General features: G+C 46.7%; 2 protein-coding genes across 3 annotated transcripts; one reads left to right on the plus strand and one right to left on the minus strand.

Moving 5' to 3' along the window:
- Positions 1-2,843: 2,843 nt before the first annotated feature.
- Positions 2,844-56,549, minus strand: LOC128581137 (uncharacterized). The gene is made up of 5 exons (XM_053583521.1): positions 56,545-56,549; positions 55,732-56,261; positions 14,339-14,528; positions 12,566-12,758; positions 2,844-7,646 (listed from the first exon to the last, which is right to left on the minus strand). Exons 1-4 carry the CDS (start codon positions 56,547-56,549, stop codon positions 12,665-12,667), a joined length of 819 nt encoding a protein of 272 aa, XP_053439496.1. The 3' UTR covers positions 2,844-7,646; positions 12,566-12,664.
- EMX2 (empty spiracles homeobox 2) lies at positions 56,255-62,982 on the plus strand. Of its 2 annotated transcripts, XM_053585530.1 has the most exons (3): positions 56,255-57,271; positions 59,135-59,319; positions 61,507-62,982. In XM_053585530.1, exons 1-3 carry the CDS (start codon positions 56,866-56,868, stop codon positions 61,672-61,674), a joined length of 759 nt encoding a protein of 252 aa, XP_053441505.1. In that variant the 5' UTR covers positions 56,255-56,865; the 3' UTR covers positions 61,675-62,982. The 2 variants fall into 2 exon arrangements, with proteins under 2 accessions (XP_053441505.1, XP_053441506.1); XM_053585531.1 differs by lacking the exon at positions 59,135-59,319 and having other exon boundaries at positions 61,507-61,610.
- Positions 62,983-143,615: the final 80,633 nt, after the last annotated feature.

Consider the following 143,615-nt stretch of genomic DNA (forward strand, 5'->3'; position numbering starts at 1 on the left):
CAGGGGGGGAGAGAAGGAGGGAGGGTAGGGAAGGAGGAAGCAGACAGCAGCACCAACTGGGTTGAACTGGGTCCAAAGACGCCAGTGTGCTGGCTGGCTGGGACATAGCCTGGATGAGGGTGCAGACTGGCAGAACCTCCAGAAAGGCCCCCACCACTATCAAACAGAGGTTAAAAAGCACCCGCCCCTTGCAATTCCACCTGTAGGTATTTATCTGACCCTTCCACCTGTGTGCATTGTTTAGCTGAGAAATGAAATATCTCATTCATCTACCTTATTAGGAACTGAGGGAACAATTATATGACCCGATGAAAGAACAGGCTGGGCTGATGATACAGGTACATCTCCAGCATACATTAGGTTGAAAAGCAAAACCAGTGAATGACAAGGCCCAGAATGCGCTCACATTTTAACAAGAAAATGCTTTGAATGCATGGAATGGGCAGCAACCTCTCTGGAAGGACAGGCAGATTCAAGAGCCTCTGAGAAATATGGCTGGGAGGCTGGGGCATCAGGAGGGTGGAGGACGACCTTTTCACAGTACCCTTTCACTTGCTGACACCACTCCTGTGACACGTTTGATCAAACCCGTGTCCTTTGCATCCCCCCACCACATCTCCACAGCCCCAGGACAGGGAGGGGTGGTGGCTTCAGCTAGTGAGGCCTGGAGCCCAGGCTCCCCTGCTGTCCCCTGAGGAAGGGTGAGAGTGAGGACACCCCACAGTGCACTGGCAGTCCCGGCCCCTGCTTTGTGCTGATGAATAGATTTGTCACTGGCGCTTTTGCAAGAGCACTGTGAAATTCTGATTCAGGGTCCGGTCACCCCAAGGCCTTTGGAATTCATCCATTCAAAGCTTGTCGGCAAGTCCTTATTGAACACCAACTCTGTGCTAGGTGCCAGGTACACAGTGATGAGCAAAACAAGCTAGGACTGTCCCCTCATGGAGCTGGATGGCCGGTGGGGACTAGGACAGCGAGTAAGTCAACAAGCCTACCACGTGGTCAGCAAGGCAGGACAGGCGGCTTGAGGGCTGCTTCACAGGGTGGGGGGATCCAGGGAGAGGTGAGTGGCAGCCACGGTTGGGGCCAGAATTCTAGCCAGAAGAGCTGGGTGTGGAGGCCCGTGGAGAACACACTTCAGGAGGATTGGGAGGAGCCAGTGTGGCCAAAGACTAGTGCATGAGGGGAGAGAGAGAGGGCAGCCAGGTGAGGGCGGGGGAGGCGGTGGGAAGGCTATGCTGCTGCTCTCCGGGCTGGTGGGCACAGGTGGCAGTCAGGGTCATGGGTCATTCATCTCCTCAGATGCCTGCATTTGCCTTTCCCCCCCCCCACCCCGATCCTTCAAATTGGGTACCACCACTCTACTACTCCAGTGGAGGACCAGATGCTGGGATCAGTTTCTGCCTTGGCCACAGGCTTTGCTCATCATAAATTTATGTTCCAGATCAGGATTTCTGCAAGAACATTTTGCATAATAAGTGATGTGAAAAGAGAGGCTCCATTGGTGTATCAGTTAACATTATGTTTGGCTGCATGGGGCAGAAAACACCAGAAAACATGTGGCTTAAACAAGCTACAATTTTATTTTTTGTAATAAAATTGTAAAATAAAATTTTACAATAAAATTGTAAAATAAATAAAGTTTGGAGGTAAATCTAGACTTCAGAATAAGTCCTAGATTATCCATAAGAAGCAAATTTATAGCCCAAGATGGCTGCTCAAATGCCAGCGTCTACACCTGTATTTCAGACAGGAGAAATGTGTGGGTAAGAGAAAGACACATCCCTTCACTTTAAGGCCTCTTCATGAAGATTATATTAATATATGATTTATGTCTGCCTGCATTTAATTGGCCAGAGTTTATCAGAGAGCTTCATCTGGCTTCACGGAACCTGGGAAATGTAGTTTTTATTCCAGGTGGTGATATGCCAAGCTAAAAACATTAGAGGTTTTGTGTTTAAGGGGAATGGAGGATGCTAGACATTTAGCCACCTGTGATCAAATGCATTTGAGATTATTTAGTTAAATTGAACAAGTTTCTTCACTGAAACAATGTCTTACAGCCTTGTTAGTCTGCAAAAGAGGCTGTAGTATGTAGCCTTTCCAAAATGTATTAAAGAATTAGGGTGGGTGCCTGTGGCTCAGTGAGTAGGGCGCCAGCCCCATATGCCGAGGGTGGCGGGTTTAAACCCAGCCCCGGCCAAACTGCAACAAAAAAATAGCTGGGCGTTGTGGCGGGCACCTGTAGTCCCAGCTGCTCGGGAGGCTGAGGCAAGAGAATCGCGTAAGCCCAAGAGTTAAGAGGTTGCTGTGAGCCGTGTGACACCACGGCACTCTACCTGAGGGCGGTACAGTGAGACTCTGTCTCTACAAAAAAAAAAAAAAAGAATTAGGGTGTGTGTGATGGGGAGGGAAGCACTTCATAGAATTAATGTTCTGTAGAACATATTCAGGTAAACTTAGTCCTCTGAAGTGTAGAGTTGAAAAATGACTGATCTAGGCAGCACACCCTCATATTAGAGACTAAATGAAATTCCTTCAATAAACCTAGATCACCTACTCTGGGTCAGATGAGTCTTGCACTAAGTGTTGGGATATGCAGATGGATCATATTTCCTGCTCTCAATAAGTTCAAAATCAGGGGAGACATATTCTTAGTAAAATAATTACAGTAAATTCCAAAATAGAACTTGAACTTGGAGAATGTGACATTGGCCTAAAGAACCAGGTGGCTGGGGTAGAGGCTGGGGACAGCATGGAGTGGGAACAGAGTTGGTGCAAGGTGATTTGGCCAGCGGGGTGTGCACAGTCAGCAGTGAACGGCCTTGAGTGCCCTGGCTGAGGAGGGGGCTGTGTCCTTGTGACAACTGGAATGGTAACGTGAAGGTGCAGAAAGGCCATGCACCGAGGAGCGGAACCCAGGGCCTTCCTCCTCCCTGTCTCCCTGCACCCTGCCACTATCAGGGACTTTTCCCTGTTGGTCACCAGAGCTCACAGCGTTTGGCAGGTTACAACCCCCTGTCACCACTTCCATTTTCTCACATTATCATAAGAAGTCTAGGACATCTATAAAGAACAGAGAGGGCTGCTTCTGTCCCCACTTTATGGAGGGGCTGGGACAGCTCCATCATCACAGCCTCTGCAGTGGCAGATTGCCCAGGGCAAGAATCCTCCGCCGTGGTGGGACATGTCTGGGGAGGAGGCTGAGAGGAGACACCTCTCTGGGTGAGGCTGAGCTCCACGGGCCTCTTCCCAGCTGGCTGAGGGGCATGTGGAGGCTGCTCCACAAGGCTGGCAGGGAAGGGCCCAGAGTCAGTCTTCCAGGGCTGCCATAAACTGGGTGGCTTCAAGCAACAGAAGTATGTTCTCTCTCAGTCCTGTAGGTCAGAAGTCTGAAATGGAGGTATCAGCAGGGCCATCCCCCCTCTGAAGGTTCTAGGGGAGCATCCTTCCTGCCTCTTCCAGCTTTGGGGGCGCCCAATCCTTGGCCTTCTTTGGCTAGCAAGTGCATTGCTCCAATCCCAGCCTCTGTTGTCCCATGGTGTTCTCCCTGTGCGTATGTCTCTGTGACATCACTTGGCCTCTCCTCTTTGTGTCTCTGTGTCCAAATTTCCCTTGTCTTACAAGGACACCTGTCATGGCGTTAGAGACTGTCTGATCCAGTATTGCCTCATCTTTACTTGATTGCATCTGAAAGATCCTATTTCCAAACAAGGTCACATTCACAGCGGCTAGTACTTCAGTGTATCTGAAGGCTGTATAAGAGGCTAGTACTTCTGTGTATCTCTCAGAGACTGGGAGGACTCAATTCCACCTACAACACTTTTCCTTCTCTAGCTCACCCCGAGCCAGCTCAGGGTTGTGGAGACGACCCAGAGCTAACACGAGATCCCGTAGCTCTAACCTCCAGCAAATCAGCAAACCCACTTATCTCTAATTTATAAGACTTTGCATTGATCCAGCGCCTGTCAGTGCAGAGACCTACAAACACACACTGTTTTCCCACTGACTCCCAGCCAGGTATGTGGTGGGGGAGTGGGGCCAGCTGGCAGGGCACTGCCTCTGCCAGAAAGGTGGGAGGGGATGTGGCCAAGTTGTCTTCCTCCTCCAGGCCACAGGTGCTCGTCTGTGACTGGCAGGGGGCACGCTGGGGCCCCTCCCCACCCTGGCTCATTCAGGGGCATCATTTTTAGCAGCTTTGTGAGTGACAGAGGGGTAGTGACAGGGGACTTTCTGTGTACATCACAAATTCCAGCCTGTCCTACATCTACAAGGCTGTACTAGTTTGCAAGGGCTGCCATGGCAAAGTAAGACAATCTGGGTGTGGTACTTGAAACAGCAGAAATGTATTGTCTCACAGTTCTGCAGGTGGGGAGTCTGGAGCCAGGTGTCAGTCAGCAGGATGACTTCCTTTTCCGGTTCCTTCCTTCTCCCTGTGAGGGAGAATCTACCCCAGGCCTCTCCTCTGCTTCTGGTGGTTTGCTGCAATCTTTGGCTTCTCTGGGCTTCTGGAGGCGTCATGCTGATCTCTGCCTTTGTCTTCACAGGCATTCTCCCTGTGTGCACACATCTGTCTGCAAATTTCCTTTTTTGAAAAGGATACCGGTTATATCAGATTAGGGGCCCACCCTACTCCAGGAGGACCTCATCTTAACTAATCTGCTATGGTCCTATTTCTAGATAAGATCACATTCTTAAGTACTGGGGGTTAGACTAAACATCTGGATTTTGGGGTGGGCACCATTCAACCCATAACAAAGGCCCACCAGAAATCTCACCTCCTCCAGGAAGCCTTCTGCACTCAAACTCATGCACCCTTCCCTCTGTGGAATTCTTATAGTGCACAGTATCTGAGCAAGTTAGTGGACGTGGGTCACTGAGCCTCCTTGGCCCTCATGGGTGTTTATTTTCTGCCTTAGGGATTTAACCTTGGGTTGATAGCATTTATCATTTTGGAACACAAGTGTAGCACAGCAGAAGCCCTCTTATCTGCTTTTATTAGGACTGGTAGTTTGGTGGTAAATTGAAAATGTGAAAGGAATGCCAGCTAGCAACATGGCCCAGTTTGTGGTGGGCAATGGTTTGATGCAGGAATAGAGAGCAAAGCTTAACCACTGTGTTGGTTAAAGAGATGTGTTTGGTGAAGAAATGAATAAATAATTAAGTGAATGGCAGGTCATGTTTCTGGGCCTAGGACTGTGATAGCTTTGCAAAGGTAAGCCATCCTGTACACTTGCCCTTGGTGACCAGACTACCTTTCACTGGGGACAGCTGGCTCCAATCAACCCTGGAGCATTGTACACTTGGGAAGGGGAATGGAGTTTGGAGATGGAGCCCCCTAATTAGCCACTTGGTCACCAGGCCAAGGCTTGGGTCATTATCACCAAACTTCCCAGTCTGCCGGACTGGGCCATTTGTACCTGCTTTTGTTTTATGTTGCTTGGTCGGGAAGCAGAAGTGTCACTAGCCAAGTCAGCATCCTCAATTCCTGGCTTCTTTAAGTGTGATCCACGGACTGGTAAAATCCACCACATCCAGGAGCTTGTTAGAAATACAGACCCTCCTAGACTCTGGGAGGCTGAGGCAGGAGGATTGCTTGAGCTCAGAAGTTTGAGACCAGCCTCAGCAAGAATGAGATCCTGTCTCTACTAAAAATAGAAAAAAAGCTAGCCAGGTATAGTGGCAGGCACTTGTAGTCCCAGCTACTTGGGAGGCTGAGGCAAGAGGATTGCTTGAGCCCAGGAGTTTGGAGTTGCTGTGAGCTGTGATGATGCCATGGCACTCTACCCAGAGTGACAGAGTGAGACTATTTAAAAAAAAAAAAAGACAGAAAGAAAGAAGTGCAGACCCATAGGCCAGACCCATAGAATCAAAACCTACATTTTGACAAGATCCCCAGGGCATGTGTGTACATCAAAGCGACAGTGCTGATCTAGCTTGGTCAGTTCTAGAAAAACATCTAACATTTAGGAGTTACTACTTCTCCTGCACTCCAAAATGCTCGTCCCAGCATCTGGCCAGTTAGGACAAGGTTGTCAGGGCATGGACTATACTCTTGTTCCTTCAAGCTGCCTCCTCACCTTTTCTGAAACGCTTACACTGATCAACACTCCCTCACACTGATCAACAACCTGGCCTTTCTTCACCGCTATCATGAGAAACTTCTCATCATAGTGATTGAATTGGTATTTGTTTTCTTGAAAAATGTATTTTAATTCAAAGCAGTTGTTAGGGCGAGTTGTACTGCTGCGAGTTTTATCACCCCTCTGTTGCTTCCTGGTGGGCACCACCCCAGGCCCTGGCATGTACCTTCCAGCGCCCACAGGGCAAACAGTACCCTTAGACTCCCAGATGATCCCCGCCCTCCCCTCCGCAGCTTCCCTCATTTGTCCAGCTGTGCAGACCTGGCAGCCAGGCACGCCCTGCTGTCATTCATCCCACCTCTTACCTGCTCTGGAGAAAACACCAACATATGTCAATGACAACACGGTAAAATACGATGACGGCCCAAGAACCCCTAAATCTTCCAAATTGCTGTCTGCACTTCCTCTGACTGTGTATGTTGGCCTGCCTGGGCAGCCCCACCCCTGGTCTCATTGCAGGTGCCAGTGACTATACCCAGTGTCTGCTGCTTTCAGCTGCCTTGGGCAGTGCTGGGGCTCCCGGAACCCTCCTTTCTGGCTGTACCTTCCCTGGGTGGGCTGTAGCTTGGGGTGGGGGCTCTGGGGTGGGGCCTAGAGCATAGGTCCTTGCACACTCTCAAGTCCAACTCTTTCCAAGCCTCCTTGACTTTCCACATGGAAATGAATAAATCTACTTTCCCAACCTGAAGCCAGGGAATTTGCCACTGGATTTCCAAAGCAAGACAAAAGAGAATTCCCAATTGGCAGGAATCGTGGCAACCCTCTCTGCTGTATGTGGGAACTCAACAGAAAGGATACAATTTTGAGTACTTAGGAATTACACTTCCACAATTACGTTCAAATTGAAAACAGTGGTTGGAATTCTGGCATCAACTCTGCCAGAGAACGGGAGATTGGGGAAGCTCCCTGGTGGTGACAGGATGTCCTAGTTGGCCTTGCTGCCTCCACTATTTGTGAAGGGCTTAGGGAGACAGGCTCTGCTGTGGCCCACGCTCTCATCATAGGTGCAAAGTGGTCAAGACTGTGCCACCAGCCCTTTTGCAACTTCAGAGAAGTCTTCCAGTTTGGGTGGGGAGAAGCATAGCTATTTAACAATTCATTTCTTAATGAAGAATGAATCATTTTTAAATGCCTCCTGCTTCTTTTACCAACTGACCCTATAATTAGACAAAGCACTGTCATTTCCTTTCTACTGCTGACTTCCCAAAGCAAGATCTGCTCAGGGGCCATCAGGAAACAGATGGCACACTCAAATTAGGATACTTCAAGGGGTCCTTTAAAGAGGACTTTTGACAAAGGTGTGGGTAGAGTATAGGGATACCAAAAGGGCTAGTGCGGTGCACTGGGGCTGGGAGCTCACTGGGGGGCTCTCACCACCCTGGCTGGCCCTGCTGGGGCAGAGGGGAGAGAGTTACCGAATATGGAAGGAAGCACTCAGGTGGAGAAGTGGCCTTGACAGGAGCGGGGGACTTCAGCTGGGAGTGCAGCCAGCCTGAGATGACCCTGTGAGGAGAGAGACAGTGGAAGAAATATTCTAGCCTCACTCATGTCCTTCCTTCCGGTCTTTTGCCAAGGATCCTGATGACCAGACCCAACCTGAAGCCAGAGGGGAAGCAGCCTGTGACTGCAGGACAGAGGAGTCAGTCTTGTGGGGCAGAAAACACATGGACAGGAGCAAAGAGTGAGTCTGGAGGGGCAAAGAGTAGCTGCTGTCACTTGAGTGGTCTTGCATTCACCATGAACCCTGCTTATTCATTCTTTCTTTATGACTGCGGCTACACAGATACCCTGTCACCTTGCTCCCGAGCACATTTGCACTGTCATTATTACCATATATTGCTTGGATATCTCTCTGCCAAACCAGCTTGTAAGCCTGTGCTTTCCCTTGGATCTACCATGCCCCAGGGTCCCCCCTTGCATACTGTGTGTGCAAGTGTGTGTGTGTGTGTGTGTGTGTGTGAGTGTGTGTGTGCATCAATGAGGTTAGACCAGGTGATGCTACAGTAACAACCACCAGATCCCAGCAGCTTTGTACAACAGGGGTTTTGTTCCTGCCACATGTCCCTTGTAGGTCAGATGTGGTGCTCAGCATGTTAAGGAGTTACTCTGGGACCCATGTCAACACCCACAATCACAACAGAAGAGACAGTAAGGTGGAGTGAGTGACACACTGGCCTGATGTGTTACTTCTGCACACCTTTCATTGGCCAAAGCAGGCTGTGGCCATGCCTAACTTTTATAGTAGGGGAAGCAGAATCCTTATGTGTTCAGAAGTCAGAGAACTAGAAACAGTCAGTAAATGGTTCCCAAAGTGGGTGACAGTGATCTCCTCCAGGGAGCTGTGGAGGAGTGATTAATAACTTTGAATTTAGTTGAACAGCAGGTGTCAATAAAAATTAATAAACAGATATATGCCTTTTGACCTGTTCGAATCAGTTAACTCAGCAACAGCAACAAAAGTTAGTAAATCATGTGCCCAGGAGGTATAGAAATCAAATGATTTTTAAAATGTAGACTGGCTTACTTTATAGTATCCCATTTCTGGCTGAATTTAGCATAGCCCACTTTGGTATAAATTGCACCTGGATTGTGGACTCTTCATTTTCCCCCCATCAGGTTATGATATTGTTTCTAGATTCTCAGGTCCTTGGCTATTGGACAGACTTAGATGAGTCCACGTGGGTCTGCTCATTGCTCTTGGAACCTTCTTTGGCTCAGCTGCTACCATATGTCTTTCCCTGCCTTTCATAGGACACCCCCACCAGAGGTATCCTATACCATCCCCAGGCATCAGGTTACAAAGTTACCCAATTCTGAGCACACGCTCCTCCCCACACTAAATCCCTAGACCTTATAGGAAATCACCTCACTTCAAGAGTAGCAGAGAGTGGAAAAACATTTCCAGGTCTAGGAAATCATTTTGTTAAAAAACAAACAAACAAACAAACAAACCCCCCCCCCCCAAAACCAAGTTCTCAGCTTTGTTTTCAGAAGTAGAAAAAGCATGTTCACCCATTCTCAGCAATTGACCTTAACTAGGAACTATGGCAGTCGTGATAACCCTTATCTGGCTGGGGTTATCATCAGATTGTTTCAGCCACAAGGCTTCCCAAAGAAATTGCCTTTAAAATCATAAACAGACTGTGACCAAAGGGTAAAAGATGGTCCTATTTAATAAATATATGAATAAATAAATAAATAAAGACTACAGTATCTTCTCTCTGTTCTCTCCCATTTTTTAAAGTCATCTTTTATAGACTATGAACCCCCAAAACAAATGGCAAGACTACTACCTCAGTCTTGAGCAAATTGCCAAAGTAATTTTGATTGCTGGACATAGGCAGATGGATGTTTTATTTACAATGCCAAGCCAGAGCTCCTTGGATGAATACTAATTCATAAGATCTTTAAGGGCCTTTGGAAGGATGAAATTGACCCTGTGACTGTAAATATGGATGATCTTGGAGATAGGGTTATTTATTGCAGCAGTAATCTCAGAAGTCTAAAAAACTTGGGTGGCTAACAGGATCCTTATTTTTCTCCCTGAGGGTATCTGGGTCAATTTAGCTTTAAGACCTTTTTAAGGGTCCTTTTGTGGTTCTGCCTCTCATCTTCCACTTTTTTAATAATTCAAATTCTGATATTACCTGTCAGGCAGAGAGTGAAAATGATCAGAAACACCAGTTTCTACATTTGTAGCTCCTACTTTTGTAATTTCTTTATCTGATTATGAAAGTAGTACACACTTATTGTAGGGAATTTGGGAAATATAAGAGATAAAAAGTAGAAAATAAAAGGCAACCATATTTCTCTATCCAGCAACAATCACCATGAACTTCCTGATGTCTCCCTCTCTCTTTTTTTAACCTTTGGTTGGTTTTCTTTCTTGATTTGTAAGTAATTCAGTCATTCATTCTTCCTTATTTATTGAGCACTGACTATTGTCCTGTTATCAGCCTCTCAGGATCAGTGATGTAGCAGTAGAATCGATGGACAAAGTTCTGTTCTCATGGAGATAAAATAATATCAGAGATAGGTATTAACATTCAGTGGGGAGAAAGAATACAGGAAAATCTCCAAACACTTAGAAGTTAAACAGCTTACTTCTAAATAACTCATGTGCCAAAGAAAGAATTTCAAGGAAATAAAAAATACATAGAACTCTGAGGTACAGCTAAAGCAGTTCTGAGAGGAAAATTTATAGCACTAAATGCTAACAATGGAAAAGAGGAAACATCCCGAATCAACGATTAAAGTTTTCATTTCAAAAATCTAGGAAAAAAAGAATAAAATTACACTCAAAGCAAACAGAAGGAAAGAAAGAAAATTAGGAGCAGAAATCAATGAAATTGAAAACAGGAAGATAATAGAGAAAAATTAACAAAACAAAAAGATGGTTCTTCAAAAAACTAATAAAATTGATAAATTTCTAGCAAGACTGACAAAAATAAAAAGAAACACATTACTGATGTCATAGATGAGATGGAGGATATTACTTTAGTTATTAAACAATACTTTGAATTTCTTTATGCTCATAAATTCAACAACCAAAAAGCAATGAACTTATTCCACAGATACTGCATACTACCCAAACCCATCCAAGACAGAATGGAAAATCTCAATAGACCTATAACCATTAAAGAAATGGAGTTTGGGGCAGCAAACTGTGGCTCAAAAGGGTAGGGTGCCGGCCCATATACCCATATACTAAAGGTGGCGGGTTCAAACCTGGCCCCGGCCAAAATCTGAAAAAAAAAAAAAAAAAAAGGAGTTTGTAGTTTAAAAAGTATCTAACATGGTTTTACTGGAGAATTCTTACAGAAAAATTCTCATCAATTTTATACAATGTTTTCCACAACATGGGAGAGGAGAGAGCACCTCCCAACTCATTTATGAAGCTTTATCCTGATTCTCAAACCAGATAAAGATAACCTAAGAAAACTAAAGACCAATGTCTCTTATGTATTTAGATGCAAAAGTCCTCAACTCAGGCAATGAATAGGCATGCATTAGGGAGGTGAGGGTGATTTAACAAAATAAGCCAAAACTTCATACTTGGATAGACTTAGCTTCAATTACCAGCTTCCCATATGATGAAGTAACTCTCTGAACCTCAGTTAACCATAATTCAGGGTAACGCACAGATTTTGGAACTGATTCTAGTAAATGAAATAAAATGTCTAAAATAGTCAACAGAAGTTATGGCTTTGTCATATTTCTTTCAGATATTTTTCCTAAAGAAAAATAAAATGTTACCAATATAGCTGGTATTCAGTCATGGCAGGGCGAACTAACATATGGAGCTCCTTCCTACCCCAGGGCCTTTGCACGTCTGTCCCTTCTGCCAGTTACACTCTTCTTCCACAGCATCCTCTCATTTCCTTCCAGTCTTTGTTCAAAAGTCACCTTGATGAGGCCAACCATGAAAACTTTTTAAAATTGTAAATCATCTTCCCTCAGCCAGCACTTCCAATCCCCTTTACATGTTCTTTTTAAAAAATTTTTTTTCCATACTCACTTCAACAATTTCCTAATACATGGTATTATTTAGTTATTATATTGTCTATCACCTGTCACCCCCTGCAAAAAGTAAGCTCCGGAAGAACAGGTATATTTGTTTGTTTTGTTCACTGATATATTTCAAGGGCTGAGTTCTATGATTGACAATTCCCGCTCAAGAAATATTTCGAATGAACCTCTTGGCCCCTGGTGAATTTGCCTGCCAGCGGATGAGACAACGTCATACCAGAATTGCCCAGCAGATGGCAGCCGATGAACGCCAGAGACAGCTGGGCACTCATGCTTTGAACTTGAGGTTCTTTCAATTAAGTGCAAGATAATAACCAGGGAGACACAATCATGTTTGACTTAGTCCTAATGCAGACTTGTACTCATGACAAAAATGTTGTACGCAGGAGGTGAGCTGATAAAGCCTTTATCTAATACAAGAGGCTGTTTACCCACAATTCCGGGTGAAAAAGTATAAACAGCTGTTGAGAAGAAAGGAAGTTGGAGCTGGGAGGTAAGGTGGGCCTGTGACCATGAATCTGCATTAGTCCTCCAAAGGACAGAAAAATGACATTTGACCGTTACTACTGAGGAAAGTAAGCCCCTAGTCTTATGAGAACCTGGAAGCTCCCTCTGGGCCTCCAACAAGCTACCCTCCTCCCAGGTACTTCTATTACTCTATCATTCATTTAGGGAACTGAGTCACAGTGGTAACAAACCCTTCAAAACCCAAGTCCAAGGTGAACCTGCTTTAGATCAAATGCAGCATTTGAGTGTATAAGGTTAGGGGTGGGCTCCAAGCAAAGCAGATACTGCTGGAAAATCTGAGTCCATGGACCCAGAACAATCCTAGCCAGCTGGTCAGACTACTCACTGCTATGATGACTACATTTATTGAGTGCTGTGTGGCTTACCTGCAATATTTCCATACTTCTTAGAGCAACCTTCTGAAGTCCACGCTTCTCTGTCTCACAGATGACAGGAAAGAGATTGTCACTCACTCATGGTCCTGATTAGGTGCTCTGGAGCTCACCCTTAGCCCCTGGGAGGGAGGAATCTGCTGAGCTGCACCATGGATCCTGACAGACCTCAGAGAACATGGGCAAGCTGAAAGTCAGAGAGAAGAAGAGACTGAGTTCATGCACAGGACCTTGAACCCTGCCTAAGCACTGTGCAGGAAGAATGATCCAATGCTTTAACATTCCCAGTTAGTACTGGGAGGTAAAATCACAGGCTTTTATTTTGCCTTCCCCAGATTTGCTTCAGGCCTTGCTGGCACCAACACTTCTGCATAAGATCCTGTGAAAACAATACATCTCTTGTTTTAGCAGTTTTATCAACCAATATAGAGTGTCCAGCTGGAATCACTGGCCTCTCATGACATGAATTCTGGCTTCTGCAGTTATTAGCTGGTGTCTTTGGTCAAGCCATTCAACCTCTTGGCTGATTTGTTTATTGTTAAAATGGGGATAATGCTATTTATTAAAGACTATATTATATTCTGGGACAGTGATGTCCAATGTACATTTGATGGGAGCTATATATGCAAACCACTTATGTAATTTTAATTTTTCTAGTAGCCATATCAGTAAAAGGTAAAAGTAACAGGTGAACTAAGATATTTGACATGCAGGCACCAATATTAACTTCCATAGTCTTGTCATTTAATGAAATATCTTCGAATATTATCATTTCAATATCTACTCAATATACAATTGTTAGTGAGATACTGTAAGTTTTATTTTCAAAGAAGCCTTCAAAACCTGGTGTGTATGTTGCACTGACAGCACCTTTCAATTCAGATGGGGCATGTTTCCAATGCTCAGAAGCCACCTATAGCAAGTGGCTCCTGTGCTGGACAGAGCTGTTCTAGGCCTTGATGACATAATAGGCATATGGCTCTCTGCTAATCGAGTCTTTCTATCTGTACCTCATTTGGGGCAGATGATAATCAACCGAGACCCTGATTACCTGCCTGCAGAGGTGGCCTTCATCCTGGTAGCAGGGTGTTATAAGTTCCCAGCACTCCCCTGCTCTCAAAAGGCCACCAACCTGCCTTTGAAAACCCTCACTCCCCAGACTGTCACAGACGGGACTTACTCATTCTCTGCAAATATTCCTGTCTGCTTGTCTTTGTTGCAGTGGCAGGACAGACAGGGCTATTGTGAAGGAGAAGAGTAGAGAGGAGGGTGGGGTGCCAGGAGTGCTGGAGGGACTGGGAGCCTCCCTGAGGATAGCTTGGCCCCGGGACATGCCAGTCACTGTGGAACCTGGACCAGGTCCCTGCTTGTCAGCGCAGAGCCTCACTTTATCACACCCAGCTCAACTCTGTGGCCTCAGCTGGAATGCTCTTGTGAGGGGAGATCTCTGCCTCTGTGGCCATTGCTTATGGTTGATAATGCGTAGGTATTCAGGGGGAAGATGCATGTGGGCTGGGCTCAGAGCAACATAAAAGGGCATCACCCTCAGGGGGTGGGGAGGGGATCGGAGCCAGCATCTGCCTGGGTTTTCCTGATGGAAGCGGTCACGGGGCTTGTGGAGAGGCCCGAGGCCCAGGGCAGTGGATCTAGCCTCTGCAGAGGACCACGGAGGACAAGGAGGGGCCCTTGAGCCCAGGCTGGGATGGCGTGGGAATTGCAGGTGTACAGCTCAGACACAGGAGTGGCAGCGCAGCTGCAGCTACTCACTCTTCCTCATCTCCCAGAAGGTTTGTTCCTCTGCTCTGGAAGGCCGCAGTTGAGGGCAGAGCTCTGCATTCCCACTGCCTGGGTTCGAATTCCAGCCCTGCCCCTTTCTGTGTGACTTTGGCAAGTTGTCCAGCCTCTCCCAGCATCAGTGTCTTCATCTGTGAATAGGGTGGAACATTGCTGAGGTTTTCTGAGGAATAGAGGAGGCAATAAGTCTGAGGCTTAGCATCATGCCAGGCGAATATTACTGCAATATATCTGGGGAGAGCTGGGTCCCTGCTACTCTGGCTTGTCCAGGATAGAGTCATCTTATTGTTCTCTTAATTCATTTTATGGGTAAAAAGTACAGCATTAATAGAATCTTTGCTGATAAAGAACAGTTTCTATGATGTATTGTTAAGTGAAAAAAGCAAAGTGCAGAATGGCATATAATGTGAGCCAGCGTGGAACATATATGCATGGCCTATCGTGTTTGGGATGGTACCAAAATTACAGGTAAGGGGTGATTAGAGAGGGAAACCGGGGACATCGGGGTGACAGAGGTTGCCTTCTTTTAGCCTCTTGTAATAGCCCCAATTTACCAGGAGTGTACATTACTGCTTTCTTTTCCTTTTAAACATGCATCACTTTTTTCAATTAAAAAATAATTAAAATATCGTCCCCTCACCAGTTACAAATGGTCATTGTAGAAAATTTCCAAATTCCGAAGGAAGAGCATAAAAAATGCTGCAGTATGTCATTGCTGGGTGTTTAAAGCCCCAGGGAGAGGGTTCGCTCCTGAATTCATTTTCGACGTATCACCGTTTAAGCAGCTGCAGGGTTTTAGCTGGAGTGGGAGGGAAACACTGGGGTGGGGGGGCTGCTTGTGCATGTAACATACGTGTACCCAACGAAGTGCTTCACACATGTGCACACAACATGTATCTCTCAACAACCAAGCCACTTCCCGCCCACATACCAACAACCCATTTCACTCACCCATATCCCAACAACCAAGCACTTCACACACCCCGACAAACAAAGCTCTTTATACATATGCGCCCAACAACCAAAGCACTTATACACACACACCCTACTAATCAAAAGGGCTTCGCACATACATCCATTACTCAAAGCACTTAATATACACACACCAATAACCAAAGAGCTAGCTTCACATGCATACAATTCCCCAACACCCACAGACTTTTACTCCCCCAACCAAAGTGCTTCAGATACAGCCCTCCAACAACCAAAATATTTCACCCATGCACCCCACGAACTGAAGCTGACTGTACAGACTCCCCCCCGGAAGCCTCTAAGCACTTCAATTTGTTCCATGCAGCAGCAGATACTTGAGCACCAAGACTTTAGACTTCGACTTTCTTTTCAGATTAATGAGCAGAAGTTGGGAGGAGGAGAGGGGGCGAGGATGGCGGGAGAGAGCAATTACACCCAAATCTTTTCTCTGTTGATTAGGGATTCCTTCTCCTGTCTGCTTTGGCTCCCGCTAAATCTTTTTCTAATGAGATGTGGCTTATCCAGATCAGGGCGCTGAGAAAAAAGTTGCAATTAACTTGAAGAAGAAAAGGAGTGAGTGAGAAAGGAAGGAAAGAGAGCAGGGGGAGGGGAGCAGGCTGCAGGGGCTGGGACAGGCCTGGGGGGCAGGCAGGGAGGAGGCAGGGAGATGGAACCGCTTCCACAGGTGGAGGGGTGCAGGCCCAGCTGTAGTTGCTGCCCCTGTCAGCCAGCAGTGCTTGGGGAACTCCTGCTGGATCGGGCTCAAGTCTAGGGCTGGGGTGTGGTGGGATCCCTCAAGGTAGGGGCCTTCCCTGTTCTGCCTACTGACCACCTGCTGGTAGCCTCCGTGACCCCAGGTGTCATGTCAGCACACTCTGCTCTGGGAGCCGCCGGGTCCATGGTGTGGCGAGGGCCTCAGCACTGATGGTGGCTGCCAGGGTCTCCCTGACAGGCCTCATCTTCCCACCTGGGAGTGAGGCCTTCTGTTATTTCCATAGGAGCCACTTAGAAGGGTGTATGGGAACTACCCCGTTTCCCCGAAAATAAGACAGTGTCTTATTTTAAGGTGTGCTCCCAAAGATGCGCTAGGTCTTATTTTCAGGGGACGTCTTATCTTTCCTGTAAGTAGGTCTTGTTTTCGGAGGATGTCTTATTTTCGGGGAAACAGGGTAGCACTGAGAGAGACACTTCATTTGGTGGTGAAAATGCCTCAGGCTTCCGGAACCGACACAGATTCGCCTTCATGTGCCTCTCTATGGACAGTCCAGCTTGACCAAGCTACAGCCGCAGGACAGGGGCTGGTTTCCTCCTCTGTTAGGACTAACGTGGCCAGCAGTGGCTCTCCAGGGTCTCTGCTGTCCTGAACCCAGGCCCAGTGAAAGGCCCAGACGTGGATTCTGCACGTCCCGTTTGTTTGAGTCGTCACACCTCCTGTCCCCACTCCCAGCTCTGCTCTGCCACCACAGGCTTACGCCTTCCTGTACTTCTTTATCTCTGCAGAGACAGGTTTTTGCCCTATTTGGAAAGGAGCCTGTGACACATGAGGGCAGCTTTCACAAATCTTGAGGTCTCCCAACCACATGCTTCTGATGGGGTTCTAGATAATAATGAGACATCTGTGTGCCAGCCGAGCTGGGGACCCCAAGTTCGGATCAGAGGGAGCTAGGGCAGGTAGGTGGATAAGGGCAGGCATGGGCCACAGTGCCCCTTCTCTGGTTACACACGGACACACAGCCATATATCAGGTCCAGGCTAATCGTCCAAAACTGGACTCCCTTATTCTCCTATCCACAGCTTTTCCTTTTCCCATTCTGTGGACCATCCTGTGCAAATTGTTAGGGAATTTATTGTACTGCTGGTGAGTCTGTGGGAAAAGGGGACGTTGGAGCCTTAGAATCGTGCCCCATCGGATTAGCTTGCTGGGTGCCCAAAGCAGAAGGGCTCCTGTGCGTCGGTGGCCACCCCCACGCATATTGCTCCCTCAGTGAGATGTTTGGGTGACCCCTTATCAAACCAGCTGTGGCGATATCTGGAGGACAGACGAGCTGGGCCCATCTTTCCTGTATCTAAGTTCCAGAGAGCTCACATGAGTCCCTACCCACTTTTGAGCCTGATTCCTGGGTCCCTGGTCAGCCCTCCCTTCTGTCCAGGCCCTCCACCCTATTAGCTGCTGGGGACAATCTGGACTTTCTTCTGCCTCTCTCTGGTTGTCGCCAATCTAATAAGCATATGTGCTAGAAATCCTAGCTGTAGTGCTAAGCTAGAAATTCATCTTAAACATATAGCAAGGTCAGATGAAGGGAAAAAAAATAGAAAACAAAACACAAAACCCTGAAACAGAAATTGGACACAGAAGGGCAGATGTAGACAGAACAGGAAGTGCTGGCCCTAGGCTAAATGAAACAGCTGTCACCATTGTTCTGGACTGAAAACTGCCTTTGCAAACTCCATGCGGTCGGAGCTCCGAAAGCAGATGTTAATAATTACAGCACATGAAACGAAGGGCACAGGATTAGGCAAGTGACGAAAAAGAAATGGTACCAGTAGATTTATAACTCGCTCAGGCAACTCTGCTTGGGCTGGTGTGGGGGGTGGGCTGGGTGGCCTCACAGCAGATGCTCCCACCCAATCCCCTTCCTAAATTTGGCATTTTGGCTTCCGGGATTATCTCAGAATTTGAGGATTGTTTAAATTGTTTTATGGTGGGGGGGGTAAGGAAGCCTATTCTAGCTGCCTTCCAGGGACCCCCAGGCTTGCAGGACCGTAGCCACTTGCCTCTGACCTACAGGAAAAAGACGACATTCCCAATGCTCAGCCCAAGTACAAAGAGGGGAGATAAATAGATGGTTCACTATAAACAGAGACTCTGGACACAAAGCCAAGCAGCCATCCTTGGGGCTCTTGCATTTACCAAAATGGTTCATGTCTAAAATCCAGGAGCTCAAGTGCTTTGCAGCTGAAATTGATTCACACGTTACAGTCAGCCAGCCCTCGCACCTTGGCAAGGGAGCTCTGGGAGAATGTTGGGCCAGTTGAAAGTCAGCAAGGCAAGTTTCTTGGGCTAATTACATAAGTAGAAAAGGCAGACTCTTCACATGCTTTCTGAACATTCATGGGCACTTTTCCACATAAGCCAGAGTTGTAAAAACAAAATAATACACTCACATCTACAAAAAACAAAATCCTCCCATCCCAACACCCCCTGGAAAGGTTAGGAAGAAGGTAAAGCATGTGTTTGGCATCTTTAGGCCTGATATGGAAACCATATGCTTAAATACACTAGCAAACATACTTAATATAACACTCGCTTTTATTAAATGTGGTTTTATAAACGCTCTCCCCAGCCAGGGCACCTTCCCCATGCTGCAGGCTGGGGCTTGGCAAAATAATCTTCCCGCTGTTCCATCTATTGATACACATTTTTTGAAAATAAATCTCGGACCCATGGAAAATAGACTGGTTCTGATTATTATTGCAAGAGGGAAGGGGCACACGAGGGCATCTTTTTTTCCCTGATAAATTAAAAGAACTGTAACGGGTGCTTTCTGCAACCTGTAAAAGGCAGAGCCATCTGTGATTCATTTAGCAGCTCCTTACAGAAGATTTATTTGATTAATTTGGTCAGAAGAGAGAGAATATGGATTTTCTCCTTCCCTGAAAGGCGGGCACGCGTACACACACACACATGCACCCTCCCATGGGCAGACATCTCAGGAATGAAAAATGACTAATCGTATTATTGGAACTGGCGAATTCGGGGCCTTAGTGGTGAGATAGTAAGCACCCGCCCTGCTGATGAGAGAGCTGGTTTCAGAATAGATTTCATATCCTCAGCCCCACGGCCACCAAAGGGTAATCCTGGAGAACAGCACCATGAGCCACTGCGGCGTTGCGTGGATCAGGCTTTGATTACTGGGTGCCTGGCCCTGTGCTGAGCTTCTCCTGCACGTATTCTCTGCATTGTCACAATGACCCGTGGGGGAGGTACTGCCACCATCTCCAGCTAATAGGAGATTTCCACCAGTAGCTCTCTGCTCAAAATTCTTTCTACTTTTCTCACATGCTATTTGCTTTCTATGCCTAAACCAGGTGAATGGAGGCCGTGTCTTGCATTTGTCTCATGGAGGGTAATGTTGGAAGGGGCGTCCACATCGGGCGTGCCTCCCCGTTGTGGATTCCAGTTCAGTGTCAAGTACAGAAAGAGTGACCTCAAGGTTTATTTCTGGTTTCAAGGAGAGCTCTGATGTCCTCTGGCTTGGCTTGTCTCTAACTTGTACTTAGCCTTCCCCTATAAACCAGTATCTGTAAGCCCCTGCCAATTCATGGTGGGTGGGAACAGCCTCTGAAGTAGGTCCTCAGAGAAGGCAAAGAGAACAGCGTGGGGGGGAAGAAATTATAAAATCATACAAGCTCTGCGTCAAAGAGGACTTCCGATATCAATGGCGGGAGTGTTAAATATACAGCAGTAAATGTCACTGCTCTCTTTGCTTTACTCAGAGCAGACATTACTAATTGATCTCAGCTCTCTCTCCTGCTCAGCCTGAAAATCCTCAACATAGCACCCAGGCAGCCTCTACTAAGAGGTCAGAATGAGCAAATGAGTTGAGAGCTGTTTGCAGCTCCTTCCTGTTCAATGTTTCATTTTGTAGAGAGAGAAACAAGGCTCAGATAGGGACAAGTCAGCTACAAAACCAGTCAGGAGGTCAGTGCCCAGCCTCAGATTACTGGCTTTCCCTGCCTGGTATTTTTTGCCCCTGCACCAGTGGGAGTTCTGGAAGCCAGAGCGCAGTAGGTCACGAACCTGTGTTTTGCTGCATCTTTTGTCACTGAAGCTGCTCTGCAGACAGGATAAAAGGAGATTCCTGGAAGGCAGCAGAAGATTGAAATTTCTGTTACTTTAAAATAATTAACTCCCAAAGCAGGATGGGATGGGGTAGCTTGAGCCCCCAGTCTGTTACAATCGAGTGCCTAGGATTCTAGAAAGAAGCCGAAGGTTTCACTTTGGAAATGCTGGGATTGGTAGACGCTCCCCACTCTTACCAGGCCACAGGAAATGCCAAGATCAAAGGCAACCAGGACTCAATAGGCTTAAGGTATTGAGGGCTTGTCTGGGCTGCAGGGCTGTCACCCCCCGGCCCTCAGACTTTCAGCCGGGTGGAATTTCTCTGTGGAAAGAATAACAGGATTTTGTGGAAGGAAGAAGGAGGCTCCAAGTTCAGAAGTTCCCTTCACTATTTCTCAGCCTGGTGTGGCTCCAGGGTGATTTTGAGGCCTATTATCTAGTTCTGCTGAATATCTGATTGGCGGAAAAAAACTTTTCCAGAGAAGAATGAAACTGAAGACCCAGACTTTGGATCAGAGAATCAGAGGGTGAGCTTGAAATACAGCATGTTTTTAAGGGAGGGGGTCGTAGTGTGTTCAATAGTAAGAGTGTTCTCACTATCCCATTTAGCAAGGTTGCTGTTGGGTCTTTAGGGGACCTGCTTGACCAATAGACGGGAACTGTGTAGCACCTGCAGCTGTGTAGCACCCTGCCACTGACTTGCTCCTGGATACTTCTGCTATTTTTGAACAGCCTTAAAGAACACTTTGTGTAAACATACCTTTTACCATCCTGTTTATACTCCACTGTCTAAGAAGAAAATGTTGGGCCACACCTGTGGCTCAGTGGGTAGGGTGCTGGCCCCATATACTGAGGGTGGTGGGTTCAAACCTGGCCCCAGCCAAACTGCAACAAAAAAATAGTCGGGCGTTGTGGCGGGTACTTATAGTCCCAGCTACTCAGGAGGCTGAGGCAAGAGAATCACCTAAGCTCAGGAGTTGGAGGTTGCTGTGAGCTGTGATGTCACAGCACTCTACTGAGGGTGATAAAGTGAGACTCTGTCTCTACAAAAATAAAAGAAGAAAATGTTAACCAAATCCCACTTTGGCCCAGCACAGCTTGTCAAAAAGATCACACATATTGAATTAGTGAGATCTCAAAAAATGAGAATTTTATAAGGCCCGAATAATACCTCTTGAAGGGGTTTGTTGACCAAACATCATGTGTTGAATCAAGGTGCTTACATTGCAGAAGTGATTTTCTGCAATGTTCCTGACTGAGGAGGGAATTGGACTGTCCAGAGAGAAAGCCAAGTTGCAGGGTGGGTAATGACATGAGGTGGCCCTCCAGGAGCCATTTTGGATTCCACTTTGGGATAAATGAACAGGCTGAGGTATGTAGGTGTTGTCCCTGAAGACACATAAAAAGAGGATTGTGTGCCACTGAGCATTACAAATAAAGTCGATGGCCAAGCAGATATTCATTAGCTGTGTGACTTTGGGCAAGTTAGATAACACTCTGTGCTTCATTTTCTTTCTTTATAAAATAGGGGTAACAACAGTGCCTACCTCATCAGGTAGTTAGGATTGAATGAGATAAAGCACTTGGACTAGGGACTGGCACATAGTATTAAAAAAGCACTGTCTCCCAGGCTTGGTGCAGTGGCTTGTGCCTGTAATCCTAGCGTATAAGGTGGGAGGATCACTTGAGGCCAGGAGTTCAAGACTAGCCTGGGCAACATAGTGAGATCCTCTCTCTTAAAAAAAAAAAGGAAGATGAGAAAGAAGGAGAAAGAGAAGAAGAAGAGAAAGAAGAAAGAAAAGGAAAAAGAAAGTATTACCTTCCAAGTGTCCATCAAGTAACGAGTAGATAAACAAAATGTCTTTCCCCACAATGGAATATTATTCACGGATAAAATGAAATGAAGTCCTGATACACACTCCCATGCAGGTGAGTCTGTGTAACAGTAGATTGAATGAAGTATGGTTTCATTTATACGAATTGTCTAGAATGGACAAATCTGTAGACATAAAAAGTAGAGTAGTGGCCTCTTAGGGCTGGTGGGAGAGTGAGAGGATGCAGAGGTGACAGCTAAAGGGTATGGGGTTTCTTTTTGAGATGACAGAAATGTTCTAGAATGAACTATGGTAATGGTTGCACTCATCCGTAAATATACTAAAAACTGTTGAATTATACATTTATATGAATTATATCACAACAAAGCAAAAAAATAGGAAAACATTATCTTACTCTTTTAAGTGAGTGCAGTCACGATAATGGGGCACAACGGAACCTTTGAGAACTGCAGTGTGCTTGCTCCATTTACAGAAGTTATTTTAAAAAAATGCCTGTGAGCCAAACTTGGCCTCATTTTCCCTATCTGGTAAAAGAGGTATGGGGGGTACCCGTAGCTCAGTTGTTAGGGTGCCGGCCACATGCTCCGGGGCTGGTCGGTTCAAACCCAGTCTAATCAAACAAAATAGCCTGGCATTGTGGTGGGCGCCTGTAGTCCCAGCTACTTGGGAGGCTAAGGCAAGAGAATTGCTTGAGCACAAGAGTTTGAGGTTTCTGTGAGCTATGACACCACAGCACTTTACTGAGGGTGACAAAGTGAGACTCTGTCTCAATAAAAAAAAAAGAAGAAGAAGAGGCAGAAGTTCCTTCCTCAAGGACTGGGCATGGTGGTTCATGCCTATAATCCCAGCCCTTTGGGAAGTTTGGGGGCAGGATCATTTGAACCCTGAGTTCAAGACCAGCCTGGGCAACACTGTGAGACCCTGTCTCTACAAAAAATTAAAAAATAGCTGGCCATGGTGGTGAGCACCTATAGTTCTAGCTACTCAAGAGCTAGAGGCAGGAGGATCACTTCAGCCCAGAAGCTGGAGGTTACAGTGAACTATGATGGAGACACTGCACTCCAGTCTGGGTGACAGGCTCAGAACCTGTCTAAAAAAAAAAACATTGAAAAGTCCCTTTCTCCCTTTCTCTGTCATTGTGACAAGAGACATTGAAGTTGAAGAGGAGACGTTGGGGAAGAACCAAGCTGAGTCTATGAGGAATTGCACACATATTTATGCTCTATTAAGGTCACTATCATCTTACCATATCAAGCTGAAAATGTCATCAGTTGCAAAGTCAGCCACATTTCATTGGGAAAATGATTTTTCCCTTTGCACTAATAAGCTAGTTCAGTAATAAATATGTGAGACCTTTTGTTTGAAAAGAACATTCATATTTAAGACAGATGACCACAAATGAAGGGCACACGGCAGAGTCATGAAGCTGGGTTGTTGACCTGACTGAGCCACTGTGAAACTTAAGGAAAATAATTTCTCTTGCCTTCCGTGTTTGCAACTATAAGATAAAAAGATGGTGGGTGTAACCTCTGAATGTCCTGCAGCAAAAACTTCAGAGTCCATGATAATGGCTCAAATCTTGTCACTGGAAGAGGAAACCAGACTGGACTATTCTGTGGTTTTTTTTTTTTTTTTTTTTTGGCCAGGGCAGGGTTTGAACCCGCCACCTCCGGCATATGGGACCAGCGCCCTACTCTTTGAGCCACAGGCGCCACCCCAGACTGGACTATTCTAAAGCTGTCTCCCATAGACTGGAACTTGTCCCTTCTATTCCAAGGATCATGAATTCTAGAATCCCAGGTTCAAGCTCAGAGCACATTGGCTGAAGAAGAACTTCGCTGTCACCTCCATTCTCATCTTCCTCAGACTGAAGCATCAACGTAGCCCCTTCCCCTCTGGGGCTGGAGATACTTGGTTAAATAGTATCACCCTCAAATTCACGTCCACTGGAGCCTGTGGATGGGCCCTTACTTGGAAATAGGGTCTTAGGAGATATGATCAAGTTAAGATGGGGTTATTTTGGGTTAGGGTGGCCCTTAATTTAATGGAGTCCTTCTAGGGAGAGGGGAATTTGGAAACAGAAACAAAGAGAGGAAAATGCCATGTGCAAATGAAAAAGGAAATCAAGGTTAAGCTCCCACAAGCCAAAGGATGCCGGCTAGGAGAGGTGCATGAGCAGCTTCTCCTCCAGAAGGAACCTGCCTTGGTGACACCTTGATCTTGGACTTCTAGCCTGCACTGTGATCAGAGGGGGTCTATCACCTCTCACCTTTCCTCATATGCATCCATCTCTTCCTCAACCTCTGGGTCTTGGAAAGGCCACGCAGTTGGCCAACCATGGTCCTCAGCCTGACTCTCTGGCCCCAGAGGGGTAGAGGAGGAGGAATTGGTTTCTTGGGCTTCCATAGTGAGAAGTTGGCCCTGCTTCCCCTTCATGGCAACTTGCAATGGGGAAAAGGCTACTCCCTGTAAGGTCACCGTGGGTCATGAGGACAGGGGTTGGGACACCGTGCAGGTTGGGCGATGATAAATGTTCACAACCAATCTTCATATGTTTAGTGGCCTTTTGCTGCTTCTGAGAATTGCTGGATTATGCCCTCTGCCCATTTTCCTTAGTTTGTTTATCTTTTGTCCTTTGCTTCGTAGATGCCTTTCATAATCAAGCATGCTCCCTCCCCCAGATTCCTCTGCCATTAGGGCAGCTGAGTTTCTGGGGGTGTGGTTAAGTCATCACTCTTGCTTTCTCTTTCTGCTCAGAAAAGTCCACACTTCCCAATTATGGGTGGCTCTCCCAGAGTTGCCAATCATACGGTACCTCTGTGGATCAGAAATAGGAGCCTCTGCCAGCAGATGTATTACTTCTGGCTGATGGAAAATTGTTACAATATACTGATCTTATTAGAAGAGAACCCTTATCGCAATCTGGAGACATGTAATAAATATGTTATAGAAATCTATAATGTCCAAGATGCAACTGGCATCCCTTTGGCTGGGGTGCCCTGGTGCAGTGCACAACCTGCTCGACTGTACGGAGTTGCCCTGCTCCTAACTTCCAGGTAGTCTCTTCATGACACGTAGCCCTTGTCTACATCCTGTAACTGAAGCTCCAGTCCTGGCCTCTTCACCCCAGCTTGCTGGCTGACCTCAAATATGCCATGATATCTTTCTTGACCTCCATGATACCTGTTCTGTCTTCCTCTCAAAGGAGGAGAACAATGTCTCCTAAGGAGATGCTGCCTGTACGGAGACTTTGGAGAGTCAAAAGTGACTGCACAGAGGTGTTCTTAACACTATGGAAGTGCATTAAAGTGGACGTGATCTAACAGCATTCACCGAATTTTCTTTCCAGGTTCGTGGTTTCATGCTCATTCAGCAGCCATCCCGAAGTGTGCTGTGACCTGGCTGTGGTTGGTGCTAGCACCTCTGGTAACAGTCCAGGGCTCCACAACTGGCTGAGATTGTTCTGTGATTTCCTGAGTATTTTTGCTATTTGTCCATCACTTGGGCTGATGGACATACCACCTTCCTGTGATCTGGAATGGTTTTAGCTGGACATGGTGCTGCTAGTTCTCTTGTTTTGGGCAGAAGCTGCCCAAATGGTAGGATTGAAGAATGAACTTTTTAAAATAGCAAAGCAATTAGAACATTCAAGGGCTTCTGCTTGGTAGACAAACAACTTTTAAAGTGTAGAACCATAGGGGAGAACAAGAAAAAAGGTGTTTTAGGGAGAGGAAAGCCCTTTACTTTATTCAATTTAGTAAATTTATTTAATATATACTTTTAAACAGCACCTGTGTGCCAGGCCTTATGCTTGGCACTGGGGACAGTGATAGACAAGACAGAGAAGATTCCTGTTCCCATGGAGCTGATATGTTTACTGTGGGAGACAGGCAGCAAAATAGGGAAACAAAAGCCACCTTCTTAGGGACTTAATGCATGATAGTTACTCCCTGGAAACAATGAAACTGTCCTGCAGTGGAGATTGGTTTAACACATTTTGAAGCACACACACTTTGGATGGACTATTTATGTAGCCATCATATTTGTGATTATTGAAAAAAGTCTAACAGGGGTGGCGCCTGTGGCTCAGTGAGTAGGGCGCCGGCCCCATATACCGAGGGTGGCGGGTTCAAACTGAGCCCCGGCCGAACTGCAACAACAACAAAAAAATAGCCGGGCGTTGTGGCGGGCGCCTGTAGTTCCAGCTGCTCGGGAGGCTGAGGCAAGAGAATCGTGCAAGCCCAGGAGCTGGAGGTTGCTGTGAGTCCTGTGACGTCATGGCACTCTACCGAGGGTGTGAGACTGTCTCGATATAAAAAAAAAAAAAAAAAAAAAAAAGTCTAACAGAAAAGTGCTTGGGGTCATTCATTGATTCAACACAAATCAGTTGAGCACCTATCGTGTTAAGTGCCTAAGAAGGTGGTTTTTGTTTCCATATTTTGCTGTCTCCCACAGTAAGCATATTCTGGGCTCTGGAGACCGAGCAGGGAGCGGCAGAAGCAGCTCAGGTGCACTCCCTGCTTTTCTGGAACTTATATCCCATATGGGAGGACAGCTAATAAGAAAGTGGGAAAATATCCCAACAGGAAGAGTCAGATGGAAACAACAAATGGTGACATGGTGGAGACTGCCAGGAGATGGCCAGGGGCTGCTGGAACAGGTGGTCAGGGAAGGCCTCCAGGAGGTGGTGACCCAGAACTAAGGCCTGACCGAGAGGTGGTAGCAGGCAGAGCTGAGGAGTGTCAGCGTTTGATCACCTTTTAAGGGGCAAGGTGAAGGGTGATGAAATGCAATTTATGCCTATACGTGGCAGGTCAGGGCTTTGTGGGGACTTGGAACAGGCTAGCCTTTCTTTAGGCTCCTGGATGGGTAAAATGAGGGGATGTGGTCTGTTTTGGAGTGCTCAGTAAATTAATGGCCAAGCCAAGACAGAATTCGGGGTCTGAGCTCCCTGGACAGTGCCCCTCCCATGCTCTGTACCAGCCTGCCTCTCTGGAAATGTGTCCCCTGCGTGCTTTCATGAACCTAGAGCCATACAAACGATGTGTCTCCTTATTAGCAGATCTCAAGGATTTCTGGAAATCCTATAGTGCGCACAGTGCTATGCCCAGAGCCGTGAGGAGTGTAACCGACCAAGTCATGCAGGATCCACACTCGCCCGGGGAAATGTAAGCAGCAGAGAACCTAGATGTGGATGGCGTCCCGAGATTCTGCCAAGAGGAAGAGATTCCTGGGAGGAGAGGCACATCAGCTGGATGGGGAGACTAAACTCTCATTTGTTCACAGACGACTTCTCAACCCCCATTTCATTGCCCCTCCGTCCCTCCCCCAGCTCCTGGCACGGGAATCCCAAGAGGGGAGGAGGTCCTGCTATGGGTGGAGTCAGAGGCCTCTGCCTTGCACCCTGGGTTGGGGTGTCCTAGACCTTCAAAGAGGCTCAGGCCCATCGACACAGCCACAGGAATGATATGGGACCAGCCTTGCCCCTGCCCACTTCTGTTCCTTGTTGCTCTGTCACCCCCCCTACTGGCTTTGATCTTAGTCCCACTCAGCTTGGCCAGCTTTGAGGTCTCCTGCTGTGATGCCCCAGGATGGGTCTCCAGCACGCAGAGACTTTTGCTCTCTCTGTATCAAAGCCTGGATCTGGCCTCCTGCTTGCTGGGCTATGGCAGTGGGGCCCGGGGGGAGGTAATGAAGGAAAAAGGTAACTTTGAGCCAGACTGGGGAGGGTTTTGCAGGCAGGAAGATGAGCAAACGCACTTTGATGGGCAATGGGGAGCTGCCTTCTGCTTGGGCATCTGGGTGGCATGCAAGACGTAGTGTGGGCAGGCATAGGCGGTGTTCAGGAGTTCAGGCTCCTGAAGAGCCTGCTCACATCTCACTTTAAACCATTTCCTTCCTGGGTAACGTTTGCCAAGTTCCTCAGCTCCTCTGTGCCTCAGTTTGCTCATCTGTAAAATGGAGATATAAGAAGAGCTGCTTCATAGTGTCGTTAGGAGGCCCAGATGAAGAAGAATCTGCTTTGCTATAAACACAGAAACTATAGCTGTCATTGATGCTGAAGTCTCGGGGGGTCTTTGTGAGGAATTAGCTACACGGACGCACAGCTGTGATGGGTTTTGGCGCCTCTTCCTGCTCACTGCATGACAGGATCGTAACGCCCTCTCCTTGCATTCCTGTTCTTCCCTGCTCTCTGGCCCCTGGTTCAGTCTGGCTTTAATGACCTTTGAGGGCCTACCCTGGCTGCTTCTGTCAGTGTCCAGACCTCCAGCCTCTTCCTGCTCACAGCTGCCTAATAGATCTTTCAGCCCTGCTCAACGTCTTCCATCCCAGTGACTACAGAAGAAACAGTTACCTCCTTAGCCTTTAAGACCCTCTGCAATTTAAACTTTGACTTAACTTTTCAGCCGTGTGTGGATCAGGGAAGTCCACTACATCTGAGCTGTGAAACTTTGGGAAATGAATACAACCTTTATGCACCTGGGTTTTCTTATTTGTAAAATGGAAATAATACACCTGCCTTGTTGATTTCACAGGGATGTTTGAGGATTAGATGAGCAGGAATCTGTATGCTGTTTGTAACCTGGAAGGCAACTCCCTGTTTTTGAATCATACAGTGGTTTTCTTCCTCTAGATCTTTGTTCAGACCATTCCTCCCCCTGGAGTGCCTATTAGTTACCCCTTTCCACATGGGCATATCATTCAGAGCCCAGGGCAATGTCACGTGGTCTGTGATGCTGCCCTGACTCTCTTACCTGAAGCCATCTCATGCTGCTCACACTTCTCATGAAAGCCTTTCCTATAACTGCTGTGTCCCCTTCTTCCATTGGGAGCTTCTGGGGGACAAAGGGATACCTACATCCCCTCACACTCCACACACGAGAGGTGCCTGATGAGTACTTGATGAAAAGATGGGGAGACTATGGATGAATGAATGAATGTGGGGAGAGCCGATCCCCTCTGGGGCCTGTTCTGTGGCCCTGGATGGCTGTGTCTAATTCCTGCAGTAGCCCAAATTTTCACAAACAGGAGGAACCCAGAGCACCTGTCTGAGAAAGATTTAAGGGCAGATATCTTCTTGAAAGTTGAGGGGGAGGCTTGTCTAGAAGTTGCATTATGCAGACTCAGACATGTTTTTAAAAATGTTTCATGTATATACAAACACCATCTTTGTGGGGCACATCACACAACTGGACCAGGGAGGGGGATGAGTCAGTACCATACCTCATCCCAACTGAGGGGAGTCTTGAAAAGTACCTATCATCTTGGGGTGTGGTGGAGTAGAGGATGCCTGGGACAGCATGGGAGCTGAGGACGTGACTCCTGGTGACCTGAATTATGTTCCACTCTTGGAAGCACCTGATTTATTATCAGAGACTGAAACACACAAAAGAACAAAGGGCCCTGGGGACATTTGTGACCCATCTGCTCCCTCTCCATATTGAGACATGGCGCTGCACTCCCAGCAGTTCTCAGAATGCCTGAGCCCCTCCTCAACCCTCCCGGCCTCCCACCACTCATATTCTAGGGCCACACATTCCTCAGGCAGTACTGAATCCTAAGTATTTTAATGCCTGATATCTATCTCCGTATGGATTTTTGTTTTATCATGAGGCCACTGGAAAGTTTTTTTGATATCTCTTTGAAACAGATGTCAGCAAAAGCTTCCAGCACAGATCAAGGGCAGGTTAAGGCCTTTGAGATGGGTCTGAATGTCCTTTTAACATTGTTCCATCTAATACCCAAATACACCTCAAGTCATTACCCTGTTTTCATAAGAAGCTCTGAACCATATGTTGGGGAACTAATTAAGCATACAAATCAAGCCCTGGGATCAGGTGGCATTCAGTTTAAATATCTTAACCTTTTATGATTATCTTAATTTAGAGAAAATTTAAAACACATTCAGAAGTCTTAGAAAATGAACTAACTAGGAATTTACTGGCCGGCTTCTCTTCTTGATGTTGGGATCCTTTCTTTACAAGCCCTGCCCTGATTCCCGGAGAAGTACTCCAAGCTCATGACTTCCCAGAAAAGGTAGAAATTGGCCAGCCAGGGAGGCTCAGAAGGGCCCACACCTGACTTTCCTTTCGCCCAGCAGCTTCCCCCCACCCTGCCCCTTCTCCCGGCCCAGAAGTCTCTTGTGCACCAGAAAGAAGGGGAAGTGAAGAGTGGATTCTATACTTGGCAGTTTTATCTTCCCTTTAAATATGACAAGATATGAAAAGAGTTGGTGGGAAATATTCTCATAGCCCACATTGATGTGGGGCAGGGCCTGAGATGCAAGTTGCACAGACCTGGCTCCACAGTGGCTGCAGGTGGCTGAGGGGAAGAGGAGAGCATGAGAACCAGCCTGTTTTTGAATTCCAGGATTATTCTGGTATTGGGGCGTGGGGCTGTGGTCATGAGGTCATGTGTGGGATTTGTCTTCTCATCTGTCCGAGGTACAGGGGATACTTGATCTAGAAGGCATGGCTGCCATGGATGCACTTACCAAATCCAACTGACTTATGACTTTCACCTGCTCGTGGTCTTCACTGAGCACCTATTGTAGCCAGGCTTGTTCCAGACGCAGTCTTCACAAGGACATTAAGCTGCTTTTGACATAGATGCTCAGTTTAGTGTACCAAGCCTGGGCTGGGTCTCAAAAACTCTCTTCCTTAATGTTCTCAGGACCATTTAACCTTTAGAATAGGGTTTCTAGATAAGCTGTAGGATGCCCAGTTGAATTTAAATTGCAGATAAACAACAAAACCTTGTTTACTCTAGGTATGTCCCCAAATATTGCATGGGACATGCTTATACTAGGTAATTATTCATGGTTTATCTGAAGTTCAAATTTACCTGTGTGTCCTGTGTATTTGTCAAATCTTGCAATTTGACTTTATTTATTTATTTATTTTTTATTGTTGGGGATTCATTGAGGGTACAAGCAATTTGAGTTTAGAAACAGACATAAATCGATACAGGGGAGGTGGTGTCTGAATCTTGGATGTTAAATACTAATTTGGGGTGAAGGCACCTAGAAAACACCCTTGTGCCAGGCTCCTTTACATACGTTATTTTACGGAGGCCTCAGAAGTAGGTTCTTTTATCATCTCCATATTTTCTATCTGTGACCTGAAGCTCAGAGAGGTTGAGTGACTTACCCAAGGTTACCAAGCTGGACTTTGAAGTCTGGACTCTTCCATAGCACCCAGGGCCAGGCTGATGTTTATCTTTCCAGAGTCTTCATCTTCCTGGTTTGCCCTGGCTTCTCTCAGTTTCTTCCCCCTTTTTCCACAAACATTCAAGGAGAGATTCACTCCCGTCAGATCAATGCCACTGCCATAATGAAAACCACCACCCAAGCCCGTGAAGGACGAGATCTGTGGAACCCTAATGAGAATGGTTCCGATTATACAAAAAGCAACCTCATGGTTATTCTAATGTTACAAGTAAATATAAAACATTTAGAAATACTTGGCTTGGGCTTTTTTTCAAGTACAGATGTCTGACTCCCTGCCAGTTTGTTATTAAAAATGCTATGGTGGTTTGGGTACAAAGATTGTTGTAAAAATAAAAGCTGATGCACTCGGAGCACTCGCTTTGACTTTGCGGGGAAGCCGGCAATGGTAAGGCCAGAGCAGATGGTGGCTAGTGGCGGCTCTGGAGCGGGCACCACAGTACTCATAGCCCATAGTCACTGCCCTGCTTAAAACCCTGCAGCAGCTTCCCCCGGCTCCTCAAATTCCACGTTGGCTCCAGCCCCTTCTGTTCTCATTCCCCTTGCTCACTGGCTTCTTCCAGCTCCCCGTGCATTTGCACTTGCTGTGTCCTCTGCTTGCTGGGGTTCTCCCCAGCTTTCCATCTCGCTGGTCCCCCTTGGTCGTCACACCCTCTCTGACCAGCTTCTCTGCATGGCTGTCCGGTCTCTAGTTGCTGTCTGTCCATCTCTCTGCTTATTTCCTTTCTTTTCCCTATAACTCTCTGAAATTATCTTGTTCACCTTTTGTTTTTCCCACCAGAGAGTCAACTCCATGAAGGCAGGGACCTTGCCTGTCTTTTTAAACGTGTCATCCACCCCCAACACTTAGAGCAATATTGGGTGCATGGTAGTTGCTCAATAAATATTTGTTGACCAAAGGAACGAATCTACCACAGCACCTGAAGTCTGGCCTTGCCTAGTCCCCCTCTGGGGCTGTGGGCTGGAGAGAAAGCAGCAGTTTTGGCAAATTTTAATCAGCTCTTGGAAAATAATAGTATTTGGGAGAATCCTAAATCTCTGTCAGTGATGGTGTTGAGCCCAGCAGGAATTTTCCAGACCATGCTCTAAACCAGGGCAACAGAAAACAAATATAGCTATGGCGTTTTGCTCTGTGTGTAAGGAGAAGAAAACTGAAGAAGTTCAAAAGCAGCTACCCAGCAATCTTCTTATTCCAGGCGAATGTGTTGATGGGACAACAATTGTTGGGGCCAGGGGAGGGGGAGCGCTCCTCGGAGGCGCTTCTCCTTGGCTTGGCCTCCCTCTGCTGGTTTCTGCTCCTGCCTCTCTGCAGCCCGCCTACCAGCGCCCTGCCTCGCCTGTCATGCCCCCTCCCCTGCTTGCCTTCCATGACTGTCTCTGGGGCCTGCTCTGTAGAATGTTCTTCCCCATCTATTCATATCCCAAAGCCCAGTCATGGGGCCTGGTTCAGAGGTCATCTTCTGCTCAATCTTCTGTCACAACCAGCCCTACCTGGCAGACACCTCTCCTTGCTGTGAACTCTCTGGGCATTATTTTCTTTTCTTCATCACCTTCTATTTGATATCAAGGTGTTGATATCAGCCTGACTTCAAGCTGCTCAAGGACAAGAACTGTGCCTCATTTCTGGGTTGTCCACTGTTCCTGGCACAATCATTTTGTGGATGATGAATTAATGACCTTTCTTGAGACACATAGCCTCAAGTCACTGGCTCCAGGCAATAATGCTGTAGTGTTGGAAAGTTATTGCCAATTGCCCCAAGACATGAAGGAGAAGTGATGTGGTTGGTGGGGTGGGCAATCTACATCAGCGTTGACATGACCCCACGGATCCAGAGGAAAGGTCCAATAGACCAAAGGTCCAGAAAGCAGAATGAACTTTCCCTTTTCCATTCAGATGTTTTCCTGTTGGGTGGCCAAAAGCCCAAAACAGCTGAATTCCTGGGCGCTCTAAAAACCTCTCCCATTCCCAACTTTCCCAAATGTTTTATTCCAAAACTCTGTCCAAACAAACAAACAAACAAAAAAATCCCTCAAGAAACTCAAGTGCTAACACTGAACATATGAGTCTAATAACCAGAGTCCAAGAAACACATACCCTGTTTTTGCCAGGTAAATGTTGTCAGATATACGAACATGCAAATATATTTATCTCAAGTGAGTTATAAACAGAGCATGCATCTCACACAGCGTCCAAAACCACTTGCAAAAGATAATAATCGGTTTTGGAGACTCTCACACATATTGAGCCAAGGATCCTCCCTTTCTGCATGATCTAGGAGATTTGGAAGTGTTCTGCAAGCAATGTGGTTTTAAAAGGAAGCCTAGTGCAGCTTTTGATCTATATAGGATAGCATGTCTTCATGTGCAACACTGCTGAATAAACAGGCCACATTTAAACATTCCCCTCACATACAAAATCCAGATTTATTACTTTGGGGACATGCACATCTTTTGAGTTTCTATGTATATGACATATGGATGGGTAAGGTAGAAACCCCTGGTGATCTTTCTAAGTGTGACCGTGGCAGCTTTGGGACTACTGTCATATTCTTGACAAGTGATCATTCTTGTAGAGTGAGCTAGTAAAAATGTCTCCCCAAACTCATCGTGGATTGCAACAGGAGGAAACACTCCATCACTGCAAAGTGACACTAATGCATTCTATTAGATTTGCTTATCATGTTAAAGAGCATATTAAAAGGAAATGTTTGGGAAAGGGATGCCATAACTTGGTGTGATGGATTGAGAATTCCTAATTTGGAAAAAATGTGCTAAGACAACATGATTGATGTAAGCGACCTACTTTATTTCATAAGAAAGTATGAGTTGCCTCAGGCCCATTGGTACACATATTTGGAAAAAGTTGTTTTTTTTTCCACATTAAGTTTTTATTAACATTTTCAAAAGAGCAAAAATACCATAGAAGGATATAAGTTGCAACTTGTCAATGCAGATGTGCTCCTAGTCCTTTGCTGCTTAGAAAAACATAGCCCCTTGCTCCAAGGGTTTCTGAATGAGGTGAGTGCCTTGCCAAGTGAACACCTGATAAGGAGAAATACGACACTCTTTGCCCTAATAAAGAATGACAGGAAAGATGCATTTTTATTTAAAGCACAAATGAATCTTCTTCTACTTGTAGGTAGTGATTTCTTAGAATGATTAGCATTCATGGAGCCTCCTGGGCACCTTTCTAAGCTCAGGTGGCAAAGGACTGAGGCCAAGTTAACCATTTTAGTTCTATCCCAGAAGATGAACCCCCACGCTGAGGGTTCCTTGGGCTGGAAGGCAGGAACTCTTGTGTCCCAGGCAACAGAAGGCTCTGCTGAGGGTTGGCAGCTGACAGAGCACTTGGTTACCATTCAAACAATGTTGCTGCTAAAGAAAGTGGGAGAAGAAAAAAAAAAGAAGTGGGAAAAGAAAAATATTTATTAAAGTGTACATTAACAAGTGGAGATGGGAGAGCACATTGGCACAAGGTTTCTGAAGGATATGTCATTAATTTGTCACAAAAGCCTTAGGTGGTTGTAGGCCTTGGACCTAAAAATTCCACTTCTAGACATTTTTCCTGAAGAAATAATTATTTTTTATTCATTTATTTATTTATTTTTTATTAAATCATAGCTGTGTATATTGATATGATCATGGGGCACCATACAGTAAGAAATAATTATTAATATTCACAAAGATATGGCTAATCAGATGTTCACTACTGAACTATTTATAATATTAAAGATAGATTCAACTTAAATGTCTGAAGATGGGGAATTGCATAAATAAACTCACACATTTAAGACGACCATTAAAGTAATACATAAGAATAATGTGGAAAAGGGTTGATAATATTTTATCAGGCAGAAAAAGGAGATTATAAGACATTCATATTATGTCGCTATTTGAAAAAACAGGCTATATACACAGATCTACTTAATTCTTGACAATTAAATGTCTAAGAATAACTTCAGTACATGTGTAATATTGTATACGATACTATTTTTAACTGTGTACATATACATTTGAAGGATATTTATCAGAATGTTATGAGTGATTATTTCTAAAGAGTAGGTTTTACAGGTACTTTTTTCCTTTTCTATTGTATGTTTTTTTTTTACACCCGCCATATTTTACTTTGATAATAAGTAAAGCAGTTATTACATAGAAAATCCCGGAGACGCAACTGATTACTTAATAGAAACAGTAAGAGAGTTCACAAGGATTCCCAGACATCAACTAGATAGTTTTCTCATATAATAGTAACAAGTTAAAAATACAAAATGAAAAATTATTCCATTCACTGTAGTAAAACAAAACAAAACAAAGCATAAATCATCCATAAAACCAAAACCACAATGACCAATTCATGCATGAAATATCTGAGACCTGTTTAGAAGCAAATAATGAAGTACATCAAAGAAAATCTAAATAGATTATTGTGTTTCTGGTTGGGATGGCAAAATATTGTGAACATTTCAATTCTTTCTCAAATTAGTTTGTAACTCTTACACAATTCCAATACATTTTGAATTAAAATAACTGGCAAGTTGATTCTACCTATTATCTAGGAGAATAGTTATGGGAGCAGATAATTTTCCTAAAAAATTAATGATGAGAGGAGGCCCTATTATATTTTAAAAGATATAACAAAGTCAGAGTAATTAAACAATATGATAATGTTGTGGGAATATCAAACCTGTTAACAAATAAATAAAATGCAGAATAGAATAAATAAAAGAGGTTAATGGACTAAAATACATAAAATACAAGATCCAGCATGTAACAAAGATTCTATGTCTAGTTAGTGGTGTAAGGCTAGATTGTTCCATAAATGGTGTTGAATCATTGTTCATCCATTTGAATGGTGGGGAAATGTGGGTTTTCACCTCATACTATACTCACAGAAAAAAATGCAAAAGTATTAAAGATGTACATATTTTTTAAAATTATAAAATTTATAAAAGGGCGGCACCTGTGGCTCAGTGAGTAGGGTGCTGGCCCCATATACCAAGGGTGGCGGGTTCAAACCCAGCCCCGGCCAAACTGCACCAAAAAAATAGCCGGGCGTTGTGGCGGGTGCTTGTAGTCCCAGCTGCTCGGGAGGCTGAGGCAAGAGAATCACGTAAACCCAAGAGCTGGAGGTTGCTGTGAGCCGTGTGATGCCATGGCACTCTACTGAGGGCAGTAAAGTGAGACTCTGTCTCTACAAAAAAAATTAAATAAATAAAATAAGTAAAAGTTATAAAAGAGAGTAAATAATAGTCATCTCATAATCTTGAAAATGAGAAAAGCCTTAAAAAAAAAAAAAGGAGACAAACCTCAGATTCCATAAAGGAAAAAATGAATGATTTTGCCTGCATAAATATTTAAGTCTTGGAGATGGGACACACAGACTACAAGCAAAAGACACACTAGGAAAAAGAATGCGACTTGTGTGACAAGCAATAGATTAAGAGCTTTACTGTATAAAGCACATTTTTTTAAGAGAAAGACTCTTATTCCAATAGAAGAACTAGAAAGATACAAGAAGCATGTTTAGAAAAAGCAATACAAATAATCACTAAACATGCAAAAAGATGTTCAACCTCACTAATAATCGATTTTACATTAGAACAATAAAATGTTATTTGCACTCAGCAATGTTGAAGTTTTAAAAGAGAATGATAACATTCAACATATGGAGGGTATGAAAAAATCTTTTGCTCTAGTCATTTCATCTCAAGAAATTTACCTGGTATAAAGATCCAGGAAATGGTCCAAAGAGTTTGGAATACTATGTGGTTGACTGAATGAATGAGGCGGACCTGCACATTGTCAGAGGGAAAGCCCAGAATGAGGGAAGGGAACAATATGTCTTGGTGACCTCAATTTCTGTTTAAGAAGGATTAAGGTACAGTAGAACCTCCATAGCTGACCACCCCCCTACATTGACCACCTCCTTAAGTTGACCTGATTTTCCTAGACCAAGCATGTACCACGTGTACATATCAGTACAGCAGGCCCAGTTCCTTATGCTGACCACCTGTTGACCAGTTTTTTTTTTTTTTTATTAAATCATAGCTGTGCACATTAATGCAATTATGGGGTACAATGTGCTGGTTTTATATACAATTTGAAATACTTTCATCAAACCGGTTGACACAGCCTTCACCTCATTTTCTTAGTTATTGTGTTAAGATGTACCCTTGTAAAATGCACCATAGGTGTGGTTCCACCAATTACCCTCTCCCCTCCCCCTCCTCTTTCCCCTTCATCTTGGGCTGTAGTTGGGTTATAGCTTTCATATGGAAGTGTGGGTGTTTATAAATTGGTTCCATAGTAGGGCTGAGTACATTGGATACTTTTTCTTGAGATACTTCGCTAAGAAGAATATGTTCCAGCTTCATCCATGTAAACATAAAAGAGGTAAACTCTCCATCTTTTTAAAGGCTGTGTAATATTCCATGGTGTACATATACCACAGTTTATTAATCCATTCATGGATCAACGGGCACTTGGGCTTCTTCCACGACTTAGCAATTATGAATTGGGCTTCAATAAACACTCTGGTGCAAATGTTATAAAATGATTTTTGGTCTTTTGGTTGTATAACTAGTAGAGGAATTGCAGGATTGAATGGCAGGTCTATTTTTAGATACCTACATGATCTCCAAACATCTTTCCAAAAGGAACATATTAGTTTGCATTCCCATCAGCAGTGCAGAAGTGTTCCCTTTTCTCCACATCCATGCCAACATCTATGGTTATGCAATTTTGTGATGTGGGCTAACCTTACTGGAGTTAGATGAGATCTCAAAGTGGTTTTGATTTGCATTTCTCTGATGATTAAGGACGATGAGCATTTTTTCATGTGTCTGTAGGCCATGAGCCTGTCTTCTTCAGAGAAGTTTCTCTTCAAGTCCCTTGCCCAGCCTGCGATGGGATCACTTGTTCTTTTCTTGCTTATACGTGTGAGTTCTCTGTGGATTCCTGTTATTAAACCTCTGTTGGAGACATAACCTGCAAATATCTTCTGTTGACCAGTTCGTTACTGCTCCTTGGGAGGTCAACTCGCAGAGGTTCTGCTGTATCAGTATATGTAAAAGAATTTTTATGATCGACTGTCAACAGCAGGTAGGGTGTGGTACACCTTCGTTTTGACTTTTTCCTTTTATGTCATATTTAAGGTTTTTTTTTATCATCTTGTATCAACTTTATAATAAAAGACAATGCACATCTAACAAATCTGCTCAGAGAGGGGAGGTGACTTGCCTGAGGTTAAAAGCACAAGAGGACCTGAAGGACCTGGATGTCTTCATACCCAGGCTCTTGGTGCCCCCAAAGAGTGCCTTCTTCCTACGGAGGAACACACAGGACCCCGACAGCCTCTCTCCACAAAGGATCCCACAAATGCCTTGAAAATGGTCCTTGTAGCACCTCTTGGTTGCATATCGCCCCATCCCCTGGGTACTCTTAGTTGGGAGCAGCCCAGGTACTAGGCATTAGTTTAATGGGTTCAGGATGAGGCCTGCACCCTCAGTAATGGCAGGAGTGCTGAGCCCATGCCAGTGCTAGCTTGCCCACACCCCCTGTACAGGATTCTAGCAGGATCTCTACAGCCACAGGTGGTAAGTGGGCCAGGAATGCCTCCTCCTACCCCATGACTGCTCCTGCACTCACTACATGGGGAAACCTTATAACACTGAGAAGCCCCGTGGCAAAGGGTCTTCTCAGGGCACGGGGTGGAGAGGGGAATGCAGGAAGATGCATCACTTCAAAATGTACAACAATATCAGCTTCAGTCTTTTTTTTTTTTTTTTTTGAGGCAGAATCTCACTTTCTTGCTCTAGGCTAGAGTGCTGTGGCATCATGGCTCACAGCAACCTCAAACTTCTGGGCTCAAGTGATTCTCTTGCCTCAGCCTCCCAAGCGTCTGGGACTACAGGCACCCACCACAACGCCTGGCTAGTTGTTCTATTTTTAGTAGAGATGGGGTTGTACTCTTGCTCAAGCTGATCTTGAACTCCTGAGCTCAAGGGATCCTCCTGCCTCAGCCTCCCAGAGTGCTAGGATTATAGGCATGAGCCATTATGCCTGCCCAGCTTTTATCTTAAAGTGTTTTATAATTCACTTTTCCACTAGTAGGTGCATTTGAATCACTGTGTGGGAGGTGGCCTCTTATAGCAAAGCCATAATAGCAATCAGAGGTTTAGAACCAGAAATGACATTTTAGGCCATGCAGTCCAACTCCCTCCCCTGGAGACCCAGAAATAGCAAAAATTTACCCAAGGTCACAGAGAGGTATGATCTTCAGAGTCATTGACCACAAACCAAGAACGAGCATAATTGTTATTATCCCCATTTTATAGAAGAAAAACTGAGGCTCAAGAGATTAAGCCCTTTACATGGTCACACGCAAGGAAGCATGGAGAGAGAAGGGGAGGTTGGGCCAACTTGGCATGAATTCTCTGCTCTTGCCATGCAGACTCTGGTCTTCTCTTCTGGGTAAACACTCATGCATAGCCCATGGAAGCAAGTTCCCCTGGCTTGGCTTTGACTTAGGGCACTGTGGAGCTTCCTGCCATAATAGAGTTTGACTTCTGACTTCCAGCTCTTGACTCAGTAGCTGCTAGGTCTGGGCCTTTTCCAGCAGCTTCCTGCTCCTTGGGAGCGCTAACACTGGTTGGGCTGATCCTCTGGGGCCCCCAGAGAAAGACATACATCTGAGGGTTCTCTAACCTAGGGTCTTGTCCTGCCCAACCATTAACACCCTGGGCTGTAAGCCCTGTGTTTGGTTGATTCACACCCATGCTCCCACAATCTATCAAAGTATCTGGCATACAAGGTTCTCAATACAAGTTTTCTGCATGAGTGGACTTACCAGAAAACCCCTGAGTCCCATTGCCAGTCCTCCTGGAACTCCTGTGACCAGCCCCAGGCTGAGGCTTTTTTCTCCCAACTGTAAAATCGGTATGAGTTAGTCTCTAAGCACCACTGAAGCCACCTAGTGTGGCTGGAGACTCGACCTGCTTTATGTTCAGGGCTGGACAGTTTTACCTTAGAGAGCTAGAGGCAGAGACTACAGAGAGGAGGAGGATCCCCTCTGAGAAACTGGCTGAGGTGCCAGAAGAAGATTCATCAGTTTCAAAAGCCCCAGTTTGGACTCCAACACGAGCAGCTCCTTAAAGAGCTTGTCTCCCTGGAGCCCTGTCTCCACCGCATAGCAGGTGCATGTGAATCACTGTGTGGGAAGTGGCCTCTTACAGCAATGTCATAATAGCAATCAGAGGTTTAGAATCAGAAATGACATTTTAGGCCATACAGTCCAACTCCCTCCCCATGGACTCAGAAACAGCAAAAATTTGCCCAAGGTCACAGAGAGAGAGGTGACAGAAGAGATTTGGATGGGATATATCAGCTGGCTTTCAGAAGTCAGCCAGAGCTAAGCCCAGCTCATTTGATTTGGTTTGGAAACCCAGAGGACCCTGCTGGAAGCCACTCTTCACACCCCAGAACCCCCACATCGGCTCCACCCAAAGCTCAGTTATGGCTGGAAGAGGCCATAATGGAGTTGTATCTATCACAAAGATCCTTGAGGCTACTTAACTGTGAAATAATTACACGTCCCTCAGAACTGGGAGATCAAGGATTGCTATCCAACATCTCATGATGCTCTTAAAAAAGGTTTCACTATAAGCTGCAGGTGGGTGGGGAGAGGCAAGATTTCCAAGCCAGGACATCATGGTTTAATTCTGCCTTTTCTGTGTTGGCATCATCTCATCTAAGTCTATGTATCTCTCTATGGCCATATTCAAAGAACATTAAAGGAGATTAAAAGAATAACAGTTGTCATCCATGATCATATTGCTATAACTAAATTGTACCCATATGCTCGTTTAATTACACAAGCAATGCACAAATGCATTCTCATTGTCAGAAATTAAACAATCAAGAAATGTACCTGGTAGTTAGTAAAAGTAGTAAAAACACCCGGTCCACACAATTCCCCACCTGTTTCCCTCCGCTTTCCTGAAGCAGCACAGTTGTCAGCTTAATATCTTTTCTCTGAGTTTACATCTAAGTACACATACGTAACTATATATGTTACTGGGTGACTATCCACACACACAGACACAAACAAGCAGTGTTTATTTAAAACTTTAATGGGATCACATTATGTATTGCTCTGAAATTTGCATTTTCCCTCCTTCATAGGTCTTGGAAATACCATAGAGAACTACAAGCAGTCCCTGTAGGTTTGTTCTTAAGTTGAATTTGTATGTAATTTGGAACAGGTACATTTACATATTACCTGTAAGAGCCTCTGTTCGTGAACATGAGTTGTACGTAAATCAGATATTTGTAACTCAGGGACTATCTGTATGTCCATCTTTGCAATAGCTACATTGTTTCTGTGGTACAGAATCATCATAATACCTTCCCATCGAGGACATTTGGGTTGCTTCTAATTTCTCAATATTCCAAATAGCACATACACAGAGATTTTTCAACCTTACTCTCATATGGCTGATCAATCTTTTTATTATCCCAGCGGACTGTCTTCCTGAGGCATGTCGGCTCCATGAGGGTAAAGATTTTGTTTGCTCTTTCCCCTGCTGGATTCCCAGTGCCTGGCTTAGCTTGTGGGCACAAGAAATATTTGTTGAATGAATAACTGATCAGAAGACAATGGCATAGCTACAGACAATTTTCACAATTAATGCTTATCTGATGCCAGCACCTTACAAAGGGATTTCGACCTCCTAGTCACATTCTATCTTCAGAACAATTGTGTGAGGCCAGTAGTTCCTGCACTGTTATTACCCCCTCCCCCCATGGCTTGAAGTCAGGGCATGAGACAAAGGTTCAAATCTTGTTTGTCACTTTCTATGTGTGTCTCTGGAGAAGTTCCTTAACCCCCGTGAACTCCAATGTTTTAATCTGTAAAACAGGGATACATATATCTCTCTTCAAAGGGTTTTATGGCAATTAAATGTGACATTATATGTAAACAACCTGACACAAAGTAAGCACTTAATAAATGGTTGTTCCCTTTTGGTCCCTTGCTCAGTATATTCTTTCTACTGACCCAGGGTCTATCACTCATGCCTGCTTGCCATGTCTTCCTGTCTACCAATCACTGAAATACCTTACTGTTTTTTTCTAAAGAATCTCCTAGAATATTAGTCTTCCTCCATCCATGGGCATTTCCTGGAAAGAAATATAGAAATAGTTCCTAGTCTTGTGTCCTTTAAACATAACATCAGCAGTTTTTTCCTAAGGATTTTATGATTGGGTAATTATAACATGAAATAACAACTAGCTGTCTGGTTTCTGCTCAATACTGGTGGAATTAAGAAATGACCTGAAAATACTCTAAATACGTCCTTTTAAGCAGTCCCACACTTCTCTCTTTCTGAGGGCTTGGGGGCTCATGATAGCGCGGCACGCAGGCCATCCTCTGCCAGCTTCACCATCTATTGGGCAACTGGCCTTTTCTTTCTTCTCCAGTGTTGGGGTTTTTGCTTTTTCTTCCTCCACTACTCAGTCAATCCACCTCTGGCAATCCTTCTCCTAAATTTACATACTTTTAAAATATTTTATCTTTTTCCTCCTGGAATTGCAAGTTTTGCCCACCTCTATCCCTTCAAATAACTTGAGATAATCAACCCACCCCAATAGTGACCAGGAAGTTTCAACTGCCATGCGGTCATAAAAAAAGACACCTGGAAGGACAGTCACCTTCAGGGCCACTGCCCTTCAAAGAGCCCACAATCCCTTAGAATCTCCCTAAAGATGTTCGTCTAATTCCTTATCCCTTCAACCTCCCCTGCTCAAACATGTCTTTTCTCTTGTCAACCAATATTCTCTTCTAGTTTTGTTATGTTTAATTATGACAACCTCTCTCTCAACACCTATAAGATTTTACTACACGTAAGTATGTACAAGGTAGTCTTCTTCCACTGGCCAGTGAGTTTCTTGAGGGATTTTTTTTTTTATCCCAAATACCAACATAGTGCCTGGCAAATAGGTGTATTTGGGAAAAAATGGATATTGCTTTGCTCTCTTTTATTTTTATGGTACACAGCCACTATCACTCAACACACTTAGATTCCCACCAACCTGAAAATTCTATATTTTTGTGAGTAGATATGTAATAGGTTTTCTGGGTGGAATTTTGACCACTATTGTTTATATAATGTTGTTTCTGTGAGCAACAATGTTCTGAGTCCCAGTCAGTGACAGAGAAATAAACTTTTGCAATCTGTTTGAAAGTTAAAGCTTCTGTATTCCTTTGTGACTCAAGCATGGATTCCTGCTAGGCTCTAGGGGACTCCTACCCCTATCAGAAAGTGGCTTCAGAGTAACAGCATTAAAGAAGAGGGAGTTAGAGATAGGTGGGTCCCAGCAGGTTCTTAAGAGCACATTGCCCTTTTAAGAATCCAGCATTTAACAAAGAGGACCCCTGGGGAGGCTGGAATGAGGGTGGCTGTTCTTAACGTCTCTTGATTTTAGCTCAGTCTTTTTCTACTTCCTACTTCACTTCTATCTGGCCTTTTGCTATGACATTTGTCCACGATATTTTTCTTTCTTTTTCTTTGTTCAGGTATAATGATTTATAATAAAATACTTAAAAACTTACATTTGATGAGTTTTGGCAATTATATGCACCTATGTTGCCATCACCCAAAGTCAGATATAGAACATTTCTAGCACCCAGAGAGTTCCTTTTCCCTTTTCTCTGTCAACCTCTGCCAGAGGCAAACACCATTTTGAAGTCCATATTCATAGATTAGTTTTGCCTGTTACTTTATATAAACAGAATCACATAGCCTGTTTCTTTCTTTTATTCACTAAAAACAACAATAACAAAAATGTGTGGACATAATCTAATTTCTTTTCTTTTCCAAGATGTCAAAAGTCAACATCCCAAATGTTTGGCAGTGGTGGGCTCTGGGTGGAGGGAATTTGCATGATTGTTACCGACTTCTTTTCACCTTTTGGTATGATATGAAAATATACATACCTATATTTTTATAAGAATGAAGGAAAAAAGCCTTATGGGAGAGAGGAGCATGGCTCTTGTGGAGAAGAGAATAAATGAGTTTCAGAGTAAGCCTGGTGAGGGAGCTCTGGTTGTCTGAAGACTGAGAACAGCCACCCATGGTAGGCTCTTGCTAGTGGTGGGGAACTGGTAAATTACCTCAAGGCTGGAGACTCCTCAAGCCACTTCCTGTCTGGATTCTTGGTTATCTCTTGAATATAGAACCATTTAACCAAGGGAGACTTTTTTTTTGGTTTTTGGCCGGGGCTGGGTTTGAACCCGCCACCTCTGGCATATGGGACCGGCGCCCTACTCCTTGAGCCACAGGCACTGCCCTACCAAGGGAGACTTTCAACCTCAAATTCTTTCCCTCACATCTTAGCAAAGAAAAAATAGTATCTAAAATTGAGGGTTAAAAAAATACCATGGAAGTCATTAAAAATACACACACACACACATACAATGTAAAGCCCGGACAACATACTTGTGTTTTAGTGATACGTATAAGGCAAATGGTAATAGAGCAAAATATACAATTATAGATAAAAATCTATATACCACGGTCTCTAAACATCATCTGACCACAGATAAGGGGCAACTCCTTGTTCTGTTTCTTTGTTGGCTCTGCAATACAGATGGGTGTACCCATGCCGAAGTAAGAAGTATGACTGAGGCATAAATGCAGAGAAAGTTTGGATCCTGAAATAATATTTGCAGGAACACTTGCAACATGAAAAGAGAAAACCTAGCGATTTCACAACAGAACACAAGGCCTAACTTCATTGGCTAAATGGTCCCATATGTGGTAATGTACAAAGCTGGGAGGCTTGGGCCAACCTAGGTGGTGCCAGGGCTCTGCACAGACCAGTAGGCAGTGAGCAAACTGTGCAACCTTGCTGAGCCCATTTCTGTCCCTCTAAAATGGGACAATAATGACAGTGTCTACCTCACAAGGCTGGTAAGAGAGGTAGGTGACTGAAGTGAGGTGTGATCAGGTTCTTTGTAAACCACACGCCCCGTCAACTATCTATTCTCTCTTCTGAACCTGGAATGAATGTTCTGGAGGGAATGTGGGATCCAGGCTCTGTATCTTATGGTTGTTGACTTTTTGGAGGACTAAAGAGCCAAATGTTATTTCTGTCCTTACCCTGTGGGCCTTGATTTCCATTCTGGGGAAAAGGGGGTGTTTCCACAGGAAATAAGAGAGAGGGGCAAGGGAAAGCTGCTGGAGTCAGACAGATCCCGGCTGGAATCCAGACTCTCTTATTTATTAGCTGTGTTTGTGAACTTGCGTGAACCCCTTAATATCTCAAAGCCTCAGTTTTCTCATGTGGAAAATGGGACTAGACTTTAATGGATTCAATGGATTGCTGCGAGGACTAGGTGAGATAAATCCTTGTAATAGGAGCTTAGCACGGTACAAAGGATAGGTGCCATCAGAGGAGAAATAACCTATCTCTCATTCAAGGTTCCCTGGCAGCAGATGAGAAATGAAATAAACCCGATGTTGCTTCCACCTGAGCAGCTGCCCTGTAAACCAAGATCATGGGGGCTCAGAGCAAGGGGCAGAAATATGGAGCTCTGATGCTCACACCATTAGAATAAAGTTTTCCATCACTCAGGGCATGGGCAAGATGAATCACCTGGATGGAGAAAATGCTTAGGCCAGATGGCTTAAGCCCATCTGGGGAATTCCATATCCACATGGTTGGCACTGGGATGCACTCCTCATCTGGGGGGCCTGGCCCTGGGACTGCAGCCATTGGGGTGGGAAGAGGGGAGTAGATTTGTTTTATTTTTAGCAACAAGAAGACATTTTATCTGGGCTTCCACTCTCCCTTCCCCAGCTCATCTCAGCAGGTACCTGGGAGCCCCTCTAGGGACAGAGGGGATGCCCTTCTCTGCATCCACAACTTCCCCCAAGGCTGGGGACTGGACCAGATCCCAGGCAGGCTTGGGCCTCACTGAACCCTGGGTTTTGGCGGAATTGGGGAGCTTCCACCTGCTCTGAGTTTTAGCTAAGTTTGGTCATTTTTGTCCTACAAGATGTTTACCAGGCAACCTCATTGGTTGTTTTGCTTTTGAGAAAGAAACAGAGTCTGCCCCCTCTTGACCCTTTGCTGGGGCTACTCCCACCCTATTTCTCTTTCCAATTCCTAGGCCTCTCAAGTAGCAGCCTTAGTTCATTTGGCTATAAACACAGGGCATTTCCCATTTCTTACATTTTAGTTAGCTATACTTGACTTCAAATTCCTTTTTTTCTTTTTACTTTTTTTTCTTACTTAAACTGAATCCCTTGGGTGGTACTTGCCTTTTTTTTTTTTTTTTTTAACAGGGCTGATAAGGCAACCAGAACACCTGAAATCCTGACTTTATTTTCCTTGGTCACACCTGGTCCCTGTCCTTCTATGGGAACTCCACCTCCCTGTCTGCCTGCTTATTTTTGCTCTTAATCATATTAAAAGCAGACTGTAGGTGGGACCATCTAATCAGTAATCGTCCCCCGAAGGCTTTTCCTAGCTTGGAGTCAGGGAAGGGTGGCGGCCAGCTGGGATGGGGACCTGCAGGAGGCTGGGCCATCTTCTGCTGGCTGAGCTGGACACCGAGGCTGAAGCCAGGAACCAAGGAGAGAGGCCTTCGCTGTGCTTCCAGACGCCTCGGCTGAGCACATGCTGCACACCTCAAATCCATTCTTAATTCGTGATATCAGTTTAGGGACCATGGGTGCCTCTAAACGGCCACCACAACACAAGCAAGGAGGCAGCAGTGGCGTGCAGAATATTGTCTCCTCTTTCTCCAGGGAATGGATACTCGGAAAACCACTTTCCAGAGGGGACCCACTGTCTTCTGCCCCACCTTTTCCTGGAGCCTAAATTGGACCCCAAAGTATCTGTTATAAAGAAATAGCTGGTCCCAAAGTGGTTTTAATTAGGGCTTTATAAAATTATGTTAAACTGATTAAATATGTACTTCTCAGGAGCTTAATTTAAGATCTCCCTCATATAGCTTCACACACATAAATAAATAGAACACACACACACATACACACATATATGTGCAGAGGTGTGTACAACATAAAACATATATGTTAAATAATGAAAGAATGTAATACAGGAACTGGATGTTAAATATGTTAAGCGGTATCTAATATGATGAAACTGTATAATACTTATTATAGGTTAACCGGTATGTAATACACAGGGAACATACATGTTACAGATCTTATACAGGAAACAGCGTGTCTTCTGAAGGATCCGAAGCGCTCCTTGTCGCCAGCGCCAGCTGAGTATCTGGCGGCCGGCAGGGGTTGGAGACGCTGCTGTCCCACCCCGCGCCCTCTCCCAGCTCCGCACATGCCTATGTGTCTGGGGGTGAATGAGAAGATCCCAAAGGACCCGCTCCTTATTGGGGGTAACGGAGTTAACAGATTATCTCTCATAGAGGTCAGACTCCAATTGCCGAGAGGGCGCAGATTTTGTAAATGACACCCCAGGGCTTAAACGCCTCGTTCAGCCAGAGCCCCGTGCGTTTGTGCGTTTGGTGCCCCCCCTTCCCCTGCCTTATCCTAAAGTATTCTGTCTGTGACATGTAAAACAATTTAAAGCGCCATTTTCCAATATAGGCATTTATAGGCAATTTGGAAATTGAAACGAATCTTTCTATGAAAAGACTGGAACGTTCCAGAGGCCCTTTAAAAGTGCGGTTAGAAAGGCAGTTAAGGGACTCAATGATGGGCTGCAAGCAAACCCAAAGCACAGCCAAATGCGCAGTTCGAAATTTGATATTACCCACTCACCCACAAGTAATGCAGTTTAATGATAATTGCTGCGTGTGTTTTCCTTCTCGGACTAGGGAAACAGGAGAAATACGGACAAAAAAGCTACTCTGAAGAGCTACACCTTCGAAGGGGGAAATAGCTCAGTGGCCAGTTTCGGCTTCCTAGCAAACTTACACGGTGTGTCTGTGGATTCGTTTTTCTCCAGAGTTACTTATAAGAGGAACCTGGAAATCAATTGTCTGGAAGATGGCAGTATGTGTCAAACGAGCGCTGTTCTTGCTGGGAACCCGCAGGGCTCCTTCTTAGAGCAGCCTCGGAACCCTCAAGACCCTCCCGCAACCCCCAGTTCCCAGCGCGGAGCTCCGGCCGCACGCCGTGACCAGCGCCCCACGGCGGGACGGTGGGCTGCCCGGGGCGCGCCGCAGCGCGAGCAGCTTTTATTTGCAGTCACTTTAACGCTCCGTTTCTGGTTCTCTTCCCTTCGAGCGCCCTGCAGCGGAGTGTTAGACAAGCTCTGTCGTCTGTGGGCTCTCACCTCAGAGTCAATATTATCTCAGATGGGCACAATAGACTGGAATGAAAAGCTAATATTGAACCACAGCGGTCCCTGCCCGCGCTGCCGCAATGCCCCCCTTTGTTGCGCAGCCCCGGCAAGCCGCTGGCGGCCAGGCTAAGCTGGGGGCGGCGGCGGTCCGCCTTCTCCTAGTTGCTGCTGGGGGTCCCGGGGTCACTTCGTGCCCAGCGCGGAGGCTAAGGAGGCCCAAGCCGGCTTGGCTCCTGCAGGCCCCCAGAGACTCCCTCGGGGCCCCATCCGCCGCCGTCTCTCCTTCAGCCACCAAGGGCTGGTGGTGAAGCAGAGGGCCCCGCGTGGCCGGGCACCGAGGGGATGCACACGAGCAGAGCCTGGTGTGGACAGTCTCCAGGCTCCAGGGGCCCCAGTAGGTGAGTGTTGGGGGCAGCAGCGTTGGGGAGCTTCAGGGGGCCAGACCAAAGGGCTCATCCTTCCCGGGTGGAGGAGGGCTGGGCCCCGGACAGATGCCCAGGACACCTGTAATTAATGACCTTCAGGGGTGCGGTGAGGTCTTAGCGGGACACGTGGGAGGTGGGGGGGGTGTCCCCATCAGACAGACCCTTTATGGGCATCATGGAAAGCTCCCAGCCCCTGTCCATGCTCCTGTCTTCCGCTAGCTCCATGCAGGCCCCGCAGAGCTAGGGAGGCAGAAGACACAGCAGGAGACCCCCCAGGGTCCCCTGGAAGGCTAGGATGGGAGTTCTGGAGGGGCTTTGGTTTCCTGGCCTGCTGGCACTGGCACTGCTCTGGCCACCAGTAAATATTTCAGGGCTGCTTCCAGTCTCCTGCAGGAGTCTGCCACAGCCCCACAATTCCACCTTACCAGACCTTCAGCTCACTGGGGACAGCAAGGCCACCAAAGGCCCTCCAGTCTTACCTCAGGAAGCAAATGGGGAAGAAAGAGTGCGTAGTGCAGGGGCTGAGGCTGGAGAAACGGGTCTGGAGGAAAAATGGAGACCAGCTTCCTCCCAAGTTATACGCCCAGCACCCATGAACAGGAGGGGTGAAACCAAGTGACTTGGTATAACTTCTCTGAGTCTGTTTTCTCATCTGAAAGAAAGATGAGTATCACGACTCTTTCCCAAACCTGCCATGCCAAAATGTCATGTTCACTGAGATCATGGTTGTGTGTTTCTTTTCTTAAAGCTTGATACAAGGGAGAGGAAATTGTAAATACTCTTCTAAGTCCTCCCTGAATCTTCCCCAAGTTTCAAGGAGAGTTTCTTAGTTCAAAGGAAAACGCCTCAAATTTCCTTTTTTCATCACATGGCATGATTCTCCTTCTAAGCCCCATTCCAGCCCCTGAGTTCAGAAAACTGCCAGGTAGCAGCAGAAGTCCTGGAGAGAAAGGCTGGGGAGGGTGGTATTTCAGAAGCAGTTTGAAGGTGGATTAACGCTGAGAAGCCTGAGGAGCCCCTTATGATGCCAGGAGGACCTGACTCCGAGTTAAGAGGCTATCGGTCTCTTACACAAAGATGCTACAGAGCCCAGCAGAGAGGTCCAAAGGTGGCCCCTGCTTCCCCCTCCGGTTCTTAGACCTCTAGGAGCTACCGGAGCCCAGGGCGGGTGATCTTCTGAGACTCAGCTGTGGGGGCGAATGGAAGGATGTGCTGACGCCCCCTGCACAGCCTCTTCCTTTTCTTCATTATAAACAGCCTTGTAGCAGCTGACACTCTCACTAACCCACACCTAGTCCTGGGAGAGTGCAGGAGAGTCAGAACTGTCTTCATCCGTACTGGAGAGTCTCCTGAACAAGAGCGCCTCTGCCTCCGAATTTCCGTGTCTGTATGCCTATCTGTCCCTTGCCTGTCTCTGCGTGGTCTTAGACGTTCATTTGAAGACAGCTGAGGGCAAAAGAAACTGAGATTCTGTCTCTTTACTTTGAATAGTGAATCGGACTGTGTGTGTATTGAGGGATCAATGTGGTGGAGATAAACCCGACGGCCAGGTCACGCGTGTGGCTCCAGACCTCAAAGCGGAGTTTCTAACTCTGAAACGTTGCATCTCAAAACACATGGATCTCCGGACGTCTGAGACGCAGACGCCCACAGAGCTGCCGCCGACGTCCAGAGGATAGCGCCTCTGCCGCAGAGGCCGGCACCAAGGCGAGACCTTCCCGCTAGGGCTCCGAGCTCCGGAGCGGTTATGCCGAGGGCGCCGCTCCGGGCCGCCTTCATAACACACCGGTTTCCAGTAAAGCCGGAGCAGATCCGGGGGTGTCACATCCCCAGAAGACCCAGGCTGCTCCAAGACGGCTGGGGTCTGCGTACTCGAGGAGAAAGGGTCGAGTCACCAGAACACCATCGAGGAGGCCCAACGGTACACTGTTCCCAGAGTGTGGGGGATAATCAATCTTTACCTCTGCAATTAGCAAGGACCCCTTGGCTCCGGGCGGCCTCGGCCCGCCGCGAGGGGGCGCAAGTCTCGGAGAGCGGCACCCTGCGACTCCTGCCCAGGCGGGGCCAGCGCTGGCCGTCACAGGCCGGACCTTTGAGCCACACGGCGGTCGGGCCGGGGGATCCGGGACCTCAGGCTTGGAGTCGCGGCTGCATTTGTGCGGTAGCTAGCTATCTCCCTGGCACGTGTGATCACGGCCGCCTATCCTTCTTGGACCAGAATCTGTCCCGCCCCTGTCACCCTTCCTCGCCTCCTCGGAAGGAATCCCGGACTCCTAGTGAAGCAGGAATTCGAGCGTGCGTGAGGAACTCTGAAGCTAGAACTGATGCAGGGAGGAGGGACGCATTTCCAAGTCACCCGCTCTCTTCCGCAACCAGTGAGTCTCTTTAGATCGCCCCGGCTTGCATTACGGTCTCGGCGAGACCTTGGAATTGAGATGCAACCCCAGCACTCCTTCCGCGCCCAGGGTGCGGGAGTCGGCTGGTATTGCGGCCGCTCCAGGCACTCGCCACTAGGCGCCGCTGCGCGCTCGCCGATTGGGGCCCTGGGCCGCCGTCGCACGGGCCTGGCGAGAAGGCCTCTGGGGAGGACAGCAGAAAGAGATTTGTCGTAATAATTTTATAACAGTGTTTTCAAGATATCAGTTCTACTTTTCTTTTTCCCACCGACGCCCTACGCGTTCGGAGAGACCAGGCTGACTGAGCATTATAGGGGTCGAAGCGATCCTTATCCCATTTGAGTTCTCCCCAGCTCAGGGCACCTTCCGCATGCCTCGGGCCAGGGAAAGGGCGCACCCTTCCCTGGCTTTCACACTTTCTGCGCCCCACAGCCGGAGCACGATGAGGGCTTTCCAGTACCGGTTCGCTGCAAGGGTCCAAAGTCTGGATATGGCCTGGATATGGCCAAGTGCAGCGGGTGGGCTAACAATAACAACATTTGATGAATGTTAACAGTGTGCTAAGCATAAGATCACTCACTCCTCTCAACAACCGTTAAGACAGCAATATTTCTTTTTCAATGATGAGACAACCAAGGCCCAAGAAGGTGAAAGTCACACAGGTAATGACCCCAGGCAGCCCCTGAGTACCTCTTTGAGTACCACGCACCCACCCCAGATACCTTACAGGCCTAGCACCGGCCCGGTAAGACACTACCATTCTTGTCTTTGAAGCACAGGGCACTTGCAGGAAACTCAGAGCAGATGGTTATCAGAGATCTCCAGGAATTCCTGCCCTTTGATGCCTCCCAGGAGCCAGGAATCCAGGCCTTTCACAGTCCAACATCTCCCTAGGGAAGTTCAGGGGGTCTTTGGGGGAAGCACAGAGAAGCGTGGCTGGAATGTGAGCTGAGCATCAGCTCATGTTTGTACAACTTTATCCTTCAGTCCCTGAAGCCCAGCAACGAGCTGTGGAGGGGGTAAGTAATAACAGCAATGTCAAGGACCGAAGCTAACTTCCATTGTAGTTGACAATGTGCCAGACACACGGTCTAAGCACTTTGCTTTTCTTATCTCAGTGAGCAATCCCAGGGGCCAAGGTACTGTTATTTATTCCCATTTCAGAGAAGAGAAAATAGGGGCAAGAGGGAGGTTAGGTAACTTAACAAACATCATACAGTTAAGCTGTAAATGCATGCCTCTTTTTTGGTGCATGTGGAGCAGATTTATTAAGGGTATCATTACGTACAGGAAAATTCACCCTTCCTAGTGTACAGTTCTATGAGTTTTGAAAAACATATTACAGTCATGTAAGTGCTACCACAGTCAGGAAGTAGAACAGTTCTATCACTTGCCCCAAAGAAGCCACACTGCTTCTCCCCACTGCCTCCCAGGTAGCACTGGAGGCATTTTTACAAAATGAGAGCTGGAGAGGTTTTGGTGCTGCCCAAGGGCACTCAGTAAATGGCAGATCTGGGATTAGAACCTTTGGATGTGCCTGCTAGTCCAGCTGCCCTCATAGTTTAGACTCCTGAGCCTACAGAGCCCCAGGGGCAGCTGGGCCTTGAGGAACACATGGGACAGAGGGGAGGAAGCCCTTGTTTCAAAATCTTCCCACCTCAAACCACACTGCACTTGTACTTAACCAAACTCCCTAGAAGGCCCTAAGAAAAGTGAGCGGCAGCTGTGGTGACTAAGAGTTCAGGGTCCCTGTCCAGACCAGAGTATCCAGTGCCCTGGTGTGCCTCCACCAGCCAGCACAGTTAATGAGTTACTATCCTAGTTAATTCCCCTGCACGTCTGGGCTCCTCAGGTCTGGGTGCATGAATTATCATAGATTACCCAGCTTCCTGGGCTTCTGCACCGCCCCTTGCTCACTGGAAACCCTTTGCTCCTTTGAGGGACCACAGCATTTGGGGCAGAGAAACTGGCAGGCCCTGCTCTCTTCAGGAAGGCAGACAGTAGACCCGGCTACTCCATCACCATTGCCCTTCTGCACTGTCCAGCCAGAGCCCCTGGGGCACAGGGGGCTGCAGGGGGGCAGTTTTCAAAGGGTGGGTGGCCTGCAGTGGATGCCGCATGACCTAAGTTAAACCTCTGCTCTGGCCAACCAACCATCCTGAGGCAGGAAGAAGATGAGTCCTGTCACCAGACTGTCATTTGCTCCTTTAGGACACTTTCCTCATACCACCTGGTAGAAGAGGGGAAAGGTTAAGGGAGTACTGACTACATCTCAGTGCTCCACAGTTTTAAGACAAGGTAACACCGGATACCCTCTCCATATCACTCACCAGGGACATTTCATGGGGGAAGTGTTCAGACATATACTGAATTCCCCTTGTACTCAAGGTCAACAACTTTTATTCCCCTAGCCACGACCAGTAATGCTAACTGTGCCTGTGCAGTTAACAGCCATTCTCTGCCCTGAAGCAAGGCTGGATCTTTTAGTGGTCCCACTTTGCAACCTCAACATTTCAACAACTCAGCCCAGGTGGAGGAGCCTGACCCTCCAGTCTTTTCTCAAAGGCTCATAGGTAGGTGTCCTCTTCTACTTGATGGATCTGGGATCCACAGCCTGCCTAAATTGGATGTTTCCAGCTTCAGAAATTGGAGGGTGACCCCTAGCTCTGCCCTTAGCTTGCTGCCTGTCCATAGCCAAAAGCTCTCCACCCTTCAGGCTCCCTGTTCCCAGGAGTGGCAGGGCCTCTATCCCAATAGCCTAATTGAGGGAGGAATTTCCAATTCGGAGACAGTATTTTGGGGGAACAGTTGTTCAGGCCCAGGGAGGTGCATCTGCAAATATATCCCCATCCCAAGGACCTGTATCTAATGCTCAGAATCTTTGGCCCTGGAAAGAAAGAGGGGGCAAATCAAGACCACTTGGAACCACATAGTGTCAATACCAGGTCAGGGCCCCAGTCTAGAGGTGATGTGGCAGAGGTGCAAAGCCTAAAGGGGAGGCAACATTCTCCCACTATGAAGGTAAAGCTGAGGCTCACACCTAATGCTGTGTGAATGTGAGCACCTGTGTGCCCTCAACGGTGTTGGGGTGGGCAGTGAAGATGATCTCTGCCAGCTCCCCACTAATCTCCGAAAAACTCCAGAAAACGTTGCTCTTAATTCATGTCTTTGCAGAATGGTTTCCTGAAAGAGGTGTTTAGACCCCCCAACACTGTATTTGGAATAAAATGGAGAAGTGGACACACACATAAATACACAGCAGATGGAACCAAGGAAGGAAAGGGGGTAGGCTGGGAAGTGTGGAGCATGTCCTAAGGCTGGACCTCGGGCTGTTGGGTCTGGTGGCCTTGCAGCCTTGCTCACATAGACTTCACTCTTCTCCCCACTCCCAATCCACTTCTGCTGGGTCTCACTGTAACCTAGTCACCAAATACAGGGATCTCGTCCTTCTTAGGAGAAATAACAGGATCTTGGGAGTAATAGATTTAAAGAACGCTAGATTTTTTTTATCATTAATTGTAAACATACAAAAATACCTGCTGTTACTTTACTTTAGAAGATTGTAATTGGCAAAAAGAAAAAAAAAAGAGGAGGCTGATGAATAGATAATAGATCTTTAACCACCAATAAACAGAGAGCAGCGCCAGCAGCCTGGGGGATGTGATCATAATTATGCTGATACCTGAGCCAATGGGGACGAGGGAACTCAGCCCTAAAATCATCCCAAAACCGAAGGCAAGCTCGAAAATGCGGACACGGCCCCGGACTGGAGACTCAAAACGCAGTCTCTAGTTTTGAGTCCTGGGTTTGCACAGCAACTCGCCCCTAGGACAACAGATGGCAGAATAATAATAGAAATAATAATAATAGCAGCAGCAATAATAACAATGACAACACTATCTAAAATAGCTGCAATGGAACTATAATAATAGAGTCGCACCACACTGGGCTCTCCCCTGACCTTGGGGTCTCCGTCCCAGATATTCCAGAAGGAACTATTTGGGGGAAAGAGGTGAGCACCCTTCCAGACAGAAAAACCGCAAGACTGGTAGGCGAGAGAGGGCTCCAGTTGGAAGCCCACAACTCCCTCAGGGTTGAGGCTTCTGGCTCCCGACTCAACTTGCAAACGAATGAGCCGGGTCAAGGATCGCTAACGCACAGATCCTGGGACATCGAGGCTATGCGCGGTTGGAAGGGTGGAAGGACCCTCCCCAACTCATCCCAGGCTCCCTCCTAGCCTAGGAAAATGCTGGGAGTTTTGCCGAGAGTGGGGACCAGTATAACAGGACAGCACGTTTAATCCTCGCGGGGAACCAGCCCCCGCCCGCTTACCTTCAAGGTGCTCCAGGGGCGATCCTAGTTGCAGGACGCGGGGCTGCGGGTGGCAGCATGGCAGAGCGTTAGGCGTAAGGAATGTTGTCCGTTTGTCGGTCTGTCCTATCAGCTTGGGCGCTGCAGGCTCGGGATCCAGGGGCCCGCAGCGGAGGCGGCGCGGGCCGGGACTCTGCAGGGACTCGGGAGCCCCTGAGGGAGTGGTGGTGGTGCTGGTGGTAGTGAAGGAGGAGGCAGTGGCTGAGCGGGAGGAGGTGGGGAAAGAGGAGGAGGAAGAAGAGGAGGAGGAGAAAAAGGAAGAGGAGGAGGAGAAGAAGAAACCGGAGGAAGTGGAGGAGGCGAAAGAGGAGGAGAAGCCGCAGCGGGCGCCGCGCGAGCGAGTGAGCTGGGAGCGCGGGGCGAGGGCGCGGAGAGGCCGGGCGGCCTTGCGGGAGGCGGGAGGCACGGCCCAGGCTGCGGCGCCGACTCCGTTCCACCTCGGCCCAGATCCAGGCCTCCGGGTTCCCAGGCGCTCGCTTCCCTCTGACGCACTTTAAAGAGTCTCCCCCCCTTCCACCTCAGGGCGAGTAATAGCGACCAATCATCAAGCCATTTACCAGGCTTCGGAGGAAGCTGTTTATGTGATCCCCGCACTAATTAGGCTCATGAACTAACAAATCGTTTGCACAACTTGTGAAGAAGCGAACACTTCCATGGATTGTCCTTGGACTTAGGGCGCCCTGCCCGCCTTTTGCAGAGGAGAAAAAACTTTTTTTGCCTCCCCCAAGAAACTTCCCCACCCCTCCTCCCTGCCTCTAACTCTGATCCCCCCACGCCATCTCGCAAAAAAAAAAAAAAATCACCCCAATCCACGCCTGCAAATTCTTCTGGAAGGATTTTTTTCCCCCTCTCTCTAGGTTGGGCGCGTTTGGTGCAAGATTCTCGGGATTCTTAACTCCCTCTCCCTCCCCCCACCTCTCCTTTTTCCTTTCCTTTCTTTCTTCCTTTCCTCCCCCCATCCCCCGCCCCCACCCCCACCCCAAACAAACGAGTCCCCAATTCTCCACCGTCCTCGCCGCGGGCAGCGGGCGGCGGAGTCAGCGCGCTGCGGTCGCCGGGAGCGGGGAGCCCTGAGCGCCAGCTCCTCCGCGCAGCATGTTCCAGCCGGCGCCCAAGCGCTGCTTCACCATCGAGTCGCTGGTGGCCAAGGACAGTCCCCTGCCCGCCTCTCGCTCAGAAGACCCCATCCGTCCTGCCGCGCTCAGCTACGCCAACTCCAGCCCCATAAATCCGTTTCTCAACGGCTTCCACTCGGCTGCAGCGGCCGCTGCCGGTAGGGGAGTCTATTCCAACCCGGACTTGGTCTTCGCCGAGGCGGTCTCGCACCCGCCCAACCCCGCTGTGCCAGTGCACCCGGTGCCACCACCGCACGCCCTGGCCGCCCACCCCCTGCCCTCCTCGCACTCGCCACACCCCCTCTTCGCCTCGCAGCAGCGGGACCCGTCCACCTTTTACCCCTGGCTCATCCACCGCTACCGATATCTGGGTCATCGCTTCCAAGGTACGTGCCACGTCGCGGGACTGCAGCGTGCCGCTCCCGCCGAATCCTTCACTACCCCGGCCTGCTCCAGGTGGGCACTTGGGAAGGCTTGCGCTGAGGTTGCTCTGGCTTGCGGGCCCGCGCCCGGTTGGGAAACTGAGCAGCGCGGGGCCCAGGCATGGTGTTGATTCTCCGTCTCCGAAGGTGCGGCCGGTTTGGAATGCTGGCCTGCGGGCTTCTTGACCCTTTGGGAAGGGGTACGGACTGAGAAGTTGTCCCCGAGAGCGTTCGGGTCAGGGGAGGCTGGGACAGCCTGCTCTGTGTGCCTACCTGCCAGGGACCCACGAGCCCACAGAGTCCAGATTCCAGGTCCCCTGGGCGATGCCCGCGGCCGTTCTGGTTCCGAGGGGCACGGACGCAGCCAGGCCACCAGGTTTGCCTTCGACTGCTTTCGACCCTGTACGCCATGCACTTCACGACTTATTGGTCTTCGACCCTCTTCCGGAAACGAGGGGACTCTCGTGTCTCCTGACCAAAGAATGGGAGTCTATTTTTTCCCCTGCTTTTCTGAGGCCCAGGGAGGGGCGGGAACCCGCGCGGGTGGAAAGCTTCGGAGCCCCTCATTCCGGCGGAGAACTGCTTAACTGGGCCCGGAGCGGCCGCGGTGGGAAGGCAGGTTCCGTCTGGGTTTTGTTTTTCTTTCTTTTGAAAGAAACGAACTAGGTCAGGAGACTGCTGGGAGGAGAAGATGTTTTGGTGTTTTCATTTCTTGGGATATTTTTGATTTGTTTGTTTTTCTCTGGGTGGGGAGTAGGCGGGAAGTCAAAACTTGAAAAAAGGGATAGTTTACAGATCTGAGTCGGTAAAAGATCTACCTCTGGCGGCAGCCGATCAATACCCGGCGGCTTGTCCATTCCTTAACCCTTTGCGTTCTTGCCAGAGCATGGAGTCCAGTAGATGTCAATTAAAAAAAAAAAGAAAGAAAGAACCCAAAGCCAAACCAGATCCTTTCCCCCTTGCTCTTGGACTGGATTTGCCTCCATTTCTCCCTGCACAGTTAGTTTGTTTTTCTTTGTTTGGGTTTTCAGTGAACCGATTTCCTACTCTAACGCGTGTATCTGAAACTCTCCTGGTTTGCTCGAAAAGTTTAGGGCTCCCCTTGCTCATTCTCTGCCAGCCGCGGTCTTGGTCCCGCTATCAGATCCGGAGCACCCGTGACTGTGCCGGCCGCAGACAGTCCCAGCGGGGCCTGCCATTCGGCAGCCCCTGGGTTTCGATCCCTTCCTTCGGGTCTCTCTCTTCTAGTTCTCCGGAGCCGGGTCCTGGAGAGGCGGCAGCAAGAGAAGCCGGGCACGCACGCCCGCGAGGTTTCTGTCCCGGTCCGGCTGCAACGACTCGCTGGGTCTCTGTACTTCCCCAGAAGGGAAGACAATTTTTAAACTAAACTCTGGATAGCAGGCCACCGCCTTTCTACTTTGGGTCAAAGTTCCCCGAGAGGTTAGAAAGAAGAGAAAGCTATTTCTTTGGGTTCGTGGGCGCCAATCCCGGATCAGGCTCTTTGGCGTATCCCTCCGGTACCCTGGGGCCGGGTGCGGAGGTGGTGAGTTCCGCGGCTGCGGAGCTCCCAGAGGTCAGGGAACTGCTGCCCCTGACCGGGGAACTGCTGGTTGGGTGCCGCACAGTTGGAGCCCTAGAGGTCCAGGTCTGGTAGCTGGGCCAGCGTACCTTTCGTGTGCTGCGGGAGAACCACCAGCCCCTGCAGGCCGAGCAGCGCGGGCTACGCGGAGTCTCGGAGCGCAGTGCCAGGCTAGCCCGGCTCGGGAGAAGCCTGCGCCTCCGGCTAGATCGGCCTCCCTAATGGGACTTCTGCTGTGCCCCCTGCAGGAAACGACACAAGCCCTGAGAGTTTTCTTTTGCACAATGCGCTGGCCAGAAAGCCGAAGCGAATCCGAACCGCCTTCTCCCCGTCCCAGCTTCTAAGGCTGGAACACGCCTTCGAGAAGAATCACTACGTGGTGGGCGCGGAAAGGAAGCAGCTGGCACACAGCCTCAGCCTCACGGAAACTCAGGTGAGCGTGGCCCAGGCACAAGAGACCTATCGTGGGCCTCCACTCCCAATCTGGCACCCAGCAAGCGGTAAGTGTAGAGCTCCCAGCGGGCCTTTGGCGAAAGTCCTGGTGGCTGGTTCCACGCTTGGGTTCGGGATTTATGTTTGAAGGTTGCTGGCTTTGTTGGGCTCCAGCAAGGGGCTGGAAGAGCCGACCCACTCCAGGTTCTGGGGTGATGTGCTGAGTTCTTTCGTCCATCTGGATGTGCTCTGTAGCTCCTGGCTAAGACAGCTCTGCACTTTTAGTGAGACTTTTGGTGAGAATGTGGTTATCTAGTTGGGGTCAAAGAAGAGGGATATAACAGTGGGGTGTTTGGGGCTCCGGGTTGGAGAGGGCAGAATGTGCGTTCAGGGAAGAGTTTTGGGTCACTCCTGGTCCATGGCTCACGCTCTGGGCCCCACTTACTTCCCTTAAGGGAATGGGAGAGGCGGAAGGTGGAGGCCAGGAATAAGGGGTACACCCTAAATTGGAGAAATAAAACTGGAAGGCTGCAGAGAGGATCTGCCTGGGGGAGGGTCCTAAGGCATGCCTGGCTTGGGGTTGTCCTAGGGTGGGGAGGAGGCTCAGGGCTACAGTAGGCGCTACAGTAAGTGGATCCGCAGGACAGGGTCAAAGTTCCTAGTAAACAGTACCGTTTTCGGGGCACATTAAGTTGTAACACTTTTCCTGCGCACTGCACGAAGGTCGAGCCTTTTGTTTTAAAATGTCCTCCCCTACCCTGAAACTGAGGAGGGCCTCGCGCGTTTGTGCCGGGCAGCACAAGGAACGCCGGGCTGATTTCTCCCGGACAGCCAAGGCGGCGGTGGTCTTTGTCCGCCTCGCTGCCCACGCTGCCTGGAGTCTTTGTGTGCGTGTCAAGCCCGGAGCGCACTGACGCGCGCCTTGGGCAAGAGCCGGGAAGAAATGAACCATCCTCCCCCTCAATTAGCAAACTCAAAGCAAATTAAATTCAGCCTTGTTCCCGCTCGGCTTTTTCACTGGGCACTTTGGGGGACTGGGGCATTCGGGGAGAGCAAGTCAAGACTGCCTGGTGTTCTCAGAGGAGGTAGTGGAGCGGACCTCAGGGGTTCAGGGATTGGGACTGGGCAGGGGTACTGCTGTCTACACAGGACTGGCTATGTGTCTGGGAGGTGTAGTCACCACCATCTCCCTTACCTGTACCTCACTGCTGAGAAACTTAGACAGTGTTACTGTCTGGCCCCCAAATGGGGACCTACTACCCAGCTTTCCCAAGGGGCCATGGGATGGCAGCCGACTCCCACCTCATTTGGTGCAGACCTCTAGCAAGGCTTTGGTGACACCAAGCCGCCAGCCCCACCCTAGTGGGAAGTGATGTGACTAGTTCTAATGTTGACCCTGGCCAGTTCTGGGGCTGGTTAGGAGGAAAGAAGAGAGGACTCACTCTGGTCTCCCTCATCACATATTCAGTTTCTCTCTTACTTCCTGTCTACCCTGCCATCTTTCAGAAGCTTTCACTTTTGAGCCGCCTTTCCTAGCTAGAAAGGTACAGCTGGGTTGGTCCCGAGGCTTGTACAGTCCACAGTCCTCCAGCCCCCCTCTCACTCCTGCTCACCTATGAGAGTCTCCACCAAGGAGGAGGAAGCTCAGACAAACCCTGATCCTCTACCTAGGGTCCCAGCCAGGCATAGGAGGCGCTATATTTAGGAACAACCGCCCAGACCAGCAGAAAATAGAAAGCACATTGGGCCTCCAGGAAAGCTTACAGCAGCCTCGGACCTGGTCTTTCTCCAAAACACTTTTGCTGGGGGGAGTTAGGGACATGTCTCCCTTTACTTTTCATTACTTATTATTTTATAGGGATTTTCCATGCTTTGCAGGGCCTTGGCTGTCCATAGAGTATGGGTGGGCTGAGTAAGAAGGGGCTCAGGGCACTCCGGGCAGTGGGGCTTTGGGAAAGGTTCCCAGGAGGGTGCAAAAGGGCAGGTAGCCAGGCCTCCTGCCTGTCATGCACTAAGGGCCCTGTTCCCTGAGGAACGGCCAAGAGGAGGCCAGACCTTAGGATATGCATCTGGGTGCTGGGCCTTTGCTCTGTCTGGGATGGTTGTCTGGACTAGGCAAAGGGATTGAGCACTTGGGAGGAGCGCTCAGTGAAAGAGCTAACGTGCCCCACTGGCCTCTCACTTACAGGTAAAAGTATGGTTTCAGAATCGGAGAACGAAGTTCAAAAGGCAGAAGTTGGAGGAAGAAGGCTCAGATTCGCAACAAAAGAAAAAAGGAACGCACCATATTAACCGGTGGAGAATCGCCACCAAGCAGGCGAGTCCGGAGGAAATAGATGTGACCTCAGATGATTAAAAACACAAACCTAACCCCACGGACACGGACAACACGAAGCAAAAACAGAGACAGGGAGAGGAGGAGGAGAAGAAGAAACCTACAAAACAAAAACAAACCACACACACATTCACCGAGAAAGGGAGAGGGAACCGTGGGAGCGGCATCGCAGAGCGAAGACTTTGGGCACAGGGTCCGGATCTGAGGCCGCACGGAGATGGCAGAGGACTGAGGCTCCTTCATCAACATGCAACCCTCATCTAAAGAGGCAGCTGAGTGAGTGAGTGAGTGAGACAGACAGAGAGAAGGAGAGAGGGAGGCAAATGTGGGGAGGGAGAGAGAGACAGAGACGTCCAAATGTGGAAAGCTGAACGTGCGCTCTGACAAGGGGAGCTGTCAGTCAAATATTGAACCCGCAAGACAAGATGATTGGCAGGTATTTCGTTTATCACAGTCCACTAAAAAAATGATAATAATGATGATGATAAAAAAGCAAACCACCCAACCAGGCACAGTACTATTTATTTTGCACTTCACAGTGTTTACCCCCCCATCTTTGAAAATAATGAGTAATAACAAATGAAAATTCCGTATCTAGCCCCATCCCACACCTGTTTCAAAATCTTGACTTGCATGTAGCAGTTTTTGGGCAAATGGTGTCTAAAGACCAAAAATGAATTGTAATTTTCCTTTTAAAGACAGGTTCTATGTGCTTTTCATTTTGATTTATTTTCCGAGAAATGTGCAGTCTGTAAACACTTTTTGATACCTTCTGATGTCAAAGTGATTGTGAAAGCTAAATGAAGTAGGCTCAATGATAGTGGTCCTCTTACAGAGAAACGGGGAGCAGGACGGGGGGGCTGGGGGTGGTGGGGGGAGGGTGCCCACAAGAAGAGACAGGACTTACACTGAAAAAAATTGCTAAATTAAGTAAATTTCTTGGACATTCCCTTTCCTAACATCCTGAGGCTTTAAACCAGGAAGTAAACTTCTCATTTTAGCGGTTGGAGAAATTGGCTGAGTTCAACCATTCACTGTAATGGACATTCCAAACTTTAAATCTAGCTGTTGCAAAAACTGAAGGACTAGTTATCGGGGATGATGTTAAGTGTGGCCAAGCACACGGCAAGTTTTGAAGCACTGAGTTTCTATTTCAAGATCAGAGACTTACTAAAAAGAGTGACAAATGCTTCCTTCATGTCTTCTATACCAGAATGTAAATATTTTTGTGTTTTGTGTTAATTTGTTAGAATTCTAACACACTATATACTTCCAAGAAGTATGTCAATGTCAATATTTTGTCAATAAAGATTTATCAATATGCCCTCAGAGTAGTCGTCTTGCAAAATTGAAGTGGATCTTTATAAATGTATCTCAATAATTTGAGTGTGGTCCTTCTCCACCTAGCTCAAGAAACTCAGGGTTCCCACCCACAAAAGGGGCCAGACTGATAGATTCTGAGGCATTTTAAAGAGTGATGACGACTGGAGAAGAGAGATTAGGAAAACTTAAGTCCTTCAGAAAAGGGATGTGAGAAAAGTTTTTCCAACCAGACCTTTGCCCGTTGCGTGCCCTACTGAGGGAGTTTAGTTTGAACTTCAGGGTAAAAATGCTTACTTAATTTCTGTTTTGTTTTGTTGTTGTTGTCCTTAAATCAGGATATATAGTTACGCATCAAAGAATATATTCCCCGAGGATTAGGGAAACCAGCAGAATCAGAATCCTGGAACTTTGAAACTTTGTTTCTGATTTCAACCCCCAAAGCCCAAGTCTCTTCTTTCTTTCTCTCTCTGGCCTCAAACTGTGGAAGGTGAGGAGACAAGCCCAAGGTCCTGGCAGCCTTATAAGGGAAGCCTTCTGAGAAACCTTCAACTCTTTAATTTTAACATTAAAGAAAAAGTTGTAATCAGTCTTGGAGGAAACTTAGCTTTTTTCCCTCCCTTCTTCCCCCTTCTGGGGGTACGAGGTTGTTTTTGCATGCTTCATTTGCTTCTTATCCTGATAGGCTGCATTAATCAGTTTTATTTCCATTGATAGAGAAACCTCGTCTGTTCTGTTCGAGCTACAAAGCGTCCTGCGAGCTTTTGTGAAAGTGCAAATCAGTTTAAGCAATTATCATACCAGGAATATGAAGGGGAGAGAGGAGGCCTTGCCCAGTGGTCTCCTTTAATCTCTTAATCCACAGATCCAGGGGGGCTGCCTGGACATAATTTAGGACAATCTCCCCACCCTTTACACTGTGATAAGGCCAAGTTACAATGCAGGGCAAAAATACAAGCTTTGTTAACATCCTGCCTTGAAAAGTTAAGATTAGACATTCCGTGCACGTGTGGGGACTATAGGGCACTATGGAAATTTTTTTCTTTCTTTTTCTTCCTCCCCTTCTCCAAAGTAGAATTCATTCTCAGCTTCTCTCTCTGTTTTCCCCCTCTATTTCTGCTGTTTCCCCCCTTTTCTCTGTCTCTGTCCTGTGGAACTCTGGCTGCTCATGATACATTTTCACACAGACCCCTCTTAGAAAGTGTATTGTTTTTGGGTGGGGGGATGCTGCTTCAGGGAGATGCCAGGGTTAGAGGAGGGGGTGGCCTCAGAAGACCTGGGTTTGCCTCTAGACGGGAGAGGCACAACCTAGGTATCCCTAACACTCAAGCGGGGCTTTGAGCTACTTGGGCAGGGTGACCCTCAGCCTTGGTTAGCCATGCTGAGCGCCTTGCCAAGTGTGGTGGCAGCTCATTCCTTTCCTTTAAGGAAGTACAAGTCACCTTTTCCTTCCACCCAACTTCTAAAACTCAGAATGCCCCTGAACTCTGTCCCGTTAAAATTCAGATTTGCCATTTACAGAAAAATTTCCTGTCTTGATAAAAGGCTAATTTCTGCAGAAACCATATACTTCATTCTTTTTAAGTATAAGAAAAGGGGGGTGGTGGTGAAGATTTTTTTTTTTTTTGGTAAACGTCCTATGTAGTGTAACAGCAATAAAAATCATCAGAGAATACCATTAGCTTTGAAAAAAAAAAAAACTAAAAGCTTTATTACAAACCAAGCTTTGAAAATAGGGGGGATTAGGCGGCTGAAAGGGTCCCACAATGGTAAGAAGAAAAGGTTTCATGCTAATGAGGTTAATGCCCTTTGTATCTCAGGCCTCCACATCTTCATTACGCGCTATCTCCGACTGCACGGAGCGGCTCAGAGAGTCGCAATCCACTCCAACGCCCCCCTTCCCGGCCCAAAGAAGGATTTGATAGCAGCTCTGTTCAAACTAGATAATTATATCTTTTCAAGTCGGAATTAAGATAAAGAAAGTGAAGCAGAGGCGGCTCGCCTTGATCCACTGCAAACAAATTTGGCGCACTTTCGAGTCCTTCCCCCCCGCCTCAAAAAGGCAGGACAGTCAGCTTATTAGCCGCTCGTTTGCTTTATTAATTCATCTATTTAAAGTGGCAGGATTAGAGCGTCTAATGTGGACGCGGGCTGCCGTGTCGCTGAGGAATATAAATATTTGCGAGATGCCATCCCACGATGACTATCTGGGCGCGGGGCAGAGCGCGCGGGCTCCTGTGCCCCGCTGCTGCGTCCCCTTCGCAGCTGCGCGTGCTGAGCTGGAGCCCTCTGGACAGGGATGCGTGAGAGCCTTGGGGCCGGCCTCGGTCTGCGCGCCTCTGGTGTCACATGGCTACCAGGCCCGGATACCCTCAGGGCAGGACTCTGTGTTCCTCCGGGCATGCCGACAACTATACGCACGTTGGCATGTGTCCTGGCTGTGACTCCGAGTGGGGATGTAGGTTACAAGTTTGATTCACCTTCTAGTCCCTTGATTATTCCTAGGCCTTCCCTATGCGTCCCCCTGTGCCAAGTGGATGTTCTGGAGAGGCACGGGTTCTCAGTTTGCGTTGCTGTGAGAGGGTCACACGGACTATACAACTCATGTGTGCTGCGACTACCTTCTCCTGCGAGGCGCACGTGGGGTCCGTGTGTGTTTCCCGATCTGGACCCCTATTCCTCCGAGAAGGAGCCAGAAACTCCCGGGGTGGGAAAAGCCTCGGACCTCCGGACAGTTACTTGTTCCTGGCTCTCGTTCTGGGTGTCCGGGGCTCTCAGCAACCTCTGACTCTGCTCCTGGCAGCCAAGCCGAGCCGGAGCGGGCGCGTTGGCCACCGCCCGGAACCTGCAGGGCCACTTTTGTGCAATGGGCGGATTGTGCCGCTCGTAGAGCCCTGCCAAGCAGGCCGGGCAGAAAGGGGGCTCGGGCCTGCTCGCGGCTTTGGAAACCTCGGCTCCTCCCCGTCCCCGCCTCGAGTCGCAGGAAACAAAGTCCAGGACATACAGGCCGGTTGGGAAGGGACTCGGGCGGCTGAGAGGCTTGGCCAGGGCTCCCCGCTCCGTGGAGGAGGTGGGAGGGGGGAGTCTAAAAGCTGCGCTACCCACACGTGGGCAGTTTCAAGTCGGTATGAGGGAGACTTAGGTTGGAGATCTGTGAATATGTGTTTGTACAGGATGAGTGTACCAGTGTACAGATGTGTCTGTGGATTGTGGAGATATAATTGTGTGTCTCAGCCAGGACTTTAGTCAGTTTGTGTTGATGCTAACTGAGTAAGTTGGAGGCTGGAGAGGCCAGTGCTACTTGTGTAGATGGTCACGATGTCTGGCTGTCCTAGACATCTAGATCGTTTTGAGTTAGGACAAGCACGCGCACTTGCGGGGCTGTGGAGAGCCTTTAAAGGTGTGCAAATACAACCTATTGAATTGTGCGCCTGGGTCTAGTCACGGGATAAGTATCTGAGTTTACCTGGAGGTGTTCGTCTCAGAGGATGAGGGTGGCCTCGGTACATGTGACTTGCGGGGACATTTCTCAGTGTTTGGGTGGTAGTTCCTCTGACGAAGTCCCTGCCCAGCATTAGCGCAACATTTGTATGTATTGAGATCTCTGCGTTGTGGGTTTAATGAGGAGGCCTGGGTTGGGGTGTTGTTCCCTCAGCGCACCATCAGCTCCAGAGTTTGGCAAACAACAGCCGTTTTTTGTTTTCTGTTTTCGTAACTGTGCCTTTTTCTAAACCTGCCTTTACGATTCTAGCAACTAGCGCTTGGGTGCCGCCTCCGAGCAGCCGCGGGCGGGGCGGCGGAGGACGCCGGCCTGTGGCGTTGGGGTACCCGCCCCAAAGCAAAGATTCGCGGTTGCTCCCGCGCGCTTCGCCCGCAGCTCCCAGCCCGCGCCAGCAGCTGGGCAGCTTGATTTTCTGCCCCTAACCAGCCCATAGCAAGGGGAAAAAATGGGTGTTTTGAGAACCCTCCGACCCCAAGCGTGACCCGGATTCTGGAGGCGACTTCTCCCAGCATGACCCGGTGCGCCAGGGAACTCCAGGCCGGGCCACACTTGAAAGCGAAAGGTCCAATTCATCAGCCGCGCCCCAGCGATTAATTGGCTTTTTCTTCATTAGCGACTGTTGCCTGGCTGGGGGACTTGGGAGGGCCTCGGGGCTGCAAGTCTGGGTGCCCCGCCAGGACTTGGGTGCCAGAGTTCGGGGTTTGGGTCCGAATGGGCAAGGGCGCGTCGCACTCCTTGGAGGGGGCGCCAGAGCGCGCCAAAGATCATGCCCACGTGCGAAGACGCCTGCCTGGACGCTGGCCTCCGGACGCTGGGGCCTGGTCCTCGGGGCTAGGGAGGCCCGCGACTTTGTCTCCGCTGCCACCTCCACCTGCGGACCTCGCCCCCCTCTCCTCACCCTCTGGATTTCAGACACTGGCTTCCACTCTCCCAAGTTCCCAGCCCAGGCGTTGGCTTTGGGGCTGGATTGGACTCTCGTGCCGCGTTTCCCACCGTTCTACGTTCTTGGTGCTTCGCGTTCGTTCGTCCAGGCTCCTCCGCTTACCCCAGCGAGAGAGATTCTGGATTTGCTTCCTCGGCACCAGCCTGGTACCTTCACGGAGCCCGCACTGTGCTTCATGGCAGGGGAGGGGCGGGTAGGGATTGAGAGAATTTTTTTGGCACGCTTGAAAAGAGGGGAGTTACCCGACACTTCCGGGATTAGATGGAGAGGAAGTCCAGGTCTCCACCACTTCAAAATTCCACCTTCTTCTCCAAGGCAACCCTCACCTTTCTGATCCCTGTCTCCCACCCAGTGTCCAGTCCCCAAATCAAGCCTCATCCTCCTCCTCTCTACCCTACACGTAACTGCCCCTACACGCCTCCTCCTGAGGAGCCGGAGAGAGAAAGGCCAGGGGTAAAGTATCCCTTTCCAGTGTATCAACAGAGGCCAGGAAGTACCTGAGGGGCCCTGGAGGTTCCTGGCGCCTGGGATAGGGATGGCGCTGCATTTGGAAAATGATGCTAGGAGAATTAGCTTTGCTGGCAGGCACGGCTGCCTGCAACCTCTCGGATCCCCAGGCTTTAGCCTGGCCCCAGGCTGCCCCCACTCCCATCCAGCGTCAGGCCCTATATATAGCACGGGTCCCTGGCTGGACCCTGACGTCAGAAAGAACTTGATCTTGCCTGCTTCACTCCTGCTTCTGAAACTGATCCTTGAAATGAGAGAACAGACTCTACACAATTCCCATGGCCTTGACATAAGGTACAGCGATAAATATACACCACTAATGAGCAATTACCATATAATCACCTTCCAATTAGCTCGCATAATGATGAATTAAACATTCTAGCAGGCGGGATTAGGTTTCTTACTTTGTATATTATTTACGAAGGCTATAGCTTCTGCAAGGAACCAAATATCAAATTAGATGGGGAATTTTCACTTGGGGTAATTATGCATTCAGGCCAGCGGCTGTGTTCTGGTCACTTGTCAATTGAGGCCTCCTGCAAGGTACTGACCAGTTCGTTCAGGTGTTTATTTTTCCTTTTCTCTTCTCTCTCTTTAGGTTATAATTGCCTTTTCTCTTCCCTTTTACCACCCTGGCCCATAATGGGGGCTTGGGATAGGGAACTGGGGTGTGTGGGGAGGGTCTTCACTCTCCCAGGGAGGATGCTGTACAGACATCGTAGCAATCCCAGAGTCTGTTCTTTGCCCTGCCCTCCCTGTCCCCTGGTCCCCTTTCTTTTGCCCCTGCTGTCAGCTCCACCCTGTCTGCTGCCCATTCACTCTTGCAGGGGCAATGCCACCTACCCTCCCCAGGCCCACTTGGAACCTCAGTGTGGTGTATTCTGACTTTTATCCCCACTCTCACCCCAGGAATAGGAAGGGACAGGGTAAGCAGAATACGGAAACCCACAACAAAATTCCATCCTCCTGCAGCCACCTCTCTTGTTCAGAAATGAATTTTGGCAAGAGATTAGTTCCTAATCTGATCTAACGCCGCTGACATTTGGGAAGAAGATGAAAATGGCAGCTCAATTTCATTCTGAAACGGGGTCACTTTGCAGAGCTCTGCTCCCCAGAGAACGTGGGTGTCTCCACCCTCCCCAGCAGAGGAGATGCATCATCCCCAGGTCAGCGGTGTCCAAGGCTGGACCTTGACCTGACTCCCATTGAATGGTGTGGGTGGAAGGAGACACTGAGTCCTTCCCTGCCTGCCTTCTGGGCACTGTGCTTGGGCAGAGGTATGTGTGTGTGTGTGGGAGGGGGTGGGGGGGTCCTGGGCCCCCACTGAGGATGCTAGTCTGGAAAGCCTCTTTCTTGTAGAAAGCTTTAGGAGTCACTAGACAGTAAGGTAATCAAAGTGACAGGTCCAGAAGGCCCACTGGGTGCTTTTCCCTATGCTCCCCTAGCAAATGAAAGCTGACTTGGAGGCCTGGTGCTCAGCCTTGGCTGAGTGTCTAGCTTATTTAGAAGTCATTGATCTGGAGATAGTCCCTCAAGCAATTGGCTCCATGAAGCTTCAAAGTCCTAGTAGGTAGGAGCCAGGACTTCCCTTGTCCTCCAGACACCTGCTTACCTGCTGCAGACTAAAAAAGTGGATGGGCCATGTTCTTGGTCGCTTAGTAGGGCCCACAGTGCCCAGTCTCTGGCCTCAGCTGAGTTTACCGTGGCAGTGGCCTCATCTTGAGTCTAGTAAGGGAGGGCTGGTGGAATCAGGTGGGGAATGTGCCTGGTTACTGGATCCTGTTCTTGAGGGACCAGGTGCTTCTAAGGCCCTGCCTTTGGGATGCAGGGCCTGGATGGGGGTTGAAGGCATCATCATCATCAGCCCAGGCAAAGGCCCTGCAGAAGAATCTGTGCCCGGGTCTGGGGGCGAACATGCTAATGAAAGAGTTCCATGCCTGAGTGTGGCCTTGCACCTTGCATGATGGTGGCTGTGTATATGTGGGCAGCTATATCTGTGCTTGTGCAGCTTGTACCTCTGAGCACATAGATCACATACACACATTTGGAAGTGTGCACATGGCCATGGGGGATGGGGTGGCTGTAGCCCACATCATGTCTTTGTGCACCTCAGAAAAATGCACCCCTTATTCTGGGTGTATGGTTGCCCTGTTCACTGAGTAAGTGAAACATGAGCTGGATTTCAGCAAAGCTCCCTGCCCCCATGCTCCTTGCCAGAGTGCCCACAGAGTGCACAATCCGCAGGCCTGAATCCAGGACTCTGCAGGAGTTGTGTGTGTAGGGTGCGATGTTTTCAAAGGTGCCTTTAGCACTGAGGATCAGCTGTATTCTGAGTACTCCCTCCTTCACTGGTCTGCTGCCCCCTTCATAGTGTGGAGAGTCTGAATTGCATCAGCCTCCACTATCTGTGACCCTCAGAATTCCTGAATGTCACAAAAAGGGCCAGTGAGCACAGGTTCATTTGCACTTGTAAATGGGTCAGAGTGATGTTTGGCTGTGTGTGGCGGGGGGTGGGCCTAGGGCTGACGGGAAGAAGGGCATGATTGAGTATGTCTGGGAGCTGCAGGAATGGGTGTGGCAGGGGGGTTGCAGTTGGCTGTTCTGTCCTGGCTTCTCTAGCCTAACGTGGACACAGCCTGCTTCGGCTAAGGTGGTCTGCCTTCTGTTCACCGCCATCCCCTCTCTGTTCTCTTCAACCTACACTCTAAATGACTCCAGTTATGTCCTGTGAAAACCAGAAGTGGCATCTACTGCCATAGACCACTTCAAGTGGAAGGCCACCACTTTGGTGAGTAGACCATGCTGTGTCTGCTCAGGTGTGGCTTTCTGTGATGGTTGTCTAGAGGTAGCCCAGAGGGATTTATGTAGCTTCGGGGACTGGGAGGGGTGTGTGGGTCATGCTGAGGTTTATGAAAAACCAGAGCACTTTAAAGACCCTCTCCTCTGCCCACATCCCTGAAACCACACAACTGGCTCTCCAAATCTTGTCTTCATAGTTGAAAAGGAAGTTTCATTTGGAATATACTACAGGCTAGAACTGCTCGTCAGCCTCAGGCAGGTTGAGGACAAAAATGTGTAGACCTGTGTGCACACAAGTGCTGTGTGCATGGACTGAGGGCAGGGGTCCGACAGTTGTCTGTGCAGACCTGGGGAAGAGCAGTCTAGACGGATAACTTGGTTCCTGGCCCCAGGGAGGGAGCAGGTGGGCCAGGAGTCTCCAAGAGTCTGGCATCCAGGTTGATGTTTATCTCAGATGCTTTCTACCTGCTCTTGGTCCTGGGTCAGACAGTAGACCAACTTGTAGGCAGGGGTGAGAAGCCAGCATTGGTGCTCTAAGCACCTGCTCTGTGCCAGGATTTTGCAAACATAATGTGGTCTGTCCCCACTCTGCTCCTGTGGGTGAGGTTCTTGTTCCCTGCCCTCCCTGGCTTCTCTTTTTGGGGCAGACCATTGGGTGATAGAGGCACTTGGGGAGGGAGAGGGGCTTGTGCTTGTTCCTTCCTGGCTGCCTGATTTGCTCTCTTTCTACCAGCGAAAGGGACTAAGCTAGTGGGCGCGGGGTATCACTATGGAGAGATAGGACCCAACACAGCCCCACCCTGAGCACGTGGCCTTCCTGCTTCCTGTCTGATTGTGATTTTCACACAGTGGGAGGCAGATGCATCAAGGAAGGGTGGAAAGTCTTTCCCTTGTGCCCTACATCTTCTCCAGGCCTCTTTTCCTTATTTCCTTCCATAATATTTATTTACCTTAGAAGGATTTATCCTACAGATATACGCCTTCATATGTGAAGTGACATGTGTATGAAATTAATTATTAAGTGTTGTTAGCTATAGGGTAATATCTGAAGCACTCCAATATCTGTTGATAGAAGATTGATAAAATAATTTGCCCTGGGCAGAGACATTTTGTAATAGTTAAAGAATGAGTCATAATTCATGTTCTAAAATGGGAGGCTTTGTAAAATATGTTAATGTTAATTGACAAAAGCAAAATTAGTGTGCATAGGATACCATTTGTGCAAAGGAAATAGAAGTGTATGTATTTGTTGAAACTTGCTTATCATCTTCCTAAGAGGAGGCAAAAGAAACTGGTAAAAGTGGATTCTGCAGTTGTTTTTTTTTGAGACAGAATCTCACTGTTGCCCTCGGTAGAGTGGTGATATCATAGCCCACTGCGACCTCAAACTCCTGGGCTTAAGTGACCCTCTTGCCTCAGCCTTTGGAGTAACTGGGACTATAGGCTCCCACCACAACACTGGCTACTTTTTCTATTTTTAGCAGAGATGGGTCTCACTTTGCTTAGGCTGGTCTCAAACTCCTAAGTTCAGGCCATCCACCCACTTTGGCCTCCCAGAGTGCTAGGATTATAGGTGTAAGCCATGATGCCTGGCCTACAGAATTTTTTTTTTTAATACTACAGCATGATTTCTAGTTCCTCCAGTGTCTGGATGCTCCACTGCAGATGCAACTCTGCACCTCTTGGATTCTTCATGCACCTTTTCCCAATGGGGTTCTCAAAATAGAGCACCAGAATCCAGGTGGTCCCTTCCAGTTCCAAGTAGAACAGAACACTTGCCACTGTACTTCCATGAATCCAGTCCAAGATGGTGTTGGCTTTTTTGGAAGCCAAGAGTTGGACAAAGTTACAGAAGCTGGCCAGCCCAGCCTTCCTCCCTGGGCTTCCTCCCATGGTCATGCAGCCTGGGCTTGGATATTTCCAATGCTCAGAAGCTTATTATCTTTCACAGTTGCTTTGTGTCTTCTGAAACAGTTTTGAGTTTAAGGGTTTTCCTTGTCCTCTGGAGAATAAGTCTTATCTTTGTGTAGTTTAACATGGAGCTTGACAAGTTATCTGAAGCCCTGGCCCCTTGGTTGCTCCCTCTCACACTGTTATACAGTAGGATGAACAGTCTAATGCACCGTCATCTCATCCTCAGTAATGATGTTATGGGTTGACATGTGTCCTCCTCCCACCCAAATTCATATGCTGAAATACTAACCCCCCAGGACCTCCGAATGTGACCTTATTTGGAGAAGTGATCAAGTTATTAATAAAAGGATGTAGTTAGAGTGGGCCCTAATTCCTTATGCCTGGTGACCTTTCAAGAAGAGGAAGTTTGGACACAGACAGGCCTGGAGGGAGGATGATGTGAAGGCCCAGGGAGAAGATGGCCATCTACAAAGCCACACCTAGAATAGGTCCTTCCATCAGAAGGACCAACCCTGTTGACACATTGATCTAGGATTTCTAACCTCCATAACTGTGGGAAAATGAACTTCTGTTGTTTAGACCATGCAGTCTGTAGCACGTGGTTACAGTGGCCCCAGCAGGTTGATATAATGATCAAGGCAATGTCCATCTGGTTCGATCTACTCTCTTAGGATCTCCCCATTCCAGGCTGTTTTGAAAGAAATTTCAGACATTCTATCTTTTCCCCAATAACAATTTTAGCATGTATCTTTAACAGGATTATTTAAAAAGTTTAACCACAAGACCACGATTCTTTAATAATTCCGTCCGTGAGGTGATGGACCACGAGGTGAGTAGACTCATGTGCTGCCTCTGCCAAGAATTTAGCCTCCACTCTCCCTGAATATAAGATATTTGTCAGATGCAGGTAGACTGGACACTTCAGCTGTAGACCCTGGGAAGGAGGCTGTCCCAGTAGGTGGAGACTGGTGGGACCACCCATTTCTAACCCTTCTGCCCCAATCAGCTCCCCTGACCAGGCATTAGGCAGGAACAGTTGTAGGGTCTGTGGATCTCATTTAACCCAATGTTCCCAGAAATTTCCAAAACATTCTGAAAGCAGCAAATGCTTAGTAGAAATAAAAATACATAGGCAATCCTGAAGGCTAGGAAGGATGAGGGCATCAAAAACCCAAACAGACCCAGATGGAAAATCTGTTACACCTATTTGGAAACCTCAAACCCTTAAAAATGGTAGAAAGAACTGAATCAAAATGAATGAATAACGCAAATGGATAAAAATCATTTTAAGAGTTTATCAGTTAAATGCCATAAATGATCCCTATTTTGCAGACACGGAAATAGACCAGTTAAGTTTCTTGCCCAAGGTCTCTGTGCCAGAAAATGGCCGAGACAATTCTTGATTTGAGGTTAATCTGACTTCAAGGCTCACTCTCTCTTGTTCTCTTAGAGGAAAATATACTTGAATGATTCCCACGGCCCAAGATCTGAGCTGAGTCCTTCATGTGCTTTATTTCACTACTACTCACGGCAACGCCATAAGGTAGGTTCTATGAACAATACCCATTTTACAGATGAGGATACTGAGGCTCCCAAGACGCAGGTGCCCCAGGCTGTCAGGGGCAGAATTAGGCCTAGAAGCCATGTCTGTATGGCTCTGAAATTGGGATTTTCAACCTGAGTCGTTCATTTCTAAAATGCTACATGACCAAGGAGGCAGCCTGGACCCAGGGCCAGCCCATCAGCAAATGCTGGAGCCCCCTAAAGAAGGAAGACATTTAGACACTGGCCTCTTTCTAGTGAGAGTGAGGACTTCCTTTCCAAGAAGGTCTCCGTGTGTGTGGGTTGGGGGGACACAGACAGGCACCTCCTCCTTTCTTTGTCGGAACCACGAATCTCAGTGTTGCTGGTCTGGCCACACTGTGGACGTCAGCAGGGCTCTGAGGGCTCTGCTCTCTTTCCTGGGGCCTTGGGTGCCTGCAGCATTAGCCACTACCTCCCTGCTGGGTCCAGCATAGATGCCAGGGGGGCCAGGGTCCAGCAGGGGCGGCTGGCCCAGGGCAACCAGAAGAGTGAGGCAGAACCTGGCAGAACTAAGCAGGGTTGTTCACACCCTACAGCAGGTTGTCAACCTGGCTAATGCCGTGGCCCTTTGGTACAGTTCCTGTGGGTTGTGACCCACAGGTTGAGAATCACTGCCCTACAGCCACCTCTCAGGCAGGGTCCGCTGGGGAGGGACCCACTGGGCAGGGCAGCCCAGCAGGGCCTCTTGGTCACCCTGAATAGACCTTTCTCAGGTTTCCCATACAGGAAGTGGCTGTGCCAAGGCTGCCTTCCTCTGCTCTGGGGGCAGAGGCCCTGGAAACCGTGGTGATGGGGCTGTTGTCTGTCTGAGCAGTGCCAAGTCAGTTTCCCAGTTTCCTCCGGCGATGGCTGCATTGTTAAGTAGTGTACAAGTAATTACACCCATGGCAGCTCCCTCGCACCCTAAGCAAATTAGGTGCTGATCTGAAGGTGTAATTAAGCAGTAGAGAGTGCAATTTAGCAATTGCAATTGCCCTTCCTCACTGGTGCGGCAATCACAGGCCGAAAAACGGATTCAAAGACCTGTTGGAGGCCCATTTTGTTGCTAAGACCTTCCTGGTGCTAAACCCAGGCAAAGAGGGTCCTCGAAGCCAGCTTCTGTTTGATTTCAAAATATTGGGGGAAAACCTTTGGATGTGTCAGGGTGCTAAACATAATTAACATCCTTTAGGAACAAAATATACAACAAGCCTGCTATTGTTTTTTTAATTATATGTCTTCTGATATAAAATAATCCCTTGGTGTTGGTGATGTGTTGATTAATTATCCCAAACGGCGCCTTTTGAAAGTTAGGAAATGTGTCTCTTGACCTTGTTTTCCATTTCAAGGGAGCCAACCTATCGAGTTTCCTCAAGAGCAATGTTGTTACCTGTGCTGAAGAGGTGGAGAGGGAAACGGATACCTCTGGGCAATGCTGGGGCCAGGCTGGCCTGTGGGCTTCTGAGGGCTTTGTGGGCCTGGGGGAGAGGGGGCTGGGTGACTTTGGAGGCAGATGCAGGGAAGCCAGGTCTGCAGTCTCCAGTGTGCCCCTGACAGGCGGTGAGTGCTCTCCTTCCCTGGTGGTACAGAGCAGGGTGGCATTCATCTGGGGTCTCTGGACCCTCGGGTTAAGATGTCCTAGTGGCTCACTGAGAAGTCTTTCCCTTGGCCACTCCCAGGGGACCACTCCTCACTTTCTATCACCCCCTTTCATGTTTCCTAATCTTCCCCCGAACCCCGAAGAAGCACACCAGGGTGACACGGCCCTGCCTGGGAGACCCTCAGTATGCAGCAGGAAGGGCCCAGAGCTTTGTCAGGGGTGTGCAGGTCACACTGCTGGTGCTGCGTGAGGGTTTGGGCAGAGGTGCTGTGTGGCCTCCAGACCAGCAGCTCACCGAGCAGCCGCCCCTGCAAAGAGCCATGGGGGAGGTCTGTGTGTGTATGTACACACACACACATATATGGACTTATGTGTACGTGTGTGTGTATGGTATGTGTATATGGGTGTGTATGTGTGGGGAGAGTGATGAAGGAGGGTGAGTTTTCCCACTTGGGTTTCTTCTTAAGTACCTGCTTCTCATCTGTCACTCCTGGGCTGGTAGGGCTACCTCTGAGCCCTCACTGGTCACACTCCCTCCCCTCTTAGGGCAGGCTTCAGCCCTCTGCCTCCAGGACAGGCTCTGAGCCCTCCCCCCCACGTCTGTCCTGCTTACTTCTCCCTCACTGGCCAATCCTAGGCTCCCCGACTGCTGTGTACATTTGCGACTGCTGTGTACATTTGCGTGACAGCAGGGCAGGTCCTGTCCCTCTGGGCTGTCGTTTGGTGTCCGACTCTGACCAGAGCCGCTCAACATCCTCCCCCCCCCCACTGTCCGCCGCCCTCTCCTCCCTGTCCCCTCTCTTGGCCCTGCCTTTTTGTGGCTTCCCTTCCCCATCACTTCTGCCTGTCTCTGTGACTATCTGCCTTTCCTGCCTTGACAAAAAGTATCAGGCCCACAAGAAATACAATTGTAAATTTTACTAAGGATACATATGAGGTATAAATGTGTTACAGTGTAAAACACAAAGCAGTAAAGAGTCAATATAGGGAGACGTAAATTGACATAGTTGAGACTGGGGAACGTTTGACTGTACTGTGAGACTGTGTTGCCATCTGAGGATCAGCAGTGACCCTGGTTGGGGCCAACAGTTATTGAATGTGCTCTGTGCCAGGCTCTGAACTTTGTGTGCATTGCCTCATTTAATCCTCTTGATAATATTCCCAGACATAGGGGCTCTCCCTCACCCCATTTTATAAATGAGGACATTGGACTCAGAGTGGTTCAGAGACTTGCCCGAGGTCACACAGCAGTAAATGACAGAGTGGGGATTTGGGCCGAGGGGCTGTGCAGCCTCTGGACAAGCAGCCCACAGGGGCAGCAGCAGCCAGGAAAGCTGGAGGGGCTTGGAGAGGTGAGCTCCCATCTTGACAGCAGGCAGCAGGGCCACCAACACCCTCCCCCAGCAAGGGCGCCTCTCCAGGAGAGGGAACACAGTCTTGTGGTAGGCACACCTGGCTGCTGCACTAGCTCGTGTTGGATTTCAGGAGCCCCCAAGAACATGCTGGGGGCACTCCCCTGGGGAGGGGCCTGTAAACACGGTTCTCTGCTCATATCCAGTCCCCTTAACTGGCCACCAACCAAAAAACTACTTACTTTCCTGAAAGCAAGTGAGCGAGCGAACAGTACACCTGTGTGGTGCCTGGCTGGGCTGCCCCCAGACAGCAGAAAGATGGGGTGGGGGTTTGGGTGTGGGGGTGCACAGGGACAGCCATTCAGAAGGAAAGGAGAGTGTCTGGTCTCCAGGGGAGAGTCAAAAGGCAGGGTTTACAAGGTAGCAACATGATCACTCAGTCTTAGCAAATCTCTTGGTGAGGTGAGTTTAAAAATCTTAGCTGCAGAGGGGAGGGAGGAGGGAGGATGGGTGGAGGGAGTGCAATTGGTGGGACCACACCTATGGTGCATCTTACAAGGGTACATGTGAAACTTACTAAATGTAGAATATAAATGTCTTAACACAATAACTAAGAAAATGCCAGGAAGGCTATGTTAACCAGTTTGATGAAAATATTTCAAAGTATATATAAAACTAGTGCATGGTGCCCCATGGTTGCATTAATGTACACAGCTATGATTTAATAAAAAAAAAAATCTTAGCTGCAATTAATGACTTGGGCAAGAGGAGAAATGGCTAGGAGATCCAGTTGCCCTCAGCTTGGAGAGGTGGGGTTCAGATCCTGGTGGTTAAATTATGGCTCAACTTAATGGACCCCCCCACTCACTTGCAAAGAACCCAAGTTATTTAACCCGAGGGAGCCAGCCTCCTGCCCTGGCTCAGACTGCACATCTGCAGTGGACAGTGGCAGCTAACCTCGCCAAGTGTCTGAAGTGGGGCAAATTTTTGGGGCTCAGTTTCTTCACCCGTAAGTGAGGGCAATAGTAAAACTTACAGCTGGGGGTAAGGCGGACATTAGGTGAGTATGCACTTAACAAATGCTAGGCATAACTGTAATTATTTCTGCAGACTGGGGAGCAAATGGCTGCCATCAAACTCAAGTTCAACTTTTTCTTGACCAGGCCTTTCTATCAAAAAGAGTCCATTTATGTGGTAGACAATCCAGCTCTTCCCCTGATTACTGTGTGACTTTGGGCTAGTTCTCTTCCCTTTCTGGCTTTCATTTTTCTCACCTGGGCAGTGTAGGAGTTGGACCAGAGGACCTTCTCAGCTGAATAGGTCTGTGATGTTCCTCAAATACCTTGCACTGGGGGCCCTCCTTGATCCCTCCTCCCCCCGAAGGCTTAGCAGGCTGGATCCTGTGAAGAAAGATCCCAGTGGAAAGGTGATTGAAAAAAGTCTTCCTTTCTGCTTAGCATAATTCAGCCAGGTCCCTAGTGTTTCTTCCCCCATCATGTAGGCTTTACCCAGAGCTGAGTGGAGATGGCTCATTCCCGTGCCCCAAAGAGGCTTATGCCAATGCACACTCCCAGGGATCATGGGGGCACACGTAATGCACATTATACAGTACATGCATGCACGTACGTGCACATGCACAGAGCTACTTCCACAGTCTGTACAAATCACCCTGCCCTACCCCTCCCCAGAGTGTGGTGTGGTTGGTGGGCTCTGGGGTAGCAAGATTTAGCTATTAAAAATATAGAATGTCCAGGTTAAGTCTGAAAAGTAGCTTCAATGACTGAATTTCTATAATTTATTGATAAAAGCTGATACAGGGAATTTATTAAGGACAGTCCTGACAGCCCCTGCAGGATGTAGGGCACAGTGGGCATGGATAGGGTCCTTATATTCAGGATGCCTGTTGGCCCTTCCCTGGAGAGCCTCAAATTGGCAAGGGATTGACTGAAAGCTGGAGAGGTTCTTGGCAATGAGCAATTTACAGGAGATGCTCTCAGTTTGGGAATTTGGGGAAGAGGGAGAAAGTACAGGAGAAAATCCCAATAGAGCTTAGGGCTTTGATGGAGGAGAGGGCCCGACTGCATTGTTCTCTGGAGACTGGACGCCCTTTCCTCCCTCTCTGGACAATGCCCAGCAGCTGTTCACCACTCCACTGGCCTGTTGTTTGGGGAGCAGCTGCCTGGGTGCTGCTGCTATTCCAGTATGGAACCGAATTAGGGAGACAAAAACAGACAGTGGGAAGGACCCAGCTCAGACCCATCCCCAACCCCCACAGGTGCCCAAGCTAGGATCAGACTCTCTCTAAGTTTTTGTCCATCAGCCCTCTGAGTGGGCAGGGGCCCTCCCCATTCTGCAGATGAGCAAATTGAGGCCCAGGAAGAGTCTGCTTTGGCCCTAGGATGTTTGCTGTGAAACTAGAAAGAGGCTACTAGCCCCGGTCTGAGCCCCAGCTGGACTGGCTTATCCTGCATGTGGGGCTTGAGCCTGCCCAGGAGGGATGGGAGCTGCAGTCTGCAGGAAAACTTTGAAGAAGGCAGCTGTGGTGGTCAGGGAAGGCTTCCTGGAGGAGGTGAGGTCAAGGCTCTGGTGCTGGCCTGGAGTCCTGCCAGTCCTGCTCAGTGCTGGGCTCTCTGGCACGCCACACAGTGTGTACACTCAGTGAGTGGCCTGAGGCAGGCTGGAAAACCTTGTCTTTCTACCCCCCAGAACCCATATTTATCTATAACCCTCCTTCCCTGACATGCTGGGAAATTTTGGGCAAGTCCAGTCCTTCCAGTCTCTGGGCCTCAGTTTCCCTACCTGTAAATTATTGGAGTCAGACTTGCTCCTCCAGCTCTTACAATCAAATGTCTTGATCTAGAAGATGGAAGGGGAAGGGTGGCCCCTAAATGGCCCTCTCCCTGGAAAGGGGAGCACAGAGCTGAGTGGGGCCAAGGCTGAGCTGAGTGGAAAAGGGGCCTTGGCATGGGGGTCCCAGAAGGGAGTAGAGGGGTGTGAGTAACGTGACCTGGCCAGAGTTTTGAAGGGCTAAGGCCCAGAGGAGAGGAGACAGGTAAGACCCAGGTGTTGCTTATCTTGTGGTCCTGGATGGGAGGCTGCTCTGCTGAGAATATGACAGCCCCTCCCTGTTCACAGCAATCCTCGTTGTCACCGTGGCCTTTGTCCTACTGTACAGGGATGGAAAGACCTCTCTTCTCAGCTCAGCAATTCCATCTGGTTTTTATTTTCATGTGTAGCATTGACAAATGTTACTACAAAACAGAAAAAGGCAAGAGGAACATACTTCCTCCCTCACAGGACACCTCAGTGAGTTGTGTCTGTGGGCCGCCTGACTGATGGAATTGGACAGTCCAAGCTCATTAGCTTAGGAGTCATTTGCAGAGAGAAGCTTGCTCTGGGAGGTGGGAGAGGACCTTTAGCTTCGGCATTAGTGAGAAATTTGGCTTCCAGGGGGAAGCTGTCCATAGGGCTCACTCCCCTTGCCAAGGCCCCTCTTCCACTCAGCTCAGCCTTGGCCCCACTCAGCTCTGTGCTCCCCTTTCCAGGGGGAGGGCCATTTAGGGGCCACCCTTCCCCTTCCATCTTCCATGTTAAGACATTTGATTGTAAGAGCTAGAGGAGCAAGTCTGACTCCAATAATTTACAGGTGGGGAAACTGAGGCCCAGAGACTGGAAGGGCTGGACTTGCCAAGTTTCCCAGCATGTCAGGGAAGGAGGGTTATAGATAAATATGGGTTCTGGGGGGTAGAAAGACAAGTTTTCCAGCCTTTCTGGCTGTATGAGCTCAGACAGCAAATACCCTCGTCTCAATTATTGCAAGAGGACTAATAACAAAAACATTTGCACTCCTTAAAATTTTCAAATAAAAGAAGGTAATATATTTAAAGCATCTAGCACTGTGACTGGCACAGACTGAGTGCTCATTGTTTTTTTTTTTTGTTGTTGTTTGTTTTTGGCCAGGGCTGGGTTTGAACCCACCACCTCTGGCATATCCGCCACCTCTGGCCTATGGGGCCCTTTGAGCCACAAGTGCCGCCCCTCAATTATTGTTAAACCTGGGCCTCCCAACGTGCAGTGAGGAACAGCAGTTCACAGTGAGGCCTTTTCTCTGTCTTCAGGAGTTGCCCATTGACAAAAGCCACACAGTAAAAGCAGCGTGTGGACTGGCACTGGCAGCTCTGCCCAAGCTTTGCCCTCTGGCCTGGAGCTAAAAGTGAGGCTTCTGGAGACCAGGCTTCAGGGAGGCAGAGCTTCAGAAGGACAGAGGTGTCCCCATGGCCAGCAGCATGTGTCACTGTCTGTCATCACTCAGCACTGGCAGAGTGGTACTCTGGAATATTCTTTCTTTCTTTCTGAATGAATGAATGATGGAATGTTTACCCATTGTTGATTTCTCCAGACCTGGGCCTGTCCTTGGATTCTCTCCTGTAAGGCGGAAAGAGCATGAGTTTTGGAGCCTGCTGGCCTGTTTTTGTCATCTGCAAAAGAGGTTGTATTTATTTTATCTCTTGAGACTCCAGAAGAGTAAAACATTTGTTGCACTGCAGTTGATCCCAAACTAGAAGACGCTGCTAAGCCTCATTCTACCTTCACCTGCACAGACAAACTCCTGCTCGGGGGTCACCTCTCCTTTTGTTGTGTTCCTCAGGCAGGAGAAGTGTCCCCATGCCCAGCATGGAGGTCAGGAAGCTGAAGGTCAGTGACTTGCCTGAGAAGCTATCAGCAAGGCGACCTCGAGCCAAACCGCCTGACTCTCAGGCCAGTACTCACTGCCTCTGGTGCAAGGCTGACAAAAAACAGGAAATCAAACAAGTCAGCAGTTTCCCGGCCCTTCTCCTCACCTGCCCTGGGGGATCAGTTGAGCTTTCCTCTTCCAAGACATAAACAGTCCCCTCAGGTTGAGGGTGTGTTGGGTTTCTACCCCAAGGATCTGGGTCAGGCTTCAAGCAGGGGTCCAGGAAAAAGGGGCCTCAGCTACAGGAGGGGTAATGTAGCCAGGGGGTTGAGACCCCAGGATGGGGTCCTTCTCAGGCCAGCTTCTGGGGCAGATGATGCGCCTGGGTGTAGTGGCCTCTGGAGTGCCTCTCCTGGAGCTTCCCCTTCCTGGAGTCCTGGTGATTAGGATTTAATGAGCTGACTGCAGAGAGCTCAGTGGGCGGGGGTCAGTTTTCCAGGGCTGCAGAACGCACCTTCCTGGTGGTTGGGGCTCTGAGTTTTGTGTTTTGGGCCAACTTGATCCTTGTTTATCTATTTGGAAGCCCAGAGCATTTTATCAGGTTATTTTGAGTTAGGAGTTTAATAGACATGGAAGTCTTTAAGGAGCAAGAGTAAATGAAGTTGGCAAGGGGGAGCAAGCCGGGGAGAAAGGAGGAAATCCCAAGCTCAGGTTTGGAATAGGGCTTGATGACGTTGGTGACAGCGGATTTCACCTTCCAGCACAGGAAGTCCCCTGTCATTAAAAAACATCCCCACCCACCATTCTATTTAAATCACACAGCAAGCTTGAGAGCTGGAGGTGGTTTGCTTGCCTTGTTATCTTGATTTTACAGCTAGTGAAACTGAGGCTCAGGGAGGTGCTGAGACTTGCTCAAGATCACACAGCGGGGAACAGGTGGGGCTGGGATTCCCTCCGTGGAGCTCTGGCCGCCCCCAACCCCCGTGAAAGGGGGTCCTTTACTCCTGGGATGTGCTCATTCCGCTTCTCTGTGCTTTGCTCTCTGGTGGCTTTCTCCTACAACCTTCTTCAGGAGGCCACCGTTGAGCTACTGGAGCCACTGTGCCCAGGCACTGCCTTGGGTCTCAGACGGACCCAGGGTGTGCAGGACTGCCATTAGGAATGCTCTTTGGAACAAAACTCAGAAGAAGGGGACGCGGGATTGGGTAGAGGGAGAAGCTGGCTTGTGATGCAATAGTAGCCAAGGCCCCCAGGGATCCCAGGGGGCCCTCTGGAGCTGGGCTGGTCCTCAGAGGTGTCCTGAATAGAGGAGGCTATGTCTTTTTACTGCCTGGGTCAGTCCTTTGATGCTGGCTGCCCCAGGGAGGGGCGTAACCTTGGACTAGGCAAATTCTTCCTGAGGGAAAGTTCAGGAGAAGAACTCAGCTGTGAAGGATCTGGGATGTGCAGGGTTCCACAGATGCTTGTTGACCGTCGGTGCGATCTCACCTGGCATTGTCTTGTCACTGGTTCATGCAAGCTTCGGGTACACAGACTGTACACAAATGTGCCTGCTTTCAATTCTATTTTAGGTCCATGTGGCTTTCCTGAGGACTTCCCATGTGCTCAGCCCTTTTTAAGTGCTATGGAGGCTGGAGACATGAAGACCTCAATTCTTGATAGCTACAGAGGATATTTTAATTTGACTTCAGATAGCTTCCTGGAAGCTAGCAAGTGGTCAGTATGGCATTTATTACTTGAATGTTCTGACTCCAAAGAAAGCCACACTCTACTCCATGTAGGAAGTAAAAGGATGCTGGAATTTTGTCCTCCCCCCCCCCCCCCCCCCCCGGCCGGAGTAAGGTGAGGAGTATCAGGGAAGACTTCCTGGAGGTGGTGGCACTGGACCTGAATCAGAGCATGCCAGGGGAGTCGGGCTTGCACCAATGAGAGAAGCACATAGAAAGACGCTGATCTCTCATGGAATAATCCATCTTACTAGCTTCTCTGTCCTGTGAGAAGTCGGGTATCCCCGTCTCCTGAGTAGAAAGGACGTTTTCTATCTTCCCTTTTCAACTTTTACCGTGGTCTCTACATCTCATCCTATCTGCTTACCCTGACATGTAGTGTTTCCCAATTTCTATGGTGTAAATATTTCCATCATGGCTGATTCATTGGGGACTAAGTTGGCAAGAAATACACACAAGTGGCTCTAGGACCACTGCAAGTTACTTCTTACGTCTCCAACCTATTTCCAGAGTTGGATTCTAAGGATCAGGTCTTGACTTTTACAATGTGTAGGAAGAGAAATGATAATTTGGGTCGACTTGGCTCTGGCTTAGTGGGTGATGTTTCACACCCTCGTACTGACAAGCTGAGGACATGAATTTCACTGTAATTGTCAAGTCTTCCTGTGAAGTACACAACTTTCATCACCCACCTGGGAACACCACACACACCTCTGTCCTCTGTATCTGATGCTTAGTGCTCTGGGATCTGCCCACGGCCCACTTCTGCCATGATGCTATGATGACCCTTCACCCGGGAGGAATACTTTACAAAGCACTTTTCACAGCCATCTCCTCATATAATCCTCCCAACAAATTGCAAGGCCAAACAGGTGTGATTCCTCATAAATAACCCAAGGTTTGAGGAGGTTTAAAGACTCATTCAGGACCATGCTGCTTGTGGTGATAGAGCAGAGCCTAACTCTATTGCCTCTAAGGCCCAGCATAGCACATTTTCTTCTGTTTTGGGTGACTGAGCATTGTGAATATTCCAGAGGGTATCACAAATGAGAAGGTGAGTTAAAAGCCCTATGCCTGGGCATATCCTTTGAATTTAGAAATATCACCTATACAACTTCTCTCAACTTATACCCAATGTTTTTTGTCGTTCCCTTGTTGGTTTTCAGTAGTAGTTGGAAGCCAGTAGCTTGGGGTGGGCAATTCGGTCCCTCTGTGCCCCTTCATTCTCTCCTCAGCCTCCCTCAAACCCAAACATGGTGACACCGCAGGTGAGTATGGGAAAGTAGGCAGAGGTAATATTTCAGCTCAAGGTGTTTCAGATCAACAACTTCTTTAGTCAAGATGACAAAGTATTTATTACAGGAAATCCCTGGCAAGGACACTCTAATGCTTCTCAAAGAGACAGCAATAAAGGCAAACTTTTGCCTGGAGCACCGGACTTCTGAGGCTGAGCTGCAAATAGCTGACTGAGGCGGCCTTAACATTCCGGCAGGAGGTGGAATCTGCTCTTCTGATTAGGAAATTGTGAACAATGCACACTCATCAGTGTCTGCCTTTGAGGAGAGGAAGATTTATACCTGTGTCTTCTCTTGCGATCTTCTGCCCTCCCAACTCAGGGATGGAACAGCTGCTGTGTTTGACTCCACTTTCAGGAAAGGTAAACCTGCCATCTGCCAGACAAACCCACCCACCCACCTGCACACCCGCACCCACCCTGTTTAGGGAGCCCCATGCCTGTTTTCTTCCAGTGCAGTATTAAGATGAGAATGGCCCTGATAAATGTTTCTAAAAAAATTACTGATCCCAAGTTTCTTCCTGCCCTTCCTCCCCACCCCGGAATTGATTCACTAGGTCTGAGGGTGTCTAAGACTCTCGCCTTATCGGACCACAGATGATTCTTATGATTGAATAAATTAGAGAGATGGCAGGTGTGGGCCAGATTTGCTTTTAAATGATCATTCTGGATTATTATTTTTCTCACATTTATAATTTGAGTTATTTATTTATTTTCCTTAAGACAGAGTCTCAAGCTGTCACCCTGGGTAGAGTGCTGTGGCATCATAGCTCACAGCAATCTCCAACTCTTGGGCTCAAGTGATCTTCTTGCCTCAATTTTTCTATTTTTAGTAGAGATGGGGGTCTTAATTTTTCTCAGGCTGGTCTTGAACTCATGGTCAAGCTATCCACCCTCCCCCCCCCACCAGCCTCCCAGAGTGCTAGGATTACAGGTGTGACCCACCAGGCCTGCCAATTTGAGTTATTTAAATTTTAATACACAGGATCCCTTGATGAAGACTCCATATATAATTCCTATATCTGGTTATTTATTTATATATAATGGGATGCTAAAGTGATACTTACCAGAAAATTATAAAAGTATGGAGATGAAGTGGTCAGGACAGAGTATTGGGGGAGTTGAAACACAGTTGCATTTCCCCACCTTGGAACTGTTTCTTCTTCCCCATCCCACCCTGCCTAACTCTCAAAGGGGAAAATGTCCCCTGCCAAGGGATACAGGCTCAAGGGATATCACTCAGAGTGACACATGAATGGGGGTCCTGGGTGTGCCAGCCTCCCCACGCACCTAGGGACCTGCAGGAGATAGTTGGCCTTGGCTGGTGGGACAGTGTGACCCCACCTGAGAATGTCTTAGCTGGGGGACCCCCAGAACCCCAGAGGATGGGGTATCCTAAGTAGCAGGAGGAGAGATTCCTAACAGGAGCGTCTCTGAGAAACCTAGAGAAACACTCTGCGAGACAAAGAGTGAACTTTGAACATGTCTGCAGCAGTCAGCTGTGGCTCCTGGCAGCCTCCTCTTCTTCACCCCTAAACCCAGAGTCCTTTCAGGGCTCAGGGGATGGGAGAGGAGACACACAGGCTGGGGAGTGCAGCAGAGGCCATCCCGTTGCTCCATTTCCTCTCTGGGGTCTTTTTGGCTAACAGGGTCTGAGCTGGGGGCAGGTGGGGAGTGAGTAATTAGGACTCTGAGCCTGACACTTTAATTACTGAAATGAGACTGTGCTCGGAACGAAAAGTGTCCCAAAGATAGAAAAGCTCTGGGACCTGCCTGAGATTTTACCCCCAGAATAGGGAAATAACAACATACACAGCTGGTTTGAAGGACATTTGGGCCTGGGATGAGGAATGTTGGGTAAAGTTGTTTGGGAGAATGGTTACACAACCACATTCACACCAATTCACGAAGATCTATCTGTATAAATACACACACATACAGTGTATGGCATTGTCCTCGGACCACTACTAGTCTATGCCCTATTAGGAACTGGGCCACACAGCATCACCACCTGAGCTCTGCTGTCCTATCCCCTCCATTTCCCCAACCCTGTCCATAGAAACATTTGTCTTCCATGAAACTGGTTCTTGGTGCCAAAAAGGCTGTGGGCAGCTGAATACATGTATGTGGGATATAGCTATGTGTTTAATAGATGTATCCTCTTTGTAAACTCCCATTTTTAAGAGTCCATCACTACACATGCTCTAGGCCAGGCGTTTTACACACATTAGCTTTAATCCTCAGAAGGGATGGAGAGCGTTCCTATTTCACAGGTGATAACACTGAGCATCAAAGTCGTGAAATCTTAGCAGGTGGCAGAGCTTCAATTCAAACCCAGGTTCCCTCCCACATCCAGACTGTAGCTGTGGTTCTGCTAATAGGGGCCAGCCCTGAGCTGGATCTGTCCCTGGGGTCCTGGTCTCTTCCATGACCTTATATGGCCTGTAGATGTATCAATTCCTGTGTCTAAACACAGAGACCTCTTTATGCACAGATTAACGTGATATGCTACTGTGATTAACTGACATGCTATTGGCCCAGGCTAATAGATTCCCCTCTCTGTTAGCTTGGTCAGCTCTTTGGCTGCTAACACAAAGTCACGTGGCTAAGGAGGTGACTGACATTTCAAAGACTTAGGGTCCAAAGTAATGGTGATGGGAGGCAAAGGGGGCATGGGATGGAGACTGAGCCCATATCTTGATTGGTAAAATGTGTGCCCTGGCCCTGGGTGAGTTTCAAGTCAAGCAGCTCTCCCTCCTCCTTTCTCTCCTCCCTTCCCTCCTCCCTGCATGTCATCCATGTGGCCACAACGATGCCTTTATCCCTGGCACAGTCACTTTCTGGGACTACTCACAGCCCATTTATTCCATGTCATTTGGCACTGTTTTAGGTACCTAAATCCAGTCTCCCCAAAGCAGGCTGTGATCCTGGGGGGAGGTGGAGGAGTTGCTGGGTGTCTAGGCTTATACCTGCCAGTTCACACACGGACCTGTACTTGATTCAAAAGTGCTGTTGTCCTCTAACATTCTTTGAGTGAGATGCCCTGCAGTTTCACCTTGCAATGGGCCCTACAAATGTAGCCAATTCTGGTGGGGGCATCTTTGTGCGACGAATCTGTGTGTTGTCCGTAAAGCCCAGCACTGTGCAAATTCAGCTGAACCACATTGTGTGTAAAACTGTGAAACAGCCACAGGCCATGGTTGCTGGGTGGGGTCAGTGTGGTGTGGGCAGGGGGGAGAGGTGTTTTATGTTCCATGGGAAGAAACGTGGTTTCCAGGGTTCTCATCAATGGTGAAGAAAAGCAATCCACTCTTAATTGGGATCTCAACTAAAGGCAAGGGACAAAATTCTCCCCAGGAATTTCCACAGTGGGGTGAACTCCAGAAATGAACACCCAGAGCCAGCCATCAGCCATAGCATTTCTAAAACAGAAAGAAGCCCTCTCATCCCCTTGGGTAAAAAGTAATAAGCAGGAGGCGTTTTGCTAAAAGGATGGTGGGGGATGCAAAGCTTCCCCAGCAAGGTGAGACAGAGAACTGGATGGACAGTGGACGGGAAGAAGGCTTGAGCACTGACAGTTAGTGTTCTGCAAATCCCAAGGGTCCTACGTAACAGGAGGCGGACCAGCTTTACAGTCAGGGGCTGATTGGGGGGGGGGTCAAATAGGAACCGTGTCAGGTATTTATAATGGAGGGAATATAATACAGGGAATTTGTGACAGAGATGATAGGAAAGAGCTCAGAATCCAAACCGGGCTGCTTCTGTGGAGTGCCCAGGGGATAAGTGAGGGGAGGAAGCTTCTACCAGAAAGCTTAGAGAAACCAGGGGAAAAGACGGTGTTCAGAAAGCCCAGGCAGAGAGGAGGGAGGAGAAGGGTCCCAGGGCCCCCTTTCCCCTGCCCTGTGGTCTCTCGCCCATACCTCCCACTGTCTGACACAGGAGCTGGGAAATGTAGCTTGTTGCCTGGTCCCTGCTGTGATACAGAGAGGGAGAGGATGCAGAGCAGATCTGCAAACAAACAGGTGCAGCATCCTAGCACAGGGCGTTAGGGGACGCTGCGCGTGAAGAGGGACAAGCACCGCAAAGGGATGAGACGTAGGCTTGTCAATAACAATAACACGAACCACTTACTGATAACTTGTCATGTGACAAGGGATACTTGATTTGCCACAATCTTTTATGACAATCGTGCACGGTAAAGTGGTCTTATTCCCATTTTATAAATGAGAACGAGGCTCAGACATTGAAAAACTTGCTCAAGGTCTCAGGCACCTTGGTGGGAGTCGGAGCCGGAGGCCTGGTCTGCATCATTCAAGGCTTTGCTTCTCCTCACCGTCCTGGAGCCCTTGCTCAGCTGTGTTAGGGCCACGTGGAAGAAGGTGGGTGGGTGGCGGGTGGGGGTAGAGATTGGGAATACTGGAATCCCTTGCCAATTGTTCATGGTTTGTGGATATAATTATATTCAAGGTAAATGAACTGTAAAATGTCTAGAATTTTCACTGCATGAACTGGATCAGCAAATTCTTCCCCTTCTCACAAAATTCTTTTATGGGAACCATAAAGTCAAATCAGTAGCCCCTCCAAATATTATTCTGGCTCAGTACCTCAATTAGGCAGCTCCCTCCCAACTGTCTAATTGAGGCTCTGGTCCCCAAAGTGGGCACTTCTAGGGGGAGCAGAACCCCTTAAACAAGGATTATTCTGTTGTCTTTTTTTTAAGCAATTCTAGTGGTTGTGTAATGAGATCTCATTACCCTTTTAATCTACGTTTCCCTGGCGACTGATGGACTGCTTGTTGTCCATTGGTGTATCTTTTGTGAAGTGTCTGTTCACATTGCTTGCCTGTGTTCTTTTCTTCAGGTTGTTTGTCTTCTTTTTGAGTTGCCAAAGTTCTTTACATATGTATATTCTTTGTGAGATATAAGTATTGTGAATCTTACAGTCTGCTGCTTGCCTATTATTTTTCTTAATTGTGCCTTTTAAAGACCAGAGGTTTTCATTTTGATGACAGTCACTTTCTTTAGTTTCTGTGATTAGTGATTGTGTGTGTCCTATCTAAGAAATCTTAGCCTATCTCAAAGTCACAAAAGTCTTTCACCTTTTCTTCTAGAAATTTTTAAATTTTAACTTTTGTGTCTAGGGTTATGATTTTTTTTTTCTTTCTTTTGAGACAGAGTCTCACTTTGTTGCCCTTGGTAGAGTGCTGTGGCGCTCACAGCTCACAGCAATCTCAAACTCTTGGGCTCAAGTGATTCTCCTGCCTCAGCCTCCCAAGTAGCTGGGACCACAGGCGCCCACCACTATGCCCAGCCATTTTAATTTTTTGGTTGTCATTGTTGTCCGGCAGGCCGGGTCTGGATTCGAACCTCTAGCCTTGGTATATGTGGCTGGCGCCCCAGCCACCGAGCCTAGGCTTATGATATTTTTGATCTGTGGATTATTTAGATGTGCTGTTTAATTTTAAATCATTGTTAATTTTCCAAATATCTTTTTGTTATTGATCTCTAACTTAATTTTGTTGTGAGAACATACTCCATATAATTTTTGATCCTTTTACATATTTGAGAACGTGTTGGATGACCTAGCACACAGTCTTAGTGAATGTTCCACTAAGAACATTGAAAAGAATGTGTCCTTGACAAGAATGTGTATTCTGCAGCTGTGTGTAGTGTTGTATAAATATCAATTAGTTCGAGTAGTTGCTAAATTTGTTCAGAACTCTATAAAATTACTGGTATTTTACTCATTCTATTAATTAATAAGAGAGGAGTGTTAATTACCAGCTGTAATTGTGGAATGTTTTTTTCTTCTTTCAGTTCTGTCATGTTTTGCTCTATGTAATTTGAAACTCTGTTATTAGGTGCATACACTTTTATGATTATTATGTCTTACAGACTAATGGCCCCTGTATCATTATGAAATGCCCTCTTTTATGTGTGGAAACATTCCCTGCCCTGAAGCCTTATTTGCCTGACTTTGGTATAGTCGCCCTAGCTTTCTTATGGTTGCTGTTTTCATGGTGTCAGTTTCCCTGTCTTTTTACTGTTGATATATCTGTGCCTTTATATTTAAACCTCAAAGCACTCAAGCTAGACCTCCCATTTGATCCTGCAATCCCATTACTGGGCATCTACCCAGAAGGAAAAAAATCCTTTGATCATAAGGACACTTGTACTAGACTGTTTATTGCAGCTCAATTTACAATCGCCAAAATGTGGAAACAGCCTAAATGCCCACCAACCCAGGAATGGATTAACAAGCTGTGGTATATGTATACCATGGAATACTATTCAGCTATTAAAAAAAATGGAGACTTTACATCCTTCGTATTAACCTGGATGGACGTGGAAGACATTATTCTTAGTAAAGCATCACAAGAATGGAGAAGCATGAATCCTATGTACTCAATTTTGATATGAGGACAATTAATGACAAGGCTATGGGGGGGGAAACAGAAAGAGGGAAGGAGGGAGGTGGGTGGGGCCTTGGTGTGTGTTACACTTTATGGGGGCAAGACATGATTGCAAGAGGGACTTTACCTAACAATCGCAATCAGTGTAACCTGGCTTATTGTACCCTCAATGAATCTCCAACAATAAAAAAAAAAAAATGTAGTTTTTGGAAAGAACACAGTTGAATCTTGATATTTCTACTTAGTGCCTATGTAGAAATCTATGCCTTTTAATTGATATGATTATCCCATTCAAATTTCATATAATAAAATATGGTTGTGAAGTCTGACTTCTTGCTGCTTTTTTCTCTTTGTCTCATCTGTTTTTTTCACCCTTATTACTCATTTTTTTGGACTGAGTAACTTTTAGAATTTGATTTTATCTTCTCTATTAGCTTATTAGCTATAGCTTTTCTTTTTCCCATTTCTTAGTGATTGCTCAAGGATTTATAATATGCATTTTCAATTTTAAACATAATCTAACTTTAAACAATATTATATCATTTCTGAAGAGTACACTAATCTTATAACTAAATACTTCCATTCTTTCTCCTGCCTTTTGTGCTTTGCTGTACATCTTACTCGTACGTATAAACACCACAATGTGGAGGTCATTATTTTTCTATGGTCAATTATCTTTCAATAAAAATAAAAAACATATTATATATTTATCTGCATTATTTACCATGGCTGGCAGTATTCATGTAGATCCAAATTTAAGTTTAGTGTCATGTTCCTTCAGCCTAGAGGAATTCCTTTATTATTTTCTGGTAGTTCAGATCTTCTGGCTATAAATTTTCTTAACTTTTTTTTGGGGGGGGGGCATGAAAATGTCTTTATTATTTTTTCTTTTTAAAGGCTAGTTTGCCTTTAAAAAGACACATTTAGATTTCTAGTGCAATATAGATTCCTAGTTTGACAGTCTATCTCTCTTCTACCTATCTAACATCTATTTATCTTATTATCTTATTTTCTCCTATAATAAGTTTTTCTTATAAGGAATCAGAAGTCCTTCTTACTTTGTTCTTCTGTTTCATTTCTCTTCTTTTAAGTTTTTCTTTTTGTTTTCAGTCATTTGATTATCATATGATTTGGTGTGGTTTTCTATGTGTTTATTCCGCTTGGGATTCCTTGAGATTCTTGGACATGTGGATTAAACTTTTTGTTAAATTTAGAAAAGTTTCAGCCATTATTTTTTCACCTATTTCCTACTATCCCAAATTCTAGAATGACAATTATATATATAATTATACCATTTAACCACTTAATATTGTCTTGTAGGTCACTTTGTCTCTGTTTTTTTTTTTTTTTTCCTCAGCTCTTGTTCTTCTTTGTGTATCCGATTGAATGGTTCCTATTAATGTATCTTCAATTTTACTGATCTTTTTCTTCTGCTGTGTATAATCTGCTATTTTAAAGTTCATTCAGTGAACTTTTCTTTTCTTTTTTTTTTTTTTTTTTGTAGAGACAGAGTTTCACTTTATCGCCCTCGGTAGAGTGCCGTGGCGTCACACAGCTCACAGCAACCTCCAACTCCTGGGCTTAAGCGATTCTCTTGCCTCAGCCTCCCGAGTAGCTGGGACTGCAGGTGCCCGCCACAACACCCGGCTATTTTTTTTTTTTTTTTATTGTTGGAGATTCATTGAGGGTACAATAAGCCAGGTTACACTGATTGCAATTGTTAGGTAAAGTCCCTCTTGCAATCATGTCTTGCCCCCATAAAGTGTGACACACACCAAGGCCCCACCCCCCTCCCTCCTTCCCTCTTTCTGTTTCCCCCCCCATAACCATAATTGTCATTAATTGTCCTCATATCAAAATTGAGTACATAGGATTCATGCTTCTCCATTCTTGTGATGCTTTACTAAGAATAATGTTTTCCACGTCCATCCAGGTTAATACGAAGGATGTAAAGTCTCCATTTTTTTTAATGGCTGAATAGTGTTCCATGGTATACATATACCACAGCTTGTTAACCCATTCCTGGGTTGGTGGGCATTTAGGCTGTTTCCACATTTTGGCGATTGTAAATTGAGCTGCAATAAACAGTCTAGTACAAGTGTCCTTATGATAAAAGGATTTTTTTCCTTCTGGGTAGATGCCCAGTAATGGGATTGCAGGATCAAATGGGAGGTCTAGCTTGAGTGCTTTGAGGTTTCTCCATACTTCCTTCCAGAAAGGTTGTACTAGTTTGCAGTCCCACCAGCAGTGTAAAAGTGTTCCCTTCTCTCCACATCCACGCCAGCATCTGCAGTTTTGAGATTTTGTGATGTGGGCCATTCTCACTGGGGTTAGATGATATCTCAGGGTTGTTTTGATTTGTATTTCTCTAATATATAGAGATGATGAACATTTTTTCATGTGTTTGTTAGCCATTCGTCTGTCGTCTTTAGAGAAAGTTCTATTCATGTCTCTTGCCCATTGATATATGGGATTGTTGGCTTTTTTCATGTGGATTAATTTGAGTTCTCTATAGATCCTAGTTATCAAGCTTTTGTCTGATTGAAAATATGCAAATATCCTTTCCCATTGTGTAGGTTGTCTCTTTGCTTTGGTTATTGTCTCCTTAGCTGTACAGAAGCTTTTCAGTTTAATGAAGTCCCATTTGTTTGTTTTTGTTGCTGTTGCCATGGCAGTCTTCTTCATGAAGTCTTTCCCCAGGCCAATATCTTCCAGTGTTTTTCCTTTGCTTTCTTGGAGGATTTTTATTGTTTCATGCCTTAAGTTTAAGTCCTTTATCCATCTTGAATCAATTTTTGTGAGTGGGGAAAGGTGTGGGTCCAGTTTCAGTCTTTTACATGTAGACATCCAGTTCTCCCAACACCATTTATTGAATAGGGAGTCTTTCCCCCAAGGTATGTTCTTGTTTGGTTTATCGAAGATTAGGTGGTTGTAAGATGTTAGTTTCATTTCTTGGTTTTCAATTCGATTCCAAGTGTCTATGTCTCTGTTTTTGTGCCAGTACCATGCTGTCTTGACCAGTATGGCTTTGTAGTACAGACAAAAATCTGGTATGCTGATGCCCCCAGCTTTATTTTTATTACTAAGAACTGCCTTAGCTATACGGCGTTTTTTCCGGTTCCATACAAAATGCAGAATCGTTTTCTCCAAATCTTGAAAGTACAGTGTTAGTATTTTCATAGGAATGGCATTGAATAGGTAGATTACTTTGGGAATTATAGACATTTTAACAATGTTGATTCTTCCCATCCGTGAGCATGGTATGTTCTTCCATTTGTTAATATCCTCTGCTATTTCCTTTCTGAGGATTTCATAGTTTTCTTTATAGAGGTCCTTCACCTCCTTCCTTAGGTATATTCCTAGGTATTTCATTTTCTTTGAAACTATGGTGAAGGGAGTTGTGTCCTTAATTAGCTTCTCATCTTGACTGTTATTGGTGTATACAAAGGCTACTGACTTGTGGACCTTGATTTTATATCCTGAAACATTACTGTATTTTTTGATGACTTCTAGGAGTCTTGTGGTTGAGTCTTTGGGGTTCTCTAAGTATAAGATCATGTCGTCAGCAAAGAGGGAGAGTTTGACCTCCTCTGCTCTCATTTGGATTCCCTTTATTTCCTTGTCTTGCCTAATTGTATTGGCTAGAACTTCCAGCACTATGTTGAATAGTAAAGGTGACAGAGGACAACCTTGTCTGGTTCCAGTTCTAAGAGGAAAAGCTTTCAGTTTTATTCCATTCAGTAAAATATTGGCTGTGGGTTTGTCATAGATAGCTTCAATCAGTTTTAGAAATGTGCCACCTATGCCTATACTCTTCAGTGTTGTAATTAGAAAAGGATGCTGGATTTTATCAAATGCTTTTTCTGCATCTATTGAGAAGATCATGTGATCTTTATTTTTGCCTCTGTTAATATGGTGGATAACGTTAATAGACTTGCGTATGTTAAACCAGCCTTGCATCCCTGGGATGAAGCCTACTTGATCATGATGAATGACTTTTTTGATGATAAGCTGTAATCTATTGGCTAGGATTTTGTTGAGAATTTTTGCATCTATATTCATGAGTGAGATTGGTCTGAAATTCTCCTTTTTGTTTGGGTCTTTTCCTTGTTTTGGTATCAGGGTGATGTTTGCTTCATAGAATGTGTTGGGGAAGATTCTTTCTTCCTCAATTTTTTGGAATAATTTCTGCAGTACAGGAATAAGCTCTTCCTTGAAGGTTTGATAGAATTCTGGAGTGAAGCCATCTGGACCAGGGCATTTTTTGGTCGGCAGATTTTTTATTGTTTCTTTGATCTCAGTGCTTGGTCTGTTCAGGAGGTCTATTTCTTCCTGGCTAAGTCTAGGGAGAGGGTGTGATTCCAAATATTGATCCATTTCCTTCACATTGTCAAATTTCTGGGCATAGAGTTTCTGGTAGTATTCAGAGATGATCTCTTGTATCTCTGTGGGATCAGTTGTTATTTCCCCTTTATCGTTTCTGATTGAGGTTACTAGAGATTTTACTTTTCTATTTCTAGTTAGTCTGGCCAATGGTTTATCTATTTTATTTATTTTTTCAAAAAACCAACTCCTTGTTTCATTAATTTTCTGAATGATTCTTTTGTTTTCAATTTCATTGATCTCTGATTTGATTTTGGATATTTCTTTTCTTCTACTGAGTTTAGGCTTAGATTGTTCTTCTTTTTCCAATTCCATAAGATATCTTGTGAGATTGTTGATGTGCTCTCTTTCTGTTTTTCGAATGTAGGCATCTAAAGCGATGAATTTTCCTCTCAAAACTGCTTTTGCAGTATCCCACAGGTTTTGGTAGCTTGTGTCTTCATTGTTGTTATGCTCAAGGAAGTTAATGATTTCCTGTTTTATTTCTTCCTGCACCCATGTGTTATTCAACAGAAGATTGTTTAATTTCCAGGCCTTTGGGTGGGGTTGAGCATTTTTGTTAGAGTTGAGTTCCACCTTTAGTGCCTTATGGTCTGAGAAGATACAAGGTAAAATTTCAATTGTTTTGATTCTGTTGATATTTGTTTTGTGTCCCAGGATATGATCAATTTTGGAGAATGTTCCATGGGGTGATGAGAAGAATGTATATTCTTTATCTTTGGGATGGAGTGTTCTATATGCGTCTGTCAAGCACAGTTGTTCTAGGGTCTCATTTAAATCTCTTATATCCTTGTTTAATTTCTGTTTAGAGGATCTGTCCAGCTCTGTAAGAGGAGTGTTAAGGTCCCCGGTTATGATGGTATTATCAGATATCATATTGCTCAGACTGAGTAAGGTCTGCTTCAAGAATCTGGGAGCATTTAAATTGGGTGCATAAATATTTAGAATTGAAACGTCTTCTTGTTGTAGTTTTCCCTTGAGCAATAAAAAGTGACCATCTTTGTCTTTTTTGACTTTAGTTGCTTTAAATTCACATGTATCTGAAAATAAGATTGCAACTCCTCTTTTCTTCTGAATTCCATTTGCCTGAAAAATTGTCTTCCAACCCTTGACTCGGAGCTTTAATTTGTCTTTTGAAGCCAGGTGTGTTTCTTGCAGACAGCAAATGGATGGCTTGTGTTTTTTAATCCAGTCAACCAATCTATGTCTCTTCAGTGGGGAATTCAAGCCATTAACATTTATTGAGATAATTGATAAGTGTGGTAATATTCTATTCGTCTTATTTTGTGAGAGTCCATTGCTTAGTTTTATCTTTTGCATCAGTGTGGAGGTTAGGTTCTGTCCTTTAATTTCTGAGTTCTTACTTTGCTGCTGATCCATTGTGGTGGTCAGTGTGCAGAACAGGTTGAAGTATTTCCTGTAGAGCTGGTCTTTTTGTGGTGAATTTCCTCAATGTTTGTATATCTGTAAATGATTTGATTTCTCCGTCAATTTTGAAGCTTAGCTTAGCAGGATACAGAATTCTGGGCTGGAAATTGTTCTGTTTAAGTAGATTAAAGGTAGATGACCATTGTCTTCTTGCTTGGAAAGTTTCATTAGAGAAGTCTGCCGTCAATCTGATGGATTTGCCCCTGTAGGTCAACTGGCGCTTACTCCTGGCAGCTTGCAGAATCTTTTCTTTTGTCTTGACTTTGGACAGGTTCATCACAATGTGTCTTGGAGAAGCTCGGTTAGAGTTGAGGCGACCTGGGGTCCGATAGCCCTCTGAAAGCAGTGTGTCAGAATCTTTGGTGATATTTGGGAAATTTTCTTTTATAATATTCTCTAGTATGGCTTCCATTCCTCTGGGGCATTCTTCTTCCCCTTCTGGAATTGCTATAACTCTTATGTTGGAACGCTTCATATAGTCCCATAATTCTGACAGTGAACATTCTGCTTTCTCTCTCTTCTTTTCTGCCTCTTTTACTATCTGAGTTATCTCAAGAACTTTGTCTTCTACCTCTGAAATTCTTTCTTCTGCATGGTCTAACCTGTTGCTGATACTTTCCATTGCATCTTTAAGTTCCCTAATTGACTGTTTCAGTTCCTTCAGCTCTGCTATATCCTTTTTATATTCTTCACATCGTTCATCTCTTATTTGATTCTGTTTTTGAATTTTCTTTTGGTTATTTTCCACTTTATTAGCAGTTTCCTTCATTGTTTCCATCATTTCTTTCATTGTTTTCAACATGTGTATTCTAAATTCCCTTTCTGTCATTCCTAACATTTCTGTATAGATGGAATCCTCTGCAGTAGCTACCTCATGGTCCCTTGGCTGGGTTGTTCTGGACTGGTTCTTCATGTTGCCTGGAGTTTTTTGCAGATTCTTCCTCATGAGTGATTTCTTTTATCTGTTTCCTTGCCCTAATTTTCCTTTCACTTCCTCTTGCTCTTTAAGTTCTCATGCCTGTGGACTAAGGGTTACGGGACCAGAAGGGTGAGAAGGTTGAAGAGGAAAAAAGGGATGAAAGAAAGGAGGACCGAGTGATAAGAAAAAAAGAAAAAGAAAAATAGAGAAAGGAGAGGGGGTGGGTAAAAGGATTATTGACAAAAAGAAGAGAGGCACAGAAAGAGGGAGACAGAGCAATATAGGTGTACGGTAGGGTACTTCGATACAACCTTAAAAAAAAAACCACCTTCTGGGGGTGCCCAGTTGGGTGGTTCCCTTGAGGTCAGCAGCTCTTTGCTAACCTGATCAGACACAGTACCCCACCTCCACCATGTAGAGAGGAAAGAGAAAAATGTTATAAATCAAACCAAAACAAGCAAACAGAAAACTTTACAGGATAAAATTGGGTGGAAAACCAAATAATAGTGGTAGAAACACTAACAAAAATGAAGTTCTAATTATTGAAATAGGCAGCAATGGGAAATTATAATTAAACTAGAAAAATTGAGAAAGAAAAAGGATCTGTATGGAAAAGGTTGAACTTAAAAAACAAAACAACAATCAACAACATCAAAATAAACAAAAAATCAACCAAACCAAAAAAAAAAAAAACACAACCAAAAACAAAGCAGTATGTATATGTTATTGAATATTGTCTGGGCAACATGTGGTCTTCTGGGGTATGAGATGTTAATCACAGTTCTGATACGACTGGAGGCTGCTAGTTTCTCAAACCCCAGCAGGTAGACACCCTAAATCTCTCCTCAGCCCACTTTAAAGGCACTTTGAACTTGTTCATTTGCTGAGCAGAAGCTTTCCCAGGGAAGTGCTTGTCACTGGAATCTCTGCTGAAGTGGCTATCCACTTACCCTGTGTGCCAAAACTGGTCTCCCTCTGCCCCCAAGGGTGAGGGCTGCAAGGCGGCTCAGACCCCACCCTTAGGCTACTTGGTTGCTGGGTTACCAGCTCCCACTCAATTCTAGCTCTGCGACCCTGAGAGCGGAGCTTGCCGGGGCAGATCGCTCACAATGGCTGCCTGTGACCCAGAGCCAAACACTATTAGCTCCGTCTGGCTCAGCGGCTCAGACTGGGGCCCTAGACAAAGGCCAAAGTTCTCCGCACTCCCGCTCAGGCTCTCCCCAAGGCAGTTCAGCTGCGTGCCACCTCGAAAGACACCAAAACAGTTCACAGGTAAGGCCTTTCTGGTTTGCAGTCTCGCTGCTACTGAACTTACAGTTGCGGGCGGGTTTAGACGGATTGAACACACGCGACCACTTGCCAGTTTTCCACTGTTTTAGTCCTCCTCTTGGGGTCCAGAAGTCTCTCGCTGACTCCCTGTATCCTCTCAGGGGTGATGATAGGCAGATCCCACCAGCCAGAGATGCCTGGAGTCCTATCTCCCCAGACTCACGGTGCCCAGATGCAAGGAAGCTGTTACTCGGCTGCCATCTTGCTCCGCCTCCACAGCTATTTTTTTGTTGCAGTTCTGCTGGGGTCGTATTTGAACCCGCCACCTTTGGTATATGGGGCCGGCGCCCTACCCACTGAGCCACAGGTGCCGCCCTCTTTTTGTGTTTTTAATTTTTCTCCTAATTATGTTCATGTTTTTCTTTAAGTCTTTGAAACTATTCATAACAGTATTTTACAGTTTTGTTTGCTAATTCTATCATATTCTAGACCATCTGTGGATTTATTTTTATTGGCTTATTTTTCTCCTAGCTATTGGTAACATTTTCTTGCTTCTTTGCTTGTTCGTCTAGTAACATTTGATTGGATGTAAGATGTGACTATTATGTTGTTGAGTGTGTGAATTTTGTTGTCCTCTTTTAAAAAATGTTATGTTTTTGTTCTTTAGGTAGTTTATTTACTTGGGAGTAATAGTGCAATCATTTAAACTTTAAATGTTTTTAAACTTTATTATGATGTGTCCAGAGAAGTCTTTAGGAGATTTTTATTCCCTTTAATTGTAGTCTAGGAGTTTTTTATCCCTATTCTTAAGGCATAGGATTTTGGGGGTCTCTATGGAATGCTTTGGATGGTAAAGGATGTTTATTCAGTCTGGCTAGTTGGTACTTGGACTTCTCCCAGTACTGTGTATACTCTCCGTTTTTTTTACTCTGGTAGTTGTTCTTTGAGACTGCTTATGGAATCTCATTCTCTGTAGACACTGCTTAGTATTCAGACAAACACTCATGAGGTTTCCATGGAGATTGGTGGGAACTTTCTCTGTATGATTCCTTCTTGTCTCATATTCTGCTTCTCTGAACTCCAGCTCTGTTTCCTTAGCTCAGCAAGCCTACTGTGCTCTGCTTGGGTTCCACCTCCTTGTGTCCCCTACTCAAAGGTGGAAAGTTAGATTTATGTAAAGGTTCATCATTTTTATTTTCCTTCTTTCAAGGATCACATTTCTATACTGCCTGTTGTCTAATATGGAAAAGTAATTGTTTCAATCCAATTTTCTAATCATTTCTGAAGGGAGGGCTAGTTATTTCATCACGGCCAGAAGTGGGAATCCCCTTTCTTTTAAAACACCTATATAAAATTTCATTGTGTGTTTATACCATAATTTATTTAACCAGTTTATTATTGAGAGCTATTTATATAGTTTCTAATCTTATTCTATTGTAAACAGTTGTAGTTTAAATCATTGCAGTTAATTAATTTCACATGTGTTTTTGTATATTTGTGCAATAACTTCTAAAAGTGTTAATGAGGGGTCAAATAATATGTTCATTTTTTTCTTTTTTCTTCTTTACATTTTTAACTTGATAGATATTTTCACCTTTCTCTCATAGATATTCTATACCTATTTTCACCAACAATGTAAGTGTATACTTCTTTTGTACACTTTTGATGACCATCGATCTTTAAATATTTGGTGGGCAATCTTCATTTTTCTTATTATGCACAAGAATGGCCATTTTTCATATAGTTAAGAGCTATTAGTACTATAGTTCCTTACCTACAAAATGTTTATTCATAACTTTTCTCTACTTTTTATAATTTAAAATATCATCTAAGGTGGCAGCTATGGCTCAAAGGAGTAGGGTGCCGGCCCCATATGCCAGAGGTGGCAGGTTCAAACCCAGCTCCAGCCAGAAACTGCAAAAAAAAAAAAAATCACATAAAGAAAATTAAAAAACATGTATAAATGAATGAGAGGGTTAAACTGGTTCTTTTAGGTCTCAACATGCTCTAAAATTATAAAGTAAAGCCATTTCAGTGCAAGTGAAATCAACAAAAACAAATAAATCAACCCTAAAAGATACAAATAGTTCTTGACATTTTGGAGCAGAGATCTGAACTGAGGAAAATGAAAGATAACTAAGATAGGTGCAAAGTTCAGTATCTGGAGGAATCCATATGCAGCCACCTAATGTGAAACCAGGGGAATGTGACTTATCAACACATGTGAAACAGACCTAGTTGGCTGACAGCACACCCTGTACGAGTCAAAAGTGTGGTAGGGAATGCTGTTTCAATGTCAAGCTGTGAGGATAGGATGCAATTGCTAGGAGGAGAGGATTACCTGGTGGTGGCCTGCATTCTTGGCTTTCAGACGTATGAAAGAAAGTAGGAACTTGTTCAAAGAAAGGAGATGGAGCTGCTAAAGAGACTTGAAACCAGGTCATGTGAGAAGTGGTAGAAGGGACTGGGGATGTCTAATAGGTAGAAGAGAAAGTTGGGGGCCATAAGTCAAGTTCTAGACTATGGAAGAACAGGTGCTGCCTGCCTCAAGGGGAAGATCAAAGATCCACAAGTGGAGTAATCACGGAAGTGAATATTAGCTCACTCTAAGGAAGGATCAGCCACAGAGCTGTCTGAAGATGACAAATGCTTTCCTAGGAAGTGATGACTTCGCCATCATCAGAAGCATTCATGTATAGGCTGTGTCTTCTCTAATGGGAAGGGCTTCAAGTATCTATGGCTGGTTGGATTAGTTGGCCTGAAAGAGCTCTTGGAAAGCCGATATTGCTTTATATCTCTAGGAAAGCCGATACCTTTCCTAGAGATATAAAAATCAGGTGCCAACAGAAGGCCTTGCTGGGGATTAAATGACTGAAAAGTGGTAAAGGAATAGGATTCAGGTTTTGAAAGTCATAGTGGAATTTATTCTAAGCCATCTCCATCTATGTAACTTGGGACAAGGCTAAGTAAGACACTTCTGGAAAGTTGTCAGTGAGGGGAGTTGTCTGACATCATAGACATATCTGGAACCAAATTCAGGAGAACTGAGTTTGAATTATGGTTCCCCCATCCTTATTGTGCCAGTCTTTTCATCTATTTCAGTCTCAGTTCCCTTACATAGTAAATACTATAGATTGCACCATTGAGTTGCACCATCTCTGTTCATCCAGCCTCTGGACCTTCTTCCTCAGAACTCCTATGGGATTTTTCATTTGCACCAAGGATTGACTGCCTCCTCTTCCTTCTGATTCTCCCATAAGAGTGTGCTCTATGAGGACAAGGACCATGCTTTGTTGTTGTTTGTACCCCTGAAGCTTCTGAAGATGACACTTAGTAGATGTACCCTAAGACCCCCAACTCCTGGAGCCTGGGGTTGCTCCATGAGCTAATGAATGGGAGCTCCCCTTACATGTGTTAAGAAAAGATAGTAAATTAATAAAGGTAAAGATAAAAAGATAAAAAGATCATCCACTCGGGCGGCGCCTGTGGCTCAGTGAGTAGGGTGCCAACCCCATATACCAAGGGTGGTGGGTTCAAACCCAGCCCCGGCCAAACTGCAACAAAAAAAATAGCCGGGTATTGTGGCAGGCGCCTGTAGTCCCAGCTACTCAGGAGGCTGAGGCAAGAGAATCGCTTAAACCCAGGAGTTGCAGGTTGCTATGAGCTGTGACACTACAGCAATCTACCAAGGGTGATAAAATGAGATTCTGTCTCTAAAAAAATAAAAAAAAAATCATCCACTCTTTCTAGGGTGTTGAAATCACCATGTTTCCTGGGGAACTTTGGACCAGTCACCTCAAAAGTTTTCTGCTATTTTAACTGTTGGAAAGGGGTTTAATGATAAAAATATATCCTAGATAGGAGTCCCTATCTGATACAGGATTCAGTTAATAGCACTGTTTTCAGCCTTGACTGTAAGATGCCAGTGACGTCAGATACCAGAAATGATGACAAATGTCCAACTAGGCACAACTGGATGCTTCTATTCTGACGAATGTAGACCCATGGCCTCAGGACTTTCTCCTCCATGGGAAAACAGTAGCTTCTCTTCATGGCATCATTTTAACCATTTCTACTGTGGGACCTGGGCGTGAAGAAGCTTCTGGGAAAGTACCGGTCATTGGCAGGGCAAGGCTGGCTGACATGCTTGTTCTCTTCAGCTTTGAACTTCAGCTTTGATGGAGCGGGGCTGGAGGAAATGGTAAGGTCTGAGGGGCTGGGGTGGCAGGTTGTAGCAGATTGAAAAATGGGACTGAATTCTTCCCTTCTGTGTAGAAGTATTCCACACCCACACCTGGCTGAGGTTTTATAGTAGACAGGGGGACAGAAGTCAAGGTTCCTGCAATTTGGCTGTCTAATTTGCTTTGGCCAATGGATGTTCACTGATGTGATGTAAGTAGAAGATGGAATATGGTTGCACAGCTGGGCTCTCTCTCTTTCTGATGCTTCCGCCATTACTATGAAAGAGTGTGCCCTGTGTAATCACTGCCTTTTTGGTCTAGGTCCCAGAAGAAGATGCACAGAAGAAAGCAACCGAACCCCAATTGACCCAGGAAACTTTAAGAAAGAAAAATGAATGTGTGTTGTAAGGCACTGATATTTTGAGGTTGTTAGGCAGCATGTGTGCCAATAGCTGACTAATACAGAGGTGAAAGCTTGTGTATGTGGGGAGTCATGCTGTTAGAAAGTTCTAGTTCCTTTCTTAGGATTCTAGCCAGATCTGACAGCTCTCAGCCAGCTGCTGCTTCATCTCCTGGTGGTCCTCAATGCTTTGCTTCTCAGAGGAGTTTATGGAATGTGGACCCAGTCAAGCCTGTTTTGAGTTACCAAGTGTATTAATGGTCCCAAATAAATTATACCTCCTGTGTCGATGCCCTTGTGTGGTCCCTTCCCAGATTGATTCTGGGCTTAGCTGTGACTTGCCTTAGCCAGCAGAAAGCAAATGTTTAATACTGTCTTAAATTCATATGTGTTCTTTTGTTGCTGGGAACTTATCTGCTTTTGTTCTTTTGCTGCCGGGACTTATCTGCTATCTCATGAAAAAGCCAAACCAGCCTCCTTGAGGATGAGGGACCCTGTCCCAGTGGTCCCAGACATGTGAGTGACACTATCCTAGACCACCTGGTCTCTGCCAAGCCACTCAGACCAGTGCTGCTGGTCAACCACAGAATTATGGTTTGTTAAGAATAGAACTAGTATGTTTGTTAAGCCACTGTCTTTGGGGGTTGTTAGTTACCTGGCAAAAGCTAATTCATATAACTAGGCAAAAAAGGTAGTTTGAAAAATCAGTGAGGGATCGTTCACAAACATATACTTATTGAAACCTTATCGTGCTCCAGACGTTGTGCATTGGGTTGGGCTTAATATCTCCAGCCAAGGAACATATTTGGCTTTTCAAATACAGAACCAGAAGGTGGATGGCCTTATAGGAGCTTTTACTAAAGTACAGTCAGGAGAGGCTTGTGCATGGTGGATGCTAACACAGTGAAGAACAGGGCATCTGAGGCAGAGAAGGGCAAGCCAAGGGAATGCTGATTACTAACAAGGCAGAGGCCTGAGTTTTAGTTTAGAATCAGGCTGACTGTGAGGGAAGCAGCAGTTGAAGAAGACCAAAGGACCTAGAACTTGGGAGATGCCTTCTTTAGGCAGGAAACTCTTGCTCCTTAACTGTTATAGCAATGCTCTGATTCTTAGAGGGGTTGGATAGATAACAGGATGGTGAGAGTAATCCCTGACATCTGTTGAATTCTCATGATCCTGTGAGTAGGTGGGATAGATGTTCTTAGCTCCACTTTGCCAAAGTGAGATAGAGTGACCTGCCCAGGGCCCCATGGCCACTGAGAGGCAAAGGTGAAACTCTGAATGGGTTGAGGATCCACTCTGAATACCTGTCCACTGTGCTGAAAATCTCACAGGATGAGGTGCTTGGTATTGGTTCCCAGTAGCCCTGGAAGGTCCCAGGATGAAGGGCCTCAGGGCAAAATGGCAAGTGCTGGGTATTAGTTGTGGCAAGGAATTATGTTCCAGGGAATTGATTGGATGCCAGGGACCCTGGAAGGAGAAGTTATGTGGTGAGCAGAGAAGACATTAAACCAGTCAGTGAACAAACCAACCTCTCTACTATCTACCCACCCAATCACACACCCAACTACACATCCAACCATCCAGTCACTCACCCAACCAGTCAACTACTCATCCAACAATATTATCCATCCAATTAAGCAACTATCCAATTAATTAGCCATCCTAATAACTGACCAACCAGCCAATTTCACTGCAGACAAGTAGGCAGGTCACTCTACCCCACTTTGGTAGAGTTACATTGTACTTTGCAGAGTATGATAAAGAACTGAGTTGTTCCCAAGTAGACAACATCCCAGATAAAGGAGTATTTCTATCCAAGTATTTGTTAGCAAGGAGTATTTAGAAAGGAGTATTTCTATCCAAGTATTTGTTAGCTACTGCGAGCAACACAGTGCTAGGAACAAGAGATGTACATAAGCGATGCATCTCACTTGACTCCTTTTCTTCCCTCCCTTTCCCCACATTCACTCCATTAGCATATAGTTCAAACTCCAGCCCTGAAAGTAATTTCACTCCTACCCACATTGATGGCTTCCTTCTGAGTCTGAGGCTCCACCATCTGTGCTTTATGTACTCTCTTTATGAGATGGGTCACCATCCTCTCCTGGTTAAAGCCTCCCAGTGGTTTCTCCATCACAAAAATAAGCCCAGCTTCTTACCAGGGCCTCCACAGCCTTCCACGGGGGGTCCATGATGACACTTGTGGTTCTGCTTTTCCTGGGTCTTCCCCTATGTCCTCTCCACCCTTCCTGGGCTTCTGTTTGTTCCTCACACTCATGAACTTGTTCCTGTCTTATCTTCTCATGTGTTGCACACTCTGGAATGGTTATATCTCAGCACAGCCACTGCCTCCATTAGGGTTATCCCCTCAGAAGAGGGCTCCCTTTAAGCACTTGCTCTGAAGGCCACCCCTTATCACTCTGTTGTCATCCCATTTCCTGTTCTTGAAAGCACAGGCCACTCTGGAGTTTATTCACCCAGGTGTTTGCTTGGTGGGTGTCTGTCTCTATCTTTAGAATCAGCTGGATGAGAGCAAGGGCCTTGCCTGTCCCGCTTACCACTGTATCCCTGATGCCTAGAACCTTGCTGGCCCATGGCATGCCCTCAGGAGATAAAGGTATTGGTATTATGTCTGCTGCCTGATTTCTTCCTGCTGCCCATTTTCTTTTGTCCCAGAATGCCTTGGTCAGTGCTTACTTCCTCAGTAAAGGGTCCTCGTTCTTCCTGAAAAAAGGCAGGCTCTGTTCTCACCCTCCTCCTCTCTGCAGCCCCCTGATGGATGTCCACACTATACGTGCATCTAGACATGTGCCTGTGAGGGTGCATGCTGACCCACTTCATTTGCAGGCATGGTCCCAGTGGGTTTTGGTGCTTTGATGGGTGAACTCAATGCCTGTAGCACTGGAAACCTCCCCAGTCCCCTAGACAGAGGCTCATTGGCAACTCTATTCTTAGCTCCATGGAGTGACAGTGGCCACACCCTGTCCGGGAGGCAATATAGCCAGTGCAATAGTGACATTCTTCCCCCACTTTGGCCCTTTGTCCATTATGTGCTTTGTCCCTGCCCATCCTCAATTAGGTGATGCTTCCCTCAAGAAGGAATCCTTTTGGGGCACTTAAATGATAAGGACCAGTGATCTGGCAGCATTTTGTGGGGTCAGGGGAAAGTTTGGGAAATGTGGGTTTTGATTATTGTGCTGAAAGGCTTCTGACTGCACCGAGGGAATCGCGTGGACTTTAGGGCACACATGGCCTGGACTCCATCTCTATGCCAAGATTCCTTGCCATCCTTTTCAGGGAATTGTCCCCATCTGAAGCCCCCACCTCCCCACATGACTCTCTTTTTGGTGTAGGATTAGCCAGATGGCGTCCAAGTGTAGCCTTGCGGGGTAGGGCAGAACTCAGGCACATTCTAGCAAGCATCCTAACTGGAGAATGTGGATCTCCTTAGACAGAAGGAGATGTGTCCCTGTCAGGAGGGCAGCGGCAAACATTGCATGGCATGACAAAGAACCAAGTTGTCCCAGCTAGAAACTTTCCAAATAATCAAGTGTTTTCATTCAAGCTCCAATGCTTAAAATATACTTTAAGTAGAATTATTTCAAAATGTATCATCCATGTTATTTCCTTATTAAGGAGAACCAAGCCTTTGGCTTCAAGGCTTTAGGGCTCTTATGAACAGTGGTGATTTCTGAGCTGCAATGCTCTGAACCCACTGATAGCAGGACCTAATGGCCCTCTGTTGCGCAGAGGTCATCACCCATTGTCATTGAGTCTTCACTTCATTGTGCTTTTTCTAATCACATTGATTTCTTTTCTAGCAAAAGGGGATAGAAAAACACCTGCTAATTCTTGAGGTTTGGACACACACCCCATGGAGACTGGTGGACTCCCTCCAGTGCATACCCTCCCTCCTGTGCATACCCAACGCCACGTGAGGTCTGTGCTTCAGGGATCCCATGACCAAGTGGTTGTGACAAGGCATAAACATCTGTAGTCCCAGCAGGGCTGATTTTGGAAAGGCTCCTGGAGGGGTCAGATGGACCAGGAGAAGCAGGTTGGAAGTTAGGGCTTCCAACCTGGCAAGCAAGCCTTCAGTGTTGGAGAAAGTTTGAGGTGGCCTTGGGGTCCCACCTGGTTGCTGAGGTGATGTGGCTTCTAAACTAGCAGTTGAAGACAGACTGACATGGGACTGTTCTGGCAATAGCCCTGCCCTCTCCACATGTCAACCTAAGGGCCAATAAGTTCCTGTCAAATGTGGTCAATAAACTGGGCTCCCCCCAACAGTGGATTAACCTCTCTGGAAATGCTTGTGGCCTACATCACATGCAGGCCACTGTGTGCTGGAGCCAAACACCGCAGGAGGTACCTTGTGAATCCCACACACTGGTAGACGTTCTGCTCTGGCCCTTCCTGGCTGTTTGTAAGGTTTCAAATATAACATTTTCTGAATAGTTAATGCCTTTACATTGCTCAGCACTCCAAGGTACGTCTGATGAAATTCTTATCAACTCTGTTCCCCATGCCCAGCCCTCCCTGCCTGAAAGATGCCTATGAGCAGAGTAATCACCCTTCTCAGTGTCATTTATATTTTAGGGATTAAAACACGCATGCACGCTGCTGTGAATATAGAGTTTTATTTTCCCCCTTTACACAAAAGGTAATAAATTAGATGCTATGTGATTTTTTTTCACTTCAGACTTTATCTTGGAGCTATTTCTATTTATGTTCGAAAAGACTTGGTTATTTCTTTGATCACAGCTACGTTGTTCACTGGATGGCAGATCACTTGTATGTATCACACAGAGACATGCACAAAAAATATATACGTACACACACATTAAAAATACACGTTTTAACCAGTTCCCTTTGGATGGACATTTAAGTTGGTTGACTAGAAGGTTGGCCTTGGCCATGGTAGAAGCCTCCTTCTTGGAAGGTGGCTTGCAGTTGTGGGAGGCTGGCCACAGCCCCTGCAGCACCATTAGGGTAAATGGGACTAGGGAAGGCTATGTTAACCAGTGTAATGAAAATATGTCGAATGGTCTATAAAACCAGTGTATGGTGCCCCATGATCGCATTAATGTACACAGCTATGATTTAATAATAAAAAAAAATAAATGGGATTAGGACCAGCCCTGGGGACAATGTCTCCACTCAGGGAAATAGCTGTGAGCCTTAACCGGAGGCCAGAAACTCATGCTTTGAAGGTGGAAAAGAAAGATCTGCCTTCGCCCACAGGTGGGAAAGCTGTACCTTTAGTGAGTCTCGGATTCTGGGTCTACCTGGAGCAGCTGTTCACACATACCTGCCCCTCCGCAGCCCTAAGATCTGTGACGTGCTTGGAGGGGCACGTGGAGCACTGACATAAGATGTGGGTGGAGGACAGTTGGTTTAGGTAAACCCTCTAATTGCTAACGTCTCTCTTTATTTGCTGGAGGATCAATTCAGAATTCTCCCAGTCCTTACTACTAGGGTAGCAGGACAGAGCAGTTCTGGCAGTTGAACTCATACATTTGCGTCTGTCCTGACTTCTTTATGATGGGCTACTGTGGCATGGGGCAAATGGGAGTTCTGAGTAGAGTAGGGGTTCTTGCCAAAGAGGTGTATGAGACACAGGCAGGAGGCTGTCTGTCCTTTTGTCTAAAAGTCAGTGCAGATAGGAGAAAAGTATAGTATGGCAGTCCCCCTGTGTTCCTGGAAAAGTCAGGGCATTTGAAAAGCTAGCATATACACTGATGGGGACAGAGATGATACTTGTCTTCTTGACACAGAGTTTTGGAAGGACCAGGGTCGTTTGGATCATGATGGCCTAGTTTTTAAATCCAGGCTCAGCCGTTTATAAGTTGTGTGGCCTTGAGAAAGTGACAACCTCTCTGTGTGTCTGTTTCTTTACTTACACAAGGAGGATGCTAACATCCACCTTGCAGGGGCGCACGAGAATGAGGTGCAAGGGGGACGTGAGCGTCTAGCACAGGTGGACATTCAGCGCGTCTGAGAACTCCCACCCCTCCTGCTCATACCAACAACACAGCGCACGCCTTCTTTCTTTCTATTTTTCTCTGCATTGGAAGCAGACTCATTTTACTTAAATACTTTCTAATTACAAAGCTTGAAAATTGGGCAAGAAAGCCCAGGAAACGTATTTCTCTATAGATAAGAGTATGTACGTAGCAAGGAGTTGGGCAGAGAAGAGTTTAACTTCCTAAATTCTAAGCACACACGTAGCATATGTATCATTCATTATCTCTGTTTCCTTTTTGTATCTTAAATGATTTGTTTTAAGCTCTGCTATAAAAGCAAGACATGGCTTAATTGTCTTGCTATAAAATATGTAAAATATTACACTATTGGGGCTCATTAGCTAAAGCAGAGCTGCTGTTTAGTAATCCATAAGGTGATACTTGTTAATGAACACTGCAAATGATTCTCCTAACTACCTAAAGAGTAATAATAGATATGTCACCTCGAACAAACAAGTCCCAGTCCCCAGGGGGCGTGGAGTCACCGGATCATAATTAGACCGAGGGGCAGAGCAGACACTTTATTTTCATGGCCATGGCCTTCCATGTGCTTTTTGTCATCTCTTCCAGGTCTGCAGGGGTGGAGAGCTACTTCTGTCTGCATCCTCGTTGGGTGGAAGGATTATCCCCTGCTCACAGTGGAAGTGGCCACTGGTGTTACTGGGAGTCAAAGTTCTCCCCACACACATGTGGGGCCTTTCGGGAAGGGTGGTGTTTTCAGTGGCTCTCTAAGCCCCCGAGGCCAAAGCTGAAGCTCATTATTGTTGTCGACTCCCTGGTTCTGAAATAAAGAGAGGAGTAGACGTGAGGGGCAGAGGAGAGAGTATTCTTGGGTACTGTTGTGTTAACAGTCACTCAGTTTTTGGAAAACCGCATGGCGGTTCTTCAAAAAATTAAACAAAAGAATTTCCATGTCATCTGGCAATTCACTCTGGGTATATACCCCAAAGAATTGAAAGCAGGGGCTCAAAGAGACGTTTGTTCACTTCTGCTTATAGTAGCGTTATTCACAATAGCCAAAAAGTAGCAACAACTCAAATGTCCACGGATATTCCAAATGTGGTGTGTGCATACACTGGACTATTATTCAGCCTAAGAAGACGTGAAACTCTGATACCGTGGTGCGACACAGATGAATCTTGAAGACATTATGTTGAGTAAAACAAGCCAGACACAAAGGGACAAATCCTGTCCGATTCTGCTTATTTGGGGGCACCTGGGTAGTCAAATTCATAGAGACCGAAAGTGGAACAGTGGCCACCAGGGGCTGGGGGTGGGAGAGGTGGGAGTCTATAATTTAATGGTGCAGAGTTTCAGTTTAGAGTGATAAAAAGGTCGTAGAGATAAATAGTGGTAATGGTTGCCAAATGATGTGAATGTGTTTAATGCCACTAAGCTGTACACCCAGGGAGAGTCAAATGGTAAAGTTCATTAACATAGGAAAAGAGCCCTTTGGTCCTAATTTAGTTGAAACCGTTACTTTGTCATTAGATGTGGCTAGAAACAGGGCTCTGTTGTGCCCTGACCTGGAGGCTGGGGCAGTGGGACAGGCAGGTCAGGGCAGTGGGCAGGCCCCGGGTTCCCTGGTGGGCAGTGAACTAGTGGCCCAGGGAGCGCTGGTGGTGAGGGTGGTCAGCAGGTCCCTCTGGCTCAGTGTTGTAGTCTTGGGTCATTGTAGAGATGCCGCTGGGACTGGGGCTGCCTGCGCTCTTTGCTTGAGTTGTGACAGTGTCTCTGTGCCTCTTGACCATGATGTGAGACCCTACACAAGTGGCATCTCTTGTCTAGGCTCCTTTTCCTCACCTGTCAGCAGAAGGGCTGGTGAAGAGGATCTCAGAGGCCCCTGAACTCTGACCTTCAAGGGTGCCAAGGACATTCCTGGGGGCTTTGACTTTGAGGTCCTTGAGGTTAGTGTGGGAGGGAGGCATCCTGGACTCCCACCCTGGCTGGGGAGCTGGGTCAAGATAAAATTTTCTCTTGGCTGGGTATGGTTGCTCACACCTGTAATTCCAGCACTTTGGGAGGCTGAGGCAGGAGGATCACTTGAAGCCAGGAGTTTGAGATGAGCCTGAGCAACATAAAGAGACCTCCATCTACACATACACACATACACACACACAAGCGCGCACACTTCAGCAGGGCGTACATCTTTAGTCCCAGCTACTTGGAGGTTGAGGCAGGAGGGTCACTTGAGCCCAGGAGTTAAAAGTCGCAGTCAACTATGATGATGCCACTTCACTCTGGCCCCAGGCAAGGCTTTGTCTCAAAAAAAAAAAAAAATCCTCTCTAGTGCTTTTTGAAGTTTCCACACGAAGTGGTTAAGAGGAAGGATGTGGAAGGCAGTGTCCAAATCCTGACTCATCCACGCACTGTTGATTTTGCATTGAATCTCTCGGAAGCATCAGCTTCTTTATCTAAAATAATGAGACTCACCTCATAGCATCATGGAGAGAATTAAATGAGATACTGTGAATAAAATGCTTAGCATTTGCCTGAAACAAGTGCATAGTGAATACTGGTCATCATGGGAACTAATAACAGGTCTCGTTAATGGCCGATGAGCATGCACTCCTACCACTGTAAATGCTAACATTTATTTGAATTCATGAGCGTGGAGTGCATAAAATAAGAATCTATAAAATCATACTCATGATATAAACAAACAAACACATGAATGAATAGAAGGAGCTTTTCATGATAGTAGCTTCCAAATTATGGGTGAAGAAGGATGAAATTATGGTAATAATTGTTTAAGGCAAACATCATCCATGGATGCTAAAATTCTTGGTTGAGATTATGATGAGAAACAGAATATTTACATAGTTTTAAAGTCTCTTCCCACAAGATACCCAAAGTGAAGTACATGGTGGAGGAACCCGACAGATACCACGTGAACTAGGTTCAGTTATTTTCCCAGGCATAGGGACAAACCAACATTGTACATGTCACAGCGTTCTGAGAAGGCACAGCATCCCTACTTTGGCATCCCTGCTAACAATGCCTAAATTGAGTCTGATCATGAGGAAACAGACACGCTCAATTGAGGGCTGTTCTATGAAATCACTGCTTTTCCTCTTCGATCCAGTCAAGCTCATGAAAGACACAAAAACTGAAGACAGTTCCAGGTTGAGGCACACTGAAGAGGCGTGAGGAGTAAATGGAATGTGTAATCCTGGATCGGATTGTGGACCAGGAAAAGACATTAGTGGGACAGTTGGTGCAATCTGAATAAGATTAGCTAATGCTTGTCTTTGATAATTGCACTGAGATTATGTATGGGAATGTCCTTGTTTTTAGGAAACGTACTCTCAAATATTTAGAGATAAAAGAACATTTATTGCTCCACCTTACTCTCAAAAGTTTCACAAAAAATTAAACGTATACACATGTATGTTTGCATATATGAGAGAGAGAGAGAAATGATATTGCCAGATGGTAAAATGTTAACGTTTAGAGAAGCTGGATCTGTGGAAGGGTCAATGGCACTCCTTTGTGCTACTTTTCAGCTTTTTCTAATTTTGAAACTATTCTAGAAGAAGTTAAAAAAGTTATTGGGCAGTGCCAAAGGAGTAGGGCGCTGCCCCATATGCCAGAGGTGGTGGGTTCAAACCCAAGCCCCGGCCAAAAACTGCAAGAAAAAAAAAAGTTAGGAGTATTATTTTGTGATATAACTTCTTTTACCACTTGTTCCATTTAATTATGTTATTCTTCAAGGCTGCCCTGAGAGATTGGGAGAGAGGCACTGTTATTAAATATCTTTTCCATTTTACAGATGAGAAAGTGGAGGCTTAGAGCAGGACTAAGAAGTTGCCCCACGTCACAGGCGCCAGTAAAGGCAGAGTTGAGATTTGATTGCAGACAGGTTCACTCCAGCTCCTGGACATTTCAACACTTCATAATGAATATTAATTGAGTGTCTATTAGGTGCTAAAATTTTTTTCCCAACGCTTAACTCTCCCTGTACCCCTTTGCAGTAGGTTTTGGCATCTTGGTTTTGTGGATGGGGCCATGGATGCTCAAAGAGGTTAGGGGGTGGGCCAATATCCTACAGTTAAGAAATGACAGGTTTCCCCTGAGGCCAATGTGTGTCCTTCTGCCATGCCATGTGCTTTCAGGCTGGGTCCACAATGGGTCCAGGCTGGGGGTCATGACAGAGTATTGAGATCCTGGCCCACATCAGGCTAGTGAGTGTGTTGCTCTCCTTGGTTATGAAACAAGTATCTATCGGCCACAACCACAGGCCTGCTCTTCCAGAGCAGAGGCACAAGAGCCAGCTGCATGGCAGTGTGCACTGTTATTTGATAGGGAGCCTCACTGTCACTGTGGCTGGAAAATCTGGAGGCTTCTGGGGGAAATCCTAGAGAGAATGTCATCCTCATGCAGCCCTGATACGCACATGGTGATCAGCACGACTTGCTTCTTGGCTGTCCAACCATCCTTAGTTGGATGGGCCTTGGAGGGGGACTTTCTTCCCCCAGGAGCGTTTTTCACTTGCGGCATGGGGGACTTGGACTCTGGACTCATCAGGAGAGTCTGCAGCCCCCAGGCTGGCCTCTCTCTCTGAGAGCTGGCTGTGAGTAGGGTTTGCTTACAATTTTGGCAAGACAGCTTGATCATGAGTTAGGTATAAAAGTATTCAGAGGAAGACAGTGACTCATCATTGGGGAACTAGAGGGAACACATGCGATGTGATGTGGTTTCAGCACAGAATCCAAGTGGTCACTATGGTGTGAAAGAAACTTGATCCTCAGAAGATGAGGCCAAGGAGGGACTATTAATTCCTGTAAGCAAGCTGTAGATGTCATTTTGATATTTTCTTAGATTAAAGATACGTCTGATGTTTATAGACTAGACAAATAACTCAGCTTCCAAAATAGAATCTCAGCCTGTTAGTACTGGCTGGAGCCCTTTGGTGCTGGGGCTCCGTGTCCACACACCCCAGCCAAGGAAATTGAGGCTGAGGAAGTCCCACAGGTCCTGACTTCTAACCCAGTGCTCTTCACATTAAATCCTCTTCCCCTGGGCTCCCACCGAGGCCATCATCCCCACCTCCCATGCAGCCTGCCTTCCCCAAGCTGTTTTACATTATACTTTCCCTAGGTCAGTGATCCTTAAGCTTTTTAGATTGTAATCCACAGTAAAAAAACACATCTTACAGTGTGACCCAGTACACACATCCCCCTTTACACACACGAATATATGCATACAGGATCAGCTATGGTCAAGGTCCCAGCAGGAAACAATTCTCCCAAATGGCTCAAGTACAGAAATTTTATTGAAGATATGCTTACAGAGGTTTGGGCTAGGTTAACAAAACAATGACTGTCAAAGCACCCCAAGTCTACCAGGAGTGGGAAGCTGTTATCATCCTTAGAGATGAAGAGACAAAATGAGCGATAGTGTCCCTGATAGTGCCCCGGGTAGAGCTGCCACTGTGACTGTGGCCCTGGGTGGTACAGCCTTTGTCAGAAGTGTTCCTGCTGAAGCCAGGAGGGAGTGGGAAGAAGCAGGTTTATGATTCAAGCAGGAATACCCACTGGCCAAACCCAACCAGAAAAAAAGCCAAGGAGGTGACAACTGAAGGGGTCAGCCTGCAGCAGCTCGGAGCAGGGCGGGGAAGAGTGGGAAATAGACAGGCAGGCACCATTCATCCACCCGTGGGACATGTCTACATGAGGAAAAGCCCCCTCCCCACACCAAGGAGACCCACCCGGTTAGCTCACATCTTGGCAGAGGACAACAGTCTCGCGAACACTAGAAAGAAGTGCCCTGTGCTCCTGGGAACAAGGCCCCTTTTGGAATGTAGGGGCTGGTGAGCCGAGCTGGGGCTGGATGCTGGATTGAGCCGAATGGAGTACGAAGGCCAATCTGGTAACAATTCTCCATGGCCCTCCACACACACATGTCTCAAACTGAAACAAAATTTCCTGAAATAATACTTACCATTGCTGCTTGCATTGATTTAGATTATTTCCATTCCATTCCACTCCATTCCATTCTGCTTCATTCCATTCCATTCCATCCCATTCCCTTCTCCTCTGTTCCATTCTGTTGTGTTCTATTTTTTCTTTCCTTTAATCTGCTGATAGTGGCCCAACCAATGGTGGTCAATGCAGTTTACAAACACTGCTTCCATAACAAAGGGAAGAACATACCAGGCTCATGGCTGGGAAGAATCAACATTGTGAAAATGTCTATACTTCCTAAAGCAATCTACAGATTCAATGCCATCCCCATTAAATTACCAACATCATACTTTCAAGACTTGAAAAAAATAATTCTTCGTTTTGTATGGAACCAGAAAAAAACCCATCTAGCTAAGGCAATACTTAGCAATGAAAACAAAGCTGGGGGCATCAGCCTACCAAACTTCAGGCTGTACTACAAGGCCATAGTGATCAAAACAGCATGGTACTGGCACAAAATAGAGAGATAGACATCTGGAACTGAATAGAAAACCATGAGATGAAACTAACATTTTATAGCCACCTAATCTTTGAACATACACTGGCAGAAAGAACATACGCTGAGGGAAAGAACCCCCATTCAATAAATGGTGCTGGGAGAACTGGATATCTGCATGTAAAAGAGTGAAAGTGGACCTGCACCTTTCTCCACTCACACAAATTGATTTAAGATGAATAAAAGATCTAAATCTAAGGTATGAAACAATAAAAATCCTCAAAGAAAGTGTGGGGAAGACACCTGAACATATTGGCCTGGGGAAAGACTTTATGAAGACGACTTCCTTGGCGTTTGCAATAACAGCAAAAATAAACAAATGGGACATAATTAAACTGAATAGCTTCAGTATAGCTAAAGAGACAATAACCAAAGCAAATAGACAGGGGAAAGGATATTTGCACATTATGAACCAGGCAAAAGCTTGATAACTAGGATCTACAGAGAACTCAAATTAATCAACATAAAAAGAGTCAACAATCCCATCTATCACTGGGCAAGAGAAATGCATAGAACCTTCCCTAAAGAAGACAGATGAGTGGCTAACAAGCATATGAAAAAATGTTCATCATCCCTAATTACAGAGAAATGCAAATCAAAACCACCCTGAGATATCATCTAACCCCAGTGAGAATGGCTCACATCACAAAATCTCAAAACTGCAGATGCTGGCGTGGATGTGGAGAGAAGGGAACACTTCTACATTGCTGGTGGGACTGCAAACAAATACAACCTTTTTTAGGAAGTATGGAGAATCCTCAGAGAACTCAAACTAGACCTCCCATTTGATCCTGCAATCCCATTACTGGGCATCTACGCAGAAGAAAAAAAAATCCTTTTATCATGAGGACATTTGCATTAGACTGTTTATCTCAGCTCAATTTACAATCGCCAAAATGTGGAAGTGGCCTAAATGCCCACCAACCCAGGAATGGATTAACAAGTTGTGGTGTATGTACACCATAGAATACTATTTAGCCATTAAAAAGATGAAGACTTTACATCTTTTGTATTAAACTTGATGGAAGTGGAACAGATTCTTCTTAGTAAAGCATCACAAGAACGGAGAAGCAAGAATCCTATGTACTCAGTTCTGATAGGAGGACAACGACGACCTAGTACATGGTGGGGGTGGGGGAAGGGTGGAGCAAGGAGGGAGAAGGAAGGAGGAGGTGGGGGGAGGTCACAGGGTGTGACACACCTCTTGGGGACAGAACACAATTATAAAAGGGACTTTACCTAACAAATGCAATTAGTGTAACCTGGTTCTTTGTACCCAATGAATCCCCAACAAAGAAAAAGCAAAGCAAAACAAAACAAAACCCCCCCACTGCTCCAGAATGTGGGTTGTGGAGCTTCCAAGCCCTATACCCTGGTGCAGTGTTGTTTTCAGGGCCCTAGGTGCACTTCAGCTTGGTGCCAATCGCCCATGAGCTCCAGACTTCTCCGAGGCAGCCCAATCTGCCTGCAGGGGTTGGGGGCTTGTGCAGCATTATTATGGTTTTATTGTCAGAAGGTTTAGGTTTAAATATCACCTTTACCATATGTGACATGGACTAGGTGGCCCAATGTCTTTAGCCCTCAGTGTCCTCATCTGTAAAATGGGATAACTACCTAACTCTTAGCTTCACCACAGCACTGAGTAAAGCTCGATGAGGTCAGTAACACATCTGATATGAGTGCATGCTCAAAACACATTACAGCAATTAGTATTGCATCTCTCCCCCCGGGAACAGCAGGAAGAGACCACGTCTCTCAGTCAGATGTTGATAATTCAGAGGTTTTCTGGTCTGGATAGAAAGTCAGCTACCAGCTTCTGTTCTTCCAAACTATGAAGTCAGAAGGCCAAGGATCCATGGGGCACTCCAAGGATGGGTGAGGCCCCCTGTCGTCACTAGGCATGCACAGTGATATCCTGTTTACCTAGAGTCCAGACTGGAAAGTGCAAATGCTCAAATTTTTTCCTGCACTTTACTTTCATGAGGGAGAGAGACACATAGATAAAGGAGCCGAGAGCAGGGATTTGTGCAAGAGAGTAATTTCCTGGGAAGATTTAGAGTGGCAAGTACAGAGTCTGCCCCGTGTTTCAGTCCTTCAGCTTCTACAGCCACGGTAAAGCCACACACCAGCTCCAGTGTGGAATGGCTCCCTCATCGCCCCCAACTTCAGTCCAGCACAGTACCAACAGGGTCTGCAGAGGTAGAGAGAACTGCTACCCACTCCGCTCTTGATAGAGGACAGTGTATAACCCTTTCTCTACGCTTTGCCTGGCCCAGTTTGGTTTTTCAGGTGCTACCTTAGAAGTCTTCTTCCAGAAGAAGTTACCATCCTGGTCTAGATTATTCCTGCCTCAGTATTGCCTCTGTGCCCCATGCTGACATTTCCTAAGCCCTTCCCAGACTTATGGAAACTCTCCTTTCACTTACAGAGCCCTTAGTTGGGACTGTCTTACTCATCTAACCCCAAGCCAGGAGCTTTGCCTATGGTGAGTACTTACATGCTTGGGGAATGGATGGAGTGATACACATTTTAATAAATGGGTTTTCAGCCTGGTGTCATTTTTCTCCACTTGTCATGTGTTGACATTTTGAAAAGGCTGCTTAGTTAAAACCAAACATAAACCCAGATCAAATCCCTTCCACCCAAATGTATCATTTTGTATAAGGGGGTCATCCATAAAAATAACTTTTAGGGAGGAAAAAACATCAGGACACTATAATTTTACATTTCTTTTTATTCTTAGCATCTTATTAGCTTAGGGTTTGTAGATTCCTCCTCTCACACTGACCCTGAGGCCCCTGGGATTGACTAGCTTATTCCCTTCCCAAATAAAAATAGCTTTGTTCTGATCACAAAAGTAATATATGCTTATTATAAAGATTCAAACAGTGCAGAGAAAAAAAAAACAAAAAACAAGGAAAAAAGTAAAAACTACCTGTAAACCTGTACCTGAGACATGAGCAATAACCCCTCCCATCAGAGTTGAGTATTTCCTTCCAGCATTTTTAAATGTGTATATGTGCAAACACATATACACATTTAAAAATGTAAACACATATACACATTTAAAAATGTAAAGTGCAAACACATATACACATTTAAAAATGAAATACATTCACAGTATAAAAATAAATAGAAGAGTATATAACAATGATATGTCAGACAGCATATCATATTCATTATAAAAATGTTTAGTGAAATTTTCAAATAAAATCTTCTAAAATAGTGATTAGTAAATTAATTTGTTGTACAATGATACAATAAAAGTCTCTGCAGATGTTTAAAATGATAATGAAGATCACTATTTGTTGATATTGCACAAACGTCCACAGTTCATTGTGATGGGGAAGAATCAACTTAAAGAACAATGAGTGTAGTACGGGTTCATTTTTTGCACAAATGATTCTATACGTGAATACAGTATAAAATGTAAAAAGAAAATGCATGTTGTCATCAAATACATAGTGTTTTGTAACAGGCTTGTCAATTACCACCACAACATGGACGAGTTTCCAGATCAATAAATACAATCCTGTGTCATGTTTTCATGTCAAAAGGTTTCTTTCTGTTCTATTCATGAGAAGCTTTAGATAGAGTCTCTCACCATGAGACACGTGAGTTGTTTCACTCCCTTTGCTATTGAAGAAACATAAGCATTTGCTTTGGATACACGAAGGCAGTGGCAACATGGTACCCAAAAATCTGGATGGAGAGTTGTGTTTCTTGTGCTAGAAGACGCTTGACAAATGTGATTGGCTATTTACTCCTCCACTAAATAGGCCAATTAGTGTAGTAGACAGCCTTGGAATAGAAAGAATGTTTTCTCTTCCACCAAGATGATAGCCAATCTTATCAGAAGGCAGGGGAGGCCTTTTGGAAGGAGGCAGGGTATTTTTTCAAGTTTCCGAGAGAAACAACAGCAGCCCTCCCTGGCTGAGAGAGGGCAGGGAGTAGACGAGTTTTCCCTGCGGCCATCATGCCCATCCTAGGGGCTGAAGCCTGCCCTCTACCAGTACACAGATGTGTGTTTTACTCTCCTGCATGACAACCTACTAGGGAAATACAGACGGAAAGCCCCAGAGAGCTCGATAAAACCACATAAACATGCCTATGTCTAGAAGGTGAGAATTAAGACCAAGACCTAAAAATCTCCAATCAACTCCTTTCCTTTTCTTGAAAAAGTGTTGTATTCCAATAGCCAGGATCAAATGCAAAAGTGTATATCATATGATACAAGGCACTTAAATTTGTAAGCTCAAAGAAAAAAAAAAAAGAAAGAAAGAAAAGAAAGAAATCCTGGTGCTGTAACTTGATTGTGTTGACAAATTAACCTAATGAGAGTAGTTTCCCACTACAAATTCATTAAGCAAAAATGTGCAAAGATGGTATTTGCAGCCTGTTAACCCTTAATTGGCTCAACACTGAAAACACTTAATTGTGACGTGTGTCACCAAAATCCCTAATGTAGTTAATCACTGTTAGAGTTACAAAATTATATATTTTAAATGATGATCTTTAATTAAAAATTATTTGGGATTATCTTTAGCCCATGCTTTGAAGTGAGCAGCTTTAGTACACTTGAGAAAATGGTGGCAAAGACAACCCATCCTTCAGATGTGTAATGTATCCGGAGTGTTGTTTTTTGCTTGCAACTAAACTTGTACATATGGGAAATATGGAACCAAGGGACAGGCTGTTTTGAGAAAAGCTTCCAATATTTCAAAATGATATAGTGAAAAGTAGTAGATAAAGATAGATAGGAGGCCCTGCCATTAAATTACTGTGTGATCTTAGGCAGATCACTTCTCTTTGGGACTCAGGTTCATGATTGGTAAAATGTGGGGAACAGGATTAGGTTGGATTTGGAAAATTCTGTTGCACACACCAGGAGAGAAGTGCAAAGAAGTATTTTCACACATTTATTGGCTCCAGCAAAAGTCAGGACTCAAGTGATAAGCTTCTCACTCAAGAGAAGGGGCTGAGGAGCGAATGTGTGTTAGACTCTAAAATGTACCATGGAAATTTACAAACAATAAAAACAAAAAAAAGGTGGGGCTCAATTAGATTTTCTTTCTGGCTCCTGACACATCTGCCTTTGGAGCACTCAAAGGCACAGACATCTAATTGCCTCCCACTTTCTTGGTGGTCCCAGTAGGTGAGGAGAAAACTTTTCATCCTAACCAGTAAGCCCCATATTGCTAAGAAAATACTTTTTCGAAGTTAAGAAAAAAAAGAAACAATTAAATTCTGGAGTCGTGCTAATCTTCCTTACGCCTTCTATATCCTGCACAATCCACTTCAGAGTTCAAATCCAAATTATAGTAGCATCTTTTGGATCCCTAGTGAGCCATCATCACATACACAATTTTAATGATCTTTATTCTAAGGTGGTTGAACAGTGGTCTCCCCCAAGAGACTTGGAAGTCTCTGAGGTGTGTGTTCAAAAAACACAGCTGGTGGCAGGCCTTGAAATCCCGGCGGGGTGAGCGGGGAGCGGGTTGGTGAAGGGGGGAAGTGGATGCGATGACCACGGCTACGCTGACTTCTGCTGTCAATCCAGCCACATGGCAGCCCCAGAAGTGAGCTGCCATGAAAGGGGAGGGGGCTGGGAAGAGGGTGGGTGTGGAATGGATGAAATGTCAGACACATCAGTCAAAGGTAAATTGGGTGCTCCTTGCTCCTTGTAGTTGTAGACTAGGATGAAAGACTGCCAGGTTACTGGGGGAGACTCCTCCCATGGTAGGTCAAGTGAACTTCACTTCATACTGAGCCCTATGGGTTCATGCTGGGAGGAAATAGAGCCTCCCATCTACTTCCTGCCCCTCCTTCCAGTGCTCCCCCCCGGCCAAAGGGCTCAGTAGAACCGACTACTTTGGGGTTCCTGAGGCCTTTTCTCCATGGGACTTGCTCTGGGCTGGATTGTCCTTCTCCAGGATGGGGAGGACTCTGTCTCCTGAACTCATTATTGTCTTTTTCTGAGCCTCCTCTTGGCTGGAAAAAACACTAGGGCTGTGGGGGAGAGGCCCCCACCCTCACTGTGGAGGTTTCCCTGAGGCTGGGCCCATCTCCCTGGACAGTGAGTGGGAAGATGGGACGCCATACTGCATCACTAGGAAATATGAGCATGGGCCTGACCTCATGGCTTCAAGGCTGGTGCCGTAGGCTCATGACACCTGTGAACCGGGCATGGGTGGCCTGGGTCCTAGCACAAGGCACATTAAGGAAAGAGGGAGAGAAAAATCTTTTCCAAAAATCAGCACAAATTTTTCTTTCTTTTTTTTTTGTTCCTTTTGGGTCCCAAATGAAACTATATAACCAAGTAAAACATATTAAAGCTAAAGGCAGAGCTTCTCTGGTAAAAGAGACAGGAATCTCCAGAAAATATTCGAAACAATTATCAGTTAACTGAGTGACTACTTGCTTCTTTAAAAAGAATTGTAAGCATTAAAAGATTAAGTTAACATCGGCCCAGGCTGTCTTCTGTTGCACCGTCCCCAGAGGCCACCAAGTAACATGGTAGTGGATATTTCCAGACCCTTGCATGGTGTATGCAGTCCAGCATCTACCCCAGAGCCCGCCTTGCGTGGTGCGTTGCATCAAAAGTGCCACACTGCAGACCCACAGGTGCCGTGTGGGCTTCTGCTATGCGGATCCTCCTGGTTTTACAGAGCAGTTCTCCACTGCTGGACACTTAGGTTATTTCCTATTTTTCCTCGCTACAAACAAAGCTTGTACATGTCTTTTCATTCCCAGATGAGAGTTTCTCTACTGAGAAGAAGCAATTTTCTGACAGCTTAGAAATGAATCGTCATGCGAGAGGTTTAGGCCAAAGACAGCTCCCTTGGGGAGGGGTGGGACAGGAGTGGGGTGCTCTACAGAGATGCTGGGCTTGCACAAGGCCACGAAGGGGAATCTAGGCTTTAAGATGATGGGGAAAGGGCAGGAGTGGCTCTGGAGTGGGGAGAAGCAGAGGTGTGTAGTCAAGGGCGCTGGCTGGAAGGGCACAAGAGATCAGTATCTGGTGCCACCTGGGCTAGTGTGGCTGGAAGGGCACACCCCGCTATGGGTGGGCTTTCTGGGGCTAGTGGTGGGGTGAGAGCAATTCACAAAAGCGCTTGGAGGCAGTGCTGGGCCCCAGCCCGGCTCTTTAAAGACACTTGAGTTTCCTTCTGCTGTAAAGATACCTGGAGTGGGTTGTCTTGTGCTAACACTCAGCCTTGTCCTCCCCCCGCCCCCACCGTGGTCCAAGTCTTGTCTTTTCTCTTGCTGACACACTGCTACTCAGCTGTCATCCCTGGATGGCTGAAAGGAGGAGATAGCAGCCAGCATCAGGGACTTCCCTGGCTTTGGGAGTTGGTGGGCGAGGCCCATCCAGCTGCTCACAGCAACCTCCAGAGGCTTGGAGGAGGCCGGTGCACCAGCTCCCTCTGGAGGGGCGGGCGGGTCCTTCTCTTGGGCTCTGCTTGGAGCTCATTGCCTCACGGCCATGCCAATCATGGCTATCACCTGCTCGTACTTTGCCTGGGACTGGCAGGAAAGGTCTTAGATTGGCCACCACGCTGCCCTGGGAAGGCTGGGGTTGACCTTCCAGATCTGTGTGGGAAGTAAGCGCAGAAGTGTGGCCTCAGGAAAGATGGAGAGGAGGAGGGCACTAAGCCAGGGCAGGCTGACAGCTTCACTGAACCTCCCTTCTTGCGGGCGGGGCCACCACACAGGAAGCTGCTTCTTGTCGCAGCATGTTCCTATCAGAAGAGAGCCAGGGGGTAGCTCTGGCTACTCCTTGGCCTCCCTTTGTGTCCCAGGAATGGCTCTGTAAACTCTTGGGCGTCTCCCAAAATGGGCCTTAGAGTCGATGCTCTCCTCCTGGGAGAGTGACAGTGAAGTGTGACAGTGTGCAGGAAGTCTATTCCAATGTCTGCCAGTGTCCCTGCCCAGTGCCTCTCTCTTCAAGCCCTGCTGTGGTCAGCACACGATCTGGACACAGGGACCAACACTCTTAAGGTTTCCAGGACAAGGCAAAGCCTGAGAGTGGGCCCAAGGTTGGAAAGCAGAGGACATGGGGGCGACATTGTGCAGGTCCTGAGTGCCAGGCTGAGGGATCTCCACTGTTCCTGTGAGCAGGGAGCCACGGAAGTTTTCTCCATCAAAGCAACAAAGTGAGGAAGTGGAGAAGAGGCAGAGTCCAGTTGAAATACACTGGGCTGTCCAGTTGTGAGGGATGAAGAACTGAATTACGGTTTAGCAGAGCAGAGGGAAGGGAAGAAAAAGATGCAGGAGAAACTCTGGAAGATTCAGTAACTGTTTGGGTGGGAAAGATACACCCAGTGGGACAGCATGGCCCAGCCCCTGCTGGCTGCTTTTTCTTTGGGAGAGCTTTCCTAATTAAGGTGACATTTGTCAGGTGGATGTGTAATTAAAAGAGCAGAACTTTCAACCTTAGAGGCCCTTAGCAGTCCCAGGTCAAGAATAATGATCTGGTCCTCAGAGACAGCTAATGCCAAGGTAACCGAGAGAGAAGCTTTCTGAAAGGTGCGGCTATTAGCCACGCCCCATTGTCAACTAGCTGTGCACCCAGGGCAAGGAGACAACCTCTCTGAATCTGTTTCCTTATCTGTGAAAAGGGCACTGTCATAGTCCCAAGAGCATCATGTGGCAGAGTGATTAATGCATCTGAGGGGCACAGTGTGTGCTGGACAGGGAGCCTCACACACAGTGGACACAGGGAACCATAGCGGGTATTAATGATCACTTGGCCGAGACTTTTCTCACAGGTTCTTCCTTCTTTCAGTTTTCCCAACTCTCTGCTCTTGGGACCTTCCACAGCTTCCTTTGCCCCATCCCATTAGCCAGGCCTGAATTCCCATGAGGCTCCCACCAAGGCCTCTTGGGAAGCAGGTGCTCATAGTTCTGTGGGACTCTCCCAGGTCAGGTGCCCAAGTCTGAGGTCACAGGCGTTTGGACTCACTGCCTTGCCCACCTATGAATTCCACTCCCCTTTTCTTGGGCCTCTTGGTGATAGTGAAGGCAAACATTTTTCTGGAACCTGGATTGGGGGCAGCCACGTGCTTTCTTCTGTACTGGGAACCAGCACTTTCGTTAGCCCAACACTGCTAAGTATTTAGACAATGGCTTTGCCAAAAGCAGTGACAGAAAGGGATTCATTAGCCCTCTGCCAATTAATATATAACTCTAAATGCAATACCCCTGAGCTTCCTATGTGCTCCTACCATATTGGTTGATTCTTCCTGGCATCGATGAGGTGGGTTGAGGCCAAAGATTCAGCTGAGAATGACAGAAACTAGCCTCTGGTGCCTCTGGGGTGGAGGATCTTAAAGTGCTGAGAGTGGGAGCCTCTGGGGTCTAAGGAGACCAAGTTTTTCACTGTTTGATGAAAAGTATCTTTGTGGAAGGGGGCAGTGACCTAGGAGTTCCTGTAATGTGCCGAGTAGAAAGAGGGGAGGGTGATGGTGTTGGGGTTCCTTCCCATTTCCAAGAATGGAAACAAGGCAGAGCCTGATGTTCACTCAGGCCGGGGAGGAACTCCTGGGCCACTGTTGAGCTGCCCCATGATGTCGGAAGTCTAGGGATTTCAGTTTGGGGGAAGTCTGCTTCTTCAGCACATCCATTTGGATCTGTGTGTGTCCTCAGATCTGTAGCAATGTGGATGGATCCATTTGGGGCCAGGTGCCTGGGCATCAGCGACTGGAAGATACTGGTTTGGGAATGCAGAAAGGGCTAGTGAGCATGACATTGCATGGGTGGTCAAAAAGGAAGTGGGCAGGAAGCTGTGCCAACCAACTCACAGATGTCTAGGATGGTAGGAGGAAACTGCATGTAGATGATATTCTTCTTTTTATTTTTAAAACTGGTTTAGCATCCATTTTACGTTCCTTGGAAACAATTTCCTGGGAGAAAGCGGTCTCGTTCTATTCTTAATCCATTAAATTTGAGCGGGCTGAGACTGCTCCCTTCCCTGGTCCAGAGCATTCCACTCGCCTGTGGCCATGGTGAATGGTTCAGGGATGGGACAGGTGATTTAAGCCCATCTGATGGGGGTGAATCTGGGGATTTTTCTTGTTACTGTTGGGAATGAGGCACATTTCCTTCGCTGGGGGATCTGGGTAACAGAGCCTGAAACTATCAGCAGCCACATGGGGGAGGCTGTCTGAAAATGAAGCAATCACAATGGCAAAAAGTGTTTGAAATGGAGAGAGACAGATTCTTAGACAGTGTTTGTATACTTAGATTCAGCCATGCTTGAAGGCCATGAAAACTCTCAGTTAAGTGGGCCTATAAATACCTTGTTCTCCTTTTTTAATTGTGATCATGTTCCTGGCAACACAAAGCATACTGGCCAGCTCAGATCTTAGAGGGGGACAAATCCAATTGCCTCTCCTTGGACACCTCTCTGTAGGGGAATCCCACCCCTTTTTGGATATAGGAAGACCTAGATTTAGAATCGTTCCTTTTCTGAAGTATGGGTTGGTGTGCATCTCTTCTTGGAAAGGATTAGTAAATGACATCACTGCTCTTTCTGTTAATTCTTTCTGTCACCCTGGAGCCCTAAGCCCATAATCAACCAAATCAGATGCACTAAAATATGGCACCATCAAATTAACTGCGCTAAAATATGGCACCATCAAATTAACTGCGTGTTTATTTTGCCATCCTTTTTTCCTGTTCAAATATGAATTTTCTTTCTCTTTTTTGCAGTTTTTTTTTCTGTCTGGGGCTGGGTGTGAACCCGCCACCTCCAATACATGGGGCCGGCGCCTTACTCCTTTGAGCCATAGGCACCGCCCTGAATTTTATTTCTTTAAAGATAATATCTGGCTTCATTCTGGAAGATTTTTTTCTTTGTCTACTTATTAGTACTTTGCATGTAAAGACCATGGCTCTGAAAAGTGCCAGAAGCCTGCAAGACCTCCAGGGGGTTGCTGGAGTAGCCCCAAAGGGTTTGCATGGAGCCATCTGAACGCTTCCCAGCCTATGAGGCACCAGTTTGTGACAAGAACACAGAGGGTACAAGGATGCAGACTGCATTCACTGGGCAGGGCAGGACACAGCAGCCCCCTCAATTCTAGGCTCCACTGGCTTCAGCCCAGGCAGACTGAGGCCAGCTGAGTGACGGCTCTGCAGCAAGGAGCAAGGCATTTTGCTGATTGAGAGCCAGCTGCATAACTGGCTTCAGGACTCCTGTCACCTGCTTTGTCTCTGCTTTCCTCAGTGTGTCTTCATTCTCAACGCACTCCCAAGCCTGCATCTTCCTCAAGGCCTGCGGTCCCAGACATGGAAGCACCGCCCTCTTTCAGCAGCATCCTTATTAATCCCTGAAAGAGACTCAGATTGGCAGACGTGGGTCACATGCCTGCCCCAATCAGGTGCTAGGGATTGAGCATAGAGTATTCTGATTGGCCATCTCACAGGAAGTAGCTGTGGCTCCTTGATTGACAACCCGGTCAGAATCCGGAGAAGTAGGCCAGGCAATTTTCTTTTTCTTTTTTTTTTTTTGTAGAGGCAGAGTCTCACTTTACTGCCGTCGGTAGAGTGCCGTGGCGTCACACGGCTCACAGCAACCTCCAGCTCTTGGGCTTACGTGATTCTCTTGCCTCAGCCTCCCGAGCAGCTGGGACTACAGGCGCCCGCCACAACGCCCGGCTATTTTTTTGTTGCAGTTTGGCCGGGGCTGGGTTTGAACCCGCCACCCTCAGCATATGGGGCCGGCGCCCTACTCATTGAGCCACAGGCGCCGCCCGGCCAGGCAATTTTCTAAAGTTAAGGGCTGCAAGGCGGACAGGCCCAAAGGTAAGGGGGATCTTCACCACTCAGCCATGGGTTGCTTCTCACATGCCAGCTCCACAGGATTGGTGTTGGCGGCCTCAGTTACTAAGAAGGTCACCATGGGCGTAGGACGTGAGTGTGGTAGACGCCTGCGCTGTGTTTACTGTGTGAGCTTGGAATGAGGAAGGGGCCGACGGTTCCAGCCGACTTAGTTTGGAGGCTGTTCCTAGTGGCACATCAGAGGAGCTGCTCCAGAAATCCCAGGGAACATCTTTAACGCGCGCCCCACCCCACCCCTCCCCCAGCTCCCTGCGTCCCACCCCACCCCTCCCCCAGCTCCCTGCGTCCCAGGAGCAGCACTTCCTGCCCACTAAGGGCTTCTGCTTGGGCTGGGGGAGGAAGCCCAGGACGCTATCTTGAGGACCTTTCTCTTCGCGTAGGACTGTGCAGAATTCTTTACTTATCTGCTGGGAGAGGGGCCAGGTGCTTCCTTCATGTCTTCCATCCTGGACTGAGAGAGAGAAAACAAACAAACAAACACTGCCCCCCCCCCCCCACACACACACACGAGACAGAGAAGGAAGAGAAGAGAGCTCTGAAACAATTTAGATGTTTTCCGGGCAGCGCCTGTGGCTCAAAGGAGTAGGGCGCCCACCCCGTATGCTGGAGGTGGTGGGTTCAAACCCGGCCCCCGACAGAAACTGCAAAACAAACAACAACAACGAAACCAACAACAATTTAGATGTTTTCCTTTGAACTGATTCTTCTCTCTGCAGTCAACAGCATCATAATTGGTGAAGGGAAATGGTCAGGGTTTCGGATGCCTGGATTTAAGAGGCAGTTTGGACCAGATAAGTGGGGACCCTTGGCATCTCTGCACGTCTGGATTTGGCTTCTCCATCCTTAATGTAAGGGGGGCCTCTCCAGCCCAGACATTCTAGGGGGATGTGAGAATTGAGAATGAAAGCCAAGAGTAGCTTTTGTCTCCTTTTCATGATGGCTTCTCACACAGGACAGGGAATGTGGTCCTTCTGTTCTCACATGCATATGTTAACCCCCGTACAGTTTTATTTTTGTTATTTTGTTTTTGCAAAGGTTTTTTGTTTTGTTTTTTTTAGCAAAAAGAGAACTTAGATTCACATAGTCCAGGTATGGTTGAACTCCATCTGCTTCCCTTTTTTTTCAGTGACCATGAAACATGAGTTCTAGTACCAACTTTGCTGGGTGACCGTAGGCAAGTCACTTTGCTTCTCTGACTATTACACTATTCCTCCAGAAAGCGAAGATGGGGATATTTACTTTATTGGGCTGTTGGGCTATTCAAGTGTGAGCATGGCTTTGGGAATCATGAAGAATTACATGGGAGACAGAGATGAGCTGTTACTGAACTCTCACTCAAGACTAGCCTAAGAACGGTCCAGAAATTCCTTTAGGCCTGTTCATACTGTGCCTTACACTTCTAAGACACGCAGCAAATATTTGTTGAATGATTGGGATCCCAGGGGCTTGTCTGAGTTGTAATGTTACTAGACACAGCTCTTGGGCTGTGCCACTTTATGTCCCAGCCTTGGGTCTCTGATAGGGCAGCTGAGGGGGGTGGTGTGGGGTCAGGACCCAAGGGCAGTCTGGTCTCTCTGTGTGGTGCTGAAGACCTCCTGTAATGCCATTGCCACTTACTGGTCTAGTACGAGGCATCTGTGAGCCGAGAAGGGGTGATAGACTACTAGCAGCAGGAAGAGGGGGTTGTCCTTTTCTGCTTGCATGTTAGGAAATGTAGCTGCTTTTCCTCCTCTCTTTTGGGAATAAATTATTGTGGCTTTATTGCTCTTACAGAAGTTTCTGGAAATGCTGACTGGATGAATCCCAAAAATTGAATTCTTTTCTGAGTTTCCAGCTCCCCCAGATTCCCATTTGGAAAGAAAACGGTGTCACTTTCTTGCTTCTGACAGACACCCGTTCACCCACCAAATCTCAGCATAATCTTCCAAGTCTTTTTTTCCCCCACAATAGACTCCAGGAAGAAGGTCAATCTGTCCCACCCAGACCCACAGCCACCTCCAAAGGTGAAAGGGCTGTTTTGGCAGTCATGTCACCTCCTCACCAAGATCCTCAATTCCACCAGGACGGAGCTGGGGCTGGTGGAGGCTGACTGGCCACCCCGACTTTGCCCTGTGCTATGTTCCCTGCTCCTGAGAAATACACATCAGTGGCCACCAAATGCTCCTGCACCAAAGCAGATGCATATGGCTTAAGAAGCATCGGGATGCTATATCGTCAATGAAATTAAACAACTCCCTCCCCTGCATCTTAGAAAACTGTTCTGTGTAGCCAAACATCTGTAGCCTTGGATATGTAATCTCCCTGTGTTTTGTTTTCTCCAGACAAAATGGTGGAAAAGCCGAAATTATGCCTTTGGAATCTGAGGCATTAACTGTTGTAAATCAGCCTTCGGTGCCCAAAGGTAACAATTACTGCTCTCATTAATAGATTTCCCCAGCTTCGCTCATGAAACAACTGTGGAAATGTCTCTGGGGACAGGGTGGGGGAAGTGTGCCTGGGATCATTAACAGTCAAGTACCCTAGGTGAAGAGGGACGCAGCATCCCTCTCCCGGGGTCTGCCCAGCGGACGTGAGAGAAAGGAGAGAAAGTGCACACGGGCCCAGCAGGGCCAGGGCTGCTTGCCTGAGGTGGACATAAGCAGACTCCCAGGTCTGTGTGCAGCCCACCCAGGCGGGGGTTTAGACGCCTTGGGTCTTAAAGAGCAGGGGAGGAAGGTCTACATCTGTCTTACCACGTGGTGACTTCCTTCTCGTGGGAACACCAAGGCTGGACAGGATCTGAGGGCCATGGGGTCCAGTCCTTCAGTACTTGCATGGGGACAACAGGAGCCCAGGGACTTGCCCAGGGTCACCCAGCAAGTCAGTGGCTGAGCTGGGCTCCAAGAGGGAAAACAGAGAGGACTGGCCAGGCAGTGTTAGATTCTTAGATGGCTTTGGGCCCTTTCGTTTCTCTCTGGCTGAAACCAGAACTGGCCCCAAACCCAGGCAATGCTTTCTTCTGCTCTGCAGGTGGCATAGGGGTGACAATTCAGAAGCCACTGCTGTGACCACTCAAAATGGTAGGTTAAGGAGCAGTGCTGTGTTGGGAATTAGGGGCTTTTCCCCACCTGAGCATCTATCTGTACCTGGGAAAGGGTAAATAAATGCTGGGCTGTAAGGCCAAAAGGGTAGACAGCTATTTCTGTTATTTGACAATGCCCTGCCCTATTTTATTTTATTTTTATTTGGGGATGGGAGTCTTATAGCTCTTGTTCTGAGATACTAGTTTGTGGAAAGAATCACATGGGATTTGGACACAGATGGGGCCTGCATTAGAATTTCAACTATACCATTAGCCAGGAACACAGAACTCTGTTCCTTGTTTGCAGTGGTGAGTGCCTGGCTGCTTGCACAGTGCGTGTGCCCTGCTGAGTGCTTGGGACGGTGTGGGTGCTCAGAAAGTATGTTTTTAGTGAATGGAAAAGAAAAGGCATCTATTGGTATAGCAACAGGAGGCGGCTAGCCTACCCTTCTGGGTTAGTTTAATTCTGCTTCTGCAATGTACTCAATGTAAGCAATCAGAGACTTCCTGATCTCTGGGAAGGTTTCCTGGCCCTTGGGCAAAGCATGACTCAGAGATGCATTTCTGCCCCTCAGGCCACACAGTGTAGGGCTGAGCAGTCCCCTTTAGAGGCCCTGCCTCTCTGCTCTACCTATGGCTGTAGCAGCTCTACCAGGATGACTGACATGCAAGTTACCCTTATTATTATTATTTTTTTAGTTGAGATAAAATATACATAATGTAAAACTACATTAACCATTTATTATTTTTTATTTTTTTGGCTGGGGCCGGGTTTGAACCCGCCCTTCGGGTTCAAACCGCCCCTCTGGTATATGGGGCCAGTGCCCTACTCCTTTGAGCCATAGGCACCGCCCAACACATTAACCATTTTTAAGTCAACAATTTAGTGGCATTCGGTACGTTCACATTCCTGTGCAACCACCTCAGATGTTTTTTCCCCAGCTTTTGGCTATTTTGAATAATGCTGCTGTGAACACTGGTGTGCAGATATCTGTCTGAGTCCCTGATTTCAATATATGTCTGTACATTTTTTTTGGAGGGGAGAGGGTATATACGTTGAAGTAGGATTGCTCAATCCAAGGTAGTTCTGTGTTTGATTTTTTTTTTTTTTTTTTTTTATTAAACCATAGCTGTGTACATTAGTATGATCTAAGGCTCCTTCATAGGACCCCTTATTTTCACTTTCCAGTGGAAGAGCAGTGTGGAGGGCCTGACTGGTGTCTGGGGAGACTCCTCACTGCCACGTGGGGCCTCTCCTAAATTAGGGTGGGGCTGTGGTTGGACAGGGAGGCCGCTAAAGCGGCGCAGGGATCTCATGGTCATTTATAACCCCTGATCCAATTTTATACTCAGTCTCAGGAAAGGAAATATGAGCTATGTCCACCATGGATGGAAAGAGGTGATTTTATTCTTATCATTAAACAGCAACACCAAAATTTTCCATCCGTGCACACGTATGCAAACTCAAAGTTTGGTCCAGAAAGACAACTCAAGAAGTTCTATAATATAGATTAAACAAATAGGCTTTGGCGCCAGTTAAAATTATAGTTCTGTCACTTCCTAGTTGGGGATCTTGGGTAAATCACTGAGTCTGTGAGCCTCAGTTTTCATATCTATAAAATGGGGACCACAGGCTGTTGTGACAAGTCAGAGAGACATGAAATTGTATGTGAAGAGGTGTTTATAGTCTTGGGCACACAGAGAGCTCTCAGGCCATGGGCCTGGAATTTTATGTTCAGAGACCAGTGACTGGATCATAAATGAAGGTGGTGAAAAATGGCTGATTGGCAACTTGGCCTTGGCCCAGCTCACCTGCTCTGGATTTGCAGGGCCCTGGGTGGCAGGTGTCCAGGCCCTACCCTGAGCCCAGCGTGTTATTCGTTCCCCACCTGGCCTTCAGGTCTCAGTACTGGCACTGCCCGTGGGGAGCTCTCACAGTAGAAGATGGCCTACAGTGGAGGGATTTATTATCTCTGCTCTCTGGTGCTCCACGGGTCATGCGATATGGCTATTCCTAATTACACCTAATGTTAAAGGTTAGTCCACTTCTGGGATGTTTCCCAGCTTGAAGGTGCCTACAGAAAATTGGTTTATTCATAAAACGAAGTGTTGGGTTACAGCCCCAGATGGCTTCCCCCTATCCCTGGCAGGGATGTGGCTGGTGGGGGCTGCTGAGAAACATCCCCAAGCTTGCTTCCTCCTGACTCAGCTGAAAGACAGCAGTGTGCGCAGAGAAAGGGAGAATTCCAAGGGCTCCAGTACCCCCCTGGACAGGCCCTTAGGAGGGCAGAGGTCATCGTGAAGAAGGAGAGGCTGGGGACATTTCATGGTGATGTCTCTGCTTTGCTGTTTCTCCACAGCTGTCTCCCAGTCTCCCTCTCACTGCTTCTCCCCGCCACTGTGTTTTGTTTGGCCAATGGAGACATCGTGGAGTTGCTGGGAGGTGCTGGGGCTACTGGCTCCATCTTGGGCAATGCCCCAGTGGATGGGTTCTTGTCCATCCCTAACTTATTAAGTCATTCAACAACTATGTACTGCAGATTCACTGTGTGCCGGGTACTATTCTAGGATCTAGGGTTATATTGCAGTGACCAAACAGGCAAAATGAGAATGAGAACGTCTACTCCTTCAGAGCTTACCTTCTAGTGGTGGGACGTGCAGCCAGAAAATGAGTGCGATAAAATAGTCCAATGATACACGTATCTAGAAGGTGGTTAGTGCTATGGAGAGAAAGAAAGCAGGGGGAGGGAAAGAGGAAACACTGGCTTGGGTGTGGATGGTTAATTTTGCTAGAATAGTCAGGGAAGGCCTTGATGAAAAGTTGACAGTGGATCAAAGAACAGAAGGAGGTGAGGGGATGAGAGCTGTGAAGAAATCCGGAAGGACTGATGCTCCATGCAGGGTGAACAGCAAGGGCAAAGGCTCTGAGGCTATAGGATGCCAGGTGTATTTGAACAGCAACAAGGAGGCTGTGAGGCAGGATGAGAAAGCAAGGGAAAGAGTAGTGGGAGATGAGATGAGGAAAAACACAGGCCACACACTGGTCTCTGTGCCTCCAGTCTTGAGCCCAGCATTCTCGGACCTTGACCACAGGTGACATGTCTGCTACAGGCTTTAGAGTGTCAGCCAATTATGGTCCTCAGGTCCAATCTGTCCAGCTGCCTGTTTGTAAATAGAGTTTAGATGGAATACAGTCACACCCATCTATTTACATATTGCTTGTGGTTGCTTTCAGTTTATAAGGGCAGAATTGAGTAGTGTGGCAATGATTAGATGGGCCAAAGAGCCAAAAATATGTACTCTCCGTTCCTTTATAGAAAGTTTGTTGGCTTGTGTTTTAGGGCATGGGCTTTGGAGGTAGACCACCTTGGTTCAGATTCCTTACTCCTGCTCATTTATTATCCAGGTGACCCTGGGCAAGTTATTTAACTTTTCTTAGCTTTAGCCTCCCATCTATAAAATTCTGATAGTCTCTACCTTATAGGGTTTATGTGGTTAAATTAAATGATGAATATAAAATGCACACAGCACCTGAGATATCCAAACTTTCATTAGGGGCAGTCGTAGGTGTACAGTCTTGGATTCACACGGCAGCTTGTTGGCTTTGTTCGGGGATCTTGGCAAAAGGCTTTATGGACTTTAGTGTCAGTTTCCCTGTCTGTTAAGTGGGGATAATGATTTATGAAACTAACATGAAATAAAGCGTATGGCTTGTATGTGCTTTTTTCTAATCATCAACCTTACTCTCCATCATCTCCTCTGTGTCAGAGCAGCTGCAATTTCTCTGGGATCTGGGGTGGGGAAAAGCCAACATCTGTCCCTGTCTCCCTGTGCCACGGCCACGCCACCCAGTCCTCAACACACATTGCAGATGACAGTGCCTGGAAGGGGGTGGGCATTGAAAGATCTCCCTTTCCACCAGCTTGGCACCCAGCCTAAACTCACTGCTACCTGAAAGGGTGCCAGCCTGTCCAGCACATTTGAATTTACAAATTATCTCTTGTTTACTATCAGAGGATCCACAAAGCTGAAGCTTGTCATGGGTTTTTATTATGCTGCCGTAAGTACTGTTGGGGAAGGTCTGTCTTTGCAAAGCCCAATTAGTGCATTTATTTATTAGGCTGTTTCATGAGCAGTTAAGAGTAATAAGAGGATCATTTGAGGATTTTTGCCCATTGGACCTGGCTTGAGCGTTTGCCAATTTAGGAGGTGGGAACCTCTCAAATGGCGAGAATTTGGGGAGTGAGGTGGAGGCCTGGGATTAGAAAGCATTGACTTTGTTAGAGGACTTTGTCACGCTGCTTGGCTCTGATGACAACCCACTTGAGTTACATTGCATTTACCAAGAAAAAAAGTGGTGAGAGCCCAGTGGTTGAAACGCCGATGCCCACATGTATTTATATTTGCAGCGCCTGGGCCCTGCGTGTGGCAATACCGCGAACTAGAAAGCTGTGGATCTGAAAATAACATATGTCTGTCTCAAGTGCCAGAGGAAATAGTAGCATTGGTGAGAAGGAGAGGGGCACAGGTTTAGAGAAGGGAAAGAAAAATGCTTCTTGTTCAACAGTGATGTTTCTGTACAGGCCCTGGTTTCTCCTCACACATAATGGGCAACTCCAAAACCAACAGCAAAACCAACTCAAACTGGACTGGATTGCTTCTTCCAGAGCAGATTGGCTTAATGGAGCTCTGGACAGAAAATGAAGTTCTGGCAGGTTGAACTTCCACCCACCCACAGACCCTGGCCGTGGTTTTCTGAGTTCCCTGGAATCTTGTGTATGAGAAAGAAGCTGTGAACAGGCTGAAACAGAGCAACACGGACATGGTAAGAAAGGACGCTCCCTTCACCACAAAGCCACCTGGACTTAAAGCTGGATTCAAATAAAAATCTCCAAACCAAGGACTTTCAGTTTTTTTGAGAGCCAGAGAACTATCTAGAATTTTTCTGTACTTAGGGACTCCTGTAAGTTCACGTTTCTCTTCTGGGTGAGGTGATATTTTTAGGGCTTGGTCACCACCCTCCAACTCTAATTCCATGTGTGTCTATGTATAAATAGATCTGGCTAAACTAAAAAAGAGATAATAGGTTGAATTCACATTACAAAACTCATCGCGGAAGCAAGTAACTGGTTTGACTTCATTGTCCACATTTCACTTTGCTGTTTCCAAGTTATCAGATAGCCTAATATTCAGAGCACATTTGGGCTTTGCAAACAAAACTCAGCAGAAAGCACTAGGTTCTGACAGGGAACCCTTAACAACCTAGAACACCAACTCAGACCCCAGAACCAAATGGAAGCATCCCACCAGGGTCCTTGGCTTGAAACCACAACCACAAATTTTTAACATACACATTGGCCAAACCACTTGCACCTAACTGTCCCTGCATCTGTTTTTTTATCTGCAGAATGGACATAATATTCTCAGGGCCAGAAGAGGATGAGTTGTGTTGGGGAAACACATAGATGGAGGGTTGGAGAGAGGAGCTGGCGACATGAAATAGTGCCTGATGGCCACTTAGCCATTATTTGCTGCCTTTTCCTCACTCTACAGGCAAAACATCATTAACATCTGGTTTTTACATTCTAATCTTCCTTCTCTTCCAAGGGGTTTTGCTTCATCAGGATTGGTGAGCCTGAGAACTTGAGGTTGAGGGCTGGCCACTATAGCTTGAGCTACTCCTGTGTGCCGGTTTTTGACCCATGCTGCTTCACCTTGGTTTACTGGGTTAGGCCTCACCGCTACCTGTGAGAATGGCATTTCTGGTCCCAGTTTACAGACTGGGAGGCTGAAAAGCAGCTGCTCCTTTACCACTAATTGAACTTTAACTATAATACCCCCAGGAGTTAAAAAAATTTTTTACAACCAACCAAAGAAAATGTATGCAGCGGTCTGTGAAGAAGGATGGGCAGGTGTGAAGAGCAGATGTTTGAAGACTGACATCTCAGGAGGAAAGCCTCAGGTCCTCCCACATCTCACATAGTAGGCCACATAGCATCCCACAAAATTCATGTCTACCTGGGACCTGAGAATCTCACCTTTTTAGAAGTAGGGTCTTTGCACATACAATCAGTAAACGATCTTGAGATGAAATTATTCTGGGTTTAGAGCATACCTTAAGCCCAGCGAATGGTATCCTTTTAGTGAGGGGAAGGGACAGAGACACAGAGGGACATGAAGATGCAGATGGGGGCTGTAGGAAAGCAGCTACATGCCGAGAAATGCCACAAACTGAGGGTGGAAAGGGCAAGGAAGCGTTCCTTTCTAGAACCTTTGGAGGGGGAGCATGGTCCTGCTGACGCCTTGATTTCGGACTTCTGGCCTCCAGATCCTCGAGATAGTAAATTTCTATTGTTTTCAGCCATCACATTTGTGGTTATTAGTCAAAGCAGCCCTAGAAAACTAGTTCATCTAGTTCATCCTTCTGGTTAGCTGTTTACATTTGGTCGCCAGAAATGAAGCCCAGCAGAAGCAAGCGCTAAACATCCTTGAAGTGTTGACTACATAAAGGGAAAAGTTAAATCTCTTTGGTTACAAACTAACAAACAAACCAGGAGGCTGAAGTGCTGGGCCCTTCCTCTGGAGCCTGAGAGACAGGAGCTGTGAGTCTGCAGAGGAGTCAGGCAGCCCGAGGTGCGGGATCGAGGAATGACGTAAGATGATATGATTTATTACTCTGTTAAGCAATATTTTCAGCCATGGATCTTGCTTTCACGCTTAAATTATTGCTGACAAAACAGGCGGGCCAAGGGAATTTGATCACACAGAGAACATCTCCAGTGAAGAGAGATGGAACATGGCTGACATTTCTATTGGGAAGGCAGGAGGTGAGCGGGTTGAAGACTCCACTGTGTAAAAACTGCAAAGGGTGGGTGACCAGATGACATTACTAACACTGTAGTAAGCCTGAGGCATGGGGAAATATTGAAGTAGGTTGGGTGACCCTTATCTCCACCTAACTGTAAACTGGGACACCCTGGGGAGGCTGGGAGTAGAGGGGAGCTTTGAGTCCCAACAGGTGATTGGGAAGTGGTGTAATTAGCATCACATGACACCAGAGAAGCCCGGAAGGGCTCACTGCGGAATGTAAAGCCAGATTTTGAAGAGGGCGAATGATATGATAGGTGAAGGAGGACTGGCCAAGAGCAATTGCAGAAGTTCATCTGGGAGATGACTAAAGCAGAAACTAAAATCTTGGCAATGTTTGTCCTTAAGGACCTAGCTGTCCATGTGTGCGTGCCTCTGTGTATGTTATATTTTTATTTTACAGAGACTAAGAAATAATAATTATGAGACTTTGTTAATATTTCCAGAAGTCAGAAATGGCAAATTTATATCCGGAAGGACGCCAGGTTTCTGACTTGGGGCCCAGGTGTGGGTAGGATGCCTTCCCCTCTGGAAGCCAGGGATTTGTCACTGGAAAGAGTAGAGACAGACCTGCTGGTGTGGGGGAGTGACGGCCTCTCTGGGCTCTGTCCCTGCTTGGTGGAGGAGAGAACCACATGCTTGGGTCCACCTCTCTTTCTCCACTCATGTCCAGCCTGTCCTCCCATCAGGCTTTCAATCAGTGTGTCCAAGTCACAGAGGTTGGTAATTATTCAAGATGATGGAAATGAAGATATGATTCATGATGAAGCAACAGCTCCCACACACTGGGGGCTGGCGTGGGCTCGGAGCCTGCTGTCTGGAAGTCGAAGCCCGCATTCGACTGCTGTCTCCAGCTGTGTGGCTTTGGGCACGTTGCCTGATCTCACACGTGAGGGAAGAGGATTCTAGGATCGCCAGTGGCAAGAGCGGATTGGAACAATCCCTATGAAACAGGTTAGTGCCTGGCACACAGTAAACCCTGAATCAAGGTGAGGTGCGGTTTTCGTGATTCCATTGGATCAGCACTGTTGCAAGGGTGGGGCGGTGTTCGCCAGTCCCTGTTTCAAACATGAGGACCCTGAGGCTCAGAGGACTTGAGTAACTTGCCTGGGGGTTATAGGGTCCTGACTTGAACTCAGGACTCTGAACTTCCAACTGTTCTACCCACCAGTTTGGAGAACGATGTCCCCTTGGCTCCGATTGGATTGAAGAGGTGTGCATCAGGGCGCGCCCCCTGTCCCTTCCCTCCCTAGCTAGTCTGGGAAGGGCCACAACCCCAGGAGCCAGACCCACTCCGTCCCGCAGCTTCTGACTTCTGCTGGCTGTCACTCTTTAATCTTAATCACCACTTGGATGTTAGTGACAAACAATGCCGTTATCTCCATAGAGTGCATGCCTGTGCACACGCACGCACAGACACCAACACACGGGCACTAAACCACCCTTGAGTGCTCTGCCACGCCTTGCCCTTGTTTCCACAGGGCTCCACATTGAGTCCCATGGGATTCCCCGGAGCTGTGCAAGTCCAAGATCGTGAGAAGATTGAAGGTGGCTTGTCAAGGCTGTCCAGTGACAAACCACCCAGGCCCAGAACCTGCTTCTTGGGAGGAAGGAGGCCAGCCCAGGAAAACTCCTGCACGCTTCCCCTCCTTTCTCACTCCACCCCTCCTCGGTGGGTTCATCCTGAAGCCTTCTCCAGACCCGGAGCCTCTCTCTGCTTTGTTTCTTCCTGGGATTGGAGGGTCAGGAGGTTCCCTGTGGGTGGGCAGAACTTTCCAGAACTGCTCTTGCCTCACAACCCCCACACTCTTTCGTTTTCCTGACTTTGGTTCTGGAATCCAGGACGGTTGTCCAGGGCTGCCCAGGTCTCTCAAGGTAATGTCCCTTTCCAGCTGCCGCTCCTCACTGACTTCTCAGGTAGGGGTGAGGAGGACCCCGCGTTCCCAACTTCCCTTCTCACAAATGGTCTCAGCGGCAGGCACAAGCCTTCTTCCTTCTGGTGGTGGCCCGGCTGAGTACCCTGAGACCTCCTCTGTCCTCCTGCCGCTCACTGGAGGAGAGGGATTGTGAAGTAGAATAACTCATACAGAGGGGCCCCGGGAGTGAGGTTGGGTGCTGGGTGTTGGTGTGGCCAGAGGGGGCTGGCGGTGATGCGATGTGGTGGCTGGAGCCAGCCCTGCAGGGGAGTGGAGATGCCACTTCCTGCAGGTGGAGGGGACAACAGGGCCTTCCCTGAAGCTGACGCGGGTGGACTGAGGGGGAGCCAATAGCTGGTGCTCCTCGACTGTGTGTTTTTGGGACTGACTTCTGTAAGACTTGAGATGGATATCCTGGGCAGCTGGCTGCTCTGTGGTGCAGTGGCAGGGACACCCAACACGGTGCTTGTCTGTCTGGGATACCTCCTAGACATTAATAGGCCCGATGTGCCCTGTCCCAGGGAAGTGGATACACAGGATTAGGGTGAGGCTGGTGCTTCCCACACTCACATCCCCTGGGGCTGCTTTAAGGCATCCCATGCTGCACCCCACTGCAGGTGAGCCCAATGGTAGCCCTTCTCATGCAGAATCCCAGACATCTGTTTGCAGATTAAAACCTCGCACCTTAGGGGAGATTCGCTGCTGCCGCGGCGAGTCTTCAATCTCAACTTTCGAGATGTCTGGTGGTGGGTAGTGTGATGGCCACCAGATCCACTGGGGTGGGATGGGGAAGCTGCAGTGACCAAGGAGGATGACAGGGTGGGAATTTGTGAGGACGTGCCACACTGACCATTCCCACCATATAGGCAGGGATGGCCCAACTCCCACTTCCCAAGGATCTCCGAACCCATGAACCCATTGCCATTGTCCCTGTGGCTGGCACTTGGAGGGACTATGGTCAGGGTTTCAAGGGTCTTTGTCATCTGAGTCCTGAAAGGCAGATTCTTAAGATGCTCCACTTTAGATGACTCTTTTAATCAGAGAATCTTCCCTTTTTTTCCTTACTGTTTTAAAAAAGCAGCATTTCAATGAGTCTTGTAAATAATTCTGTGCTGTAGATACTTGTACCCCCATTTCATAGGTAGGAAAACCAGAGGTTTCACAGACTGGACAATGTCATGTACCAGGAAAAGGCAGTCTCAGGGGCAGAGTGTGTGGCTTCCTGTGCTGTGCCCCTACCCAGCTAATGACCCCTGGACAGTGCTACTTACATTCTGAGTGATCCTGGAAAAGTCCTTTTACTCAGAGCTTCAGGTTTTTGGTTTGAGTTGTAAAATTCTGAGAGGGCTGCACTCTTTAAGGATTCTGTTAAGGTTGAGATGTTAAAGACAAGGGCTGTGAAAGTATTCTTAAAATGAAATGGCCTCCCTCAAATGTGAGGGCTGTAATACTGGTTTCTTTTACATGCAGGTTAATTCTGTAAATAGTCATTGGCCATTTGAAAACATTTGGGGTAAGGCAACACCTACCTTGTCCACTACTGTATACACTGTATTCAGGTTTCAGGAAAGGAATTTAAAGTAAACTTTTGAATAGTGAAGTATAACACACATAGAGATGTGTGTAAATTGCAAGGGTACAGCATGATAGAATTTTCAAAGTGAACGTGTATCCCTGTAATTACCTGTGGGTGGTCACTCCTGTAACCAAAAAGGAAATGCACAAGGCACCCACCACCCCCGCAGGCCTCTCTCTGCCCCTCCCCCTCATCACTAACCATGATTCTGACTGCTAAGCTCACAAATTAGTTTTGCTGGGTTTTGAGCTTTATTTAAACAGAATCTTGTAGTATGTGCTCTTTTGTATTTGGCTTATTTTTGCTCGACCTTATGTTCATGAGATTTATCCATGCTGGAGTGTGAACCTCATTACCGTATATATTCTAGTGTATAGATAGAACTCAGTGTATGCAGCCACTCTTCTGTTGATGTATATTTAGATGGTTTCCAGTTTGGGGCCACCTAGAATAAGACCGCCAGGAGCATTCTGGCCTTGTGGAGCACACATGGATATGCAGAGAGTGCCCCCTAAATGTATACACATTTTAAGAAAAGAAAAAACTATGTTCAAGTCGCAATACTCAATATATACTGATAATGTTTGTTATACTATATATTTATCTTGTATCTCTTAAAATTGCAGAAGTCAAACATGACTTGAGCATTACAATTTGAATGGTTTTTTTCTCTCTTAAAATGTGTGTGTGTGTGTATATATATATATTTATATGTATTTTTTTGGTTACAGTTTGGCTAGGGCCAGGTTTGAACCTGCCACCCTTGGTATATGGGGCTGGTGCCCTATGCACTGAGCCACAGGCGCCACCCAATGTGTATATGTTGTTTCGGCACTCTCTGTATTTACTATATCCGTTGCTGAGTATATACCTAGGAGTAGAATTGCTTGGTTAGAAGATTACGTATGTGTCCAACTTTAACAATTCTGCCAATTTGTATTCCCATCAGCAACATCGGAGAGAGAGTTCCAGCTTTCCACATCTTTGCCAAGACTTGGTATTGTCTGCTTTTTTTTTTTTAAACCTTTTCTGGTGCATGCGTGGTAGTATATTGTCATGATATTAATGTGCATCTCCTTGATAGCTATTTATGTTGAACACTTTTCTTATGTATATTGGCCATTTGGACATTTTTGTGCTATGTCCGTTTATGTCTTCTGCCTTTTGTCAAGTTACTCGTAGTTTTCTTACTGAGTTCTGAGAGTTCTGCCATGAATCTCTCCAGCTCCCTTCACTTTCTTCATGGTGTCTTTGCTGAACAGAAATTCTTTTTTATTTTTTTCTGTACTTGGTGATCACAGTTAATGGATGTGTTGGAGAAAGATAAAAATGACTTTTAGCTAAAGAAGTTGGGCATTATCTGCAAATTAACTTCTTTCAGGAGTGGAAGAATCCTTAGGTCATTTCTTAATATCTAAATGTAAGCAGGTTTCTCTTTCGAATCTCTTGCACATTTAAAGAGGCAATTGTACAAAGTCTCCTTCATGACAAACTTTGTTTCAGCCAACTTTCAATGGAGGGGGCAAATAGGACAGCACCTTCTCTCTGAGTAACGTGTGTTGGAATATTCCATTTTGTTGACATTTATATTTCTTTGTTCCTTTTTTGAGACAGAGGCTCACTTTTTTCTTTTTTTCTTTTTCTTTTTCTGTTTTTTTTTTGAGACAGAGTCTCACTTAGTTGCCCTGGGGTGCAATGATGTCATAGCTCAAAGCAACCTCAAACTCTTGGGCTCAAATGATTCTCTTGCCTCAGCCTCCCAAGTAGCTGGGACTACAGGTGCCTGCCACAACACCTGGCTAGAGAGAATCTCATTTTGTTGCCCTTGGTAGAGTTCCCTGGTGTCATGGCTCACAGCAACCTCAAACTCTTGGGCTTGAGAAATCCTCTTGCCTCAGCCTCCCAAGCACCTGGGCCTGCAGGCATGCACCACTACGCCTGGCTCATTTTTCTATTTTTAGTAGAGATGGGGGTCTCGCTCTTGCTCAGGCTGGTCTTGAACTCCTCAGCTCAGGCAATCCATCT

This window comes from Nycticebus coucang, chromosome 3 (genome assembly GCF_027406575.1).
Source record: "Nycticebus coucang isolate mNycCou1 chromosome 3, mNycCou1.pri, whole genome shotgun sequence".
NCBI classification, from domain to species: Eukaryota; Metazoa; Chordata; class Mammalia; order Primates; family Lorisidae; genus Nycticebus; species Nycticebus coucang.

Excerpts from the sequence above, each read along its gene's own strand:
- LOC128581137 (XM_053583521.1), bottom strand. Across the intron at positions 14,529-55,731 it reads GCCCCTGGAGCACCTTGAAG|AAAACCTCAGCAATGTTCCA; the intron begins GTAAGCGGGCGG and ends TCTATTCCTCAG. Across the intron at positions 12,759-14,338 it reads CTTCTGGGAGATGAGGAAGA|CTTGCCCATGTTCTCTGAGG; the intron begins GTGAGTAGCTGC and ends TCTGACTTTCAG.
- EMX2 (XM_053585530.1), top strand. The coding sequence starts at position 56,866 with ATGTTCCAGCCGGCGCCCAAGCGCTGCTTCACCATCGAGTCGCTGGTG. Across the intron at positions 57,272-59,134 it reads TCTGGGTCATCGCTTCCAAG|GAAACGACACAAGCCCTGAG; the intron begins GTACGTGCCACG and ends TGCCCCCTGCAG. Across the intron at positions 59,320-61,506 it reads TCAGCCTCACGGAAACTCAG|GTAAAAGTATGGTTTCAGAA; the intron begins GTGAGCGTGGCC and ends TCTCACTTACAG.